Below are 116,996 nucleotides of genomic sequence, written 5' to 3'. Positions count from 1 at the left end.
ACTCGCCTTATCTCCTCCTCGCGTTCTTGGTGGTTGCTGTCGCACGAAAATGTGACTCAGGCCCGGAGCAAAGCATGTGTCTCCCTTGACATCTGTGCGCCTCGACTCCTTCTCCCTCGGCCCCGTTTGTCCTCCCACGGAAGGGATAGAGCTGTTTGGTTAGACAGGGCTCCCGGCTTGTGTGGGCTTCCTTCGAGCCCAAGATAGCATTCTTCCTAAAGCTGCTTTTTTGCGTATATGCGTTTGTGGGGGGTTGTTTTTTCCTGCCCCCTCCATGATCAGGCATTCCTGCTGCTGCCTCTGGCCACGTGGGATGGGTGCTGAGCTGTGGTCTAAACCACCGAGCCTCTTGGGCTTGCCGGTCAGAAGGTCGGTGGTTCAAATCCCCGCGACGGAGTGAGCTCCCGTTGCTCTGTCCCAGCTTCGGCCAACCTAGCAGTTCGAAAGCATGCCAGTGCAAGTAGATAAATAGATACCACTACGATGGGAAGGTAAATGGCGTTTCTGTGCACTCAGGTTTCCGACACAGTGTTCTGTTACGCCAGAAGCGGTTTAGTCATGTTGGCTACATGACCCGGAAAGCTGTCTGTGAACAAACGCCGGCTCCCTTGACCTGAAAAGCGAGATGATTTATGTCATATAGAGGAGGGAGAAAGGTTGTTTTCTGCTGCTCCAGAGAAGCGGACACGGGGCAATGGATTCAAACTGCAAGAAAGAAGATTCCACCTAAACATTAGGAAGAACTTCCTGACAGTAAGAGCTGTTTGACAGTGGAATTTGCTGCCAAGGAGTGTGGTGGAGTCTCCTTCTTTGGAGGTCTTTAAGCAGTGGCTTGACAGCCATCTGTCAGGAATGCTTTGGTGGTGTTTCCTGCTTGGCAGGGGGTTGGACTGGATGGCCCTTGTGATCTCTTCCAACTCTGTGATTCTATGACTCTATGAGCGCCGCAACCCCATAGTCGCCTTTGACTGGACTTAACTGTCCAGGGGTCCTTTACCTTTTTCCTTTACCCCACTCAGCAGGAGGGCCCCACCCATTCGGGTTGCCACCTGTCCCTAGAAAAACGGGATCGCCCCGTTTTTCTGACGGAAGTGTCCCCTGTTCCATTTGGACTTCAAGCGCGACACCATATTTCCCGTTTTTGAGATTGGCCGGCCCAAAACAGCGGTTGTGGCTGATGAAGAGCCTGGCCTGGCACAGGTGAGACAATACAGGGAAGGGGGAAGGAGTGACGGCCTCTCCCTCCCTCGCCCCCTGGAGGACATATGTGGGGAACCCCCCCTCCACAAAGTGGGGGGAGGATTTGGTGTCATGAGAGTGTGTGTGTCGCCCAACAGTGGCATAGGTGCCACCTTGGAGAGGGTGACACTCTGAGCACCCCTCCTTGTCTTGCCTCCACCTGCTTGGGGCTTGTCCACCAGCAGCGCGCCGCTACGGAGCGCTGCGCACCGCTGGCAAACCCCAAGCAAGCCCGTCCCGGGCTGGCCCGCCGGCGCAGCATGCATACAACGCATGCTCACCCACTGGCAGTGCCATGCAACCTCTGCTTAAAAACCTCCAAGGAAGGAAAGTCCACAACCTTCCCGAGGGAGTCTGTTCCACCGCTGAACAGCTCTTACTGTCAGAAAGTTCTTCCTGATGTTTAGTTGGAATTTCCTTTCTTGGATCCATTGGTTTGAGTCCTAGCCTCTGGAGCAGGAGAAAACCAACTTGCTCCATCTTCCATGGGACGGCCCCAACTTGCTTTCATGCACATGGGATCAAAATGTGTCACGGTCCTTCAGTTTTAGGGGTGCTCTGCGGAGTTTTAAGAGACGTGTTTTGGTAAAAGGGCATTCTTTGAGCACCGGCGCGAGGGCTGCTGCGCTGGCGTAAGGTCGAGAGTAACAGAGGCGTGGTATGAAATGTGTCGAGAAAGCTGGACCAGCGTAAGCTTGCTGGGGCAAGAGGTTGCACAGAGCGGGCAGGATCAGGCCTACAGCAGAAGACCGCCAAGAGCCATCGCGACTTCCCATGACTTCTCTTGCCCAACTGGCACACTGCTAAGTGACTTCAAATCAGCACAGCATTGAATTCCTCCCATAATTTTTGGGTTAACTGGCTGCCAAGTGCTTTTTCCTCGTGTGCCTGCTATGTAAGCAATGGCACTCATCCCCTGAACATCAGCAGGAGAGAGAGTGGTTGGCTTGTTGTTTTTAAGTTACAAAACGCAGCAGAATTAGGTGGGAAGGAGATAGCAGAGTCAACAGGTGCCCAGCGACCTGTAAAATTTGATGAGTTGATGTCTACCCTTGTGGGTAGAATGGATGGTTTGGTCTAGAACTTTTCTCTCCCTGACATGCTAGATTTTTGTTTGTTTGTTTTCAGGGAGTGTTTCCCCTTCATTTCCCCCCATAGAAGATTACAGTGGTACCTCCAGTTGCGAATGGGATCCGTTCCGGAGTTCCGGCTGCATCTCGAGCAATTCCCAACTGAAGGACTGCTTCTGCGCATGCATGCAGTGCGCAGAGGGCTTCTGCACATGCACACGGGGCAAAACCCAGAAAAATACTTCCGGGTTTGCCGCGTTCGTATCCCGAAGTTTATGTATCCAGAGGGATATGTAAGCGGAGGTACGACTGTATTTTAAAATGCCGATCTCCCACCTGTAGCACTCTTAATAGGATCACCATGGGTCCTACTTTGTAGAGTACAGTCCTCTGTTTGAAGGTGTCCTCTGTTTGAAGGGCTGTCTGGTTCAGCTGAAAGACATTTCAAGTTAAAGAAGAAAGAGCTGGATGTGTGTATGGCTTCAAGTTCCCCACCTACGCCGAGCCCCTTGTGTGGTAGATTGAAGCTCAAAGCCTTCCCCACTATGGCATCGCACTTGTATTTTAAGTTGTAGTCATCATTTCAAAATATGCATCTATCAGATAAATTAGCGTATGCAAAACGTATGCAGATCAGTGTCCTCTCTTTTTCTGGCAGGCCATTTCCTTGATTTTGTTGGGAAAGGAGTCGCTGCCATGTTGCAGTCCTCCGCCGTTTTGTTCGGCTACCTGCATAGGCAAGACCTGGGACGTCTTCCTGATAGGAATCTGTCCCTTGGGTGAGCCATGGGGACCAGCCCTGGTGACTGAACACATGGTAAAAGAGGAGGGCAGTCAGATGTCTGTTGCCGGGAGGCCGTTCCGCACTTGCGTAAGGATTCCACAAACGAGTGGAATTTCATTGTATTTTGCAATATCGGGCAACGATTGCTGGTACTGCTTGAGAAACCTCAAGGCGAGGCTGCTGCCATCTCTCATCGCATCCCAGCGGAAACCTTGGCTCACCTCCTCTGACAATTGCCCAAGTAGAAGAAGAAGAAACCCAACCTCAGAGCCGATCAGGCAGATCGGTGCCAGAATTTTCCCACAAGTCTATGCCGGCCTTCCCCAACCTGAAGATGTTTTAGAGTACAACTGCAGCCTGCTTTGCACGTCACAGTAAACCGTAGCTAAGACTAAACTGTGGTTTAATCATAGAATCATGGCAGGGGGTTGGACTAGATGACCCTTGGCTTCCCTTCCAACTCTGCAATTTTAGGATTCTATGACAAATCTCTCTCTCTCTCCCTAAACCCCCTAGATACCCACCCCAGGCTCTTCCGTAATGCACAGAGGTCAGCTCAATTAAGCAACCCAGGTGAGCAAACGGAAACGGTGTTTCGCCTAACACATAATTAACCTGTTTCCAACTCCAAACAGATAAAGGTCACACATGAACGCACAACACCTCTTGTTTTCTTTTCGGCTGAAACTGCTCCAGAAATGCAACGTGACCAAAGAAATTAAAATAATGCCAGCTAAGCTGGCCTCCTGTTTGCAACTGAGAAGAAAAAGTTGCCTTGGTTTTTTTTTTTTGTGCACACAGGAAACTGCTGAATTCCTAAAATAAAGGTGCCAATTTTGAAGGTATTTTTAAAAAGGCAAGGCGGGTGAGAGAGCCAGCCCCTGCACAGGAATACTGAGAATTTTCCTTATCTGTCTTTGCCTTATAGGGATGTTGAAAAGGCTCTTTAAAAACACCGGCACTGGACCTAGATAATAAGGGCTCCTGCCACACTTGTTTAGATAACTCTGGGCACCCACTTGATTTTACGAATCTTGTTCTTCAGCTGTTTGGGAGGAAGAGGGACAACAGCCAGAAATAACCTTCAAACTCTTGCAATGCACATGCCAACAGACTTAACTTGTTTTGCACAAACAGTCCTCTTCGCCTGGGGTCTTTCCCACATCCTTCACGGTAACCTCCAGCTCTAACCATTAGCACGCTCTTCTTCCACCACCCCCCTCTCTGGAAATTTCCACGCAGTGTCCTTCTAAGGGTGATGAATTTACACAGCAGCTGAGTCTCAGGATCAACCCAAACCCTTGAACGGATTTGTTACTAGAGCATGGCTGTTTGGTTTGTTCCAATAAGGTCTTGCTGTCAATTAGTTGTCACTCCCTCTAATAGCAAGCTCAGGTGGCTGAGCACTGGTCCATTCCGCTGCAGTTTGGTTCATGAAAAGAAACTGCGTTCTTCATTTTGCCGTATGCTGTGTTGGAATTGTTTGCGTGTAACCGTCATATTGTTCCACACAGTTTATTTAAACACAAAGGAAATGCAATGCAAATGACGCGAGGGGACATCATCAATTGCATATTGTTTGTGGATGGAAAAATTGCATTGGCCGGCTCGATTTACGATCTGGTGATGAGATGAATAAGCAAACATCGGGAATTTCTGCTAACGCTTCTGTCAGAATTCTACAGCATTCCTAGTGGTTGCTGCATATGCAGGGGAAACTCTGTAGATATTGTAGGAATTTTTAAGAGATCTTTTATCAGGTGGCCCCCAACAAGAAGGATCCTGCCGTTTTGTTTAAAGATGCATGCCTGGTGTCCATCGGAGTCTTCCTGCCCCATGAACCAAGCATTGATGGGCGAGACAAGTTCAGTTATCTTAGTTTGATTGTTGTTGTTTAGTTGTTTACCGTATATATAGTCGAGTATAAGTCGACCCAAATATAAGCCGAGGCACCTAATTTCCCTACAAAAATGTGGGAAAGCTTATTGACTCAAGTATAAGCCGGTTCACCTTTGCCACTGTGGTAGAGGAGGAACGTTTCCTCTTCCTCCTTTGCTGCTGTGGAGCTCACCCCGTCGCAGGGTTTCAAACCACCATTCTTCTGATCAGCAAGCCCTAGGGCTCTGTGGTTTAACCCACAGCGCAATGTTCCCTTGTGTTATACAGAGAAGGCTGGGATCCTGTCCTGTTTAAGCAGGAGCCAGGGAAAGTGAGCACCTGTGGGGTTTTAATACTTCCTTAACTGATAGGCTTTCTGCCTTCTGGGGTCTAAAGTTTGCATTTATGTGAGCAGTTCAGGAATGGAACAAGCTACCTGGGGAGAGTAAAGAACCGCCGTTCTTGCACACTTCTTAAGGAATGGTTGACTTGAGTATAAGCCGAGGGCAGCTTTTAAAGCACAAAAAGTGTGCTGAAAAACTAGGCTTATACTCAAGTATATAGGTAGTTGTTTAGTTGTGTCCTACTCTTTGTGACCCCATGGACCAGAACACGCCAGGCACTCCTGTCTTCAAAATGTTTGATTAGGTGACCATTATAACTAATGGACTCCTTCATGGATCACTGCCTTGTCGTGGCGAAGGGGCTTGAATGACTCAGGGAAGCTATGAGCTATGCCGTGCAGGGCCACCCAAGATGGACAGGTCATAGCGGAGAGTTTAGACTAAATGTGATCCACCTGGAGAAGGAACTGGCAAACCACTCCAGTATCCCTGGCAAGAAAACTCCGTGGACAAAGACAGAGGATGAGATGGTTGGACAGTGTTCTCGAAGCAACTAGCATGACTTTGGCCAAACTGCGGGAGGCAGTGAAAGACACGACTGAACGACAACATAACTAATGGAATAACAGGCTTCTGTTTTGGCTTAGTGGAACCTTGACCTGGAGAAATATCAGGGTGGGGATGTACTGCAACATTTTATTGCGGGCTATACAGATCCTGAAGCTGTGGCTCCAATACTTTGGCCACCTCATGAGAAGAAAAGACTCCCTGGAAAAGACCCTGATGTTGGGAAAGATGGAGGGCACAAGGAGAAGGGGACGACCGAGGACGAGATGGTTGGACAGTGTTCTCGAAGTTACTAACATGAGTCTGACCAAACTGCGGGAAGCAGTGGAAGACAGGAGTGCCTGGCGTGCTCTGGTCCATGGGGTCCCGAAGAGCTGGACACGACTGAACGACTAAACAACAACAATACATGTAAAATACCTACTGTTGTGCTGAGTGCTATTTTTATGGAAAAAGAAGTGCCAGAACTGAGTTCCTGCAGGGGGGGAAAAAAGCTCTGGTTTTGCTAGACACTGAGCAGAGTTCTAAATAGCTACTTCTAAAGCTTTCCAAAAATTGGTTCTCCTTTCTCGCATGTCAGAAATTTGGGGTATCTGTGGACGACGGGAGGAGGGTGTGCAAAACGAAGCGGGCTTGCAACTTTTATCGAACTTTTTTTAAAAAAAATTATTTGAAAGTGTCAAGGGTAATTACAGGTGAAACTCGAAAAATTAGAATATTGTGGAAAAGTCCATTTATGTAAGCAATTGTTTTCATTCGCTACTGGAGTTTAATATATGAGATAGACTCATGACATGCAAAGCGAGGTATGTCAAGCCTTTGCTTGTTATAATTGAGATGATTATGGCGCACAGCTGATGAAAACCCCAAAGTTGAAATTGTTAATTTGGGGTTCTCATCAGCTGTACGCCATAATCATCACAATTATAACAAATAAAGGCTTGACATACCTCGCTTTGCATGTCATGAGTCTTTCTCATATATTAGTTTCACCTTTTAAGTCGAATTACTGAAAGAAATGAACCTTTCCATGATACTCTAATTTTTTGTACAACTGCCACGTGAACAAAACAAGTGGGAACGGAGGTTATCTAGAAGAAGAGCCCCTGGTTATGAATCGAAGGTGAAACCCCCATAAAATCAGCATAAAATCAGCAGCTGAGATGAAGGCGACGTAACAGACTTGTTGGATTAGCAGGCACCTTCCAAAAATATTATAAATTTCTCGGGGGGGGGGGGTTGTGGAGCAAGAATCTTAACTGGTTTTGCACCTTCCGGAGCGACTCCGTCACAAGGGGGGTCATAAACCAAAGACCTTCACAGCGCTAAGCACCTAGCTCAACCATCGGCTATTGGAATTTGCGTACAAAGCACACCTATGTATAAACATGACTAAGCGGATTGAATTGCCAAACCGAAATAGGCAATTTAAAGTTCAAAGAGAGCATAGTTGTGTCCTTTCCTCCCCGCCCCCCCACAACGCCACTTCCTAGCAGTTCTGTGGTCTCTGCTGCCACTGGCTTATCCTGATCTGCAGGGAGGAAACTCAGTTTGCAAGCAGCTGAACACCCCAAACGAGGCAATAATTATGGGGGTGAGTGAGTAACTGTTTATGCAAATCTCTGTTTCGGCATCAACCCCCCTCCGTGTTTCAAGATCCTCGAGGACCGCTGAAGGCAGTGCTTTCAGTCAGGTGCTTGAGAAATTCCGTATTTTGGAACTGTAGGCTAAACATAGGCTGTGTATACACCATACATTCAAAGGACACACAGCCCCCGCCCCCCCCCCAAAATCATTCTGGGAACTGTAGTTTGTTAAGGGTGCTGGGAATTTAGTTCTGTGACGGGGAAACTACAGATTCCCAGTATTCTTGGGTGGCGGGGGGGAAATGTACTCTAAATGTATGGCATGCATAGAATTTGTTTTTTATTTTATTTTATAAAGAATTTATTGGTATTTAGAAAAAATACATACATACTACAAAATACAAAACAAAAACAAAAAAGGAAAAACATACTTATACAAACATAAGACTTATATAAAAACAAAAATACCCCTGTTTCATAATTTTACTCTAATCTATAATCTTACATGGGGGGGGGGGAGGACTTCCTCACGTCCTCTCTTCTGCGTTCATTTCAAATATACTGTAGTAACTTTGTAACTATTTTAACTCTACTTTTATAAAATCTTAATCCTTTGGCATGGGGGTCGCTCTATAGCGCTGCTCGGAGACCTGTTTCTTTTGGGATAGCTCATTTGGTAGAGCAGGAGACTCTTAATCTCAAGGTTGTGGGTTCAAGTCTCACATTGAGCAAGAGATTCCTGCATTGCAGCGGGTTGGACTGGGTGACTTGCATGGTCCCTTCCAACTCTACGTGATTCTAAGAGCGAAGACCCTTGGGAACTTTGCTCTTAGAAGTTCTCTCTCTCTCCCTGCCCCCCTCCTATTTTTTTATCCCTTTTTCTGCTCTGACACCTACCCTTCAATCTCTTCCAACCCATCAGAGACTACTAGCAGGGAGAGAGAGTGTACACTTGCCAGAGGTCCAGGCCAATGACTTCCAAAGCACTTTTCCAATGAGGCTGAGGACCTCAGATAACTCTAGTTTGTCAGAGTTATTCCCCTTCTCCTTGACACTTAGTGGTGGCACCAAAATGTTTTTTTTTTCCCTGCCATACCTCCAACCCCTTCCCTTCTGCCATAGAAGACACACCACCCACTCCTTGCTTCAGACGGCCCCGCAAATATTTATCCTGCTGCCCAGGCTTCCTCCGACCCTTTAATTCCCAAAATTATCACCGAATTCCTTTTTTTTATTTTTTATAAAGCAGTTTTACTGGGGGGTTTACAAAACACTTTTTAACATCGTGTTTTTGCACACGGCTTAGAGGTGGGTTTTTTTTCCTTTAAAAAAAGTTGTGCTTTGCAACTGCTTTCGAATAAATACGTTGTTTCAAAAAAATTATACCCTGCTCGATCGGGGAGGGGGGTTATTTAAAACAAAAAACACAAACCCGCAAAAAAACACCCCAAAATCTCAAAATGGTTTACCGGTATATGCCTACTGTGTGTCTCTTGGGGGAGCTTCCTTCTATGGTATAACATATTATTATTATTATTATTATTATTATTATTATTATTATTATTATTGTCGTTGTTGTTGTTGTTATTATTATTATTAATTAAATCTGTATAACGCCCTATACAGTGGTACCTCTGGTTGCGAACGGGATCCCATTCCAGTACTTCCGGGTTCGGCGTGTTCGTAACCCGTAGCGAACGCAACCAGAGGCATGACTGTATACCCATAGATCTCAGGGCAGTTCACAACCACAAAAGGCATAATGAAAACCAGAACAGAAACAAACCAATAGAAATGTTTCCGCCTGGAGCCTAAAGACATGTAATGAAGATGCCAGGCGAGGAGGCTCTCTTGGGGAGAGCTCCCACAAGCAGGGAGCCACCACAGAAAAGGCCCGGTCTCGTGTTGACACCCCCCGGACCTTTCATGGGGGTGGCACATGAAGAAAGGCCTCAGATGAGGATTGCAAGGTCCGGGACAGTTTATATGGGGAGAGGCTGTCCTTGAGGCATTGCGGTCCTGAGCCGTTTAAGGTTCTATAGGTCAAAACCAGCACTTAGAATTGGGCCTGGAAACTGGCAGCCAGGGGCATAGGAAGTGGGGGTGGGGTGGGGGGCGGTCCGACCCATGTTCCATAATGGAGGGGGGTGACAAATGATCAAGGAACAATTACTGCCCTACTAGGGTGGTTCATTAAAAAAAAATTTTTTTCATGCCTGCTCCGAAGGTCTGGCCTTACAACACTAGAGATTATATAGCTATATATGAAATTTCATGCATATCAGTCAATATCTTGACCCTCCTCCACGAAAATAGCTGTTTACTTGGCTGTTTTCCTATGTCGTGAAGGCTGAAATTTCAATTCAGTGGAGCACTTACTGTTCCCAACCCTAACCCTGCGGAAAGCCATCTAATTAGACTTTAATTTGATTTTGACATGTTTTTAAGAGGTAATTCAATTTTTGTCTGATTTTATACCAATGTTATGTATCTGAAGAAGTGTGCATGCACATGAAAGCTCATACCAAGAACAAACTTAGTTGGTCTCTAAGGTGCTACTGGAAGGATTTTTTTTTTTTTTTGGATTATGTATCTGATGTTAGCTGTCCTGAGTCCGACTTTGGTCGGGGAGGGCGGGATATAAATAAAAGTTTATTATTACTTATTATTATTCCTTTGTAAGAAAATGTGAAATAACGTAAAACCATTTTTGCAGGCAAAAAAAAAAATCAATGTGGGGTGTGTGTGACAAGAAATTTTCCGCACCGGGTACCACCTGACCTTCCAGTGCCTCTGCTGGACAGCCAGAGCAGTCGGGCCAAGATCGGTGTAATATGCCCAATACCGTCTTTTGCCTCGGTGAGCAACCTGGCTGCCAAATTCTGCGCCAGCTGGCGTTTCCGAACCGTCTTCAGAGGCATTCCTACTGAACTTGATCTCCTTGACCCTGAGGGTCCACCCCTCTGGAAAGCCCCTATTAAAAAGCCCCTCTGGCACTCATAAATCTCCCCACACTTCTTCTGCACCTCCAAGCCCGAAATGCTGAGAATTGCTACTTCGGGGAGGCGATGTGGTGCTTCACCAGTTGAACTCTCAGCCAGTTTTGCAACCGTTTCAAGGCGTGCTAGGTGGCCGAGGGAGGAGGGAACACCTGCCCTGTGTGTTTTCCGAAACTGGTTGTGGATGCCCCAGGCTACATCCCGAGGTGTGTTTTCTGGAAGTCCCTTAGTTGCCCAAGGTGCCTGTTCTTATCTCCTGACTTCATTCCTCGGGCGGGTCCACCCAGTGCTTTCCCCCCTAAAAAAAAATGTTTAGGGGTATTCTCATTTTCCCTACTCATATTGAAATACTGCCCCTCAATGAGACCAAACTTAATATTCACAGAATGTTTAGGGGTAAGCTTACCCCTGTGTCCCTGTCCCCCCGGGAAAAAAGCACTGAGTGCACCTGCCTCGACCTTTCCCTCCATACAGGTGAAGCTCGAAAAATTAGAATATCGTGGAAAGGTTCATTTCTTTCAGTAATTCAACTTAAAAGGTGAAACTAACATATAATATAATTAACAATTTCAACTTTGGAGTTCTCATCAGCTGTACGCCATAATCATCACAAGTATAACAAAGAAAGGCTTGGCATATCTCGCTTTGCATGTCACGAGTCTATCTCATATATTAAACTCCAGTAGCGAATGAAAACAACTGCTTACATAAATGGACTTTTCCACGATATTCTAATTTTTCGAGATTCACCTGTATTTGCTTTTGAGTCCTTAAGCAAGTGATTCCTTCGCGCAGCCCTGCCGGCAGCATGAATATTTGATAGGAGATGAAATATTAAGACACTTTTAAAAAAAAACAACAACCAGAAAATGAAATGCCCCACCCTTCTGCCTTCCTTCCAGAGCTTTTCTGCTCTGGGAAGAAGCATCTGCCAGCCTTGCTTTTTTTTGCTCTAGCTGCTTAACCTTTCTTTCTTTCCCCTCCTTTCGTCTCCCAAAGAGAGGCGGCTTGTATCTGAATGGTTTTTGGTTTTGCAGAAATGAAAAGAGAAAAAAAAGTGGGAGGAGGTTTCGCTTCTGCTTCAGTTGTCAGGATGTGTGTCTCAAGTGGATGTTTGCGAGAGAGACACCCATAACGCCTGGAGCAATAGCAGAGGAGGGAGAGCGCAGAGGAGGAGACAGATGAACACAGTCTAACTTCAAACAGAGAAGAGGATTGAAGGACAATAGGTGCCTTCCCATGTCCCCTTTCTCACAAGGGCTTCAGGTGAGACCTGGGTCTGTTCTGGGCAATGATGCCTGCATGTGCGCTTACCTGGGAGTAAGCTGGACTGGCTCCCAAGCAAACATGCCTAGGATTTTTGCAGAGCAGTCATGTGTCTACTTGCTAGGAAGCAAGTGCCATCCAGCAGAGAAATGCTAATTTTTCTCCTGGGCAAACGTGCTTGGCATCACACGGTGTGGGCCTGGCAGGACTATAGCATGGCTGAAACAACTTTTATATGAGAGGACACAGGTGAAGGAAAGGCAGAGCTTTTGAGAGTTGGTTTTTTTTTTGGGGGGGGGGTTGTTGTGGTTACCAATGTGCTTAGTTTTGGGGAGGGTGGGCTGGAGGGGGGGGACTGTTGGAAATAAACGTTGGGGCGATGGGAGACCTCTAAGATAAAATGCATTAGCTTAAAAAGTCTGCAAGTGCTGTAAGTCAGCCTGGCGTTTGTCTTCCTGATGCGATTTGCGATATTGAATTCTTGAGTTTGAAAAGCAGGATTAGAGGTGGGAAGTGGGTTGGGTTTAAAAAAAAATGTGTGAAATTAAATTGCAGTCGTGACGGATGGGAGAAGCAACAACAACAAAAAAGGGACAAAAATAGAGAAAGTGACGTTTTACACATGTACATCCTTGCCGGGGGTTGGACTAGATGACTGTGTGGGTGCCTTCCGACGCTGCTATTTCTGTGAATCTGCGCATGCCTAAAGATTTAGGTGACGTGACTTGTCCTGTGAACCTCTGAAGGTTTTTATTTTGTGGGTGCGCATAAGTTAAACCAGGGGTCAGCAACCTTTTTCAGCTATGGTCCGGTCCACCGTCCCTCAGACCATGTGGTGGGCCGGACTACCGGTATATGTGTGTGTGTGTGTGTGTGTATGTATGTATGTGTATATATATATATATATATATATATATATATATATATATGGGGATGAACGAATTCCTATGCCCCACAAATAACCCAGAGATGCATTTTAAATAAAAGCACACATTCTACTCATGTAAAAACATGCTGATTCCCGGACCGTCCGTGGGCCGGATTGAGAAGGCGATTGGACCGCATCCGGCCCCTGGGCCTTAGGTTGCCTACCCCTGAGTTAAACCATGGAGGAGTTTTCCTTAGCGGGAGGGAAATGGTGGGAAGTTGTGAAGTTTTCCTCCGCAGCTTGAGTGCGTTGCCCACAACTTTTGCGCCCTGAGAGAGGTGGCTTGTGGGAGAAGATTGGGACGGTTATGGGTTGCCTTTTGTTGGTTCAGCATCTTCTCTCAGAGATGCGATGCTGCACTGGGGATGTTAGGTACCCCTGAAGCTCTCTGTCACGCATTTGCAGATCTGAGCTGCATGAACCCCAAACCCCTCACATCACCCCCCAACATTACCAAGGGTGGAGGGCTATGAACCCCATGGCCTAAGGTGGTGTTGTGGGGGGTCCATCACCTGCCCTGCTTCAAAATAAACGGCAGGCAAATGACGTGTTTGTTTTGAGGCCTGTAATTCCTCTCAGAAGCCTTGCGTGCCTCTTGCTTTTCTTATGATCTGTAATTCTTGCTTATTTTATCCATATTTATGCTTTGGTTTTCGAAGTTCCCTATCTCCCTTCTGTGTGTGGAAAAAGGATTAAGATATAATTACGATAAGAGGACTTTGGGTTTGTTTTCCCTTCTTTTTCTACCTTTCTTCTTGTGCTTATTTCTTGCTTCTTTCCAAATGATCTTCTTTAGATTGGCTTGGTTTTATTGTATTTTTGGTTGAAAAGTCTCAGTAAACATTATGAGAGAGAGAGAGAGAGAGAGAGAGAGAGAGAGAGAGAGAGAGAAGCCTTGCGTGCCTCTCGCTGGCATCATGCGGAGGTTTGGCATTCCCACACACGGCTGGGCATGTGTCTTATCATGCCCTGTGCCAGATAAACCTGCCATGTGCGGAAAAGCATTGCTGGGAATTTTATGGAAAACTTCCTGGAACAGTGGCATGGAGGGTAGTTGCAAAAGGTGCGTAGCAATCGATAGGAGGGGCAATGGAAATGCATTCCGTACCCTGCCCTACCCTTGCTGGGCCACACAGGTGGGGGCATTGCGTTTAGCATTATGCGCACCATGCTTGAACCTGGCCGCTGAAGTATCCCGCTCCCTAAGCAGAAGAGCCGCTTTCAGAAACTGTGTCCTTCCATTTCATTCCAGCCTGCCAGGACAGAAGCGATGCCTCCTTATAAGTATGTTGTTGGCCAGAGGCCCAGAGCTTCTGGCATCTTCTGATTTGCCCCTGCAACTCGCATTAGCCTAACTTCTGTTTCCTATGCTCTGACAACCTCTGGGTTAGATTACTGTAGAGCATTATACATGGGGCAGCCTTTGAAGATCGTTCAGAATCAGCAGCTGGTGCAGAATTCAGCGGCTGGATTGCTGACTGGGGAAAAACAGTCTCATAACAAGAAGAGGAAGAAGAGGAGGAGGAGGAGGAGGAGGAGGAAGAAGAAGAAGAAGAAGAAGAAGAAGAAGAAGAAGAAGAAGAAGAAGAAGAAGAAGAAGAGGAAGAAGAAGCTATAACATGAATCCTGGCACAACAGTATTGGCTCGCTTTTACTCGGTCCAGTATACTGTATCTGAAGGGGTGTCTCCACCCCCATCGATCTACCCGGACACTGAGGTCCAGCGCCAAGGGCCTTCTGACAGTTACCTCATGGCGAGAAGCAGAGGCCTTCTCGGTAGTGGCACCCGCCCTGTGTGGAACACCCTCCCACCAGATGTCAAAGAGAACAACAATTATCAGACTTTTAGAAGACATCTGAAGGCAGCCCTGTTTAGGGAAGCTTTTAATGTTTGACTGATTATTGTATTTTAATATTTTGTTGGAGGCCGCCCAGAGTGGCTGGGGATGTCCAGGCAGATGGGCGGGGTATGAATGAAAGAATAAATAAATAAATAAGAAAGAGTGGCCAGCCCGTTGGGGCTTCTGGCTTGTAGGGACGCCAGGTACACAAAATGTTTGGATCTTTTCTTTCGCGGTTGGTGTCCTCTTGAGGCAGGGTCGGCCCAAGGCCATTTTGCTGGCTGAGGTAGAGGGCAGACTGCCTTTCCTCATATGAAGCAACCCAGGACCTTGAGACAATCTTATGAGGCCTTTCTCTGTGTGACCCCCTCCATGAGAGGTCTGGAGGGTGGCAGCACGAGAACAGGGCCTTTTCTGTGGTGGCTCCCCACTTGTGGAATGCTCTCGCTAGGGAGGCTCGCCTGGTGCCTTCATTACACATCTTTAGGCGCCAGGCGAAAACATTTCTCTTCAACCAGGCCTTTGGCTGATTAGTGTTCTATGGCCTTTTAAATGTATCCGTGGGTTGGGGGGGGGCTGCTGGTTTGTTCTGGTTTTGTTTCATTATGTATTTTGTGCTTTCATTTTGTGTTTTTAGGTAGTGAGCTGCCTTGCGATCTTCAGATGGAGGGCAGTATACAGCCCAGTTTGAAGTGATGTGCTGCCAGGTGCCTTGGAGATTATAACGTCAAAAGGCAAGAGTGAAATATAATCCATTTATTGATTTGATTTATTTTATTTCTGTGCTGCTTTTCATTCACAATAAATTGCAATAATGTTTATGGAACGCCATGAGCCCAACACAAATCACAGAGAATAATTAACAAATTGCCAGTAAACAATTGCAGTCTATAATGCACTGTTAACAGGACAACTCGGAAAATAAGCAGAACATCCCAATTACAAAAGGCATATTATGGGATTCACACAGTGGTACAGTCTTCAAAATCTCTAAAACAACATCAGCACCCAAAAAATAAACTTAGCACTGTTGGATTCACCTACCCACCTCATGACTCATAATCTTCCACTCAATTCAGCTCATTAAAAGACTCATATACATAATTCCTGTGGCAGAAATTGCTTCCTGAAGGCTCCTAGGGCAGTACAAGGCAGGTGGGAAAAGCCATTGCCTGATGGCCAACACAGAGTCTCTATCCCCTCACAGTCCTTCCTCTGGAAACATCTCCCTTGTTGATCTAACGCTTGTCCTGCTGCTGTTTCACCTGATTTGACATATCATTGCGGCATCTGAATTGCATTGCTTATGAGTTGCATAGAGGGCTGGGATGGTGAAAGGTGGGCTGCATCTTATCCATGTCTACTCAGAGATAAGTTCCGCTCAGGTCAGTGGGCTGCAGCATTGCAGCCTCGTAAATGTAAACAATAAAGAAGATTCACATATTAATGAGTGCAAGGATGCAACGTTAGGACAGGAACGGGTGCTTTTTCCAGTAGGAGTTTCTCTGTGACTGACAGCACGAAACCCTCCCTTGCCCACTATTTTGTCTTGGTGCTCTTCTTGCCAAGAACTGCCTTCTTCTGATTATCCCAGACCTTGTTGTCAGTTGTGCTTTCCCCAGGTATTGCAAAGCTAGTTCGTGCATTTTCATGAGGCACGGGGGGGGGGGGCAGCGGGGGGGTTTCCACAGCTGTTGCAAGATGGAGAGTGGCAAACTCAGCCTTTCGTATTTTTAACAGTTTGACAGGTGCTAAGCACCACAGGTGTGCAAAACCAGATGCCCGCTGTACTGCCGCTGTACTGGTAGAAAGACATTGGCCTCCTCTAGGAGATCTAGGCCTCCTCTAGGAGTACGACAAGGCTGTATATTGTCTCCCTGCTTATTTAACTTATATGCAGAATTCATCATGTGAAAGGCTGAGCTGGATGAATCCCAAACCGGAATTAAGATTGCCGGAAAAAATATCAACAACCTCAGATATGCTGATGATACAACCTTGATGGCAGAAAGTGAGGAGGAATTGAAGAACCTTTTAATGAGGGTGAAAGAGGAGAGCGCAAAATATGGTCTGAAGCTCAACATCAAAAAAACGAAGATCATGGCCACTGGTCCCATCACCTCCTGGCAAATAGAAGGGGAAGAAATGGAGGCAGTGAGAGATTTCACTTTCTTGGGTTCCATGATCACTGCAGATGGTGACAGCAGTCACGAAATTAGAAGACGCCTGCTTCTTCTGCTTAGCGGATTTCTGGATGAAACATTGGCTCTGGATCCGTTTCAGTCCGGCTTCCGCCCTGGTTATGGGACCGAGACAGCTTTGGTGGCGCTAACAGATGATCTTCGTAGACAGCTGGATCGAGGCGGTTCGGGCTTGCTGATTCTTTTAGATTTGTCAGCAGCCTTCGATATGGTCGACCACGATCTTTTAGACCACCGCCTTGCCGACGTGGGGATTCAGGGCACAGTCCGACAATGGCTGCGCTCCTTTATCTCAGGTCGGGGACAGAGAGTGGTGCTAGGGAGGGAATTGTCGCCGCGACACTCCTTGGTGTGTGGAGTTCCGCAGGGCACAATCCTTTCCCCGATGCTTTTTAATATCTTTATGCGCCCTCTTGCCCAGATTGTCCGGAGTTTCGGGCTGGGCTGTCATCAATATGCTGATGACACCCAGCTTTTTCTATTGATGGACGGCCGCCCTGACTCGGTCCCAGACACACTGGCCAGGTGCTTGGAGGCTGTGGCTGCATGGATGCGTGGGAGCCGGTTGAAGTTAAACCCTTCGAAGACAGAGGTCCTCTGGCTGGGTCGGGACGACATGGGGTTGGGAGGCCAACTCCCATCTCTTGCGGGGGCCCAACTAGTGCCAGCGCCTTCCGTCAAGAGTTTGGGTGTAACCTTTGATGCCTCTCTTTCTATGGAGGCACAGGTTGCAATCACAGCAAAGGTGGCATTTTTCCATCTCCGCCGTATTAAGCAGTTGGCCCCCTACCTCTCTCGCCCTGATCTGGCCACAGTGATCCATGCGACGGTCACCTCCAGACTTGACTATTGTAACTCGCTCTACGCGGGGCTGCCCCTAAAGCTGACCCAGAAACTCCAGCGGGTGCAGAATGCCGCGGCGAGGCTCCTTACCGGGTCTTTGCCGCGGGACCACATTCATCCAGTGCTTTACCAGCTGCACTGGCTCCCGGTGGAGTACAGGATCAGGTTTAAGGTGCTGGTTTTGACCTTTAAAGCCCTATGCGGTTTGGGACCCTCGTATTTAAGGGACCGCCTCTCCTGGTATGTCCCATGTAGGACCTTAAGGTCCTCAAGTGATAATCTTTTGGAGGTCCCGAGCAACAAAGACGTTAGGTTGGCCTCAACTAGGGCCAGGGCCTTCTCAATATTGGCCCCGACTTGGTGGAACAGCCTATCACGGGAGACCAGGGCCCTGCGGGATTTGGCATCTTTCCGCAGGGCCTGCAAGACGGAGCTGTTCCACCTGGCCTTTGGGTTGGTTTCTGTTTAATATTTATGCTTCATCTTTTATTGGTGGGTTATTTTGAAATTGAGACCTGCAGTTTTAATTGAATTTTAAATTTGTATTTTAATCTGTTATTTTAAATTGATCGTTTTTATGTTTTTTGTTGTGATTTTAATTGATGTTAGCCGCCCTGAGCCCGGTTCTCTGGCTGGGAAGGGCGGGGTATAAATAAAATTATTATTATTATTATTATTATTATTATTATTATTATTATTATTGGGAGAAAAGCAATGACAAACCTAGACAGCGTCTTAAAAAGCAAAGACATCACCTTGCCGACAAAGGTCCGTATAGTTAAAGCTATGGTTTTCCCAGTAGTAATGTACGGAAGTGAGAGCTGGACCATAAAGAAGGCTGATCGCCAAAGTATTGATGCTTTTGAATTATGGTGCTGGAGGAGACTCTTGAGAGTCCCATGGACTGCAAGAAGGTCAAACCTCTCCATTCTTAAGGAAATCAGCCCTGAGTGCTCACTGGAAGGACAGATCCTGAAGTGAGGCTCCAATACTTTGGCCACCGCATGGGAAGAGAAGACTCCCTGGAAAAGACCCTGATGTTGGGAAAGATGGAGGGCACAAGGAGAAGGGGACGACAGAGCACGAGATGGTTGGACAGTGTTCTCGAAGCTACCAACATGAGTCTGACCAAACTGCGAGAGGCAGTGAAGGATAGGCGTGACTGGCGTGCTCTGGTCCATGGGGTCACAAAGAGTCGGACACGACTGAACGACTGAACAACAACAACAACAAAGCACCACAGGCGTGCAAAACCAGATGTCCGCTGTACTGCCACTTACGGCACGGTCTGAGCTGGTAGAAAGACATTGGCCTCCTCTAGGAGATCCTTCCAGGTATCGATCAGCCTGGATGGCTCAGTTGTTAGCGCAGCGCAACGCCGGAAATCATGTCTGCACATGTCCGCGGTGCTGGAAATTGCTTCTGTGCATGCCCAGACGCTGAAAATCACGCCTGCGCAGAAGCGATTCCCGACATCTGGGCATGCACAGAAGCGATTTTTGGAGCTGCAGAAGAGAGTCGCCGCACCACGCTGCACCAGTTTAGCGCAGTGTGTGGGGACTTGCCGAGCGGGTGGCTCAGTTTGGGAGCAGCTCATGGGCCAGTTAAGCGACCCTCATGGGCCGCTTTTGGCCCATGGGCCTTAGGTTGCCGGCCTCTGGCTTAGAGTGTGGTGCAGATATAACACCAAGGTTGCAGGTTCGGGACAGCTGCGTGTTCCTATATTGCAGAGACAAGATGATCCTCTGGGTCCCTTCCAATTCTATGACTGCGGGGGCCTTCTAGTTGATGTATGGCTGTAGCCAGCCAGGGCGGGGTGGGGTGGGGGGTGGGCAGGGGTTAATCCTCTTCTGGGATTCAGCTTCCTGTTGATTTGGTTGGAGATGGATTTTCTGCAAGCCCTGCCAGGAGAGGAAAGGAAAAAAGTCAGCTCCTTGTTCACATTAGGGCACTAAATGGGCACTTAGCAACGCAGGGTGAGGCCAAATCACATAGAGCTTGATTCAGTATTTCCTAAACACCCTGCGTCATTTTTCCTGAATTAACACTGGATGCACACATTTAATTCTTATGCTGAGAAGGGTTTCTTATATAGGCATTTTGTGTTCCTCTTTATTTAGAGCATACGGGAGGCTTAAGCCACATTGACAGGGGGATGTGTGTGTTTGTGTCTGCTCAGAATTAAGCCACACCGAGTCTGGTGGAGTTCACTTCCACATAGGACGTAGGTTTGCAGCCTAATTTATAATTGTGGTTTTCTTAAAATGAGCCTTGTTTTTGAACAGTTGTGAGCCGCCTGGAGGTCTGTGTTGTGGCAGGAAACACGATGCTGAACGCATCCGGCCCATGTTTTCCCAAAAGCAAATTCTACTTGATGTGAATAGGGGCAAGGCAAATAAGTTTGCCTTCTCCCCTAGTTGCTCAAACATAACCGATTTGTTTGAGCCAGACAGCAGGTCATTGTTGTTATCGATGTCACTAAGGTGGCAATAGACTCGTGGGTGGTTGGGTGGGGTATTCTTTAAGTATTTATCCCTCGGAATTTCATATAACTTACAGTACAACTCAGAATGTACAGTGTCCTCAACTGACTGACATCCACAGGTATGGATTCTCTGGGGATGTTTTTCTATCAAACTTCCAGGAAGTTGGCTTTCATTGTCTGGAACCTCAAGGCTACAAACACCATGCAAAGGGCAAGGGGAAATGATCCCAGCCAGACAATCAAATAAATTAAATATAGGCCTGGTTTTATTTCAACTCATCTTGTGGCACGGGACAAGTCGGCCTCTGTCCCTTCACTGTAAAACGGAGACTATATGACCGATCTGTCGTGAAGGCAAACAAAATAAAAGCTTGGAAAACGCTTATTGGTTTATACATTCAGGGGCTGGGGAGGGAGCCATGAAGCTAGTCCTCATTAACTTGAAGATGAGCTGGCAATAAACCCTGAAACAAACAAATAAAACATATTGCGTTCCAACTGGAATGGGGAATATGTCCATGTTTACCCAGCAGATTGCCCATATTGAAGATCTAGGTTGGGGTTTTATCCGGTCTAGATGGAATCATAGAACTGTAGAGTTGGAAGGGACCCAAGGGTCATCTAGTCCAACCCCCTGCCATGAAGGAATGTCATGCTGTCAAGAAGTACTATGTCTTTGCAGATGCTCCAAGGGTCCCTGTTTTTCAGGGACAGTCCCGGATTTACAGAAGCCATCTCGGTTTCTGATCTCTCACTTTTCCTTTGTTGTTGTTGTTTAGTCGTGTCCGACTCTTTGTGACCCCATGGACCAGAGCATGCCAGGCACTCCTGTCTTCCACTGCCTCCCGCAGTTTGGTCAGACTCACGTTGGTAGCTTCGAGAACATTGTCCAACCATCTTGTCCTCTGTCGTCCCCTTCTCCTTGTGCCCTCCATCTTTCCCAACATCAGGGTCTTTTCCAGGGAGTCTTCTCTTCACATGAGGTGGCCAAAGTACTGGAGCCTCAACTTCAGGATCTGTCCTTCCAGTGAGCACTCAGGGCTGATTTCTTTAAGAATGGATAGGTTTGATCTTCTTGCAGTCCATGGGACTCTCAAGAGTCTCCTCCAGCACCCTAATTCAAAAGCATCAATTCTTCGGTGATCAGCCTTCTTTATGGTCCAGCTCTCACTTCCATACATCACTGCTGGGGAAACCATAGCTTTAACTATACGGACCTTTGTCGGCAAGGTGATGTCTCTGGTTTTTAAGATGCTGTCTAGGTTTGTCATTGCTTTTCTCCCAAGAAGCAGGCGTCTTTTAATTTCGTGACCCCACCTATCTGGGCAGCTTCCAACAAAATATTAAAATACAATAATCCATCAAACATTAAAAGCTTCCCTAAACAGGGCTGCCTTCAGATGTCTTCTAAAAGTCTGGTAGTTGTTGTTCTCTTTGACATCTGGTGGGAGGGCATTCCACAGCGCGGGTGCCACTACCGAGAAGGCCCTGGCCTCTGGCCTGATCCAGCTGCTTGGGGCGACAAACACGGAGGCACCCCCTGGGGGCAGGGCGTCGCTCCGCATATGCACACGTCCTGACACATCACAACGCACGTCAGGACAGACTGCACATGTGCGAAAAGCCGCGCATGCGCACTCCGCCTGCGCCTGTGCTGCTGCTCCTGCATCGGCCTTGCGAGCCTCCAAGCGAGCGGCGGCTTGTGGGGCTGCCCTGTCCGTGTTCCTTTTTGTGTGTGGCGGCCTTGCGAGTTTCCGCTCGCTCAGCGGCTCGCAAGGTTGCCGCGGGAGCAGCAGCGCCGGCCCGGACGGAGTGCGCATGTGTGACAGAGTGCGCACTCCATCCGGGGCTGCAGCACACGTGCAACCCGCCCGGCTTGGGTGTCGCGGGGCGGGGGGCAAGCCGAGTGTCACCCCCTCCAGGCTGGAACACGGGGCACCCCGCCCCCATCGCCCCCACCTTCCTACGCCACTGCAGAGAAGGAAGAATTGCACTAGCTTCTAGCCTGTGGCTTCCCTCGCACTTTGAACCCATCCCAGCAACTGGGGTGGAACGGAGGGAGGAAAAGTTTTTTAACTATAGAGAGGAGATTTCCCCCCCTCTCCTCGCCCTCCAGCCATTGCCAAGGGGGAGTGGCAGATGCTCTTTTCGGAGATGCCAAGCGCACTGTTTTGTCTCATGGCCTGCACGACTGTTTAGTTTTGCCACCCAGGCAGAATTTAAATTTATCCCCTTGGCCAGTGGCCAGGATCGGAGGGTAGAAAGCCTCGGCGGGAGGGGGAAATCCAGCACCATTGTGTGTGTGTGTGTGTGCTTGTCACATGAGGCATATCTATACGCTGGAACTCCACCGGAGAGCAGCTCCGTGCATGCACCGCGGGAAAAATGGCCGTGTGCGACGTAAACCGGCGCCTTTCCTCCCAGGGGAAACAGGCCTTGGTACACCAGAGACAATTGCCTCTTGGCGCCAGGGTTTGTGAGCACAGCAAGCCTACTAAAGTCGCAGGCGGGAAACCTCTAAGTGCAGGAAAACTGTACCAAAGAGCATCAGCTCTGTAAAACCCGAAGTAATGAAAAGGTAAGTACATAAGGGATCTGTGATTCTGTGGTTCTAAGAAGCAGAGACCTTGCAAAGTTACGGCACTACTGTGATGAAGACAGCACTTCCTGGGCCATTGCACCAAACAGGGTTTCTAGAGCCAGGAAGGAAATGGGTAAACTCCTTTAGAAGGAACCCATCTCTCACGTCATGCAGCGCTAGGTTTACCCGTGCCCAGAAGAAAGAGGTGGAGGAAGGGATTGTACAGCTTCATGCTACTGCTTTCAAATGCTTCTTTATTTTTTATTTTTTAAAAAACTCATTGCAAGCTGAGAACTAGCAGATCAGGAAAAAGGGTTCTCAGTCCTTTTGACAGCTGTGTGCTGTGGTTTGTTTGTTTGTTGTTTTTTAAATTGACTCTAAGTTACTAACACAGAGCAGGGGTGGCTTAACTTTTGTGTCCCGAAAGCTGTTTGCATCGTTAGCCAACCCCTCCAGGGCCGCACTCTGGCAGCGGTCAGATCAGCGGAGAAGTTTTAATTTCATATACCGCCTCTCCCTGTTGTCTTTGTCCATGGAGTTTTCTTGGCAGGGATACTGGAGTGGGTTGCCAGTTCCTCCTCCAGGTGGATCACGTTTGGTCCAAACTCTCCACTATGACCTGTCCATCTTGACCTGGGAGATGGACCTGGGAGAAAAGCAATGACAAACCTAGACAGCATCTTAAAAAGCAAAGACATCACCTTGCCGACCATGGTCTGTATAGTTAAAGCTATGGTTTTCCCAGTAGTAATGTACGGAAGTGAGAGCTGGACCATCAAGAAGGCTGATCGCCGTAGAATTGATGCTTTTGAATTATGGTGCTGGAGGAGACTCTTGAGAGTCCCATGAACTGCAAGAAGATCAAACCTATCCATTCTCAAGGAAATCGGCCCTGAGTGCTCACTAGAAGGACAGATCCTGAAGTTGAGGCTCCAGTACTTTGGCCACCTCATGAGAAGAGAAGACTCCCTGGAAAAGACCCTGATGTTGGGAAAGATGGAGGGCACAAGCAGAAGGGAACGACAGAGGATGAGATGGTTGGACAGTGTTCTCGAAGCTACTAACATGAGTTTGGCCAAACTGAGAGGCAGTGAAGGATAGGCGTGCCTGGCGTGCTCTGGTCCATGGGGTCACGAAGAGTCAGACACGACTGAATGACTGAACAACAACAACAACCGCCTCTCCCCATATGAACCCTGCACTCATCACCCAAGGGCCTTCCTTGTGTGCCTCCTCCACAGGAGGTCCAGAGGGTGGCAACACAAGAACGGGGCCTTTTCTGCTGTGGCTCCCCGTTTGCGGGATGCTGTTCCCAGGGAGGCTGGCCTGGCGCCTTCATTCCATATCTTTAGGCATCAGGCAATATCTTTCCTCTTCAACCACACTTTGGGCTGATTAAACAATCTATGGTCTATTAAATGTGTCGTCCCCCGGTTATACATAATAATTTTAATTATAAATAATTCTCCGGGGCAGGATTTTCTGCCACCTGAAATTTTCAAGAGCACTGTGGGACTGCTGGAAGCTTGTTTATGTGTACAAATTATAAAGCCTGTATACCAAGTGGGAGGAAATATAGCATTATAGTCCTTATATAATATATAAGGAAGACAATTGGCTGGATCCTAACAATCAGTCCTTTTGTGGGGGGGGGAATCACCACGGAGCTTGTTTGTTTGTTTATTGTGAGACCAGTCACAGTGCCACCCCCCCCCCACCCGCCGGGCAGTCAATAAACTTGAATAAACTCAAGCTACCAATGATCTGGTTTGGAAATGGCCACAACTTTATTGATTGCAGATACAGGTGGATTTTTGGCTCAGGCATTGGGTTTATATCCGTTCCAGCCCCCGCCCCCAGACAAAAATATTAATTATTTAATTTTTAAAAGGTAAGGGAACTCAGTTCCCCGGAGTGTTTGACACCCCCCCCAAAAAAAAATCCTGCCAAGAACTATGGCTCATCAGCTTGGCCAAAATGTCTGCTATGTATCATTCCTGCAAAGATTGGAGGGTCATTATCATATACTGGTAGTAGTAGACGACCAGGCAGGTTTCAAGGAAAGGAATTTCCTTTGGTAATTGCTTCTCGCTCGACCATTTGATAATGGGAAGCCACAGCAGAACCTGCACAGCTTTTATTGACTTAATTCCTGCTTTCGCTTCCATAAATAGAAGCCATCTTTGGGATAAATTATTAAAAGCCGATATTGATTCGAGACTTTAATTTTTAAGTAGTGTGCTTCAACACACAAATGCGTCTGAAGGTTCGAACAGGCTCAAGTCATGCTCTTGCAGAAGAGATTCCTACATCTAAAGAAGCCCGAGAAGGCTGTGGTTTGTAGCCAGTGCGAGTCCTACTCAGAGTAGACCCGCTGGAATGAATGGGCATGAGTCACGTACCCTATTAATTCCAGTGGGTTTACTCTGAGGAGACCTTAAAGGTAAAGGCACCCCTGACCGTTAGGTCCAGTCGTGGACGACTCTGGGGTTGCGGCGCTCATCTCGCTCTATAGGCCGAGGGAGCCGGCGTGCAGCTTCCGGGTCATGTGGCCAGCAGGACTAGCGAACCAGAGCAGCGCACGGAAACACAGTTTACCTTCCCGCCAGAGCGGTACCTATTTATCTACTTGCACTTTGACGTGCTTTCAAACTGCTAGGTTGGCAGGAGCTGGGACCAAACAACTGGAGCTCACCCCGTCACGGGGATTTGAACCACTCACCTTCTGATCGGCAAGCCCCTAGGCTCTGTAGTTTAGAGCACGGCGCCACCCGCGTCCCGAGGAGACCTTAGTTGGCTACAAACCCGTGTTGTAGCTCCATTTTAACTTTTATATTAGCGATATAGTTTTGCATAATCAGAACTTTCATGTGCCCAAGATTCCAGGCCAGCCTCTAAACATTTAGGCCAGTGGTATGATTTTATTCTTGCCGTTGCAAGTTGGCACCAGAGGATTATGGAGACTGTTCTGTGCTGTTCGGGCAGAAAACGACCTAGCTATTAAGAGTGCTAAATCCTATGCCACTACTGCGGCCCATTGTTTTGTTAGCCCAAAAATGGAAAACGAGCCAAGTCCCAACTAAGGAAGAATGGCAGCTTAAGCTGAAGAATATGCGCAGCTTGCAGACTTAACATATAGAATAAGAGGATAAGAAGAACATACGTTTAGAGAAGATTGGGAAATGTTTATTGAATATATGGTGGGAAATTGTGTACACTTGAAAACGCTGGCAGCATTAAGATAAATTCAACAGTGTAAGTAAGTTTTGATGGATGCAATAATGGAATACGGAATGGTTTAGTTTTTGTAAAATATGCAGGGATTTATGACATGCAAAATGAACCATGGAAAGAGGAAGGGAAGTCATGGATATTTTAAGGAGGTTTCAATGAGTATTCCAAATTGTAAAACAGAATACACACACACACACAGAGTGGATGCTCGGGTTGCAAACGCAATCCGTGCGGGAGGCACATTCGCAACCTGCAGCGTTTGCAACCTGCGCCGCTGTGTCTGCGCATGCGCGTGATGCAATTCAGCGCTTCTGCGCATGTGCGAACACCGAAACCCGGAAGTAACCCTTTCCGTTACTTCCGGGTTCGGCGTGGTGCGCAACCTGAAGTGGCCGTAACCCGAGGTATGACTGTATATGAACGAGTGCTAAATCCAAAGGAGTGGATTTTGGGAAGAGAAAAACCTTTTACAGATGGCGTGACCCTGAAGTACTATGAACAGGATGGCTCTTGCCATCTTTAATTATTATTAATAATAATTTTTTTTATTTTCCATCCCGTTCCTCAGCTCTTCCGAGCCTCACTTTCCCCTCTGCTCTTGCTTTCCAGGAAGGAGATGAAACCTTCGCGGTGCATCACCGTGGCTACCGCTTTGCTGAGTCTGGTTGCCCTCAAAGCCTACATTGAGTGGAGTGTGGAGGAGGCCGAGAGGGTCCCGACCCCTCACGGGGGGCACGGCGTCACGACCGTGGCCCAGCCCTCCAAGGACGACTTGCCGGCCTTCACCCTGCAGCGCTTCAACGCCTCCTTGCACCAGCTGCGCCAGAGCATCCCGCGGACAAACGCCTACTGGAACGAAAAGCAGCACCAGATCTTCCAGGACTTGGAGGAAGGGCTGGTGAACACGTCATGGAACGAATGTTCCGCCGGGCCCGAGGCAGCAAGCCGGGTGGCCAAAATCAGCGACTTCAGCTCCTATCCGGACCTTTACAGGAACTTCCTCCTCTACGACGAATGCCGGAACTTCTCTCTCTTGATCAACGAAGCGGGGAAATGCTCCGGCACCAAGAACCGCACTTTCCTGCTCTTGGCTATCAAATCTCTGCCGGGGAATTTTGCCGCCCGCCAGGCCGTGCGGGACACGTGGGGGCGCGAGGGCGAACCCGGAGGGTTGCCCGTCCGCACCGTCTTCTTGCTGGGCACGGCCCAGAGCCGCTTCGGGCCTCGGCTCCAGCGCCTGGTGGAGTACGAGAGCCGGAGCTACGGCGACATCTTGATGTGGGACTTTGAGGACACCTTCTTCAACTTGACTCTGAAGGACTTCCTCTTCCTCAGCTGGACCGCGGAGTACTGCCGGGACGTGCGCTACGTCCTCAAGGGGGACGACGACGTCTTCATCAACACGCCCAAGGTCTTGGAGTACCTGGGGTCCCTAGACGCCAACAAGATGCTCTACACGGGCCAAGTGATGGCCAACGCTTCGCCGTTCCGCGTCCGCCGGAGCAAATACTACGTCCCCGAGTCGTATTACATGGGGCCTTACCCGTCCTACGCGGGTGGCGGGGGGTACATCTTCTCGGGGCCGCTAGCCCGGTGGCTCCACCTCATCTCCCGACACATTGCGTTCTACCCGATCGACGACGTTTACACGGGGCTTTGCTTCCAAGCTCTGGGCATCCGCCCCGAAGCACACCCGGGCTTCCTGACCTTTGACATTGCGGAGAAGGACCGCAGCGACCCGTGCGTCCACAGCAGGCTGCTGCTGGTCCACCGCCGCAGCCCCCAACAGACCCTCCAGCTGTGGAAGCAGATCACAGACCCCAACCTCAGCTGCTGAACGATGGGAGTCAGGAACAACGGGTTCGAGACGCTTCCTGTTGAGCGCTGAAGGCAGGCGGAGGCAGGTGTGGCGCAGCCTTTTGTGTCTCTGTCGAACACGAGGACCTCCTGTATGCAGTTAAGGGAGGGGAAAGACTTCCTTGAAAAGTTTGTGTGTGGAGAAAGGGCAGTTCCGAGTGGTGGCGCCATGCCACTGCCTTCCTATTCTGCTTGGGCACTTCCTAGAGGCAGGGGCCTGGCCACAGCCAGAAACCAAATACTGGATCAGAGGGGCACTGGACCCTCTTCACTAGGCCTCTCCGTAGGTTTCTGTTTTATGTCTGCTCTGGGGTGGCAGCATGGAGAGGGGAGAGGTTGGCAGCTGGCACAGTGGGCAGCCCTGCAGAAAGCAGAGGACCAGAGGGGCATTTTTCTGAGTTGTTCGGAAAGGGTGGTGTATCAGTGGCAGAGGACACGTCTGACTGCGTCAAGGCCCACCTTCAGTCTCTTTGCCGGGGGGGGAGGGCGGCCTTTACTGCCAGAGGGCCACATTCTCTTCCGTGCCATCTTCTGAGGGGCCGCATGGCCAGAGGTGCAAGTGGGTGGAGAAATGGGTGTAAATTTGGCCTTTGTATAGGAGGCTGGTTTCTACACAAACAGACACCACCTGTCCTCCTCCTGGACAAGCAAAAGGTGTGATCAGAGTTCAAGGAGACATTCGTGGAATCATGGAAGAGTTGGAAGGGACCCCAAGGGTCATCTAGTCCAACCCCCCTGCAATGCAGGAATATCAACTAAGGCATCCATGACAGATGGCCATCCAACTTCTGCTTAAAAGCCTCCAAGGAAGGAGGGTCTTCCACCTTCCAAGGGAGACGGTTGCACTGTTGGAACAGCCATTCTGGGTGTGAAAAAGGGCCAAAGTGAGGTATGGCTTGGAGACGGGGTATGACCAAGGGAGAGTTCTTCCTGGTGTTTAGTCGGAATCTCCTTTCTTGTAACTTGAAGCCATTGGCTTGAGTGTCCAGATCAGGAGAAAACAAGCATGCTCCATCTTCTGTGTGGCTGCCCTTGAGATATTTGACGGTGGCTCTCATATCTCCTCTCAGTCTCCTCCTATCCAGGCTAAACATACTCAGCTCCCTCAACCGTTCCTCATAAGGCTTGGTTTCATTTTGGTCGCTCTCCTCTGCACGTGTTCCAGCTTGTCCATATCCTTCTTAAATTGTGGCACCCAGAACTGGACACAGTATTCCAGGTGTGGTCTGACCAAGGCAGAATACAGTGGTACTATGAGTTCCCTTGATCAAAACACTAGACATCTGTTGATGCAGCCTAGAATAGCATTAGTATTTTTATTTATTTATTTGCTGCCGTGTTCCACTAACACCCCAGTATCCTTTTTCACACGTACTGTTAGTAAACCAGGTCCCCCCCCCCGCCATCTTATATTTGTGCATCTGGTTCTTCCTGCCTCAAGTGCAGAACTTTACATTTGTCCGTATTGAAATTAATTTCATTACTTTTGGCCTAGTTCTCCAATCTGTTAAGGCCATCTTAGTGCATGGGGAACAAATATCCAAGCTGCCATTGCCTTTAGAAAGAAACAAAACTAAACATGCATAGAGGAGGGATGTGAAAATGAGGGAGCAATTCTACCGCAACAGCTCAACGTTAGGGAATAATTTTCAGATTTGGAAGGGCAAACAACTTTGACTCTCTCAGATCACCCAGGTTAAAAAAATATTTGGAGGACCAACCCTTGCTAAACACGTTTTTCTGGTGGTGAAGGTTTGCAGCCCTACCAGGGATGTTGCACTGATAAGATTTCCTTCAGTGGCAAGCAGGTTTGACTAGATGGCCTTTGGGTACTTATCAGTACATTTCAGGTGCTTATCAAATTTGCTTTCAATCAAACTCTTTGATCACACAGTGGGATTCTATGCAGCTCATGTACCAGAGCTGGCTCAGCTAATCAGAAATATTAAAAAATCTAACACGCAACTTGAATGCTGTTTTCTTCCCGCTGAAGCAAGGAGGGCTGCGGACATGTACCACCACTCGGATCAGAAGGCTGACACCTTTTTGTCCTGGCCTTTAGCAGAAAAGTACTTGGACACGTTGAAAAGAAGCAGGTGCAGCTTTTACGACAGGTGTGAACCAGGCAGAGGTTTCTGCACCACTTAAGTCTTTCTGTAAGTAAGACTTAAGTGGTGCAGAAACCTCTGCCTGGTTCACACCTGTCAGGCTGCTTTTAATGGGCAAGTTAAGTGTGGTATCAAGTCTAAGTTGGGCTCTCCTTCCCCACCCTTCATCAGGTACAGGCTGGGTGGATCCTGCTGAAGAGTTCTGTATTACCTGACGTTTACCCACCACAAGCATCCCCCCCCCCGCCCAAGGTCTGTGGCTTGATCTCCCAGGTCCAAGGCACCCAGAGAAGCTGGGTGAACAAAGGAGCCCAGCAAACTTGTCTGTGCTATTGGCCTCCTAGTGTTTAAATACACCATAAGGAAAAGTGTCCACCTTCATCAATGGCAAAAAATAGGTGTTCTATAAATTATGGGCTATTAGTTGCTGCCTTCTTGGCTGCATCTTACACAGAAATCTGAGGAAGGTTCGGATGTTTCCATGCGATCTATTTAAAGAGTAGGGAAGACTATTTCTCCCACGCTGCAATGATGTACAGATATCATAATAGGTGCTGTGTATCGGTGATGTGGTTCGTGTCTGCTGTGGTTGGAAGTTAAACTTGTTGCTGCTCTTTGGAAAGTATTCGCAAGTGCTTTTAAAATACCAGGCTACTAATCTAGTGCCAAACTATTATTTTGCAGCAAGGCAGTGGTTCCTAAACGATGGTGCAGCAGAGAGGCAAGCTGTTTTCAGTGTTGTGTTTTATAAACCAAAAAGTCTGCCTTTTGGCTGGGGCAAGCAGCCGAAGCAAAGAATGGAAGGACGATGGGTGTTATCAAAGAGACAGAACAGGGTTGTAGACAGGGAAGCAGATGGCCAAGGAATCTTTAGTGTCACATGATGGCTGACAGGTGGTAAAATGAGGAAGTGAGCAAATAACAAGTAAACTAGGCAAGTACTCTGGATACAAAATTTTAAGGAACTTTCCCTAAGATGATGGATTCTGTACCTAGCACCTGTTTCCAACTAAGTTCTATTCAGACAAGAGCCTCTGAAATTAATAAATCTGCATTAGTCATGGCCATTAACTTCAGTAGGTCTACTCAGAGGAGGGCTGGCATTGGATGTGACCCTATGGCGCTGTAGTGCAACTGTAGAATATTCATCGCAGTCGGTGAGATGAGATGAAGCAGCTAACTTTGCTCTGCCGCAGTTTTAATCATTCTAACATGAATTCATCAGGGCTCAGCTCCACAGCCTGCTTTGATTTAGGGACAAGGCCTAACTCCGGTGAAGCGGAGGCAGAGTGTCTCTGAGCACATGCAAAGTGCCATTCTTTCCTTCCCAAGTGATTGCCAAACGGGTTCCACCCATTTTGATAACTATCCCAACCAAGGATGTGGCACCCCTGGCTGCAGATTCTCACTGGTCGAAAAGCAGATTGCAATAGAGGCAAATGCCCACGAAAGTTTTATTAATTCCCCAATGTGCCCCTTTGTTCATACATACATTCGCCTAGACACTTCTTACTCCCAGCAGCCCAAATAGAACCATTGCTTTTCAGTGGTAAGAACTCCCGATTCAAGCGTAACAGACCAAGAGAGCTCTGCCCCCACCCCAAGGTGCTTATTTAGATGGGGGAAAGGGCTCAGGAAAAGAAGGCAAGACAGCTGTAACTTTTTCTTTCAGCATTACTCTCCCTGGCTGCTAAAACCCCTCAAAAAATCAGATGACAAGCTTGAGGTTCGCATCCCTTAAAAATGCCATTTATCACTCAAAAGACACTATCCAAAGAGGGCCTGGATTTACTTCCCAGACAGGACACCAGCTGCGGCCTCCCACTCTAGACAGCGCATCTTTACTTCTAGCGGCAGATTCCACCAAAGTGGTATTTGGTTCCAGAGACATTTACGACGGCATTAGGGATCTGTTTGGCAAAAATGCTTGCCCCCACAGGAGAAATCAAGGTGCTGCCTGCTAGCCTATGCCCAATTTGTGGCTGAATGACAGAATCGTGGAGGGAAAAGGTACCAGGAGCAGGAGAAGTCAGGGAAGCAGCAGAGATAAGGCAATTGACATCCACAGTGGGAGAGCCGTGGATGTTTCGTGTGCTTTAAACAGGCTCTGTGCAACTAGCAGATTCTAAAAACTGGGGCAAAGTAACAGTCTGGGCTGCTACCACAAGCTAGTTTGAAGCCCCTGGGTGGGGCCCAATGACACAGCTTTCAGGTGCCAGCCCCTCAACCCCAAAGTATCCAGAAGGGATCCCCCAGTGGGAAGTCTTTTAGCAACTGATCCTTCCTTTTCACACGATCGTCACTGTGACAAGGAAGGGGCTGCCAGGAACACAAAACCTCTCTCTCTCTCTCTCTCTGCACGCTGGCTTGAGCCAGATCTCCTGCACATCCCAGTTGCTGGAGGGCAGAGAGGCGAGGGGAAGGCAGGTCACTTCTCGTACTGGCCCAGCGGGTAGTGCTCGCCGTATTGCTTGAGGTGGCGTTCCAGGGATTCCTGCTGCTTCTGGATGTGCCAGGGCATCTCGCAGTAGACGTCGGAGAAGAGGAACTGAGGGTTGGGCTTCAACTTGCGCTCCGCCGCCTCAAAGGCTTCCATCACCTGAGGAACACAAAAGGAAAGCAGAGATGGGAGTCCCTGTTTCCGGCTTCCTTGGTCTGGGCCTGCGATTCACTTTACATCCTGTGTGGAAGTAAAGGAGGGGGGGGGCAGGCGCCTGGCTTCTCTGAAAAGGAGCACCCACGGTTATGTCCCACCTCACCCAGGATGCTTCTATTCATCACAAAGAAGTGGTTCTATTTTAGAAAGCTGATCGGAGGAGCACTGGAATTTCCCTGTGGCAGGGCTGGTTTGGCTGCACTTCAGCACAGAAACTCAGAGATGAGCAGTAAAGTCGATTATAGTGGTACCTCGGGTTAAGAACTTAATTCGTTCTGGAGGTCCGTTCTTAACCTGAAGCACCACTTTAGCTAATGGGTCCTCCCGCTGCCGCTGCGCTGCCAGAGCACAATTTCTGTTCTTATCCTGAAGCAAAGTTCTTAATCTGAAGCGTTATTTCTGGGTTAGCGGAGTCTGTAACCTGAAGTGTCTGTAACCTGAGGTACCACTGTATTTATTCAGAGAGACAAAACACAAAGGAGAACTCCACGGGCAGGACTAGCCCAATGAAGTAGTAGTAGTAATAAAATAAATAAATAAATAAATAAATAAATAAATAAATAAATAAATAAAATAAATTATTTATTTATTTATTTATTTATTCATTCATACATACATACATACATACATACATTACCCATGTGGCTGGGTTTCGCCAGCCACTCTGGGCAGCTCCCGATATAATATTAAAAAACACAATAAAACATCGAATATTAAAAACTTCCCTAAACAGGGCTGCCTTCAGATGTTTTCTAAAAGTCAAGTATAGTGGTACCTCTGGTTGCAAACGGGACCCGTTCCAGAGGCCTGTTCGCAACATGAGCAGAGCACAACCTGAAGCGCCACGTCTGCGCATGTGCGCGGTGCAATTCGGTGCTTCTGCGCATGTGCGAAGCGCCGAACCCGGAAGTAACCCATTCCGTTACACAACCCGCAGCGAACGAAACCCGAGGCATGGCTGTAGTTGTTTATTTCCTTGACATCTGATGGGAGGGCATTCCACAGGGCGGGCACCACTACTGAGAAAGCCCTCTGCCTGGTTCCCTGCAACCTCATTTCTCCCAGTGAGTGAAGTGCCAGAGGCCCTCGGAGCTGAACAATGCGGGTGGAGACGCTCCCTCAGGTATACTGGGCCGGAACAGAGGATCTGATCCTCCCACTTCCTTCTAAGGCTCCTCTGCAGCTAGCTGCCTTCCCAACAGTCACAAACTCTTTCGAGGAGGGGTTCTCTGTGCCTTTTTCTCTGCCACAGGTAACACCCTTCTCTTTCTTGGGGACAGAAGAGGACTTGAGGAGACAGTGGAACTGGCAGGGGGCTGGCAATCTTTCGCAGCCTCAGCCTCCTCCTCCGCTGCCTCACTCTCACTTAAACCTATTGCTTGCTCAGCCTCCAACCCATCTGCCCCCCCCTTCTTCCTCTGACTTGTCTTCTGCACCCCACCACCAATCTCCTGGCTTGGAGCCTTCCCACTCTGATGCTTCCCTGGGGGGGGGGGGGTTTCCCCGGCTGTAGCCTCCCACCATTCCTCCTCGCCTAGCCAGTCCCTGACACCCTGTGGAAGTCAAGACTCAGCATGAAGGCTGCTTTCTCTGTTCTTCCTAGGAGACTTCAATATTGTTGGCCTTTGCTCATATTTTGCATCGCTCTGTACGGATCCTGAATGTTTGCCTCTTTATCGCAAGCAGGCACCCACGGAAACGCAGCCAAGACAGAGGGTAACGTGGACACCATACATCTAAGCCACTCACCCTTTTGCGGGATTTCTTCCGCCACGTCTTCTCCTGGTCCTGATCCCACCAGCCTCTGCCCGCCATGTAGTGACGGAGGCGAGAGATAGGGTGGTCTTGCTTGTCCCAATAGTTGACTTCGTCCACTGAGCGGTAGGCGGAGCTGTCGTCACTTGTGCTGTGGTGCCCAATCCTGAGTTGGAAACGGGGCAGTTCATTATTTAGGGGGGTTCTTTGGTCCCACCCCCCACATCAGGCCACTTCCTTCTCAGGCTATGAGACTTGTGCTCCATTGACTCCCCCCACCCCCACCCCCTGTTCGCTCCACACCTACCTGTAGGTCATGGCTTCAATCAGGAAGGGCTGGTTCTCGGCAACAGCCCGGCGACGGGCCTCCCTGGTGGCATTGTACACGGCAAAGACGTCGTTGCCATCTACCCGGATAGACTGGATGCCATAGCCGGGACCACGTGCAGCTGTGGGAAGAAAGCAAAGGATGGGTGCTCTGGGAATAGGGAGTGTTGGACTTTTCAACTAATTCCAAAAATGAGAGGTGCTAAGAAGTCGTAACATTGATATGGGAATTCGAAAGATATTTTGGTTGAATAAATATAATTTAGTTTTACTTAGTATAGGTAAAATGTGCGCAAAACTGCATAGAAATCATTAAAAATGACTGCCAAGGACTTGCAGTTATATTGTTATTCTTTAGCATTACTTGACGTTTTCAGAAGTTAATATTAAAATTCATTGGTTTCCCGAAAGAAGTTTACATGTTTCTTCATCAAATGCAGACTTACAAAGCTAAATGTTCTCTGATCACAAAAATAATGTGTTTGTTTGTTTTGTTCAGTCGTTCAGTCGTGTCCGACTCTTCGTGACCCCATGGACCAGAGTACGCCAGGCACGCCTATCCTTCACTGCCTCTCGCAGTTTGGCCAAACTCATGTTAGTAGCTTCAAGAACACTGTCCAGCCATCTCATCCTCTGTCGTCCCCTTCTCCTTGTGCCCTCCATCTTTCCCAACATCAGGGTCTTTTCCAGGGAGTCTTCTCTTCTCATGAGGTGGCCAAAGTACTGGAGCCTCAACTTCAGGATCTGTCCTTCTAGTGAGCACTCAGGGCTGATTTCTTTGAGAATGGATAGGTTTGATCTTCTTGCAGTCCACGGGACTCTCAAGAGTCTCCTCCAGCACCATAATTCAAAAGCATCAATTCAAAAATAATAGCAGATTTTAATTCCTCACACCCCGAAAACATGATTTTAAGACTGAAAAAATTTGCAAAAAATAACTTTCACCCACCAAATGCCATGCCCTACTCTGGTGAGCCACGCTTCACGGTGCAGCAGATGCTTCCAGGACATTTATGCCAAAATAAAGAAGAAAATAGGCATATTTCTGTGCTAGCTACGCAGCAGTGGCTGGTGACAGCAGAGCCTTCCAAAGTTGACTTTCTATGCTGTGCTTGCTTTAGCCAAAACCTGGGGCAGGAGGGTAAGGTTGTGTGGCCTCAAAGCATTCTCCACCCCACCCACACCCTGGCCTGACCCGCCTCACCTATTCCGTCGCCCCGGTACTGCTCAGATGTCGGGGTGGAGATGGCATAGCCGTTGTTGCGGCAGAAGAAAATGATGGGGCACTCAAGGGTGGCGGCGAAGTTGAAGCCTGCGTGGGCATCGCCCTCACTGGCCGCGCCCTCCCCAAAGTAGCAGATGACAATCCGGTCGGTGTTCTCCCTCTTGATGGCGTAGGCGGAGCCAACAGCTGCCAAATGGGGAGGGGAGAGAGAGGGAATGAGAATAGGGAAAGGAGAGAGATGGGTGCACAGGCCATTCACTGTGCCTGTGTCTTCAAACAAAGGATTGCTTTGTTGTATCGAACCCTTGTCATTAAAAAAGCGGAGGATATGTCATGACCCCACTCAGCTCCCAGACCCCTATGGCAAAGACCCCAAAGGGGGAATTTGCCAGCCTGGGGTGTCTCACACCTCCTGACTCTGCCAGAGGTAAAGAGGATCAGATGCTATGTGCACTTAAAGCTACCATAGATCGAGCTAAACCACCAATCAACTATTCAGCCTGAACATACCCAGTTCCCTCAAATGTTCCTCATAAGGCCTGGTTACCAGACCCTTTGTCATCCTGGAAATTTTTAAACCCGTTCTCGTCTCACCTTGTGGGATCTGCGTAGCTAGTGGGGATGATATGGTGACAAAGTGCAAATCTTTGCAGCCGTAGTGCACGGGCATTTGACGGCCTTTCCCAGTGTCGCTGGCATTGCCGTAGCACTGTGCCATGAACAGGTCCAGAGGGTACCCTCTGTGCATCAGTACACCTAAGAGGAGCAAGAGGGAACATGAGATTAACCAGAAGCACCTTTTATCAGAGTGAGAAGCCAGTAATGGTATTTGATGCACAGAGTTCAGGAGCAACGCTTCTTCCACAGAGGGGGATCATTTGATGGATGAGAGGAGAGCATGGGGTGGCGGGAAGCCATCTCAGTCAAGGTTCAAAAGCCTACTAATAAATTCAAGATTACACTGCAGAAAAGGAGGCCTATTAAGAACACCTATTGCAGTGGCTGCTATTATGGAATATAAAAACAGATCAATCAACCTTTAAAGCACATGGTACCATGTTCCTGTCTAATCTGCTCCTTTAATTGTTCATAAACAGTCACACGGTGTTCAGAACTAACAAACCAGCCCAAGAGACAGTGGATCCTACGGGAAAATAGGAACAAATGATTAAAAAATGGATAACAGGAATAAAGGGGTATTGTTGGGGTGAGACCTGAGGATGCAAACATGCCTAATGCTGTTAAGAGTGCTGCAGTGTTGAGCTGTCATGTGCTGCCACCCAGTGGCAGAGCAGCTAGTAGCACACCACACTTCAGCGGGAGGGAGAGTGAATTGTCCCTTACCTGCTTCACGGTACTGTCCAAACACCAGATCGGTGTCACTAAGAGCCGCTGCGCTGCCCACGTGGGTGCCTTCCTCCCCGTAGTTGGTCATGTAGAAGGAGATCCGACCCTAAGAAAAACAAACTGAGCTTAGTCATGGAAGGAGGAAGGGATAACTCAAGTCAGGAGAGCAAAAGGACTCGGGGTTGTGGGTTCGAGCCCCATGTTGGGCAAGATTCCTGCATTGCAGGGGGTTGGACTAGAGTTATTCAGCTTTTTTTAGGGGAGCCAAAGCTGTTGAGCTTTTTTTTGGGGGGGGGGAGGCATGATCAATCACGATTGACAAAGGGCAGCCCACGAATGACTAGTAGATTGCGATCGACCTGTCGGATAGCCCTGCATTAGATCATCTTTCACCAACCTGCTGTAAGCCAGGTGTTTTGGACTACAATTCCCATCAGCACCAGCTAGCAGGGCCAGTGCTCAGGGGTGATGGAAGTCCAACCAAACCATCAGGTTGGAGAAGGCCAGGCTACATCCACACCCCCAAGTCAGGAGATACTTTGTGTAGGAATATTGGCAAAAGATTACAAAGGTAATTTCTGGATTATTTCAAATAAATATAGAAGTGAATAGGGATTTTCTATTTTGGGGAATACTGGGAAATAACAAAGTAAAAAGTAATATGCAAGAGCTGTATAAGATTATGATCCTGGCCGGAATGGCAGTTATTGCACTGGGATGGAAAGAAAAAGCTAAATGGAAAATGGAAAAATGGAATGATTATGTTTTTGAATACGTACAATCTGAAATATTTGCACAGATAGCGGCAGAGGATAGTTGGGAAAATAAATGCCAAAGAATTACAAATAAATGGGCATTTTACAGGAATTGGATAGAAAGGGGTGAAGCCAACCCAAACATACAAGCTCGAATGAACAGACTGTGAACATGGATAAAGATCTGAAGAAAGAAGGTCTGGCCAGAGGGGAAGATGGGAGGGGAGGGGGAAGGACATGGGGGGGGGAGGTACTTTGAATGGATCTAGTGATGTAAGCCTCTTCAGGAACCACATGTAATAAAAAGTTAAATAAATATTTTTTTTAAAAAAGGAGATACTTTGTGTGACCCTCCCAATAGGACTATTTATTTTTTGAATGAGGGGTGGGGCAGAATCTTACGACACGTGTGTGTGTGTGCACTGTGGCCATACCTGCCTCTGTGACTCGTAGAGAATCCGATCCATGGTGTTGAGAAGTGTCATGCTCTTGTAGAATTTCAGCACCTGCTCTTGGGGAAGCTGCAATGGAAGGAGAAATGCTGCTGGAAGAAAAATATTTGAACAGGGCCGAAGGAAAGCATTTCAAAATTTCTTGGCTCCTGCAAGAATCTTTTGATTTTTTTCACTTCTAGTGGCAATGCAGAACTGCACGCCCCACACTGAACTGGACAATCTGACAAGGCTCCTGTGTCTTACCTGAGGGTCCTCGCTGGGGTTGGTGATCTGCCCCTGTCGGTCCATAACTCGGTAGATAGGAATCCCTGAAATAACATTAGGCTGGATGAATTCTAGCTTGTCTACAAACTCGGCCGAGGCACCGGGGAATTGTGGCTTCTCCTCCAAAGAGGTAAACTCTTCCTGCTGTTGAAGGCATACCTGGTACAGATAAAGAGAGAACACACCTGTGAAAAGGTGAACAGAGTTGCACCATGCCATACAGCAATGAGGCAACTGAAATGCTATGTACAGTGGTACCTCTGGTTAAGTACTTAATTCGTTCCGGAGGTCTGTTCTTAACCTGAAACTGTTCTTAACCTGAAGCACCACTTTAGCTAATGGGACCTTCCGCTACCGCTGCGCTGCCAGAGCACGATTTCTGTTCTTATCCTGAAGCAAAGTTCTTAACCTGAAGTGTTATTTCTGGGTTAGCGGCGTATGTAACCTGTAGGTACCACTGTATTTGATTTCAGTTACACATGTCACTCTGCAAAGCTATCACCACATAGGTATCCCCCCGCCCCCGCTTCCATAACACAACAGGGAGCGATTTGGCTTGGCTTTTCAAAAGGTGGTCCCACCAACCCTCTAACCCGCTTTGCTCTGCATCCCCAATGGCAATGTAGGAGGTGGTATGTACTGCCAAGACCCCAGGTGTGCTTGCGCATGCAGTGAGCCTCCCCTCCCAATGGACTGCCTGCCTCTCTGCAAGGACAGGGCTGTCAGGGGTGGTAGGTAAAGTCCAGCCCTGTGTGAAACACTGTCAGCAGCTGTGGGAGCCCTTCTGTAGGCTGCGCTTCGTAGGATAGAAACACAGCGATGAAACACGGGTCCCCAGATGCAATGTTTTAGCCTTAGGGTATCCAGTGGGAGTATGGGCTAAATCTGCTCCCTGCCCCAGGCTGAAGAACTGAGCACATCCCTAACATGGTAGGCCCATCCTCGGTTCAATTTATTATGTGCTTACTGCAATTACACCTTTTTCTCCAAGGAGCTCAGGGTGACATGCATGGCTCTCCCCTCTCCTCAGTCAATCCCCACAACACCCCTGTGAGGTAGGAAATGCTGAGAGATTTTAAGTGACCCAAGGTCACCCAGTGAGCTTCATAAGTGAGTGGGGATTTGCACCCTGGTCTGACACTCTACCCCAGAGGTCGGGAACCTTATCTGAGGATGGGCCAGTCAATGCTCCGTTCGTCAGAGGACGGGCTGGAACGTGTGCGCACGCATGCTCTTCCAGAAGTAAGCCGGAAATAGCTTGTGTGCATGCGCACAGGCACTTCTCCGTCCTGCACGTGTGTGCACATGCTATTTCTGGTGCACATCCAGATCAGGAGTGCCCATGTGCATGCCCACAGGTGCCATCAACCCGAAAGTTGGTCCCCGTGCGGCGCTGTACCAGTAAGAGCGGGCGGTGGGCACAGGGGTGGCCATGGGCTGGTTAGACAAGCCTCTTGGGCTGCTACCGGTCCATGGGCCTTAGGTTGCCGACCCCTGCTCTACCCCCTCCCCCCACCACACTGGCTCTCATTTCTTGGTGAAAAGAGTGTGACAGAATGGTGGGGGCAGGTCTGGCTTCTACAGGGTTTTTTTTGGGGGGGGGGACAAAATGCAAAACACGAAACGTTGTAAAACAAAATGTATTAAGTTGCAAATCTAGGCCTGTAACATATTACTGGGTGGAAGAACCAGAGAAAGTGTCCCTTGGATTACACACTTTAGAGGCTGTCCCTGTATGGTTCAACAACATCTGGAGATCAGGTTCTCTACTCAGGCTATATGAGCTGTTGAAAACAACAGCGGAATAAGCCTTTAAATCCAGGAAGGACATGTTTGTTAAACAAATACCACGTCCTTGACTGCTGCCAGGGAGAGAAGGAAAATTATCTCCACAGATCTTGGGCCTGTAAAGCTGTGACAAGAAAGCTAATTGACTTCAGTAAATCAACACTGGGGAAAGGGTGAGGGAAACTGGATGTGGTCCCAAAAGAAAGAGAGAGAAACACACGCCCCCTGAGACAGCCCAATCAGGCAGGAGAAAGTTGCAGGGGACATGGATTCTCTCCCTCCCTTTCGGAAAGAAAGTGTTTTCCAAGTCCTGAAAACACACAGGGTGACCTGCCACAAACACACACACCAACCACATTTGACGATGCCTTTTAAAAGACTGGTGCCCTGCCGCGTGCTTTGGAAAATAGATATTTGCAGCATTTCTAACACAAGCCTCCCACCTTCATCAGGGCGCAAGGCAATCGACTCCCTCTCACAGCCTCATCTGTTCTGCACATATTTACTTGGGAGTTAAATCCCACCGGGGAATTAAGTCCTACCAAATTCAATGGGGCGTACTCCTAATTTAAGTCATCTAGTCCAACCCCCTGCAATGGAGGAATCTCAAGTAAACCATCCATGCCAGGTGGCCATCCAACCTCTGCTTAAAAGCCTCTGGTGAAGGAGAGCCCACCACCTCTCCCTGCGAACAGCAGTGCAAAGCAGCCAGTTGTATCAACTTTTGGCTATCATTTGTAAGTGTGTGTTTGACCACAAGGCCACAGACCACTCGAGTTCGTAAGGTGCTGGGAAGCTGTGGCCTTCTAGATTTTGCTGAACAACACACATACACACACCTTCCGCCATCATCCCATTTCAGTGAGCCAAATCAACATCTGTAAGAATGTAAGAAGACCCTTCTGGATCAGGCCAACAGCCCATCTAATCCAGTGTTTTTCAACCACTGTTCCGTGGCACACTAGTGTGCCGCGAGATGTTGCCTGGTGTGCCGTGGGAAAAATTGAAAAATTCAAGATAATTACTTTATATATAGTCAATATAGGCACAGAGTTAATTTTTTAAACATTTTCTAATGGTGGTGTGCCTCGTGATTTTTTTCATGAAACAAGTGTGCCTTTGCCCAAAAAAGGTTGAAAAACACTGATCTAATCCAGCATCCTCTTCCCACAGTGGCCAACCAGATGCCTGTGGCAAAGCCGCAAGCAGGATTCGAGCATAAGAGCAACTCTCCAACGTCCCCTCCAAGCAGTTTCCAAAAAAATCAAATCAAATCCATTTAAAAAACCATCTGGGCTGGTGGCCGTCACTGCCTCCTGCAGCAGCGAGTTCCGCAGTTTATCAATGTGCACTATTATAACGACCCACACAATTATTTGGGCAGAGCTCACTCAGAAGCAGTTCACATAAAGAACACAACAAATCCATACATACATACAACCCCCAATAGACCAGCATTAATGACGATTTCAGTAAACATATGCCAGTTTAAAATCCCTGCAGGACACCCATTTCTGAGAAGATGGATACTGTATATAGCATTTCCAACAAAGACAGGTGGATCCCCAATACAAAATGCTCCACTCCTCCCCACCCCCGCAAAGTTTGCACCCATACACGTGCAAAGTGCCACGTGGGGAGGTGCAAGTTCTACATTCCCTCCCTCCCTCCCACCCCACACCCCCATCCAGCCTTTGCCTCCCAAACCCTTAAAAATGTGGGTTTCTGTGATTTGTTTCTTTTAGGGTTGGGAGGGGGGAAGAGATCTGGAGGGGGGGGAAGAGACACAACCCCACCACACATCTAGAAGGTCCCACTACTCCTTCCACATCTATTTGAGACCCCCCCAAAAAAGGCTAAGTGGGTGTCACAAGGACCTCCTTTCTCGCTGAGAGGAAAAAACAACAATCCCACGCCTATCCAACCCTCCCATTAAATGGGGCCCAAATATCCGGGTCGTGACTGCGAGAGGGGGGGGCAGGGGAGGCCGCCTCGGGAGACTCACTCCTGCGCGGAGCCCCCTCGCCGGCAGCCGCCCGGGGTGCGAGGGGCGTCCCAGCAGCAGGCGCCTCAGGTAGCGCAGCCCTGCGCAAGGGAGCCTCGCCGACGCCGCCATTTTGGGCGGCTGGAAAGCGCGAGGCGGGCGCCGGGCACTAGGCCTCGCCTCCTCCTCCTCCGTCGAGGGAGGCGGGAAAGCCGCCGCCGCCGCCGCCCTCGCTCCTCCCTCGAACCTGCTCCGAAAATATAACGGGAATAGAATGGTGGTGTCGTGTTTTTTGTGTGCGTGTGTTGACGTATTTGAAACAGTGAAATATCCTGACAGAAAAGTTGTAGAGCTTGGCAAGATGGAATAAAACAAAACAAAATTTAAAAAATGCCGGTTTTGAGGTGTCCGGGGGGGGGGAAATCCCACGCGTCCGGGTTTTCCCGGACGAGCGGCTGTCCCCGCCCCGGCTGCTGTTGTTACCGACTTAAGAAGGTTAGTTGTGGGTGTTGCTTTAAGAGGAGGCGTTGGCTCCTGTAGCTCCGCCCCGTCAAACCCCGGATCCGGAAGGATCAACAAGGGGGAAAACACGTGGGTGGATCGCAGCGATGGAGACCGAACAGAAGCGCTTCGATTCTGGTGATCTCCCTGCGCTGCGCCGGATCCTGTGTGAGCAGGGACTGCTGTCCCGTCCTGATGGCTCTGCCTCCTGGATGCAGGGTTAGCAGTGGCTTCCTTTCCCCATCCTGCTCCTCCATCTTCTTAACTAGCGCTATTGATACACCGTAGGTGTGGGGTCCAGACGAGCGTTTCTCAGGTCTCCCCTTCCAAGCTCGTGAGAGGCTTTTAAGGTTCTCTTTGGCTCGGGGTCTTTCTTCCCTCGATATCGCCCTGTTGCTCCTACTTCCAGTCTGGAACTCTGTTTGGGATGGGTGTCTGGTCTTTAGTCTCATACCTCCCAGGCTCCTTTCTTAGCCCGAGTACCAGATGCTTAATACTTAATACCCTTTGCTTTCCTAACCCCCCTCCAAAACAGAGCTTATAGATAACCGCAAAGTTGGAAGGGGTCCCGAGGGTAATCTGGGCCAACCCCCTGCAATGCAGGAATCTCAACTAAAATATCCATGATGACCACCCAACCCCTCTGCTCCAGTGAAATAGAATCCAGAACCTCCCAAGGGAGTCCATTCTACTGAGCAACCATCCCTACTGTCAGAAAGTTTTCCCTGATATTTAGTCAGAATCGCCTTTATTGTAACCGGGTCCTACTCTCCTCAGCAGAAGATAAGAAGCTTGCTCCATACTCCATGCTGATTTAAATTGAGTGAGGGAACCCCCGCTTTCCCTGCAAGTTAACCCTTTTAGGCAGGGGTCAGCGACCTTTTTCAGCCATGGGCCAGTCTACCGTCCCTCAGACCATGTGGCCCACAAATAACCCAGAGATGCATTTTAAATAAAAGCACAGATTCTACTCATGTAAAAACACCAGGCAGGCCCCACAAATAACCCAGAGATGCATTTTAAATAAAAGCACAGATTCTACTCATGTAAAAACACCAGGCAGGCCCCACAAATAACCCAGAGATGCATTTTAAATAAAAGGACACATTCTACTCATGTAAAAAACCCCTGATTCCCAGACCGTCCACGGACCAGATTGAGAAGGCAATTGGGCCTCATCTGGCCCACGGGCCTTAGGTTGCCTACCCTTGCTTTTAGGTTATGGTTAAATTACAGAATTTGCTACCCCATGGTTTGGTGGTAGACCACCAACTTGTATGGCTTAAAAGGGGAATTAGGCACATTCAGGATGGGTAGGGTATCACTGGCTGCTTGTCATGTTGGCCTTGTGTATCAAAGGCAGTGTGCCTCTGTATGCAACTTGCCAGGGATCACAAGCAGGAGAGGGCTGTTGCTCCCATGTCTTGCTTGTGGGATTCCCATGGGCATTTGTCCATGGTTGCTGGTGCCATTCAGACGGATAGGGTGGAAGGCAGAGAACCCAGCAGTACGCGCTGCCAGAGCCAACGACAAGCACAGCCAACTAAAGCTAGTTTGCCCCCCCCCCCACGTCCTTAACTGAGTTCTGTAATGGCAATGCCAAAACTAAGGGGGAGGATCAAGGGTCTTGCTTTCTCCTGCTCTGGGTGGTAGGACCCAAACCAAATGGATTCAAGTTACAAGAAATGAGATTCTGACTAAAAATCATGAAGAACTTTCTGACAGCAAGAACAGTTTGATAGTGGAACAGGCTCCCTTAGGAGGTGGTGGACTCTACTTTCTTGGAGGAATTTAAGCAGAGGTTGGATCTGTCATGGGTGCTTACTAGTTGAGATTCCTGCATTGCAGGGGGTTGGGCTAGATGACCCTCGGGGGCCCCTTCTATGAAACTGGGAAGCAATGCTATGCCCAGAACTGCTTGTAAATAAAAAGGGGGCTGGGTAAGGGCAGACTTCAGTTGCTGGGGCAGGGCCCCATTTGCCCTAATTGAACCACCTTGTGCTGGGAAAAAATAAACAATGGAAAAGACAACTTGTTTGGTTTAGAAAAAAGCTGTGTCTGCTTCTTTCTTCTCTCCTCCCAGAGGGTCTGTCTGCTGCTTCTATGGTAGCAGTTAGGGGAGGGGGGAGCTGGATGGTGACAGTTTCACCACCAAATTAGGCCAGATTGTTCATGCCCCCCTTCCCCTGTTTTTTCCCCAGGGGACACTTCAGTACTAGTTGGAGTGTACGGGCCTACTGAAGTCAAGGTGAGCAAAGAGATCTATGATAAAGCTACCCTGGAAGTGCTCCTGAGGCCCAAAGTGGGTCTACCAGGTGAGAAGTATTGCAAACCGATTCATATATTCCCTTTTGGGTGTTGCTTTGACCCTGGTGCTTGCCCCTAGAATTTGTATAGTCAGTGCAAAGTTGGGGCATGCAGGCCTACTTGCTAATGTTGGTGTTCGTTTTAAATGAATAGGTGTAGCGTTCTAAACCTGTATTTGCATGCTGCGATTTGGGAATATTTTTTCTTGGAGGGAGTTAAAAAGACAAAAGGAGGGGTCAAGTGGAAGCATTTGTGGGGGGCACAGGGCTATGTGGTCTCGCTATCATATTGACAGGCAGGCTAGTTGTTCCCTTGCACTAATAGGATGTTCAACGAGGGTGTGAAGAGACCCCCATGTTTATACCAACTCCATGCTAGGGGAGGTCCTCAGCCAATCTATGATGGTGCTGCACATTTGTATACAGTGGTGCCCCGCTAGACGAAAAACTCGCTAGACGAAAAACTCGCTAGACGAATGGCATTCGTCTAGCGCAGGGGTCTGCAACCTTTAAGACAAAAAGAGCCACTTGGACCCGTTTCCGAAGGGGGGAAAAAAAACTGGGAGCCACAAACCCATTGCGACATGGAAGGAATGTTTTTATTTTATTTTGACTATGGCAGACCAACACGGCTACCTACCTGTAACTGCAATAGCCTAAAAAAGATATTTAGTCAGATGCATGACCCCCCCCCCCAGCTGTCGTGTCTGACTACCCAAACTTGGCAAATTTGGCAAGCTAGCTTCTCCACTAGTCCCCAGTACAATTCTACCTCCTGGCAGGAATACAGCTAGCTACCTGCCACACTGGTGCCTTCTAAATGTTTTGTGCTACAAATCCCATCATCTCTGACCATTGGTCATGCTGCCAAGGGCCAATGGGAGTTGTAGTCCAAAACGTATGGAGGGCACCAAGTTTGAGAAAGGCTTCTTTCTAACCTGCTATACTACAAGTGAAAAAAGCCATTGCCATAAAGGTGGCTTCTGATACCCTCATTTCCTTCAAGTAACGAGAGAGAGAGAGAGAGAGAGAGAGAGAGAGAGGCAAAATAATGGGCGGAGTCGTCACCCCCCACAACCACCATGGCAACCCGAAGAAGAAGAAGAACAAGAACAAGAAAAGTCCAGGTTTGGAGTCTCCTCCGGGCCCTTCTCGGTCCTGATGCTGCTGCAGTGGTGGAGGCGGCGCAGCCGGGATCTCCTCCAACGCACATGGCCAGCAGGTCGAAGCCAGCGAGAGGAATGAGGCGATCCCGTCATGAGCAGCAGGCACCCCCACTCGGGCTGCCCATCTTCCCAGAGCCCTGGCACAGCAGCATAGAATCATAGAATCTTAGAGTTGGAAGAGACTGTCATCCAGTCCAACCCCCTGCCAAGCAGGAAACACCACCAAAGCATTCCTGGCAGATGGCTGTCATTTGGACCCACCCCCTTTTTCAGGGATCCATCTCTCCGTAGACATGGAGCACAGTCAGATTCCTAGGCAGGAGGGAGAAGCCGAGGTATACCCTTCCAGACAAGGGTGCCAACTTGAATAAAATATTTTGGGGGGAGATCTGCATAATTGAACACATGACACAGCGTGCATACACCATTTGAATGGCAATGCCGATCAACTCGGGGAGGGAGCAGCCTCCTCAAATATTCTATATGGAGGGGCGAAGGGACCTCGGCTCCCCGGCAGTGCAGAAGATGGAGACGTCCCTCCGAAAGGCCACATTTCCCGTTCTGTCTTCACCACGGCACCACCCCCGCCAATGCTCGACTGGGCTTATCTTGTTCTTGCCCCAAGGATGCTTCCAACCCCCCACCCCACCCCAAGCATCCTCTGCCCTCCTCTCTGAAGCTCTCCTTCGCCCAGAAACCTCCCTTGGCACAGCTCACCCCTTGCCCTGCGCGCTAAGTCTCTCCCGAGCGCGCCCACATCTCCATTCTCAGGAACCTCGCAGGGAGGGGGGAGAGCGGGGGGGGGAAATCTCTACCCAGGCGTCCTCCGCGTCCCTTAACCCTGACGTGGACTCCCCCTCTCCGTTTCTGCAGCCGAAAGGAACACCCCTCCCCCATGCGCACCACAGACGCGCCTCGCAGCACGCGCAGAGCCCGGAGCGCCCCGAGAGATTCCTGCCGGAGGGGACACCGGCCGACGCGTCACGAGGGGTCTGGAACCCGCAGAGGGGCGTCAGGGTTGGGGTCCTGGTTCGACTTCCCTTTAGGGTGGTCGCAAGTAACTGCTCTCTCCCAACCCCTCCAGCAAAACAGGAACAAGGGGAATGTAGAAGGATCACCTTCTTCCACCCCGTTTTTTCCGGGGTCTCTTTCATCGCCGCTTGCCGTCGGGATTCCTCCCCCCTCCAAAAGAAAAGAGGAGCTCTCGGTCCCTCGCATCCTTCCCCGGACCCACCACCACCCCTTCACCCCGATCTCTCTGAGCCTTCCCCTCCTGCCCTTGGAAGTTCGCCATCCCCTCGACCCCCGGGCGACCTGGCTGCACCCCTCCCTCCCCACCCGCCAGCCTGGCCGTGGCCTCGGAGATGCTCCCTCGCGCGCCCCGCCGCCGCCGGACTCGGCTCACCTTCCCCTTCCCCCTCGCCCTCGCCTGCCGCCCGCCACCCCTGGCCCAGCCCGCAGCTGCCTTCTTACCTCTTCGAGTCGTCGCCTCGTCGTCGACTCTTCGAATCCTCCTGCTCCACGCAGCAGCCAGCAGCAGCCGCGCCAAGGAGGGAAACTGCTGCGGTCTGCTGCTGCGCCTGCGCTAGCACGAAACGAGGCACGACGTCACGCATGAGCAGCAGCAGCCGCCCGGCCAGGTGGAGAAGTGGGCGGGCGCAGGCGGGCCAGCAGCGCAGCGCGGCGTAACGCGTTACGGCGCGGAGGGCGCAGGCGGGCTAGCAGTGCGGCACGCCGCTGCGCCCCCTTCATTTCGCCGCCCTAGTCTAAGTAGACACACCGGCCCTGCCGGGAGCCGCAGCAACGGTCTGAAAGGGCCGCATGCGGCTCTGGAGCCGCGGGTTGCCGATCCCCGGTCTAGCGGAAGCTGCCCCGCAAGACGAAAAAGTCAATGGGGCTGCTTCGCAAGACGAAAAATTTTCGTCTTTTTCTTTTCGTTTAGCGGAGCGCGGCTGTCATTGCCGCTTCGCTAGAAGAAAAAACCGCTAGACGAAAAAATTCGTAGAACGAATTATTTTCGTCTAGCGGTGTACCACTGTATTGGTATGCATTCTGAACTAATTCATTTGTGAAATGCATAGCTGGTGGGGTTTGTGGCCAGCAGGCGGAGCTAGTTTGCACAGCCCTATGATGCTCCCCCACCCCCGTTCGTTCACCTAAATCTCCAATAGTTTAACCCAGGTGTCAGCAAAAAAATTCAGCAGGGGGCCGGTCCACTGTCCCTCAGACCTTGTGGGGGGCCAGACTATATTTTGAAAAAAATAAAATAATGAATGAATTCCAATGCCCCACAAATAACCCAGAGATGCATTTTAAATAAAAGGACACATTCGACTCACGTAAAAACACACTGATTCCCGGACCATCCGTGGGCCGGATTTAGAAGGCGATTGGGCCAGATCCAGCCCCCGGGCCTTAGTTTGCCTATCCATGGTGTAACCCATCCTGGATCTGAGGACAAAAGTGGGATAGGAATTCAGTTAATCACTTGTTCATGGATTGGCACTGGGAACCAGTGTCCAAAGGGGTGGACACAACCGATTACTTGCAGTGTCTGGGTGCAAGGTACAGTTAGCTGTATTTCTAACCCAGTAAGACAGTCATAGGTGCTTGGTTTCCCAGCTCTGCTGCTGAGATCCTTTAACAGAACATGAAAGTGTTTACCTTCTGTATTCAACAAGCTACAGTGAGCCTTGAGGGTCATATACCTCCTCCCCCCCCTCTCCTCTGGTGTGACAGAAGAGATTAGAAGGAAGAGATTAGAAACTTCTGATTTCACTTGACCACAGTTCAGTGTATCACCTAAACCCTAAACTGTGGTTAAATGTCCACTATGACTTGTTTAAAGAAGGCTAGCTTCATAACACCTGCTTTGAAGATGGCATGGTTCAAACCCAACTCATCATTAGCATTAATGACAGCTTGTTGGTTCAGACCAGTGGTGGGTAATCAAAATGGAAGTGAAAGTTTTCTCCTTGTGGCTATGCCGGAAGGGTTGGGGAATGCTTGGGGGAATGACTTGTTCTTGTCACAATAAACTATGCCTTAGTGTGATGTCATTGAGTTAAAACTGCTCCCCACGTCCCCTGAGTGGGATGCTCGACGTGTGTCACCTTTGTCAAACCTTTCCTTATATCCATTTCCGAAATGTCTCTGCATGGCAGTGTTAGCAAGTGAAAACTCAAAACTCGTCCCCGTGTTGTTCTAATTTAAATTTAGCATGTGTGCTCACCATTCATCTCCCACCCCCACCCCCCAGGAACTAGCATAATCAAAAGGTGAGATGAGCTGTTATCTTCATAACCAACTGGGCCATCTGGTATCCTGCAGTGATACCATCTGGATATCTTGTTCCCTCCACAGGGAGCTCACAAAAGAAAATTGCTGGCATCAGAGAGAGAGAAAAAAAGGAATTTCTCCCTTCCTTTTTTTCCCACCTGCTGAGACTTTCAGTCCCTGTGAAACCTCCAGAGGGGCTGGCTTTGCTGTGAATAATTAAATTAAGAAACAAAAGAATTTGTTTCCTTTTCAGTGGAAACAGAAGAGCTTTAAAAAAAAATTAAATCCTGCTGATCCTATTTGCAGACTTGACGGTAAATGGTAATAGAGGAAGAGAAGTGTGCCTGGACATGTGTGTGCCTTTAGGTGCTGCGTACTTAAGGAGAGTAGCTTCTGATGAGCAAGATTTCGAGTTTCACAGAAATCTTTGTTGGGAATGAAAGGTTCTGCGGAACCTGAAAGCCTGTATAGGAACATAAGAAGCTACCTTATACAGAGACACACCACTAGGTCCATCTAGCTCTGTGTTATCTACACACTGCCTGGCATCTGCTCTCTCCAGGATTTCAGACAGACAGCCTCTCCCAGAAACTACATGGAGATGCTGGGGATTGAACTGGGAACATTCTGCATGCAGAGCAGATACTCTGCCAATGAGCTGGGTTCCTTCCCATGCTCCTGACTTTACCTGACTATACTATCCAATAAAAAAATAGAATTTTATCTGCGTATGTATCTGCCCTTTGGGATCAAGACAATAGGCACTTACAGAATTTGTGATGTGGGTGGCTGTTTCTTCAAGTGATCTGTGTCATACTGTAGGACTTGGGGTGTGTGTGGTGGAATTTCCTGGATTTAACCATTTCAGGTGACAGAATGCATGTCTGAAGGCACTTCTCAACGTTTGCAGGTCTGCTTCACACAGTGCCTAGTTAAAACTATGGAACTCACTCCCACAGGAGCCACCAATGTGGATATTTAAAAGTGGATTGGGGGAGAGGATTGGACACTGGAGATAACTCTTGTCGATGACTACCAGCCATAATGACTGTGCTCTGGTTCCACAGTTGGAGGCAGTAATGCTTCTGAGCGCTATTCTTTTGTTGTAGAGCATTTAGGCAAGTCACCAGCAGCTGCCAGCTGAAGGAAAAGCTTTCCCACTGCGTTCTTCTGAATGTATAAACCCCACTTAAGACCCCCTGTTGCTCAGGGCCAATATAAACCTAAGGCATAACGCTTTGGATTCCTAGCTCCGTGGACGCTGGAGAATTTTCCGGCCTCCCTCAAAAATGGTGCATCATGGATAAATAGAACCTCCATATGCAGTGGCAGTCTGCCGCTGAGGCCACACAGCAAGGTAAAAGGCTGTCATTTTCCATACCCTGCTTCTGCGTTGCCTAGAAACGCCCGGCGAGCTGCTGTTAGGAAATTGGATGACTATTGGACTGATCCGACAAGGCAGCCCCAACGCTTGAGCCTCGGCAGTGTGACCTTTCAGAAGATGATTGCTTTGAGCCTCGTGTTTCGCTGTGGCTCACCTGCAGTGCTCTTTGCTTTCCTCCCGCCCAGGTGTCTATGAGAGAAGCCGAGAGCAGATGATCAAGAAGACATGCGAGGCAGTGGTCCTGGGCACCCTTCACCCCCGTTCCTCTATTACGGTTGTGCTTCAGGTAGTCACAGATGCTGGCTCTGTATCCTTTCTGTGTATTATTATTATTATTATTATTATTATTATTATTATTATTATTATTATTAATATTAATCATTACCTGCCCTTCACCCCGAGGTCCCAAGGACAGTGACAACAGCTAGACTGCTGGCTGGGATTCCCTTGAGATCTCATGCAACCCCAGTTTTAAAACATCTGTACCAGTTGCCGGTTCATTTCTAGGCCCAAGTTCAAGGTGCTCATATTGGTGTTTAAAGCTGTAAATGACCCAGGCTCCAAATACCTGAAAAGCCACCTCCTTCCCTCTTAGGTGATGAGATCAACAGAGGGGGCCCTTTTGATTGTTGGAGGGTAGCGCCCCCTAAGTTGTCGAACTCCCACCCCACAGAGGTGCACCTGACACATTCATTACAATACGGCTTTCAGCAAATGCTGAAGACCCAGCTCTTAGCTCTGGCCTTTAACACAAGAGACGCATGTTTTCAGGACCCACCATATTTCTGTGATGGCAAGTCGCTTCCAACTGTTTTTTAATGTTGTGTAATACTGTGCTGGATATTAACAATTGTGTTGCAACTCCCTTTGGGGCCTTAGACGGGCGATATGAAAATAGTAAATGACCCTAACAATAGTAATTTAAAATACAACATTGAAAATGGTTTGAAGCAACCTAAAATTACCGAAATATGGTGGCTCCTAAAAATATGCAATTCACGTGTCAGAGGCACCTTCAGTGTTTGACCGAAACAGGATAGCGAAGGTGCTGGATCCACTTCTGTGGGAAAGAAGTTCCACAACTTAAAGAGGGTGTTCTCTGTGGCAGCCCCAGCCAAGAGGCAAGAGTCTGTCTGTCTCTCTCTCCCTCCCTCTCTCTCTCTCTCTCCCCCCCTCCGCTCAGGCTCCCACCCGACGGTGATTAAAGATAGACTTCGTACCGGGGCACCTTGTCAGATTGTTCTAGCAGTTACGGAGGTAATGAGCGCAAATTGCTGCGAGCGATCAGGAAGTCTTTATTGCTAAAGCGTCTGAGATACAGATGGGCTCAGATGCTGGATTGTTTTTCAGTCGTGGGGGGGGGGGAGAGAGAGAGAAGCGGTTCTTGGGGAAGGAAGCCCTGAAACCACGATTCCACGGCAGTTCTCCTTCAACAGAGACGTGCCAATATTGCACCCAAGTCAAACCAGGTCAAGGTTTCCTTGAACTTGCAATTACTCTTTCTGAGACTGTTCCCTTACATGAGGGCTGGGGGGACCTGTGGCCTTCCAAACATTGGACTCCCAACTTCCATCGGCCTTGCCTACAGTCAGAGATGATTGCCAATTGCACCACAATGTCATCTTTGATGGCCTCCCCACTTTCTCCTTTTCCTGTGTCTGTAAAATATGGGTTCCCCTGGGGCCTTTCCCTGCACAAGACCTCCTCATCGGTTTTGAGAAAATGTCGTCTTCTGGGGTATGTAGCATTCTGGCCAGCAAAAATGGGAATGAGGCTTAGGGCAGGATCCAACCTCTGGCCTGCCTGAGGGGAAGGATTTTAAGGCAGTGGCAGGGACAGTGCTGATTCTTTCAGCCACTCATACGTTGGACACACCATGCATTGAAGGGACTTGAAGCAGTTTGTTAAGTGTGCTGAGAGTTGCTAGGAGACCTCTGTTCTCCCCTTTAAATGTGCAGTGTGAATGTGGCCTTCCTTAGCCTCTTACTAGCGGCCTGTGAAAGCATGAAGTGGTTTAAGTCCTGTGCTCCTTCTTAGAAGCATTTTTCCTTTTGTGGAGGAACCTAGCTCTTCCCCGCTGTCCGAAAGCCCTTCACCAGATGTCCAACAACATCTGGAGGGCGCCAGGTTGGCGAAGGCAGCTTGCAAGGGTTTGCGCCGGTGAGGGAAATAAAAGTAAACGTGAAGATGTTAAGGCCAGCAGGTGGCAGAAGCACTTCAAAAAAAAAATGTATTATTGAAACACGGCTGTTTTAGGCTATGCAGCTCAGTTCTTAGGAAGCTCATTTCTCTGCGAAGGGCAGGGGTGGGCCAGTTAACAATTCTGGGGCCGAAGGTTCCTCAGCACCCACAGATTCCTCCCCCTTGACCTGCAGCCATATTCATGCAAAATTCTGTAATGCCAACATCCTCGTCAGCAATGTAATTTTGCAAGGATCCAACTTGAAAGCGGGTTGGTGGTGGTGGCAGATGGAGCTCCTTCTTTCTCCCAACCTGCTGTATCCGAGGAAGAAAGAGATGATTTAGGAATGGGGGAGGGAAGAAAATCCACCCTTCTCTTTCTTGGAAGCCCCTTTTGAAAATGGTTGGGGTGGGCAGGGGTGGCGTGGGGGTTGTGGAGAGCTGTTCAGCTTGCTTGCATGCTCCCCTGTTCCTCTTCCGCTCCACCCGCCGCATCCATCTACCCATTTTATGGAAGGATTGGAGGAAGACTGAGAGTGAATAACGAGGAGGGCGGTGGTCAGATCTAGCCCAGGACTGCTGGTCGCCGATCCCTGATCACATTTTATTTTATGTGAGCAAAAGTAAATAAATATTATGCTGTTGCACATTCTACCGTATAATTACAAGTAATCTTTTCCCCAGCTCAGTTTAAACAAAAAAATCTATAGGTCATACGTCTCAGATGCCATTAACTTAAGTGGAGTCTCTGGCCGAGGTGGTTCCTCTTGCTAATCTGCTTCTGGCATAATCAGGTTGGTGAATGTGGACAAAAACGGCAATTAAGCAGACGCTGGAAGTCATAGCGGCCAGGCAGAAGCGGGTTAAGGAAGAGAAGGGCTTCTCTGTGGCACATTAAATCGGTTGTCTTTGCTGTATGCATCTGCCAGCCGGGTTTGTGGCTGCCGCTGGTGTTCAGCCTAATAGCATTCCAGCCAACCCAGAGCCATTAATAAAAGCTTGAGGGATGGAGAGAAATATTAGCTTCTGCCAGGTGTTCTGCGAAAAGGAGAAATGGGGCTGTTTTCTGGCTGATCGCAGCAATTCTTCTTGGGATGCAGGCATTTTGAATTAGGGAGCGAGTGTGGACTTTGGCCAAATGCAGGAACATCTTTGTATTCCGCCCCCCCCCCCCCGGTCCAAAAATAAAAATAAAAATCCCTGTGGCATATATAACAGCATTTGCTTCAACACCTTTTCCTGACACTCCTGCTTCTCATCAGCAGGCCGCTTAATCTTCTTTTACAGCTCAAACCTAGCCCACATTAAAAATCTTGGTTTTTAATTTTCGCAAAATCTTTTGACATCAAGTTACATTACATTACATCACATAGTTACATTTAAAAAAAATCCAAAGGTCCAGAAAGTTCTGTTGGAAGTAGGTTAGAGAGGGAGTTGCTGTGATTTGGGGGCCTGTTCTCTCCCCCGCCCCCAAGTTTCATAATTTATATCCTGCCTTGAGAACCAGGAAGTCACCCCAGCTCTGCAGATAAGTAATCCTGATCAGCAAAACCATCCAGCTGCTTGCTGCTGTGTCAGATATTTGAGGGATATCTAGGATTCAGTCTAGGATTATCAGCTGCATCCCAGATATCAGTGTCCCAGGGCAGCTAGGCCACGGGGTCGTAATTGGCAGAGCGGAGATTTCCACCCGCTTCCAAAGTGGCACAGTTTATCTGTTTGTTTCTCCCGGTGACAAATGACAGCGCTGCCGTTTCTGACGGAGCCTCAAATGTGGCGCGGGAGAGATTAACTCTGGGTGTCGCGGTGTTTTATCAAATCTGAATATACAGTGGCTCGGAAGGAATTAATGCAATTTCGGTTTGAGAGCGGCACGCTCTTTCATTTCGCCCGCGCTGAGGTTGCCTGCCTGGTTTCATGGCCCCTCCAGCATGGGGTGGGGGCGGGGACAAAGAACCTTCTTTGCTGCAGAATTAATCAGGTTTCATTAATTAAGATTCCCGACTGGTTCCGTACCCTAACATTCAGGATGGAGGCTAATTTCCTCATCTCTTCGGCTGTGAGAAATCCTGTGAGGCAGGAGGGGAGCCCTGGGAAGCGCGACTTGTGAGGAAGGCTGACTTGCCCCAGGCCATCCTGTGGCGAAGATGGAAGTTGAGTAAAGCACAGAAGTGTCTGATGCTCAGCCCTTTGGGGTTTGCAGAAACTCTGTAAGGTATCTCTGAGGTCTCCAGAGTCTTGCCAGAAACTGCTTGCCAGTTAACCCTCTTGTAAACGTCCTGCCACAGTTACAGAGCTGTTTCACACCCGAGAGCTAAATGAGATCACTTGTGGGTGCAGCTTGGGAGGTGGGTCTCCTGGCACCCAGGAAGGCTGCAGCACATGGCAGTGCCCTTCCAGAGCCATGCATAGAGCATCCTTCCCCTGGAGTCCAAGCTCACCTCCTACCTGTTCTATTTACCTGCTGAGGAACAGGGATCTTTCTAGCAGGCTTGCTGACCCTCTCTCCCTCTTTCCCATTCGCTGCTGTTGTTCCTACGCCCCTCTGAAAGAACAGGATGCTAGACTAGATGAGCCTTTGGTATGATCCTGTAGGGCTGTTCTTGATTTCCTAGGCCTTCTCTTGTGGTGCGTGGCAGCTGCCAGTGCCCCAGCTTGGTCTCCGATTTCCATATGTGCGTGTATTAAAAGTCCTCCCTGCCCTGGTGGCTAGTTCTTAGCCATGGCAGCTAAGTGAATCCTCCATGTTCAGAGAAAGTTTACCTCCACGTAGCAGATGCTGAGGATAAACCACAGGGAAAAGCCTGTGGTGCCCTGCTTGTGGGCTTTCGTAGCGAGGCATTTGGTTGGGAGCACAGGTGGCTAACCTGTGGCCCTCTGGATGCCCTTGGACTCCAACTCCCATCATCCCTGGCAAATGGTCAGGGATAATGGGAGCCCAGCAACCTCAAGGACTGCCTCTCCCCATATAAACCGTTCTGGACTCTGCATTCATAATCTGAGGCCCTTCTCTGTGTGCCTCCTCCACACAAGGGTGGCAGCACAAGAATTTTCTGCGGTGGCTCCCCGCTTGTGGGATTCTCTCCCCAAGGAGGCTCGCCTGGTGCCTTCCTTATATATCTTTTGGTGCCAGGCAAAAACATTCCTCTTTAACCAGGCCTTTGGCTGATTAATATTCTGTTGTTGTTGTTCAGTCGTTCAGTCGTGTCCGACTCTTCGTGACCCCATGGACCAGAGCACGCCAGGCACGCCTATCCTTCACTGCCTCCCGCAGTTTGGCCAAACTCATGTTAGTAGCTTCAACAACACTGTCCAACCATCTCATCCTCTGTCGTCCCCTTCTCCTTGTGCCCTCCATCTTTCCCAACATCAGGGTCTTTTCTAGGGAGTCTTCTCTTCTCATGAGGTGGCCAAAGTACTGGAGCTTCCACTTCAGGATCTGTCCTTCTAGTGAGCACTCAGGGCCGATTTCCTTGAGAATGGATTAATATTCTACAGCCTTTTGAATGTTTGGGGTTTTTTTGTGGGAGGGGGGCATTATTGTTTCGTCATTTTAACTGTTTATTTGTGTTTTTATGTTGCATTGTGAACCTCCCTGAAATCTTGCGATGAAGGGAAGTATATAAATCAAATAAATAGATAAATAAGTCTGGAGGGCTGCAGGGGAGCCAACCTCGAGGTAGATCTTTGGTGTGGTGCAGCAAGACACTTCTGACACAGGTTAGGCGACATCCCCCAGGGAGGCAGGTCAGGGAGCAGGTTGGTTTGCTCCATGGCTTAATGGGACAATTCTGTGGGTGGGCCTTGGGGGCTGTGTGGCCTGTGCTTGTGCTCTCTTCCCCCCTCATTGCGGGTAGCTGTTTCAAGATCCCAGCCTCGCAGCCCCCTCCTTTCTCCCCCCCCCTCCACAAGCTCCCAGATCCGGCCTCTGATTAGTCTCTTTCCTCCCAAGGCTTTTGCCATCTCAGTTAGTCAGCGCCGGATAACGAGAGCTGCCAGCCCTCGTTTCCATCTGCCACTGAGCATCCCGCCGAAGCCGGCTGATTAACCTGGAAATGCAGGATGCCAGGAGTGAGAGATGCTTTGGACTTTCCCCATGGCTCAGCCATTTAAAAAAAAAAAAGCAAACACACACACACACACACACACACACACACTGTTCATTGGGCCCTTACAGGGAGGATAATATTGCAGAAAGGTGCCTCCACCCTTTTGCAGCCTGGATTAAGCCACCATTTGGTTTCTAAGGGGAGGAGAAAACCAAAGGAGCTACCTCTCCCAGGCCAGGTTAAAAATGGGGTTGGGGAAGGCAGATGGGAAAGACGAAGCAGGAAACCAATGGAACCAGTTACTGGTTTCTTGGGCGCCCAGGGCAGAATCCATTCTGGTGCTAAGGAGATCATTAGGTCAGCATGAGGGTTTTAGCCTGTGCAATGGAAAATTCTCCCCTTCAGAACCTGTCCTAGGGGTTCTCCCGACCCTTTGGAACAGGTTTGGAGGGGGGGGGAAGGAAAGGCCTCTTGCGCAGGTGGATATCTCTGTGTTGATGGGACACAGCAGTAAAATTCCTCCTGGTCTCTCTCTACCCTTTCCCGCAGCCGATAAGCCGAGTGTTGGAACCAGGTTGTGATCACAGGAGGAGAAGCAGCAGCAGGCATTTATGAAACCAAATAGGCCTTAGAGGTAATGAAATGTTTTCTACCACCCCCGCAAGCACACGTGTAATGCTGAAATGTGCATCTGTGACCCTGGTTACCCTGAAACAAGGACAGAGGCGGTGGTAAGATGTGTTTTTGTTGCTCCCACCATGCTTGACTGGGTTTGGAGAGTTGGCATATTTTCTGCATTCTTCCAAGCTGCTTCGCCTCCCTCCACCCCAAACTTGTTAGGTTCAGAAATAAGAAACTTGAATACAATCAATCTTTGTGTTCGACTGGTTTATCTGCGCTGCTTCTCCATGCTGGTGGAATACCCCGTCTCAGGTTTCATAGAATTGTAGAGTTGGAAGGGTCTCCATGGGTCATCTAGTCCAACCCCCTGCAGTTCAGGAATCTCAACTATAGCCATCCAGCCTCTGCTTAAAAACCTCCAAGGAAGGAGAGTCCACAACTCCCGAGGGAGTACACTCCACTGTTGAAGTGGATACACTCCTTGGTTCTTTAATAATTGGGGGTTGCTTTCCATGAGACCTGTGGCCTTCCTCGATTTCTTAGCAGTGCCTTTCCCAACCTTTTGCCCTCCAGATGTTTGCTGGCTGGGTTAGTGGGAGTGATAGTCCAGAACATCTAGAAGGCACCAAGCTACAGAAGAAGGCTTACCCTAGCAATTTGTGAAAAATATTCACTGCTGATATCGTAATGCCATTATGCAGATCTATGGGTGCAAGTGCATTTGGAATGCTGTGTGCAGTTCTGGTTGCCTCGCCTCAAAATGGACACGGCAGAGTTGGAAAAGGTTCAGGCAAAAATTCACCTAGGTGGAAAGGTTGTAGCAGATGGGTCTTTTCAGTTTAGAGAGAAGGCAAGTGAGAACTGACATGATAGAAGCTTATAGAAGTTATGCACAGGGTGGAGAAATCGGATAGAGGAAAGTTGTTTTTGCTCTCTCTCTCTCCTAACACAAGGATTCAGGGACATAGAATGAAGGTGAATGTTGGAAGATTCAAGGCAGACAAAAGGATATCATTAAGCTGTTGAACTCGCTTCCCCAGGCACTTCCGGCGGCGACGCCATCGCCGGGTGGTCGAAGGCTGCTTCGGGTCCGAAGCGCCTTGTCCATCCCGGGGGTTAGGAGCCGCGCTACCGCAGCGCGCGGCTCCGGTTGGGGTGCGGGAAGAGCGTCCCGCACCCTGGGCTCCCCGGCTGCGCCCGCGGAGGCTCTGAACCCTTCCCTTGCCCCCCCTGTAAAGGGGGAGTGGGGGTGAAGGGCAAACGGAGCCGGGCTTCGGGGACATGCCCCAACCGGGATGCAAATGCGGCGACAGAGCCCGCGGTGAGCGTCCAAGTTCTACCTGTGAAGAATGGAGCTAAAAGAACCCGGTGGTCGTGAGTAAAGAATTTGATTAGAAATTGTGCTTTTGGAACGATCCGGGGGGAAGGAGAATGGCAGCCTGCCCTCCCTCCCTTCGAGCTCAAGAATCTAACCAATTTGAGTGATTGCTGCTACAGAACTGGTTACAATGTATCTAAAATTGACACAGGAGACTGGCAAACTTTTCTTTTGGGAAGTTAACTAGAGGAAAATATCTCCTTTTAAAGTTGCGGTATTTGCGCTCCAGTTCAGGAAAATGGCGACGAACAAAGAGGGGAGTAGAAATATGACACCCGCTTCCTCCTCCTCTGCCAGTATGCTGGGTTTCGTCCTTGAACTGGCACTGAACTCTGGACTAACGGACGAACAGAGACTCACTGCCTTGAAGGTGGAACTGCTTTATAGAAAAGTCAAAGTCTTGTGTGGGGGTCTGAAATGGAACCAATTGCCCACAGAGGAGGCTTACAAAACTTTTGATACTTTGGAAGAAAGCCTTGCCAAAGAGCTGAGAGGATGGATGCAAAGATGGAGTGAAATGAATGAGCTACTTCGGAGAAGAAATTCGCCTTTTGGGGGTGGCAGCCCCAAGGCGACGTTAAGATTTCGTATATCCAGTCCCCGAGGTGTGAGCTCGGGGGCCAGGGACAGAGAATTAAGGCATCTACAAGAAGAAAAGGAATGTTACAAAGAACCGAAGAAGCTGAGAGATGATGAGAGGGACACCTCTGAACTCGCGGCAAGGAGAGGTTTGGACTGTGCCTGGATCTGTGGACGCTTGGAGAGGGAAGAGATATGGAAGTTCAGTGCCGATGCCATCAGGAGAAGAATAATGGACAGAGGGGGTGTGGGGTGAAGCATTAAGTAAAACTCTAAGCAGCCTGATATGGTAAATTGAAATCGGAGGGTGAATACTGTCAACAACACTTTGTTATATTTTTTATTTGAACATGAAAGGAGATATTTCAAGTTTTTACGTTACTAGCAGCAACCTTAAGGATAGAAGAGATAGATTAGATGCGAATGATTTGCGAAGATCTATGAGGTGGAGTATAAGCAAAGTGAATTTAAGTGGATTAAGTTTATGGATTTAGAAGATTAAATGGTGAGGTATTATTATGATGATGCATTTTTAGTAAATGTTGAAGATATAATTGAATGTAATTATACAATTGAAGTTAATGTTTTTTTTTTTTTTTGTAGGAGAAATGGTTATAAAATAGATCAAGGATACAAACTCGAAGGTGAAAAGGCAGGGGAAGTCAAAAGTCAAGATATGGAATTAGAAATTTTTTTTTCTAGAAAGATGCAATAAGAAAGCTTGACATTGTTTGTATTTGTTTTATCTGTTTTGCATTTGTTTAATTGTAGGTGTGGGTGTGGGTATATGTTTGTTATAGAAAAATGCCAATAAATTCTTATAGGAAAAAAAAAAGAACTCGCTTCCCCAGGAGGCAGTGATGGCCACTGACTTAAGTGGGTTTAAAAGAGGATTGGACCGATTCAGGGTGAAGGATGTTGATGGCTTCTAGCCATGATGGCTATGCTCTGCCTCCACAGCTGGAGACAGAAATGCTTCTGAGTGCCAGTTTCTGGAAAGCAAAGGAGAGGAGGGGAGGCTCTTGTGCTCAGTTCCTGCTTGCGAATTTTCCTTAGGGGCACCTGGTTGGCCACTGTGAGAACAAGATGCTGGACTAGATGAGCCACTGGCCTGATCCTGCAGGCCCTTCTTACGTTCTTCTGTGTTGTGCTGTGTGCCGTTGCTGATGCAGGGTTGTTCCTGGCTCCTAAGGGACTTGTTTTTTTTTCCTTAATAAAACCGCTGCAGCTGCTAGCAAGCTGCTTGAATGCCACCTGCGTGGGTCTGATGGACGCAGGGCTACCCATGAAGTCCTTGTTCTGCGGAGTGACGTGTGCTTTGGATGCAGACGGCAACATCACCCTGGACCCCACAGCGAAGCAGGAAAAGGTGGGTATCCTGATGTCTCAGCAAGGGGGTGGAATGCCTTTGCTCTTTCTGGTGGCAGGGAGTTCCAGAGATCAACGGTACACTGATTTGAGGAGAGGTGGGCGGAGGAAACATGCCTTTTTGTGCCCTTCAGCTTGAAATAAAGAAGGTGAAATTTGCTGGGCTTAGTCACCTTATCTTGGCAGGATTCAGTTCAGTCTAGTAAAAAAGATGGCCCAATGCTATCTGCATTTGGGCTCCTGCATTCATTGGGTAAAAGAGGAGGTTTTTGATAGATGCTTCTTTTCAAACGCCTGTATTGCTGCAATGCAACAAGTCGCCCCTCTGAAAGATCAAGGCAAGGACGTAGCTCAGTGGCAGAGCAACTGCCTTGCAGGCAGGAGGTCCCAGGATCAATCCCCAGCATCCCTAGATAGGGCTGGGAGAGATTCCTGCCTGGAACTGGAGAGGCGCTGCCAGCTGGTGTATACAATACTGAGCTGGATGGATCATTGGCCTGGTTCAGTATAAGGCAGTTTTCTCTGCTCCTGAAATTGGCCTGGATGGTAGGTGGGGACTGGATGCATGTGACTGACGCCTGGGCCAAAGCATCCCTCCAGGTGAGTGCTGCCTACTAAGGTGAAGGAGGACTGTGGACTCCCACAGGTGGGTCCAGTACTTGCGGGCAGCTGGCTCCAAGCATGTTCTGGAGATCTAGCCAAGCAGCTGGGGCCCTTGCACCTCCCCTTTGGGGAAGAGAGTTTTGAGACTTACCTGCGCGTGCGTGTCGTGGCATAAGATAGCCTACTGCTCTGGCAGGGGCTGGTGGGAGCTGTAGTCCAGAACATCAGGGGAGAGGGAACCCAGTTGGGGAGAGACAGAAAAGCAGAGCACCTGCATTTCTTTGTAATAATAATAATAATAATAATAATAGTAAAATTTTATTTGTATCCTGCCCTCCCCAGCTGAGGCCAGCCTCAGAGCAGCTAACATCATAAAAACAACACAATATGCATAAAAACAGACAAAAACAGGCGTTTCTTTGTAGTAGTAATAATAATAATAATAATAATAATAATAATAATAATAAAATTTTATTTGTATCCTGCCCTCCCCAGCTGAGGCCAGCCTCAGAGCAGCTAACATCATAAAAACAACACAATATGCATAAAAACAGACAAAAACAGGCGTTTCTTTGTAGTAGTAGTAATAATAATAATAATAATAATAATAATAATAAAATTTTATTTGTATCCTGCCCGCCCCAGCTGAGGCCGGGCTCAGAGCGGCTAACATCATAAAAACAACACAATATGCATAAAAACAGACATCAATTAATTAAAATATATCTTAAAATTAATTCAGACTGGGCAGGTGGCAATTACGGTATCAGGTTGGAACTGAGAGTGGTTGTAGAAAGGGGGGGGTGCAAAAGCTGTGAGGGCCAGACGTTTTGGGTTCTGGTTTCCCCACCATCGGCAGGGAGATGAGGTTAGCCATGAAGTCTCTAACCCTGGGGGCTTCTGGGATCCCACTCGCAGCTGCGGCAGGGGAGAAGGTCCTAGGTCGTTGGGGATCTCTGGCTTTTGGCTAGGCTCCCATTCACCCAGGTTGCCTTCACTCCCCACTTGCCATCCAGCAGGCGCACAGCTGGCCTGGTGCCACGTGCCACAGAAGGGATGCAGACCTATCGTTCGCTCCTTTATCTGCTTGGGTGGGTAATTGCTTATGGTGACCTGACAGGTCAATAGCTCTCTCTCTCTTTTTCCTCTCTCTCTCTGCCTGCCTGTCCCCTGCTGCCTGGCCCTCGCTGCCTTTCCTAATGGCTTTGCTCGTTTTTATCGGCCAGCGGATTCAATCCATCGCCAGCTGCCTTCTCTACCCAGGGCTCCCCTTAATCAACTGCAATTTGGCTCTGTCTGCTGCCTGCTCTCTCTTGAAAGCTTTCCCCAGAAAGATCGGGGTGGGCCCCCCAGTTCTTAACATAACACGTAAGGTAGTTCTGTGCATTGCCAGCCCAAAGATGGACAGTTTGGCTTGGAGACGGTTAACAGGAGGGAGGGGGCATGCAGATCCAAGTACCGTAGCATTCTCTGCCTCGATGAATCATGCAAGCCATTTTTTTTTTTAAATGCACCTTCCAGTTTTCTGCCACATAACCAAAGGACATTTTTTCCATTTCTCATTCCAATAATGCCTTGGGGGAAATGCAGAAGGTGAAGCCAATTAGGTGCAAGAATAATTTAATGAATAATTCCCAGTGTGCTTCAAATATCTTTATCAGGGGAAATTTATTCCACATTTAAATACATGCAAAGTTGCATCTCCTTCTAGAATTTTCGTTTGCAGGGGGAAGAGTGTCTCCAGGCATAACTGATGACCAATCCAGTACTGTCTTGAAACTGTGCTGTGTCTCACACAATATCTGCAGAAGATTATATTTTTTATATTCTGCAGTAATCCAGAGCAGCACCCTAACTTTATCCCTAGGCAAGCGCTGAATGTTTGTTCTTTTTAAGGGGGGGGGGAATCCCATCCTCTGTCACCCTAATTCTAAGGACAACCAGATGGTTAACCGACCCAGATTATGCTTTGTTATTTTCTTCACTTCACCACCATTATATATCTGTAAATTGACTAGCACTAAAAGTTGGTTAGAAATTGTAAGCACTCACAAAAACAATTCACATAAGTAAATCAATTCAGCAGTAGAAAATAAACTGAATTAAATTGCCAAACATTTAAACACCAGCAGGAAAACAGCAAACCTTAAATAGGCCAGGTCTGATTTAATCAGCCAGATTCAGACAGCAGAACATTGAACAGAAAGCTCAAGAGAATAAAATAGTCTTCCTAGTTGCCTTAACAGTAACAACTAAGTCACCAAGTGGACATTTTTGGGAAGAATGTTGTACAGTCTTAGTTGCTACGGCAGAAAATGCTGTATCCCGAAAATGGCTTGAGATTGAGAGGTAGGAAATGAAAAAATTTGAAGTCATATTCAGTTGCCCATCACACTTCTCAAGTCTAGAGAAGCACCTTTGCTACCGATCGAATCAGGTGGGGAATTTTCATGTGCTTGAAGGGCCAAGGGAGAGGTGAAAGCAAAGACCAGGTAACAGACCTTTTTTTGAAAGCCTTGTACACCTTTGTACAACTTTTATGACAGGTCTGTGCTTGTCCCAGGAGCCTATGTTGGTCTGTCCCCACCCTCAGGAATACTCTTAAGTAATGGAGTAATTGGGCCAGTTGCCAATGCAGATTGAGCTGTATTTCAGCTCGCAAATCTTGGAGACTAGACTTTTGCAATCAACACGCAGAGGTTGTTGTTGTTGTAGGTAAGAAAATAATTAAGTTTATGGTACGAATACATAACTTGGATAGAAAAGTTCCTAGTTCTAGTCTAACTAGTCTAGAGAAGATCAAGGCAGCCATGCTCGCTGCTATACCAGAACAAACTTAGTTGGTCTATAATATAAGGTGCTAGATAAATAGGTACCACTCCGGTGGGAAGGTAAACGGCGTTTCTGTGCGCTGCTCTGGTTTCGCCAGAAGCGGCTTAGTCCTGCTGGCCACATGACCCGGAAAAACTGTCTGCGGACAAATGTCGGCTCCCTCGGCCAGAAAAGCGAGATGAGCGCTGCAACCCCAGAGTTGTTCGCGACTGGACTTAACTGTCAGGGGTCCTTTACCTTTAGCTTTAAGGTGCTACTGGACAGTTTTGTTTTATTTTGTTTTGTTTTTATATTGACTGCGTCAGACCAACACAGCTACCTACCTGAACGGAGAGCCAATGTTTACCCATCCTGGCTTACAGGCTCTGGATCTTGATTGTATATCTGCAAACCTCAGGGCCTTTTTTTCCTTCTTCTTGCAGGAAGCCCAGTCGGTCCTGACATTTGCCATTGACAGCACTGAGAAGAAGGTGTTGATGTCAAGCACAAAGGGCACGTGTTCAGTGGAGCAGGTGAGTCTTATAATGGCCTGGCCTGGGCCAGGTGCATCGAACCTCAGCGAGTTCAGATTCCACGCCAAAGGTTCTCTGCGTATTTGCTTGTGGCATCGGTTTGTCAGAGTCCACTTTGAATAATCTTTCGGGAGCATTCACTTCAGTTGTAAACACACAAGGAGTGATTTAAGCAGGACACACGTGCATTTACTGCCCGCCTCTGAATGTCAGTTGCTGGGAATCGCAGGTGGGCAGAACACAATTTAAGAAGGATGTTGACAAGCTGGAAGGTGGGCAGAGGAGGGCAACCAAGATGGTCAAGGGTCTGGAAACTAAGCCTTACGAGGAGCGCTTGAAGGAGCTGAGTATGTATAGCCTGGAAAAGAGGAGACTGAGAGGATATATGGCAGCCATCTTCAAATATCTTAAGGGCTGTCAGATGGAAGAAGGAGCGTGCTTGTTTTCTCCTGCTCTGGAGGGTAGGACTCGAACCAGTGGCTTCAAGTTACAAGAAAGGAGATTCTGGCTAAACATCAGGACACTAAGAGCTGTCTGACAGTGGAACGGTCTCCCTCAGGAAGTGGTGGTCTCTCCTTCATTGGAGGTTTTTAAGCAGAGGTTGGATGGCTATCTGTCATGGATTATTTAGTTGAGTATCCTGCATTGCAGGGGGTTGGACTAGAAGACCCTTGGGGGTCCCTTCCAACTCTGTGATTCTATGACCTGCTTTCGGACATCCCGTAGACATCTGACTGGCTACTGTGAGACCAGGATGCTAGCCCAGGTGGGCATCCTTTAAGGGCCTGGCCTGGGCTCTTCTTAACATTTTTTTTAAAGCAGCAGCTCTGCTGATTTGCCTTCAGATAATAAAAGCAAAGCAAAACCCCGAAGTAAATAATAGGAATTGTAGCTCAAAGCTGGGGATTCAGGTTGGGGGGGGGGGGAGGCTGCATTTAAACTTTTAAGGCTGGTCCTCCAGGAGAACAAGTTGCTTCTTTGGGCTGCAGACAAGCAGGTTTTCTGTGCAGAACTGCTTTGCCGAGGCTTTCGGGGTGACCTCTCTGCTGTAAACGGCTTCTCGGTTCCATTCCCATTCGTTCTTGGTTCAGAGTTAATTTCTCATTCTTCTGCCTTCTTTGATCCAACCCTGATTATGCTGCTTTATTTATCCTGGGCTCTTAGGCACTTGCAGAAATATTTTTAGCATCTGCTTGCTTTGTGTGTGGGGGGGTGATATTGATTGATTGCATTTATATACTGCTTTTCAGATAAGACACCCAAGGCAACTTAAAAGAATAAAATGCTGGTGTGTGTGTGTGTGTGTGTGTGCGCGCGCATTTCAAGAGCTGAAGGCATGAGAACCCAGACTTGGACTGTTCCCCTTCTGCCTCCTCTCAGGGCACATTGAGCAAACCTGAGTCTATGGGATTCTGCTGCTATCCTGCAGTGGGAGCACTTAGCAGCCTGGGATTTCTACACTTGGCAGTACCTTTTCAGTGCCAGGTGAAGGCTTAAAAGAAAAAAAGAGATCACCCTGGCCTGTTCAATTGTGGCTGTAGTTAATCCTTGGCGAGAGAGCCAGCAGTGGTGTAGTGGTTAAGAGCTGTAGACTTGTAATCTGGGGAACCGGGTTCGCGTCTCCGCTCCTCCACATGCAGCTGCTGGGTGACCTCGGGCTAGTCACACTTCTCTGAAGTCTCTCAGCCCCACTCACCTCACAGAGTGTTTGTTGTGGGGGAGGAAGGGAAAGGAGAATGTTGGCCGCTTTGAGACTCCTCCGGGTAGTGATAAAGCGGGATATCAAATCCAAACTCCTCCTCCTCCTCTTCTTCTTCTTCTTCTTCTTCTTCTTCTTCTTCTTCTTTCTCTCTTTGTTAAGCTGTCTTCTCCATACAGCTGCTCTGGCTCAAAATAAGTGGGGAGAGAGATAGAGAGAGAGACTGTGCTGCGTAATGGTTAGAGTGTTGGACTAGGACCTGGGAGAGCAGGGTTCGAGTCTCCCCACAGCTATGAAGCTCACTTCGGGCTAGTCACCACCTCTTAGCCTAACCTACCTCACAGGGTTGTTATGAGAATGAAATGAGGAGGAGGAGAAGCTTGTACAGTACTGCCTCAAGATCCTTGTAATATAAAGGTGGTATTTAAATGTAATAAATAAAACAAGGAAAAAATTGTGGCATTAAGTTAAAACCACCAGACCCCAAAGAGCCCCATTCTGATTGTTTGTGGGACTCTGGCCATCGCTTGGCCTGGATTCTGTGAGTGCTTTCTCCTCGAAGCCCTTGGGTGCCATTCCTTTCTTTCCTCATCGACATTCGGGCGATGGCTTTGCCGTGCCTCACCTTGTGGTGGTGGGGGGTCCATGGCTCACTCAGGACGGAGGTGGTCAGTTACCATGGGAACTGTGGCTCAGGTGAGATATTGCACCGAGTCCCAGGCCCTGCTTCCCTCTCGCCCTTTTGCCGTGCCGTTTTTGGCAGTTGTGTGGGGCTTCATTTTGCGGTGCTTCGAAAGAGGAAACATGCAGCCGGTGGGACTCGTGGCGGCAAGTGGCCGCTTCCCTCGGAAATTAATGGCTGCCGGTGGTACTAGGAAAGAATATCAGTGCCACCACCGAGGCTAGAACTGGTTCTCTGACTGCATCTCTCTCTCTCTCTCATTTTGGGATGCATGCAGTTGCAGCTGCCCTCAGGTCTTGACCCCTGAAGGCTAGCAGACCCCAGGCACAGAGCCCGTTTGAGCAGCAGAAGAAGAGTAGTTTGGATTTGATATCCTGCTTTATCACTACCCGAAGGAGTCTCAAAGCAGCTAACATTCTCCTTTCCCTTCCTCCCCCACAACAAACACTCTGTGAGGTGAGTGGGGCTGGGAGACTTCAGAGAAGTGTGACCAGCCCAAGGTCACCCAGCAGCTGCATGTGGAGGAGTGGAGACGCGAACCCGGTTCCCCAGATTACGAGTCTACCGCTCTTAACCACTACACCACACTGGGTCTCACTCCGGCGGCCGGGCGCTGCCTCGGTTGCCAAAGCAGCAGGAGCTCCAGTCTCCTTAAATTGCTCTTGACAGCCTGTTTTGGCGGGAGCCTTGGAAAGCCCTCCGCCAGTCACGTTTATTGGACGTATCCGTCTGAATCGGCCGGGCCATCTGTCCCACCTCATCCATCACTTCTTGTTTGCTCTCCCAAGGCAGAAAAGTGAGGGGAGGGGGGATTTATTCATGAAGGGATGGGGGCGGCGATACAGGTATCTGCGTCAGGTAGGCAGGGCCTGCGAAGCGGGGCCTGTGTGAATTGCTTCCTCTCTTCCTCCCCTCAAAAGACATTTGGGGAAGCCGCTTAGTATTCCGGTCGTGGGCCGCGGAGTCGTTTCTCATTACTGTTGCCGCGGCCCTGCCAAACGGCTTGGAACGCCGAGCCCGTCCTGCTGTAAAGGAACAATTATGAACGCTAATGTGCTATTGAACGGAGGTGGCAGCCAGGCGCCATTAATTAGACAAGTGTTTCTGTCGAGAGAAGGGGGGGGGAGAGCAGAAATTGCTTTTGTTTTGGGGTGAATTCTAATCAGTTTAGTGCTTTAAAAAAAGAGAGAGAGAGAGGAAGATGCCGAAACAGAAAAATACAAACTGATATTTCCTTCTCTCTGAGATTCATCTTACGTATTGTGAGGCATCTTTTATGGCAAGAGTCGAGGAAGTGGGAAATTTATACACCCCCCCTTACAAATTATATCCATATAAGCCATCAGAATAATATTTATTCACCAGGAACCTTCACTAGGAGGTTCAAAGGCAGGTCAGACCGAAAAACAACACTAAAAACAAATGATGATTGCAACCCGAGAAGGTCTCATATATATATATATATATATATATATATATATATATATATATATATATATATATATGAGTTGCAGGAAGATTCAAGGATGATCAAAGAAACGTTTAAATATTTCAGGGTGGCATGGTATTACTATAAAAGCATTTTTTCTAAAATTTGCATAATATGGATAGATATCTTTTCAAAATGAGAACAAGAGCACCAGGTGATACCGAGGACAATCCTAGTTGTGTTTTCCAGTGTATTTCCTATCAAAAAAAAAAAAAAATCGGTGTGGCAAATATTTATTCTGAAAGTGTGGCCCAGAGCAAAAAAGTTTGAGAACCACTGATTTAGGGGCTGCCACAAATAATGGACTTTCCTGGGCTGCCACTCTCTGCCTGCCCCCCCGCCCCCAGCTTCTGAGGGTGGCAGAACTACCAAGAGAGTCACCTCTGCTTATTTTAACACCCGAGAAGAAGGTCTCATAGAATTTGTAGAGTTGGAAGGGACCCCAGGGGTCATCTAGTCCAACCCCCTGCAATGCAGGAATTACAGCTAAAGCATCTGTGACAGGTGGCCATCCGACCTCTGCTTAAAAGCCTGCAAGGAACCTTCCGAGGTGGTCCGTTCCACTGTCAAGCAGCTCTTACTGCCAGGAAGTTCTTCCTGTAAAAGAAGAAGTAAAATTGGTTATGGTGCAGTGGGTGAAGGACTTTGGATATAACATACAGTAGGCAGAATGAATGGGAAATTTTATGGAGAAGGCAACTGAAATTTATGGCTTGTTTTACTATAAAAGAAAACTTTATGAAGATGCTATATCAGATGGTACATCACCCCCCAGCAAATTGGCCAAAATGTACAAAACCAACTCAAATTTATGCTGGAGGTGTAGAGAGCTAGAGGGAACAACGTACCGCATGTGGTGGGGTTGCAAAAAAGAATAAAGAGCTTTTTTGGAACTTAGATATAATGAATTTTAAAAAATGTTTAAATGACGTTTATTAAAAAAAATGGCAGCCTTCCTCTTAGGTATTACGGAATCAGACATTCCGAGAGAGAAAAGGAGGGATTTTTTTGTACGCAACAACGGCAGCGAGAAAAGGAGATAAAATCCCATCAAAAGAGGAGAGGCAAATTAAACTGCTTGAATATATGGAACTAGCGAATATGGTGGAAAAGATCTGGGATAGATCAACCCAAAAGTTTAAAAAGGAATGGGAGATTTATAGGCAATATTTAAAAGAACATTGTTCCCATATTAAAACTTTAGAAGGCATCCAATTGGAAGCCGCGTCGGGCGTTCGGTTTCCAAAGAACGTACGCAAACCGGAACACTCCCTTCTGGGTTTGCGGCATTCAGGAGCCAAAACGTTCGACTCGCAAGGCGTTCAGGATCCAAGGTACGACTGTATAGTGCCTTGAGGGACAGGGAGGGCCCTCTGGCCCCATGCCTTGAATGTGGCCCTCCAAGCCTCTCCAGCTGAGCTATGGGACTCTCCCCAAGCCGTACCCCCTTCTCCCTGAGCACCCCTCCTGCGAGCCCTTCTCCAACCCTTTACAAGCTTTTGCCTGGCAGGAAGGTGGAATTGAAATGCGCTCGTTCATGGCCTTTTCCTTCCCCAGAAGGGAGAGAAGAGGGGGTTTGTAGGAATCTCTTGCCTTCTGCCACAAAGAGCCCTATGATACGAAGAGAGCCGTGCTCTCTATGTTACTCCTTCTCCTTCCTGGGGGCCACTCCAGCGCCCCAGGAGCTGGGGTGTCTGCGGCGAACGGCGCACAGAGCCGGCATCCATCAGCAGCTGCCAAATCCTCTGCTGGGGGAAAGTTTTGCCTCTCGCAAGAGCAACAGGCGGCAAGAGCACACGCAATAAATAATTATGATTTACCTTCCATCGCCGGCATGAGCTCGGAGACACCAGCCGCATGCTAATGCTGCTGGCTTGGAGACCGTGCAGTGTAGAGGAGAAGGAAGGGAAGACACCATTTCCCATCATTTTCAGCTGCAGCCGAGAGCTGCCTGGTCCCCGCAGTGTTCTTGTTCTGCCTCCTCCTTCCCTGCGGCTCCTGAGCCGGGCAGGTTTTGCTTGGCTGGCTTCTGCAGCAGCGCTTTAAATCTACTTCATAGGTGGCTGTCTGGAAAAAACTGGTCCTCTGCCCACAAAAGGAGGAGAAGGTGATAAGCCCTTAAGCTGTGGCAGTGTTTGGGCACGGGGTGAGACACACACACACACACACACACACAGAGAGAGCAGAACAGTCCACCATCTAGCTTCAAAAAGTCATCCCCACCCCCTTTATACTTCATCTTAGTTGTTCTGTTGTATAGCTTTAATTGATGGCTGTTTTCATATTTCTATGTAAATAGCAGTGTGAGGTTGCAGTTAATGTGGGGTGTGTGCCTATCTTTTTCTTTTGCAGCGTCTCACATCCATCTTTGGCCATACGCCCCGTCAAGTTCTCTCCATTGTTCTTTGACATTCTTGGTAGAGTTGGAAGGGACCCCGAGGATCATCCAGTCCAACCCCCTGCAATGCAGGAATCTTAACCTAGATCATCCATGACAGATGGCCACACAACATCTGCTTTAAAAAACTCCAGAGAAGGAGAGCCCACCAGTGGGAGCCTGTTCCACTGTCAAACAGCTGTTGTCTCCACACAAGCCCTGCTGTTAGTTTTAGATGGCCCACCCATCTCATAGGGTGGTCATCCCCTTGGTCTTTTGAACTTGTAGGGTCTCCATGCGAACCCAGCCTTATTCCATCGGCCTAGATCACCTCTTGCCACATGTCCTGCATGTGTCCATTTTAACTTTGTGGCCTTTCCCACTACATCTGTAGCTTTCCATCTTGGTCCTATCCGATTATTAGTTTTTCCGTCGTCTAATGATATTCCTAGAATTGCACACTTCGTGGCATGCTGTGATATTCGTAAGCTGTCCTTACTTCTCTCTCTCATGGTCTAGTTCAGGCATCCCAAAACTTGGTCCTCCAGATGTTTTGGGACTACAATTCCCATCATCCCTGACCACTGGTCCTGTTAGCTAGGGATGATGGGAGTTGTAGTCCCAAAACATCTAGAGGGCCAAGTTTGGGGATGCCTGGTCTAGTTCCACTACATATCACAGTGACACATCCCTTAGTTACATTCTGTTTGGATTGATGTAATGTGCTTTACACGCGACTGCTCAGAAGCTTCAGCTGGCTCAGAGAGCTGCAGCCAGAATGTTGACCGGGGCTGGTTACAACAACTCAATTGGCTACCAGTTTGTTTCCTTGCACAATATGCGGCCCATATTCCCTCATATGAGCCTGCCTTGGTTCTGAGACACAGACACACAAGACAGGGCCTTCTTGGTGGTTGCCCCCAGACTTTAGAACTCCCTCCTTGGAAAAGCTAGACTGGCTCCCTCTTTGCTGTCCTTCGACCTTGTTCCAACACAGGCTTTTGGGAATTTTTTTTTTTTGTTAAAGGACTGGTGCTGTGCTGTTTTTATTATAATTAATGGCATGCCTTTGATTCATTTTTAACCAATTCTGTTAATGTTTAAGTGTTGATCCCATGTTTTTAGCTGGCTAAATAATGGGTGGCTAATCCAGTTTGAAACAACTAGCTCTTTGGGGGTTGGCTGTACTGTCTGTGACCCAGCACAGAGCCATGCCTGCATTTCTTCCACCCGTCGAGACTTGGGTGCTTCAGAGAGCTCAGCTCAGAGATGCCTGTCAGTCCAGCGGAACGAGGCCAGGGAGGAAATTAAAACAACCCCTTTGAACTTTCCCAATAACGGCTGCCGAATGACACCGTGGCAGATTTCCATCAAATTTCCTTGCGTTTTAACAAACGGCACAATAGCTAGATTTGGGGTGGCAGAGCCGAGGTCCAAATATGTTGGTTGGGTGGCCTGGAAGATGCATCTTTACATCTCCTGTTGCTCTGATCACATCACCCTTTGCCTTAAGCCTGTGCTCTAGGTCTCTGCACTCCCCTCCATCATGCTTTAATAAAACTCTTGTGTCACTTGGTGTCTTCTCTGTCTCCTATCTCGCTTTTTCACCTTCGCTCTCTGCCCATCAGCTTACCCCTGTGATGTGCCGCCCCTCTCTTCCACTATGTTCTCCCCCCTGCTAAGGAAAATCACTCCTCGTCCCCCCACCCCATAATTTGAGGGGGACAAACCCTCGGGGACCCCCGTTTTCAGCACAGCTTTCTCTCAGCCCTCCAATTTCAGCTGGCTAGCAGGCCGTGAGCTTGACCTACCTGGAGGCCTGTCCGGCTACACCTGTCTGGATTTAGACCAGCTCCTGGAAGGAGCACAGTAGCTGAGTGGGAAGAGAGAGGTAGTGTAGTCTTGGGGGGTGAGGGCAGAGGTCGGAAGGGCACATCTTGTATTGCCTAGTGTGAAAGGTTCCCCGTTCCCTGCTTCTTAATAATAATAATAATAATAATAATAATTTATTATTTGTACCCCGCCCATATGGCTGGGTTTCCCCAGCCACTCTGGGTGGCTTCCAACAAATATTAAAATACATTAAAATGTCACAGCTTAAAAACTTCCCTGAACAGGGCTGCCATCAGGTATTTTCTAAATGTCAGGTAGTTGTTTATCTCTTTGACCTCTGATGGGAGGGCATTCCACAGGGCGGGCGCCACTACCAAGAAGGCCCTCTGCCTGGTTCCCTGTAGCTTTGCTTCTCGCAGTGAGGGAACCGCCAGAAGGCCCCCGGCGCTGGATCTCAGTGTCCGGGCTGGACGATGGTGGTGGAGACGCTCCTTCAGGTATACAGGACCGAGGCCGTTTAGGGCTTTAAAGGTCAGCACCAACACTTTGAATTGTGCCCGGAAATGTACTGGGAGCCAATGTAGATCTCTCAGGACCAGAGTTATGTGGTCCCGGCCGCCACTCCCAGTCACCAGTCTAGCTGCCGCATTCTGGATTAATTGCTGTTTCTGGGTCACCTTCAAAGGTAGCCCCACGTAGAGCGCATGGCAGTAGTCCAAGCGGGAGATAACTAGAGCATGCACCACTCTGGCGAGACAGTCCGCGGGCAGGTAGGGTCTCAGCCTGTGTATCAGATGGAGCTGGTAGACAGCCGCCCTGGACACGGAATTAACCTGCACCTCCATGGACAGCTGTGAGTCCAAAATGACTCCCTGGCTGCGCACCTGGTCCTTCAGGGGCACAGTTACCCCATTCAGGACCAGGGAGTCCCCCACACCCACCCGCACCCTATCCCCCAAAAACAGTACTTCTGTCTTGTCAGGATTCAAAATCAATCTGTTAGCCACCATCCATCCTCCAACTGCCCCCAGACATTCACCGCCTTCACTGGTTCTGATTTAAAAGAGAGGTAGAGCTGGGTATCATCCGCATACTGATATTATAAAGGACCCTCCCCCCATTTCCCCCCACTCTTCCACCTTCGCAGAATTGAGCCCTCGCTTCGCATTGCAGGGGAAGAAATAAGGAAGTTTCTATTCCTTGCCGTTGTGAAGACAGGCTTGAAAGTATGTGGGCCAATGTCTTGAGATTCCCAGCCATGGATGCCAGTGGGAAACAGGGCTTCAGCCATCCAGGCACTGAGCAGAAGCAGGAATAAATCGCACAGAATTGTGGAAACTGGCAGAAAATGAAGATGAGTCGTGTTATTCGGGTTTCCTTGACATGGGATTCGGGTGGCTTTCACACAGCCTTTTAAGAACAGACGAGCCTGCTGGAACAGGCCAAAGGCCCACCTAATCCTGTGTCCTCTTCTCCCAGCGGCCAACAAGATGCCCGTGGCAAACCCTCAAGCAGGACCCGACCGCAAGGGCAGATTCTTCCCCTCCTGCGGTTTCCGGCAGCTGGCATTCAGAAGCCCTGCTGCCTCTGACCGTGGGGGAAAGCATAGCCATCATGGCTGATGGTCTCCACTCCATTGCGTAAAGCACACCAGACATGGTTTTACAGCTGTGTGAGGGGGGAAACTGCAGCTCCGGGGATTCCTTGGAAGTTCTTGTGCTTTTAAAACCAGCGCTGGGCGTGCATTAAGGGTTCGGCGTGGATCACTCCGCAGCGTCTAAATGGGTGCCATGCATAGCGGAGATGTGGGTGAAAGAAGCAAAAGTAAATTTGTGGGGTGGGGGAGAGGCTTCTTTGCGAATCCTTCGCCTCTCCCTCCTCAGAGAGGCCTTCCTGCCACTTTGAGGGCCTGCCCCTGCGCTTTACCGTGGCAGCCGAGACGCTTCAGAGGAAAGAGCAGGAGGATGCGCTTACCTCCCTCTCCCGGCGCTGCGCTTCGTGTGGCGAGCGTGTCTGCTTGCGGAACGCGCCGGGAGATTGATGTGACGCCGTATTGAGCGGGAGGGCCGAGCCGGTTCCCTTATTTGCAGCCGTTTGTCTACGTTCCAGCTCGCCGTGCCCGTAAATCACTTGCCAGATGCAACTGCCTCCTTTGCCGACATGCGGGTTAAGACGTCGAAGCAGGAGCTGCCGCTTGCACCTCTGCCGCCACTGCCACTGCTGCCCTGGCCCTGCCACATGTGCGGCAGGGCTGGTAATTGAGTTGGGAAGTCCTCCGAGGGACCTGACAGTGCTGGGCGGGCAGCTTGTCTGCCATGTCAAGAAGGGGAAGCGAGGGAGTTGAGATCTCTATCCTTGTTTTTGTGTGTTTTGAGGTTTGGACACTTTCCCCCTCGCATATAAATGGACTAATTAAGACGCAAGGAACGTTGGTGGGGAGCGTGGTGGCGGTGGCTTTTGACCCCCCCATTCTTCACAGAGGTTGTTGGGGGGGCGAAGCAGCGCTGAGGTTTAATTGGCCCCAGGGAGCTGGCGGGAGACGGATAGCGAGGCAGGGTTTTTTTTCCTTTCTTGCATCTGATTTCTCCTCCTCTCTCCCCCGCCCCGGAAAGGCCTTTTGTTGCTCAGCCCTTTGATAGCTCCCTGCCTTTCTCCTGCCTGTCTCCCTACTGAGATATTTCCTCTCATTCTCTCTCTGCACCCTTTCTCCCCCCACATAAAAAAGAAAAAATCCCCTCGCTTTCTTCTCAGCGTAACTTTTGTTCTCTTCCTTTCCCGTCTATCCTTGGTTTGCTTTCCATCTGCCTGGGGCCGGAATTGGCAAGCCAGCTGTGGGAAGCCAGTGGCGGGCTTTGCAAGAGGAGGCTTTGATTCATTCTGTCGGGAGCTGGGCCCTGCATGCTGCCCAGGACCAGTTTCCATCGTTGCAGAGCAGGAGGTAGGCAGAGCAGCATGCGCAGGTATCAAGACTCTGCCCTGACTCTGCCATGACTGACGGAGCCCAGCCCAGCCCAGCCCGGAGCTATATGTCTCCTTAGTAACCTGTTTGGGAGCTACTCTTTTAATTCAATCTGTGCCTCCGGTGACATCTTTCTGGCCCCAGGTATAGACTTACCTTCCCTCCCTGCCAGGCCTTTGATGGGCAGGGATTGTTTTTGCTGCTATTTAGGTGTTTTGTAATTTACCGTCAGGCATTACTTCAGCATCTGTTAACTTGGGATATTTCTTTGCCCTACCAGTGTGGCGTTTTGTTTCATAGCTGTTCATGCATCGTCTTGAAATGTTGTCGTGCTTTGCGTTGTACGTTCTTGTGAGCCGTTTTGAGCACGGTTCTGCCATGGAAAAGAGGCCTACACAAAAACTCACGATGACGGTGATGGTCGATTCCAAGGGCAAACCAAAATGGCAGGAGCTGGGGAATCTGAAACTGACTACAGGGTTCCCTCGCAGAGGAGAACCGGCTGCCAAATCTCTGCCATATGCCACTTTCAACAATGCTGTCGCCCTCGAGTGTGCTACTATGGCTTTTTTGGGGGGGACCCTTTTCCCCTCCCCCAGATCTTTAGGGACCCCTTCCCCTTCCAGCATAACCACCTCTCTTCCTCTCCACAGCTCCAGAAATGCATTGCCACTTCCCAGCGAGCTTCTGACGCCATCTTCCAGTTCTACCGCGATTCGGCTCACAGGAAATACTCCAAGTGGTGACTCTTCACACGCACGCACACACACACACACCCCAAGCGGAACGGAGCAGAGACTTGACCGCTTAAAAATGACGCTACGTGGCGTTGGCTGGATCAGCGCCTCCAGCCTTCATTCTCGCGCATCCTTTGCTCCAAAAGGAGAGGTGACATTTGATCAGGCTGCCGCTAACAGAGATTGTGGAACGGGCTGTGGGTTAAGATGGCAGGATCCTGAAAAAGCTGGGCCTTCGTTGCCACGGGGTGCGTGCTGTGCTGTGCGGTGCTCCATATCTGCCCTCCCTGAGCACATGGGCTTCAAGCTCTCTCCCATTTTGATAAGCATGTGTCTCTCCCACCCACCCCCCAATGAAAGACATTGTTTTCGCACAGATTGCGAGGTGACTTTTCTCTCAGCTCGGCCTAGTTGTGAAGCCAAGTTCTTCCTTTTGGATCCTCTGCTCTCCGCTTTGCCTAAAATAGTTTTTTTTGCGTGTGTGTGGACATTAAAGAACATGTTTTCCTTTTCTTTTCTTCCCCCCGACTGTGCTATAAACTGTCTTCGCCTACCCTAACGAAGCAGTGGAGAAAAACCTCCCCTGTTTGAAATCTGCAGGCACCCATGTTGCCTGCTGTTTGACGTTTCCCTCAAGCAGTTCATAGAAAAGTTGGAAGGGACCACAGGGGGTCATCTAGTCCAACCCCCTACAACGCAGATGCAGGAATCTTTGGCCCAACATGGGGCTCGAACCCATGACCCTGAGATCAAGAGCCTCGTGCTGTACTGACCGAGCTCGAGCATTCCCTTTTGAGCCAGTGACAAGCAGTGGTTAGAGCATCGGACTCTGGTTCGAATCCCCACTCGGCCACGAAGTTCCCGGTCGCACACTTTCTCAGCCTCGCCTACCCGGAGTTTTCCCAGAGCGAGGCTCACCCTTTGCACTCCAGGTGTGCTGAGCCCTGCAGTTTCCCCGAATGTGGGAAACTAGACTATATCATTTGTGGTCCTTGCCGTGAGCGTAATTCATAATTCATAATAATAGGAATGGCTCTGCAAATGAGAAAAACTTAGCCCAGCTGCTTTCAAAGCGCAACGGAGTAATTGGGGCCTTGGGCGGAGAAAGGAGTTGCCACTGATGGCTTCTAGCCATGATTACTATTCTCTGCCTCCGTAGCTGGAGGCAGCAATGCTTCTGAAAACCATCTTCTGCTTCCCTGCATAACGCCCTTGAAGTTTGGGTGTAGGACTCCCTCTTCACTGCAACCGTCTTTCAGATGCTCTGTGCACCTCCGTCATTGCCCAGACCTTGCTGTCTCCGGACTTCATCGCTCCCATCCAGACTGGGATGGTGTCTGTGTGAGAGACGGTGCCTGGATTTGCCCATACCATTCTCCATTGGATCCTGGTGCACCCTTGCTGTTGCTGCGTAATCCATGGGGACAGCCTGCCTCGGATGCTCCCCCCCCCCAATACACCGAGATGCATCCACCCCTTGCCATTCTCATACGCGCCTTGGAGTGGCATATGATGGAGACGTAGAGCTCCGCGCTGCCCCCCGCGCTCATTAATATTCTGCGGAACTTGTTTTTAATTTTGCAGTTTGGCAGACGCCGGTGGGGAGAGCACAGCCCCTGCCAAATCGGAGCTCGGCAGATACTTCTTCATTGCCTTCCTCTGCCTCGGAATTCAGCAACGTGTTGGTTAAGGTCGGGGAGCAGGGTCTGGTTTGCGAAAGGCTTCCTGCCCCCTTCCAAGGGGGGATCCTGGGCTAGGATCGGTGCTGCAGAAGTAGAGACTTGCATTGCAGTTCGATAGCCTTCCTGCCCTCAAAGGGTTGTTCCCAAATCTTGGGGCACAGAAGCATTCTTTATTGGAGGGAACCCAGCCGACCTTTCCTCCCAGAGCTGGCAGATACTACTTAATAGCCATTTTAATATGGCACTTAGCCTTTTAATCACCGCCACCCCCCCCCCACTTTGTCCTTGCAAAGAGATTGGAGGTTACGGCACATTCTTAGGAGAACAGAGTCCCGTGTTGCTGGCTCCTGAACTTTGAAACTCTGTGTGTGTGCGTGCGTGCGTTTTGCAGATTTACTGGACAGCTTCTCGGCCAAATCTTGTTTCCTGGGGAAGGGTCAGATTCCACTGTTTGCCACCTCAAGTTCCTCTCCCTCATCCTTCCCTTCAGACAACTGGCGAGAGAAGCAGGGGGAGCTGCAGAACAATGAAGGGCGAGAAGAAAAAGCAGTTAATGGGGAAAAAGTAGGGTGGCTTTGGGAAATTGCGGGCTGGGGTTTGACCTCTCCCTCCCAACGCATCCCTTCAAAATGTCTAGAGAGCCTTTCTATTGCTCTTTTCCCAGTGCTGCTTGCAGACTTTTCGTCTACCGCATTTTTCGCTCCATTGGACGCACCGGACCATAGGGCGCACCTCATTTTTAGAGGAGGAAACAAGGGAAAAAAATATTTTTCTGGTTTTCCTCCTCTAAAAGCCCTGGGTGTTTTTTTTTTTTTTAAGGATCAGCTAAAAGTTTTGCAGCTGTTTTTGCAAAGGCAAAAGGCCTTTTTTTAGGATCAGCTAAAGGTTTTGCAGCTTTTTTGCAAAGGGAAAAGCCCTGGGTTTTTGTTTTTTTTTAGGATCAGCTAAAGGTTTTGCAGCTTTTTTTGCAAAGGGGGAAAAGCAAAGCTCCTTTTGCAAAGGGGGAAAAGCAAAGAGGAAAAGCTCCATTTTTATGGGGTTTAACTCACATTTCTGAAAAAATCTTAAGGAAAGGGAGCCATTTCTACTGTTTGCAGACAGATAATCTAATCAGCCAATCACATGTCCTGGGGAAACAAACAACCTCCCTCTGCAGCACATTCAACAAAGGAGGGCGTGGCTGAAAGGGAGCCGGGACTCTTATCTCTCTCCCGATCTCTTGCTGATCAGCTGCTGAGCGGGGTCCTTTCAATACTCCCCTTTCTCTTTGTAAAATAAAAAGCACAACCTGCTTTTGGCCCCTGGGCAATTCAGCTCCAGGGACCACCATTCGCCCCATAAGACGCACAGGCATTTCCCCTTACTTTTCAGGAGGAAAAAAGTGCGTCTTATGGAGCAAAAAATACGGTATATTATACACTGCATGTGTAATCAATGAGGACTAGAAACCTGCCCCTCTTTTTTTTTAAGAGGAGGATTTGGACTGTTCAGCAATATAGATTGGTTTCCCAGTTATGTGCCTGTGGAACAGAGCCAACCAACTTGTACTCGCATCGTGTGAGGTGTTGGCTCCTGCGCTTCAGGAGGCAGCTCCCGCAGTGTGGTTGCTAAGCCGCAACATCCGTCTCCCATCAGGTCACTGTAAATTACAAACGATGGGGCTGTCCTTGGGTTAAGTTCCTGGCAAAGCCTGCTACCCCCCTCCCTGCTCTCTTTCCCCAAACTCTTCCCTCCTCCCAGAGATCCAGCCGCTCTCTTAACCTTCACCAGCTGCCCTGGGAAGAGGCAAACGGCCTGCTTTGATTAATGAGCCTAATTGAGTTGATGAAATGATCTTTTTTTCTTTTTTTAAATTTCCCCCACTGGTGCTTTCTGAGGTCTTCATCGTTTCCTTATTTAAACTAGCTTTCCCTCTGGAAAAAATCCCTGCTGGCTTCGAAAGGGCAGGATAACATCACAACGCATGCATGCACAAGCAACCTCCTCGTGTTTCTCCCCCCCCCCCCGGCCTAAACACCCTCAACCACCAACTCCTCTTCTTCCTCCTCCTCCTCCTCCTCCTTCTCCTTAAAGGACGGTGTGACCTCGTCTTCCCCTTTCCCCTAGTACAAAGCAAGACTGTTCCCAACCGCTGCACTCTGCCTTCTCCTATCCGTAATGAATATTCAATCTGTGTTATTTCCCACTCTCTGCCCCATCCCCACCGCGGCCTCCTTGGGGAGGAAAAATACTGAGATTTTAATTTGCAGGCTCCATGGGGCAGGTGTGCAAGGGGGGGTGTGTGACAGATGGAGGGGATCAAAGTGAGAGCGCTGTCACTCAGGCTTCCTCCGTTTGGAGAGAGGAGACGGAGACCAGACGCTCGTCCTTCTTTGCTCTCTTTTCAATTAGGCAGGCTTCGTCTGAATCGGTTTCCTCTCTCCCCCCTCCCCCCCAAAGGCTCCCTCACGCTCTTGGGTTTCGATGCCGGATCGGCTTCTGATCTACCTCTTATTCATTAGGCAGCAAATGCAAGAGCAGCCGAAACCACCTCCGGTCTTGCCCGGGCGCAGCCACGGCTGCTGCCTCCCCCCCCCCCCAAAGATGGACCTTGGCTTGCCACCCTGCGATCCCGCCTAGAGGCTTGTTACTGCTCGCTTGGCTCCTCCTGACTTTTGGAGCGGGGAAGAGGCTGCGAGCGATAAGTTCCACCCCCTCTCTTTAAAATCTGCCGCATGCTTTGAGTCAGACCGTCGACTGTGCCAGCCCACGGTGGTTCTGTCTCCGAGAGATGCCAGCGTTGCAAGGGGGCAGAAATACTGAGTGCCCAAGTGATTTGTGGGTGCAGTGGAGGATCCAAGCAGTAAATGTATATTTTTACCTCCTGCAATCTTGGTTACACCCTTGGGTTACATCGAGCACCCGGCCGTTTTCAGAGAATCCTAGTTTTCCCTTTTACCAAAGCAATCATGTTTCTAGCCCTGGAGTGATCAGTTGGGGATCAGGGGCCAAGGGGCAGTTAGCTGGGGAAAATTCACTGGCAAAAAGATGATGGGGTGCTGACTTAAGTGGCATTTAGAGACAAATTCAATAGCGGGTGCTCATAACTAGTGGGGTTTGCATCAAAATGTTGTAGCATTTGGAGTGTTCTTGTTCCCTGTCCCGGCCAGCTAGCTAGCTGACCTTCCTTCAGGACCTTCCTTCAGCAAGTTTCTGCCCCTTCCGCAATAAGAATTCTTCCGCCGCTGAGCATGCTCTGTCTCCGTTGAGCTGTTTTGCCTCTCCCTCCACCCCACTTCAATTTTTCCCCCTAAATATTTTTGTGTGTTTCTGCAAAGCTTGTGTTTCCCCTTCCTTCTGCCCTATCTGTCCCAATGGGCCCCAGCCACAACTCGGCTACCCCACTGCTGCGGATACAGATCTGCGGATACAGATCTGTACATCTGGCTGTCAATAATGGTCTGTAGCCGATCCAAAAATCAAGACGCGCCCCCCTCCCTCCCTCGTTCGCCTCCTTCCGTTAACTCCTGCAGCCCATCTGGTGCCAAATGTCTTGCTCAGATTTCCTCTGGACCACATCGGCGAGGGTTTTTTTTGTCGTCTGGGCAGCCCAGGACTTGCACCCCATGGAGGTTATTTCAGTGCTGCTAATGCAGCAGGTCGACTTCACCCTTGGAGGGGCACTCCATTGTCTCTTGAGACAGATGGATGCCATCAACAGGGATTTGGAGAGCCAGTGTGGTGTAGTGGTTAAGAGCGGTAGACTCGTAATCTGGTGAACCGGGTTCGCGTCTCCGCTCCTCCACATGCAGCTGCTGGGTGACCTTGGGCTAGTCACACTTCTCTGAAGTCTCTCAGCCCCACTCACCTCACAGAGTGTTTGTTGTGGGGGAGGAAAGGAAAGGAGAATGTTAGCCGCTTTGAGACTCCTTTGGGTAGTGAAAAGCGGGATATCATATCCAAACTCCTTCTTGTGGCCTTCTAAATGTTGCAAGATCACAATTCCCATCACCCCATACAGTTGGCTATGCTGGCTGAGTCTGCTAGGCCGTGTGCCCTCCCTCCTTCCCTCCGAAATCTCTGCTCCTGACATTTAACTGCATGCACCAGAGTAGGGCCCCAGACCGTCTGAGCTCTTTTCAATTCTTTTTTTTTCCACCTGAGCTGAGCTTGAGATGATGGTTAATGCTTTAGAAAGAAGCAGGCCAGGGACCACACATAAATATGTGATGGAGCACCAAGCACACTCAATAATTCATGGGCGCTTTGGGGGACAGCGAGAGAGAACAAGAGAAGAAGAAGGGAACGTAATGGATGGAGGGGCGGGAGAGAAAGGACAGGAAAGGGGAGACACACAAAAACACCACCATCCCCACCCCGTTCTGCAGGCCAGCTTATGATCACAGGAGGAGCAGACTGTATCTCTGCCTCCATCAACCTGCCTGGTCTAAAACATCTGGAAGCCACCAGGTTAAAGAAGGCTGCTGTAGCATTTGAGGATATGCCATGGGGTGCGTATATTTCATCTCCTATCTCCCCCAGACCTTGGGCACTTTACCACCTGAACCCAAAGTCTAGCCTTGCTGGGTGGCATGTAGCCCAGTGTCTTGTTTCCAACAGTGGACAGCCAGGGGCACGCTCCAGGAAGCCCTGCAGGCAAAGCGTGAAGGCCCTCCCGTACGCCTGATATGCAGAGGTAGACTGCCTCTGCAGCTGGAGGTTTCCTTTTGCCACCACGGCTAATTGCCACGATTTTTGGTTTTCATTTATTTTTTGCGCGATTTTTGGTTTTCATTTATTTTTTGCGCGATTTTTGGTTTTCATTTATTTTTTGCACGTATGAACAGGGCCTGAGTGAGGCCAGAACAGGACCTTGTAGTGCAGGGAAGGGGGACGTCTGTATGCCTTGGACTGCAGCGCCCATCATCCCCAACCAGCAAGAACAACAGGGATGATGGGAGTTGGGAGTCCAAGAGCTCCTGGAGGGCTGCAGGTTCCCTATCCCTCCTGTGGCGTAAATGAGGGATGAACGGCTCACTGGCCTATAGTCTAGGGCTCCTTGCCCCTGTGGCAAAAGTAGTTTCTGACGCTCCACTTCTGACACCGTGTTTCGTAGCAAAACAGCTGGAGCCCATCTGCAAGAGCAGGCGGTCCTCAGGGCTGGGAACCAAGAGTCACTGCTGGTTGTGGGGTATCTCCACAACCCTGGGGTGACAATGAGGCCCTCCGGCCCTCTCTTGTCTGGCCCCCAACAATTCTTCCCCAAGGTACGCCCCTCCTAGGTGCTGCTCTGTTCCTTGAGATCGTTTGCCTGGCTGGAATGTGTCCTTGCACTTTAATAATGATGCTTACACACACACACACACACGCAAGTATGTAGAAAGTCTATTGTACAAACAGTAAAAGTTATGTGTTGCCCCACCCACTTTTGCCTTTGGCCCCTCCCCTGCTGGAATGCGGCCTTTGGAAGGCTACCCAGGAGGGAATACGGCCCTCGGGCTGGCAAGGCTTTTCCACGCCTGCAGTAGAGAACGGCGCAGGACTTGGAGGGTGGGGGAGGACCTTGGTAGGCCAGTTAAACTCTCCCCTCCCTCCCACTTCCTGGTCGATCTGACTTGACCCACAGAGGCCACTGCCTTATGGGTAACGCCACCCAAGGTGGGTAGTCGCCTTGGCACCTCGCGGCTCCTTTCGCGGGCAAGACGTATCACAGACGGCACACGAGTCGTACAGGTGGCTCACGAGGCAGAGGTGCCTTGGCAGTTTATTGAGGGTGGGGTAAGGGGGGGGAGAGCATGACCTTTGGGTGTGGAGGCCAGGGCCTCTGTAGAAAAGGAGAAGTGACCAAGAGACACAGCCAGCTAAGGGAAGCCTGGGTGGGCGTGGGTATGAGAGAGAGGTGCCCCATTGTCCGTAGGTAACCTAATCCCCCCCATCCCCTGTTTCCTGCCATTGGAAGCAGAAGCTCAAATCCCTTCCCCAAATTCTGTCCCAGTCTGGGTGAACGGGCCTGTCTCCTCTCCTCTTCTCCCGCGATGGGGCTGGTTTCTCCCCAAACTGGCAGGGATGTAGCTTTGATAGCTGCCGCCCATCCATCACTCTTGATGTCAGGAGGGCCCCATTGCAGAGACCCCCCCGTTTCCCAGCCTGGGTTCCCTGATTCTTGCAACCCTATAGCCTCTTTGCTCCAAGGGCTTGCTGAGTTGAGAGTTGAAAGGGTGGAGTTCTTCCACGCACACCTTTGCTGGGGTGGGTTGGTTGGTTGGTTGGTTGGTTCACGAAATCGACGTCAGGAAACCTGTGCTCGCCCCATCATGTCGGCACACGCCTTTCCAACTCCCAACCGGGGGCGGAGGGGGGGCGAGGGCGTGGCTTTGGTGGGGCAGGAAGATCTAGGTCGGCGCCTTGTTGGACAGGTAAGCGATGAGAGCCACCACCGCTCCGATGTAGGTGCAGATGCCGAGGATGATGGACAAGACAGCCAAGGCGAAGGTTTGGCGAGAGGCCGTCCATGCTCCTGGGTAGTCGCCCTTGGCAGACGCCTTGTTGGTCTGGGGAGAAAAGGCAGTGGAAAGGTAGCTACAGGGGCTCAAGCAATGACTGCATCTATTGTTTTAAGCTAATGTGGCCTGGGATACATACATGCAAGGTGTGCCTTTTTGTCACCCCCCTCAGGGATGACACCCGGGGCGAACTGTCCCCTCGCCCCCCTTCCTACGCTCCCGGATACATGATGCACCAAATGGTATCTGCAGGCTCTTGACGGCTGCGTCTGGGCTCCTCGCAGCAAGGATCCCACCTCACATTCCCAACACACCTCTTCCTCGCTCTTGTACAATTCAGCGAACTTAGACAAATGACGTCTCTCTAACCAAGCGCTTGGTGGCAAGTCGATTTCTGCAGCTTGCAACCAGCCCTGTTCTCCATCTAATAAATTTTATTAGGGTTTATAAAGAAAAATACAAGGAGTGTTGTCGGGTGGCTTCTTTTGTCCGAACTAAAACTTTAATCCAGAGAGAGAGAGAGAGAGAGAGGAGGGAAAAGAAAGAGGAGGAAAAAGGAGTAGAAAAAGAATTGGAGAGAAAAGAGGAGAGAGGTTAAGATGCTAAAGAACTTCTGATTCTTTTGTCTATCAGCTATATATAAACTTTGTTCACTTCATCCACTCCAGTATAGCATCTACCCTAAACCTGCCCTCTCTGTGAGCTTTTCCCTGCTCAGCGACACCCACCTTTTGGGACAGGTAGAAAGCAGCGATGCCCAGTGGCCAGAAGCAGCACAGCATGGAGAAGACCGCCAGGCCCAGGTAATCTTGCGGCAGCAGCATGGAGAAGCTGCTCTCGCTCTCAGTATCGCTGTCGCTCGAGGAATCATTCTAGGGAGGGAAGTGGAGAGCAAGCGTTGGCTTCGTTCATTCTGGTGTCTGGTGAAAGAGCGCCAATAATAGGAGAAGAGCCCTGCTGGATCCGGTCAATGGCCCATCCAGTCCACCATCCTGTTCTCAAAGTGGCCAACCAGGTGCCTCTTCTGGGAAGCCTGCGAGCAACTGCACTCTCCCCTCCTGCCATTTCCAGCAACGGGTAGTCGGAAGCGTTGCTGCTTCCAACTGTTGAGGCCAGTGTGGTTCGTAGATGCAGATTATCCTCCACGAGGATTTGCCTACTCCTCTTTCGGAGCCGTCCCAAGTTGGTGCCTCTAGTGGGAGGGAGTTCCATAGTTTTAACTATGTGCTCTGTAAGGGTGCGCTTTGTTTTGTCCATCTGAGCACAATTCAAAGTGTTGGTGCTGGCCTTTAAAGCCCTAAACAGCCTCAAAGGCCCAGTATACCCGAAGGAGCGTCTCCACCCCCATCATTCAGCCCGGACACTGAGGTCCAGCGCCAAGGGCCTTCTGGCAGTTGCATCATTGCGAGAAGTGAGGTTACAGGGGACCAGGCAGAGGGCCTTCTCGGTAGTGGCGCCCGCCATGTGGAACACCCTCCCACCAGATGTCAAGGAGATAAACAACTATCTGACTTTTGGAAGACATCTGAAGGCAGCCCTGTTTAGGGAAGTTTTTAATGTTTGATGTTCTATTGTGTTTTTAATATTCTGTTGGGAGCCGCCCAGAGTGGTTGTGGAAACCCAGCCCGATGGTCGGGGAATAAATAATATATTACTACTACTACTACTACTACAAGCTACTAACATGAGTTTGGCCAAACTGCGGGAGGCAGTGAAGGATAGGCGTGCCTGGCGTGCTCTGGTCCATGGGGTCACGAAGAGTCGGACACGACTGAACGAGTGAACAACAACAACAAAACTACTACTACTTCAGTTTCACTGGATGTCCACGAATTCTGGTGTTATGAGAGAGGGAGAAAAGGCTTTTCTCCATCCCCTTCCTCCATCGTCTTATAAACTGCCATCCTGTCCCCTCTAGCTCCCTTTTTCTCTACGCTAAAAAGTCCCGAATGCTGCAAACATTCCTCCTAGAGGACTCGCTGCCTCCCCTTGATCATTTCGATTGCCCTTTTCTGAACCTTTCCCAACTCTGCAATGCCCTTTCTGAGGTCAGGCAACACAGTATTCCAAATGCGGCCGCACCATAGATCTATTCAATGGCACCTCGGTTTCAGCAGTTTTGTTTTCAGTTCCTTTCCTAATGATCCCTAGTGTGGTATTAACCTATCTCACTGCTGCTGTGCACTGGGCCGACATCTTCAACAAGCCATCCACCACAACCCCAAGGTCAGGCACTGCCAGTTCAGACCCCATGAGCGTATATGTGAAATTAAGATTAGATAGATAGATTATTTAATTTACATGCTTATTTAACTTATATGCAGAATTCATCATGCGAAAGGCTGGACTGGATGAATCCCAAACCGGAATTAAGATTGCCGGAAGAAATATCAACAACCTCAGATATGCTGATGACACAACTTTGATGGCAGAAAGTGAGGAGGAATTAAAGAACCTTTTAACGAGGGTGAAAGAGGAGAGCGCGAAATATGGTCTGAAGCTCAACATCAAAAAAACGAAGATCATGGCCACTGGTCCCATCACCTCCTGGCAAATAGAAGGGGAAGAAATGGAGGCAGTGAGAGATTTCACTTTCTTGGGTTCCATGATCACTGCAGATGGTGACAGCAGTCACGAAATTAAAAGACGCCTGCTTCTTGGGAGAAAAGCAATGACTAACCTAGACAGCATCTTAAAAAGCAGAGAATCACCTTGCCGACAAAGGTCCGTATGGTTACAGCTAGAAGAGACTCTTGAGAGTCCCATGGACTACAAGAAGATCCACTGGTGGAGGAAGCTGCTTGGCTGCCCGGGGTGGCAAACCCGGGGGCATTGGGGGCATGGTTTCGGTCCATGGCGTGCATGTGCAGTGTTGCTGCGTACGACGCATGCGTGCTGCAAAGCAGCGTGCACCAGCGGTGGATGGGCTGCGGGGTGGCCTCTCTCCGTGGCTTGGTCGGGGCCCACCAGCGGCACATGCCGTTCCAGTGCTGTGGAACGGCACGCGCCACCGGCGGGTGGGCCCCGAACGGGCCGCAGGCAGGGCGGCCTCGCTCCACAGCCTGCTTGCAGGCCACCAAGCAGGTTTGCAAGCGGGCTGCAGGCCGAGGCTGCCTCGTTCCGCAACTTGCTTGGGGTTTGCTGGTGGCGCACGCTGCTCCATGGCGGGCATGTGCAGCGTCGCAATGCATGCGTCATACACAGCGATGCTGCGAATGCGTGCTGTGAAGTGCCGGTGCCGGAAAACCCCGGGCAACCCGTCAGCGTGCGCATTTTACCGGGCGGCGGAGCTCGGCTTGGATGTCGTGGAGCGGGGGGGGCACCGAGTGTCACCCCCCCTCCAGGGTGGAACCCGGGGCGCACCGCCCTCAGCGTCCCACCTTGCTACGCCACTGAGAAGATAAAACCTCTCCATTCTGAAGGAAATCAGGCCTGAGTGCTCACTGGAAGGACAGATCCTGAAGCTGAGGCTCCAATACTTTGGCCACCTCATGAGAAGAGAAGACTCCCTGGGAAAGACCCTGATGTTTGGAAAGATGAAGGGCTCAAGGAGAAGGAGACGACAGAGGATGAGATGGTTGGAGAGTGTTCTCGAAGCTAAAATCATGAGTCTGACCAAACTGCGGGAGGCAGTGGAAGATAGGAGTGCCTGGCGTGCTCTGGTCCATGGGGTCACGAAGAGTCGGACACGACTAAACAACAACAACAACAACAACAACAACAACAACAACAACAGATAGATGATAGATAGATAGATAGATAGATAGATAGATAGATAGATAGATAGATAGATAGCCCCAATGTATATATGTGCAAGACTTTATACTGACTTGCGTTTGCAGCCGCAGGATTAGCCCCTGCAAGTCTGGTGCCTTTTTTTGTGTTCTTTTGGTCTTTATAGGTTTTTAATTCCTTTCTAATGACTTTTTAACCTTTTAAACTTCTCGATGCTTTACTGCTGCTCGACGTAACTGCTTATCATTGCCTGCCAGCAAAGAAAGAACCCCGTTTGTTTGACTCGCCGAGTCGCATTTGCCATTTTACTGCCCGTTCGCTCAGTTTGGAGAGATCCTTTCTACAGCCGTCTGCAATCCCTTTCATTTTAATGACTCCGAACTATTTTCTCGCCACCAGCAAAAACGGCTACCTCGCTGCTCACTCCTAGCTCCAGATGGTTTATGAAAAAGTCCCAGTACCAATCTGGAGGTATTCTACACCCCTTCATTGGAGTAAATGTCCATTTATTCCAACTCTATAATTCCTGTTAACCAGTTGCTGATCCAAATGGATGCATATGGTCCACTCCTGCTCATAACATCCTGCTCTGGCTCTCTGCTTGTAGAGTGGCTACTAAAATCATGCTTGGTGTGCAGGGAATGGACAGAGGGTTTTTTCTCCCTCTCATTATATGAAATGTAAAAAGGTAAAGGGACCCCTGATCATTAGGTCCAGTCGTGGACGACTCTGGGGTTGTGGCGCTCATCTCGCTTTAGTGGCCGAAGAACCCGGCGTACAGCTTCCGGCTCATGTGGCCAGGATGACTAAGCCGCTTCTGGCGAACAAGCAGCGCACACAAAACACAATTTACTTTCCCGCTGGAGTGGTACCTATTTATCTACTTGCACTTTGACGTGCTTTCGAACTGCTAGGTTGGTAAGAGCAGGGACCGAGCAACGGGAGCTCACCCTGTCGCGGGGATTCGAACCGCCGACCTTCTGATCAGCAAGCCCCAGGCTCTGTGGTTTAACCCACAGCGCCACCCGCATCCCAGGACCCATATTTAGGAGAGAGTAAAAGGGTGCACTGAAGGAATGGGATTGATTTTAATGGCAAGTCAAATATTCCCCTTCGGAGATAGCAGTTTTGCATTTCAGCTCTTCACAAACTCTTGGGCGGATACCATTCACACCTGTTGATTTGTTTATTTTTTTAAACTTGTCAGTTAAAGCCTAGAATGGCATTTCTTGTCACCGCTATTTTCCTCAGTTCTTCAGACTCAGGGGGGGAAAAAATCAGTCCAGGCACAGGTATCTGACCTAAATCTTCCATAGCGAGATGCAGAGAATTCATTCTGCTCTCCTTTTAATCTCCTTATCCTGCTTTCGCACCTTTACCTCTCTTGTCGTCTAATGGTCCAACTTCCCTTCCTAGCTGGTTTGCTGTTTCTGATGCACTTAAATATTTTTTTAAAATTAGTTTTGCTGGTTATAATTCTAGCATTTCTGCCCCAATTCCTAATATTCCGTTTGCAATACAGTACCTGTTGGGCCTTTTAACCTATATACTACCATGCCATGCTAAAAAAAATTCACACCAGTAGGCTTAGCATAACGTGACAGCAAAGGTCATAAGACATGTAATGCAAAAATCTACTGTACAGGTAAGGAAGTATCAGGAAGACAGAATAAAATGTCGCCTGAATGTAGCCTTCATGTTTTAGCTATATGCTCCTGAAATTATTATTTTTGCTTCTCTTATTGCCCATCTGTCTGTCTGTTTTGTGAAAGTTTACGTTCTGTTTTGTTCTCATTTGGATAAAACTTCCATTTTTAGAAGGGAGATCCTTTGCCTCTAACAGATTCCTGGCTTACTCATTAACCACGTGTGGCGGGGCGTCTCGTCCAATTTGAAGGCGAAACAGGAAGTGCTGCCATGCCACCTCGTCCAATTTCGAGGCGAAACAGGAAGCGTTGCCATGCCACCTCGTCCAATTTCGAGGCGAAACAGGAAGTGCTGCCATGCCACCGCCATCCCGATTTCCGGCGAGATCTCACGCGCTCTGCAAGATCTCGTGTGATTTCGGCAAGATCTTGCGAGATCTCGTTGGAAATCGGTGCCAATGCCTCACCCTACCTAATGGGAGGGCCGGCCCAAGGTGTGGATTTGGTGCTTCCTATGCTAAGCAGCTGAGCTTCTGTTATCGTGGCTTTGAATAACTGCCGCCCCCTCCCAAGCTGGGTGCCCCATACCTTCTCTCAACTTCCCCCTATCTAAAAAACACCTTGCAAACTTTTTAATAGTAAGCACCACCAACAGTCCGGTTCCGTTCTGGTCCAAGGGAAGCCCAGTCTTCCTTATAACCCGTCCAGGTGGTGATGCTACTTGCCAGCTTCCTCCTCCTTAAATTGGTTTTTATTAAGCTGTGTGTGTGTGTGTGTGTGTGTGTGTGTTACAAAACAAACAAACGGAAAAGTACATACAGCACCTCCACTTTCAATTCCTATAGTCTTTTTCATCCATCCAGTATGAGACACTACTGTCATTGTGGGGAAAGAGAGATGGGGGGGAATGATCTTTAGTTCTATTGCAAAGTGTTTGTGCAGGGTGTTTGAGTCAGCGTCACGTGGATAGGTCCTTTATTTATATAGTTAGTTAGTTATTTTATTGGCACCGTGAGAGATTGGAGGGTCCAGAATTTGGTCATCTCAGCGACGCCCTTGCAGAACTCGGCAAGGAATGAGTTGGCTCTGTCTACCTTTGGTTGTGGTTTGTGGCTGACGTTGGTCCTTCTGCCCTGCCTTCTGTTATCAGGAGCGTCCTACTCTCGTGTAGGACCCTGGCAGAGACACATGGCCGGCTGGCATGTTCTCTCCCTCCTGGTCGATCGTTCGGGAGCTTCAAAAGCTTTCTTCTGCCCGAACATCACAGCGACTAATGCCAAAAAGCACCAGCCTTACTCAGGGATCCGCAGAGTCTCCTCAGCTTGCGTAACAGACCTCAGCAGCTCAGCATTGTGGCTAATCTACTTTTATTTACGTATAAACACACAGGGAGCACTGCAACACGGCTCCCTCTCTCTCTGGCATCAGACAGCAAAGAGAAAGAACAAAGGACAATAGTCCCACTTCACGGAACACAGTAACACAAACATCCTGTCTCCGTCACTTCCCACTCTGTGGAATGAAAACATACACCGTCATGTGATAGATAACAATCCCATGACTGCAGACACGGGGAATGAATCTCCAACACCTTCTGCCCCACCAGTCCCAATGGACGACAGCCAATGCTATCAATCAATACCCAAGCTCTCCTCCTGAAACCACCCGCTCAGATCCTGCTCTTGGGCTTCCCATTGGGGCATCCGATTGGCCACGGTACAATTTTTGGCTTTTGCTACTGACAGCAGTGGCGGTTCAGGAACGGGTCTGATGCCTCCTTCTGCAAGAGGTGAGCAGCAAGCTTCTGTTCCCTGCGTTTGTGGCCCCTCTGCCAAGCCCCCCTCGAGCCCCAGCCCTTACCTCGAGGTCCGGAGACTCTGTGTCGCCCACTTCGTAGCAGACGGTGTGGATGTCCTTTTCCAGAGGCACCTTCCTGGGCAGTTCCCCAGCCTCCTTGCTGTCTCCAAAGGCGGTTTCGATATAATCTTTCTTCTTCCAGCCTTGGGGGTTGCTTGACTTCCACAGCTCGGGGTACAGGGTCGGTTCCGGGGTGCGGAAGGGCTCGACTGCCCTCTGCAGGCTGCTAGGATCCAGGAGCTGACTGGGAAGGATGTGGGGTCCAGGCTGGAGCCAGGAGAGGCTAGGGGGCACGTGATGGGACAGCAGTCTGGAGTGGTCCTGGGGAACGACCCGACTCAGCATTCCGCCCCGGAGGGTCGTTCTCCCAGGGGACTTTGCCAGAAGTGGGTGCTGCAGTTCATGGATGTTCTCCATAGCACCCCTAGGAGGAAGGTGCCGGGTGCCTCTTCTCCCTGCTGTCAGTTAGGGCCGAGCGAGTCTCTCGCTTCCGTTAGCTTGGGGAGCGACTGCAAAACAAACAAGCAAAAAAACAGCAAAGCGTTTAGCCCCTTACATAGTAAAAATTGTACATGTCGCTCCACCGAAAAGCTCTGTTAAGAGGCACACTAATAACAGATAAAGCCAAGATCCACAACCCATTCCAAAACAACTACAGTGTACCTTGGTTCTCAAAAGGCCTTGGCACCCAAACACTGCAAACCCAGAAGTGTTCCAGTTTGCGAACTTTTTTCAGAAGCCAAACGTGCTCCGTTTTGAGTGGTACCCTTCCGTTTTGAGTGTTACGCTGCGGTCTGTTTTCGCTATTTATTTTGCGTTTTAGTTTTTGCGGCTTCTTGTTTTTGTGACTGTGTGGAACCCAGTTCAGCTACTGATTGATTGATTGTGTGACTGCAGTACATTGCTTATTGCTTTCATTTTAGGGATCAATGGTCTCGTTAGATAGTAAAATTCACATTATTAAATTGCTGTTTTAGGGGTTGTTTTTAAAAGTCTGGAACGGATTGATCCGTTTTGCATTACTTTCTATGGGAAAGCGCCTTGGTTTTGGAACGGACTTCCAGAACGGATTAAGTTTGAGAACCAAGGTCCCACTGTAGAGTTAAAAGATCCCAAACTTGTGGTTCACATCCTTCGTTCAGGAGGCCTGCAGCATGTCTGTGGCTGAAGGCTGGAGAGAACACACCTGTCGTGTTCAATATTTGTATTGATCTTTAAATTGTATTTTAATTGCTGCTTTTATTTCTTACAAATTGCGTTCTGCTGTATTGTGGTTTGGATTCGACCGAATCCAAATTGGAATACAATGAATACAACCTATGAGAAAGAAAATGAAAGAAGCAGAGAAAAGAAGATTAAGAATCACAGCGTCTAGTGGTGTGTGTTATGATTGCTGCAACAGCAGTGATGGATCTGTTAAGACCCTTAGTAGTTTTCAAGTGGTCAGGGATGGTGGGGGCATGGGCATAGCTAAGGCGGGCCGTTGTGGGGGGGGGGGCAGATCCACAATTTTTTTTTTAAAAAAAAAAGCATTGGAAGTACTCAATTAACTGAGGTTCTGCCCCCCCTGGAGAAGCCTCCCCCACCACCAAAGTCTGCCCCCGGTAATGTCCGCTTTTGGGGGGTATAGTCACCCATGATTTTGCCGAAAAAGCTCAACAACTTGGGGGGGGATCTCCTAAAGAAAGCTCAGCAACTTTGGCTGCCCCCCCCCCAACAAAAATCCTGGTTACGCTCATGGGTGTTGGGGAGAGAGGTTTGGAAACCACTGGCTTAAAACCGTAAAACAAAGATAAAAAACAGTAAAACCTTTTAAACAAATAGAAGCAGCTAAATAATGCATCGAGATAGGCTGGCTGAAAGAGGTAAGTTTTCATCATTCAGGAGGCATCTCAAATTTCATTTCTATCCCACTTCGTTCTCTAAGGAGTTCAAGGTGGCATGTGTAGTTCTCCCCTTCCTCGTTTAATCGTCCCAACAACCCTGTGAGGTAGGTGAGGCCGAAAGGCAGTGACTGGCCCAAGGTCACCCAGTGAGCTTCATGGCTGAGTAGGGATTCGAACCCTGGTCTCCCAGGTCCTAGCCTGACACACGAACCACGACGCTACACTGGCTTGCAGAAGATGGTTTACATTAAATGCTCTGGTATCTGAAGAAGTGTGCATGCACACGAAAGCTCATACCAAGAACAAACTTAGTTGGTCTCTAAGTTGCTACTGGAAGGATTTTTTTTATTTTTTATTTTTTATTTTGTTTTGACTAACTATGGCAGACCAACACGGCTACCTACCTGTAATTAAATGCTCTGAAAACTCCAAAATACTGTACAAAGATAATATCTGTTGTTATTGTTGAGGAGCAATTTCTCCTTCTCCTTCTCCTTCTGCTGCTTTCCGAACCCAAACCGAGCCCTGTGAATTTGTGTGAAACTGAGTCCCTGTAAGTTAGAGAACTTTCTCCTCCACCACCCGGAGGCTTAGGAAATCTATTTATTTAGAGCAGGGGTCAGCAACCTTTTTCAGACATGGGCCGGTCCACTGTCCCTCAGACCATGTGGTGGGCTGGACTATATTTTTTGGGGGGGAATGAACGAATTCCTATGCCCCACAAATAACCCAGAGATGCATTTTAAATAAAAGCACACATTCTACTCATGTAAAAACACCAGGCAGGCCCCACAAATAACTCAGAGGTGCATTTTAAATAAAAGGACACATTCTACTCATGTAAAAACATGCTGATTCCTAGACCGTCCGCGGGCTGGATTGAGAAGGCAATTGGGTCACATCTGGCCCACGGGCCTTAGGTTGCCTACCCCTGGTTTAGAGAGTCAGCTACTCCTCTCAGCAGCCTGGAAGATTCCTTTCCTGACACAAAACCCACCCCACCCCCATAGCCGTCAAGTTTCGGATTTGAAAATAAGGGATCAGCAGCCTCACCTATCCTGGGGACAGTCACATGGCAGTGGTGGGCGGAGCCAGAAGCAAAAGTGGGCGGCACTGGTGTGAACGTGCGCAGTAGGCTTACTGTATTTTGGAAACGCTGCCCATGGGCTACGATGCCTCGGTTGCTCAGCGAGCTCCGGTCTGACAAGGAGCATGTGTGGGGTGTGTGGAGAAGGAGGTGGCTAACGATGCAGGAGAGGAATTTAAGGGGAAGGAGGAAAGGAAGGCAAAAGTTCTCTCTCTCTCCCCCGTTTCAAAGCATCAGCCGCCCGTTTTCAAAGGCAGCCAGGCTCCCCCCCCCCCAAGCTAACCCTATTGTCTAGCTGAGGGGCTCGGCAGCAGCTGATAGGGGAAATGCCCCCCCCCCTGTAAGCGTGGGAAATGGCTCCCGCTTGCTTTGAGGCTGCAAGGAGGCGAGGTCTTCCCAGTCCCTGGCCACCACGGGGAGGGGGAAGAGCTGCTTCCTTTGAAAAACGGGAAATTAAAGGGATATAAAAAAATAAGGGATGGCAGCGGGAAACAGCTTCAAATAAGGGAGTTTCCCGGGGAAAACGGGATACTTGACAGCACTGCCCACCCCACTCTTTGTGAACCAGTTAGTTGGGACAGGAGACATTTGTATCTCTATATTTCTAAACCTTTTTGTCTGTATATATATATCAGAGGTAGCCAACGCAGTGCTTTGCAGAAGTTGCTGGTTCTGAAAATCTGTTTAAAGTTCCACTTCACTGGTATCTGATATCCCTCAGGCTGAAACATACATGCGAGATGGTGACTTTTACAGATGCCAGGCTATTCCTGCTAATTTTATCTGCATCTTTTTGAACGGATTCACGATAAGCCTTGTTGAAGGAATTGCTGGACACACCAAAAATACTACAAAGGGACATTTTGTCAAAGGATGTAGAGATAACACTAAGTTTGGCGACGGCAGGAAAAAATGCTTTATCGGTGTTGAAGTGGAATTTAAGATGAATGCTCCAGACTTTCTAGATTGCTTTCATATAGTCCCTTTTATTTATGCCTGGGGTTCGGCTTTCATAAATGGAAGCTGAGGAAGCACATAAATTTCTGGGATGTGCCATTTGGGTTGTAGGTAGGGTTCACCTGAGTGCTCCATAATGTTATTTTTCAATCCCTGCACATAAAAAAAAACTAGCCTGTCGCAGTGAAGGTTAGCCTAGTCTTGCTTCCCTGACACCATCAGTATTCTTAAATTATATTTTATTTTTCTACAACGTTCTCACATGTCAGCCCGCACCGGCAGTCTTGGGATGGCAGCAATTCAGAAACAGCAATATTGTCTCATCTACTCTTTGGTTGAAATAGGCAGCGATGGACTTAGGCGACAGAGAGCTGTTGGCCAAAGCGGTGCTAAATTAACGTCACCAAGCGGTATATGAATTGTGCTGGCAGAAAGTACTTGCTGAAGGAAAAACACAGGTACATTGCCCAAGATGGTTGTGCAACTGATGGCACAGCAAAAACCAGCTGCTGCGCACCAAGAATTGGCTGTTGTGCAACAAACCTCTGCTGGCACACCTTTTGTGTTGAATTCCTTTGTCGCCCACCCTTTAAACTGTCATCCGCTAGCACGCAGATCATTGGATACAGCCCAGTGTCTGGACTTAATGGTCTGAAATGGAGAGCCCCTCTTTTTCAATAGCAATGGGTCTTCCTTTGTTTACTTTGAAATGTGGGGAGCCAGCCCTGCAGTGTTTGGGGGAACCCCTGTTCATTCTGCTGAGTGGGGGCCTGGGCCTCTGCCCCCCCCCCAAGCCCTGCCCTGATGGTGCCATTGGAAATAGGCCTAAACCATCACCTTTGGAAGACAGAGAGCGGGGGGGGGGGAGTCTTTTGAAAACTTGTTTATGAGCTGCGACGATAAATACCTTGAAGATGTCAATCCATATGCTGTGTTTTTTTACCACATTGCACTGGGAGTCTGCTTTATCGACGAAACAATCCACTTTATTGATAAGTTGCCGGGCGAGCATTTTATGTATTGTGTATTGTTCGCAGCTTTACATTTTCCTGTTGTATATAAAAAAAAAATGCTTTTATTCTCCACAGTTCGTCTTGCCAAGTTGTTTGAGGCTCTTTCTTTTGTATATAAGGCAACTGATGAATGCAATAAATAAGAATGCAGTTTTTAAACGGTTTAAGTTAAGCCCCGAGACTTCAGACACAGTGGCAGGCAAATTTGGACGGCGAAAAGTGGGAATATTAAAATGGTGGTGAGGGGTTATTCGTTAAGTAACATCGGCTTAAATTGGAGGAGGCTTGGGAAGTAGGCAGGCTATATTCCGCTGCTTATTATGGCTCATTAGAATTGGCTGGTGTTTCATCTCTCCAACCCCCCCACCCCCCGCCCCATCTGCAACCTTTACACAAACCCTACAGCAGTCGACTGTTCCAGAAAAAGAACAGCGTTTGGCACTTCCTGGTGGCACATTGCCATCACGCAATTGTAGTCGCTGGATGGGAAGAGACATTCAGAGTTTGTCTCTTTTTTTAAATTCCTGTCAGGGCTCCCACCAACTCAGAAATCCACACACCGTGAAATCCGGTGCAGGCACATGGGATTTCCGTAGCAGGAACAGATTGCTCAGCCAAACATGCGCGGCGGCAGTTCATGCGCTGCACAGATGCGTAATGCAGAACTCCAAATCACTCTTTTTAAATGATTGGGAACGAGGCAAGCTGCCCTCTCAAAAAAACAAAACAAAAAAAACCCCTTTGCGTGAAAGCGGGATCGTGTGTAGAACAGGCCCTGATGCCATCAACAGCACAAATAACCATGAATGTGTGTCTGGAGGGAGCCTTGGTCTTAATAATGTTAAACATTTCCATAGCCGTTTCAGTTGTAAAACCTTACAAGAACCCTGTATGGTACACCGGTAGTATTATGCCCTATGTGGCAGACTGAGGCTGACAGAGTGAGTGGCTGGCTTGAAACCACCTACTGCGCACACAACAGAGGCGAGTTTCAAACCGAGGGCTTCTTGATTGGTACCTCTGCCTCTTAGCCACTGTACCGCAATTCTGGAAATTTACAGGTAAGCAGAAACGTCGTCCACATGGAAAGGGCATTATCTACACGAGTTTCCGCATGTTTTGTTTTTGTATGTTTTGGATCCCATCTGAGCTCGGCTCCTCCCATGCGCTTTTGCCTGACAAAGAGATGTGTGTGACTCAGAAGCTGGCACACACACACACACACACACACACACTCAACCAGTTCTCGCACAGCTGGAGATCAGCAGCACCAAAGTCTTGTGGGGTATCAAACTGAGCTGTTCTCCACAGCCCTGGCTCCATTAAATGGCATCTTTGGTTTACTGGACTTGCACAAACGATGGGCCAAATTTCCCTTTCGCTAATTTGTGTCAGGTCTGAAGGAAAATGGGCTGATGGGACTGCAGCCTGATCTAGCCAGGACCCTGAGCCCAAACTGTGTGTGTGTGTGTGTGAGTGTGTGTGTGTGTGTGTGAGTGTGTGTGTGTGTGTGTGTGTGAGAGAGAGAGAGAGAGAGAGAGAGAGAGAGAGAGAGAGGGAGAAATTGGGGGATAGGGATGGAGTCAGAATCCATCCTGGATTTAAGGAGACCAGGCCGGGTCCTTTGTATATCTTCATCCCAATTTACTGACAGAAATACGGACAGTGTACAGAGAGTGACTTACAGAGCAGCGAGAAAACTGAAGCAGAATACATAATTGTATGGGGTTTTTATGAAGCACCGTACCAAAATTTATTGAATAGTAAATCAGCTTCAGTTGTATGGTTTATAGCCGTTACGACGGCTACTGTGAAGCTTGACAAATTACTTTACCTTCTGTTCCTCCAAACTCTACTGTTGCCTTATTTATCTCCCCCTCAGCATCCGGAGTCCCTTGTCTTGTGTTCCGTTAAGGGTTTCCTCCCTCACCTGAGGTTTCTGAGGAAATCTTTCTCATTCCACAGGAATCATAGGATGGCACAGTTGCAGGGCATCCAGCCCAACCCCTCTGCAACGCAGGAATCTTTTGCCCAACATGGTGACTCTGAGATGGAGAGTCTTATGCCTTCGCAGACTGAGCTGTCCCAGCTGTCAAATAAGGAGCCTGGGAGTCCAGTTCCCTTGTGCTCTCTCAACATCAGGGTTCAAATTACAGGTGGGTAGCCGTGTTGGTCTGCCATAGTCGAAACAAAATAGAAAATTCTTTCCAGTAGCACCTTAGAGACCAACTGAGTTTGTTCTTGGTATGAGCTTTCGTGGTATCTGAAGAAGTGTGCATGCACACGAAAGCTCATACCAAGAACAAACTCAGTTGGTCTCTAAGGTGCTACTGGAAAGAATTTTCTATTTTGTTTCGATCTGGGTTCAAAGCCAGACTTTCTATGAAACTGACCAGCCTGGCTGACTCTTTGTGTGTAAACCTGAACAACCAAGAGTAGCGACTAGGCTAGGATTTGTTCAGTTTTAGAGCCACAGCGCTTGGGTTTATTTTGCATTCTGCTTTGACCTGCCTGCTTTTTCATACAATAAATAACAATAAAGTGGTACCTCATGTGGGATGTAAACACAGAGCAGTCAAAACACAACATTGCTAGAGTGGACATGAAGGTAACTCAGTCCTCCAGGCATAACTTCCTGCTACCTGGACTGAGTTAACTTCCTCTGTGACCAGAAGTAGGTGTGGTCTCACCTGGGAACAAGATCCCAAGACCAGTCACCATTTTCTCCTCGTCTATCCAAAGAGCAACAAGCATGTTCTCCTGGCTCTCAGCCAAGAGTACAAAGGGAGCTACTTTTCCCTATGGAAGTAGCAACCACATGGAAATACTTTTTACTGAGCAAGCCTGCCTTCTGAGAAACGCTGTGTAAACTCAGGAAGTATGTGAGTAAACTCTTTTTATTCATTTAAGATACATTGTGTCGTGTGCAGTCTTTTAAGAGGGATATAGGGGAATTATACCAGGAATATATATATTATTTTAGGCTTTAGCAAGCCTGTGCAAGCGCGTCTGCTGTGTGTGTGTTTTAAAAGGGAATGAAACTCTGCTAAGTTTGGAGCTTGCTAACACAAGCTGGGATAGGATATATCTGACAATATAGCCTCACCCACGTTCCTAATCATTCCCACACCTCAGTTTCCGAATGTCTCCGTTGACGAATGTTTCGGTTTTCAAACACTGCAAACCCGGACGTAAATGCTTCCGTTTTCAAACGCGCCTCGGAAGCCGAACCGCTTCCCCTGAGTGTATATGTTATTTTTCTCAATTTTCTCTATTAAATTTGCAGACCACCCTTTTTGCCTCGGTTTTCGAACGTTTTGGAACTTGAACGGCCTTCCGGAACGGATTACGTTCGAAAACCGAGGTACCACTGTAATTTAATAATGATTTTATTATTTATTACGCTTCCCATCTGACTGGGTTGCCCCACCAGCCACTCTGGGCAACTTCCAACAAAATATTAAAATAACGGGGGCAGGGGGGGAACACTCTACAAGAGAAGATTGCTACAAAGGATGGTACCGGCTCACTTGTGCAGGGACTGCAGGACTCGGACACAGTTCCCACATGACATGCAACCCAGGGAATGCCTTTGGAGGAGAGAGAGTGTGTTTCTGAAGAGAGGGAACGAAACCATTCCCTCTGTGCTCGAACAAGCGCACGTTGGCATTGAAAGATCTCGGCCCTGTTTGGCAACATTGGCTCTGACGTGGGGGGGACCTGCAGTGCACCACAGCCTTGCCAAGATCTGTCGAGCTTGTTTGTTTGGTTTCTTTAAAACTGAAAAAGGGAAACCAGGCTGTTAAAAGCCCGGAACTCGCAAGAGTCACTTCCGCTGGTGGTGGCAATAGGGTGTCCTGGCAGGAGGACCGCAGCTCAGTAGTAGAGCACCCCGAAGGTCTGGGTTCAATCCCTGCGGTCTCCCAAATAGGGCTAGTCAAAGCTCCTGCCTAAAACGCTGAATAACTGCTGCCATCCATTGCAGGCAGTATGGGTGCTCTCTGTGCCCCTGTGTTCTGGTTCTCGGCATCGTCCTAACCCATTGAGCAGGAAGCACAGGGACCATGGTTTTTTGTTTTTTTTGTTTTTTGCAGGGGGTGAGGGGTGGGGAGAAGTGACACTGAAAATTAATCTTCTTAAGCAAAATAGTTTGCCTGCTCTGCCACCTCGCCAGCCTCTTAAACTGATCTTCCCTTCCCACTCCCTGGGCTTTGAACCCATCACATAAAGGCCCCTCTTGCGCTAACCACTGACCATCCCTTCTCCTCCTAGGAGTTGGAATCGAACTCCCAACCCTGGACACATTCCTGGTCTGAATCTCCTGCCAACGTCCCAAGTTCCCGGTTAAATTAAATCCAAGTGTCTTCACGCATCTGCACTGCCTCGCTCTCTTGGGAACCGTACAGCAACAGAAATTATTTTGGGGTAGGGAGGAGGAGGGGGAGGAGGAGGAAGAAGAAAGTGAGTCCCTGGAGATCTTGGTGCTGACTGTACTTGGATGGCAGTGCCAGCGAATGTCCATGAATCACCGCCGCTTCCCCAAAGCAGGGGTGGCACAGAGCAAGCGGGGAGAAGAGATTCAGCTTTTTATCTTCTTTCCCGGCTCAACTTGGATGACGGGGGAGGAAATTGGCAGAATGCTCCCCCTCCTCCTAACTGCACTCTCCTGAGCCACACAGTGGGGTCAGGATCAGGGTAACCGAAACAACAGTTCTGAGGCCTTGAGCATTTGCAGAACATGTTTCCAAGCGCTCATAGGAAGGGCCCAAGAGCCCGGCTGGGTTCCAGCGAGCCCCAGTGTCCTGTTTCCAACAGAGGGCAGCCACAGGCTTTCTGGGGAGCCCAGAAGCAAGGGTGTGAAAGCCTCGCTCAGCAGCAGAGCACATGCTTTTGGGGACAGAAGAGTCCCGGCAAGTTCAGCCCCTGGTAAAGGTAAAGGGACCTCTGACAGTTAGGTCCAGTCGTGGACGACTCGGGGGTTGCGATGCTCATCTCGCTCTATAGGCCAAGGGAGCTGGAGTACAGCGTCCGGGTCATGTGGCCAGCATAACTAAGCCGCTTCTGGCGAACCAGAACAGCACACGGAAATGCTGTTTACCTTCCCACCAGAGTGGTACCTATTTATCTACTTGTACTTTGACGTGCTTTTGAAATGCTAGGTTGGCAGGAGCAGGGACCGAGCAACGGGAGCTCACCCCATCACGGGGATTCGAACCGCCAACCTTCTGATCGGCAAGCCCTAGGCTCTGTGGTTTAACCCACAGCGCCACCTGCACTCCTTCTTCAGCCCCTGGTACCTCCACTTAAATAACAGGGGACAGGGTCCACGTGAAAGGGGAGGTCTCTGCTGGAGAGCAGCTGCCAGCCCAAGTTGGCAATGTTGGGCTAGATGGAGCAAGACTTTGACTTGGTGTAATGGAGGTTAATAGCTTATACCAAGGCTGGATATACCCTCCAGATATTGATGGACTACAAGTCCAATCATCCCTGATCTTTGGCCGTGCTGGACGGGCTAGGAATCCAAAAACGTCTGGAGGTTATGGCGGGGGCCAGTGAGAGAAGGCATCCAAAAAGAGCCCTGGTTTATTATTTATTATTTATATCCCTCATTTCCCCCCCCCCAGGAGTGGTGTGTGTCGTTCTCCCCTCATTTAATCCCCACAACAAACCCTGTGAGGTAGGTGAGGCTGAGAGGCAGCGATTGGGCCTACATCACCCTGTGAGCTACATGGCCGAGTGGCGGGATTTGAACCCCGGCCTCCCAGGTCCTAGTCCAACACTCTAACCATTGCATTGCACTGCCTCGAGCACTTCCTGACCATTGGGCATGCTGGCCGGGTCTTCTGGGAGCTGGGAGGGCCACAGGTCTGCCACCGCTGCCTTAGGCCACCAGGATTTTCCACCAGGATTTTGCCCCGGAACCTGTTTTCTACCCAAACGAGCATGTGCAGAGCGCCGTCCCTTTGCTGCCGAATCATTGGACGTAGCTCCTATGTCCCTTAGAATTTTGGCAACAGGCTTCGGGTCACAGGGCAACTATTATAACAGTGTTGGCATTTAACACCAGCCACTGGCATCTCGGAAATGAAACACTTCGGCCAATTATTCCATTTATTGCAGACCATCGGTATCGGCCAGCATGGCCTATGGTCAAGGGTGAGCCACCAGGCCTAGGAAGTTGTGGATTTCTGGATTCCTCGTGTACAGAGCAAAAAATGGCGGATCTGCCCCAGGCCAGAGGTGGCCAAGTGACTGGAGCACTCATTCCAAACGCGAGGAGCCATGGGTTCAAATCCTGACTGAATTTGCAAAGCCTGGCTTTCACCATATGTTTCAGCCGAATGAGAAATATATTCATCGGTCGATTAAAAAAAAACCACATGCATTCCCGGTTTCATGGAAACGGCCCCCTCCTCCTCTCCCCGATGACATGCACATATGGCTGAAATCGACAGCAATATGCGCAGGGGCTGGTGAGGGGCCTAATTGGACAGATTAACTCCGTTCCAAAGCTGAAGCCATAACGATGCTTCGTTATATGTGCAAGCAAAATAGACGCACCTGCTCAGCATTCCCCGTTTGATTTCATGCATACTTCTTGTGCAGCTGCTGTGCGCAGGTTTTTGCGCATGGAGCAAAGGTGAACCTGAAGGGGGGAAAGTGTCCTACTAGATATGGATTTTGGGGTGCTGTTGGGAGGAGGGTAAGACTAGCCTTCCTGGGTACCCAAATTGTGGTTTAGCACCTGTTGTGCCATGATACCCAGGTGATGGGCTGGATTGAGTTAGTTTGGGTTGGGGTGCATAGACACCCCATAATCCACCTTCAGCCGTGTGTGCCAAGGAGTGAAGGATTTGGGGTAGGGGGTTCATGAGTCATAAAGACCCATTTCCGCTCCCCTGGGAGATTAAATGTGATCGCCGAATTTCTGGGCTCCAGCGCTTGCCTGAAGGCATCACTGACCACTTAACGTGTTTTTCGGATTTCCATACCACCCTTCGAGACGCAATTATCAGGGCTGCGGCTTGCAAATGTTAAAACAGAGCAAAATTTACAATGGGGGGAAAACCAGCGACGTCATAAAAAACCAGCAGGGTTCTCTTATTCCTTCCCAACCAAAGAATCTCTTTCTCTTTCGCCGCCTGTTGCTGGTGAGGGGGGAGGAAGCAAATGAAACAAGTGTTTTAATTAACCGGGCAGAGCTCCAGAATTAGCATATAAACTGGGCGTTCCATTTTGGCACTCGCCAGAGATCAGGCCCCCCACCCCCCAAAAAAATTATTGATGGAACCGTAGGGCCGTTTCACACATTGTGCTGAAACCAACCCAGGTTTGCTGCATTCCGAACACACTCCTAGCCGGCAGGGAGTCATAATCGACTCTGGATCTGAAAAGAGTGTGCTTAGATAATGGACCTTTTTTTTGTCACAACCGCACATTACATAATGGGGACCCCACGATAACGTCCGTTTCCACACGCATGGGGGCGAGAATTTCGCTTGTTTGTTATTCCCGGGTTCTAACGGGAACGTTGATACCACAGAGTACCTAGTTCCCCTAACTACACATTAAGCTGTAAGTCACAGGAGATTGGAGCAAGCTTACTTTGCATCAGATCAATTTAGGGGGTAATCAAAGACATCCGTTTGTGACTCAGCCCGATGACACTTTTGATGCTCGCCACGTGGGGATGGCGTTACGTGCGAAAGGGAAACCTCAACCCTCGCATGAGAAAAACAAGCTCGTTTTTTATGTGCTGTTCCCCCGAAACGGACAAAAAGGAAGTAAATCATGCAATGCACTGTTATCTTTTAAGAAAGTCGTCGCCCGGCCCAGTGTCTGAATATGGCAGCTATTTCAGATGCCTTTAAATGAGAATGGAAGAAATCATAATTCAGATTCAGAACACAGCAATTGATCTGCAGCTGTAATTATATAAGGCATGGATAGCTCAGAGAAACCTCAATGTACAAGGGCAGTATACCCCTAAATGCCAGGTGGTGGGGGACAAGCAAGGAAGGGCTGGGTCTTTGGGCCTGTGAGGTTCAGAGAGGCACCTCTCCACTTCTGTCTCCATATTGATCCCTTTCAATATCCTTGCGCCTTGTTTTGTTCCCTGGGCGCTTTCTCTCAAGAATCCAAAAAGAGGATCTGGAGAGGTAGCCTGGGGGGACGACCCCTCTTTCCAGAGAGCCACAGACACAGGAGGAGCAGCAGCGATGGGTTCCCCCCACCCCCAAAGGAGCTAAATCTCTAGCAGTCCTTCCTAGCACATTGACGGTCTCTATCGATCTCCTTCCTGCTGCCTGCTCTGAGCTCCCACACGAAAGAAACTGTGCGTGTGTGTGTGTGTGTTTGAGAGAGAGAGAGCGCGCTCTGGTTCCTTTGCCCTCGGTTCTCCAGCCCACACACCTGCTGTATAAAGATGGGACTCAGGGATGATGGATCCCTTCTCCATCCCTGGGCTATTTGGAGGCTGCTGGAGAGTAGGAGGGAATGTCCCCAACAAGCTGGGAGCCGGGAAAGGGGGTACCCTCTTGCCACCAGAAGCTGGCAACCTTTTAAAACACACGCAAAAGAAACCCACCCCCCTGGCCAACTCTGTTTGACAAATCCTTTGCACGCTTCCCTGAGACTCCAAAGATGCGCTCGGCTCCCCGCGCTCCTGGCCCGACACCACTCTCTCTCGCCCCCTCCCACAACAATAAGACAGAGGCTAAGGTTAGGGGGCTCAGTGACCTCTCTGGGGGTTGCGGGGTTTTGCCGTTTAAGGGGCGTTAAGTGGAGCGGGAGCCGCCTGCCTGCCTCCTTGCCCATCGCCCTAGAAGGATGCTCGTCCTCTTGGGTACCCAAGGCTCACCATAAGAAGCCCTTCCTTGGTCCGGAGTGACTCCGGCTTCACCCAGACCCCCCTCACTTCGCCGCCAAGCGTCATCTCGCTAATTCCACCATCTCCCCGGCTGGGCTGTCCGAGAGTCAAGAGAGAATCTCTTTTCAACTTCCATGTGGCAGATTTAGAATTGAGAGCAGTGAGGTGGGCAGGGAGACGCAAGTTTTTTGGGGGGTGGAGGGTGGGAGAGCAAAATCCAGGGCCAATGGGGCACCCAAAGTCTGGGATAGATAAGAGGATTGGCTTTGGGCTTCTCCTTAGGGGGGTTGGACTAGATGGCCCTTGGGGGTCCCTTCCTCTTCTACGATCCGATGAAGACTTGCAGTCAGGGAGGTCAGCCCATGCGGTCGTCGGCACCACCCGGGCAGCCCAGGCTGAGAGGGTCTTGGGGCTGGCAAAGTCCAGATGAGAAAGAGAGAGAGAGAGAGAGAAATAGACCCTTACCTTGCTCACTGCCAGCGTCCCCGTGGCAAGCACCTGTTTGCCACCCTCCAGACCTCCGCGGGCTGCAATCTCTGGAAAAGGGTGCCCATCTCTGCCCGGCCCAGCCACGATGATGCCCAGTCAGGGAGAAAGTTGGGTGCCGGCCAGAACACGCAGACCCTCCTCCCCCCCCAAAAAAAAATGCCAGGGTCCTCTCAAGAACTCCTGCGGTGAGCTTTGCACGATGCCCTTGCCACCCTCGGCGCTAAGGGTTAGGTTTGGGCGCGGGGCACCCTCCAATCTGTGGCAATCCACAGTTTCCCCAAGGCTTGCCACGAAGAAGAAGGACCCGTGGCATGAAGAGGAGGAGGAGGGAGAGGCAGAAAGTCCCTCCAACGTGGTGGCTGGCCGGCTTCTCTGCCTTCTGAGCTGTGCCAAGGCAGCTGCCCAGTCGCCTACAGCAAGGCTGCCATCCAGCGCTCCGGGAGCAGCTGTGCGCCTGCTGCCAAGATGCGGTGGCATGAGCGGAGCGCCCCTTCTCTCCCTCCCTCCTTCCCACCCCCAGATCTGGATGGAGGAAGGGGGGGAGGGAGGGAGGAGGGGAGGGGTTGTCTGCGAGCTGACAGGCACACACAGGCAGATGCCTCGCCTCCTCGCAGAAATGGATTGCGTGGCAAAAGACAACCCCCCCCTTTAAAAACACACCCCTCCCTGTAGGCATGGCTTTGCAATTCAAGACCCCCCACCCCACCCCACCCCCGCCAAGCTGACTGAGTTAAGGAAGAGAGACCAGACGCAAGAGGTACACTCATAGGGGTGAATTGATTTTAGGACTTTGGCACCCCCCCCCCACAAGCACCCTTTCCCTCCCTCCATAGGTGCCCGCAGGGTTGGAAGGGGGTGAGATGTCATAAATGTGGGGGGGGGGGCAGGATGCTCCTGGCTCCCTTTGGTCTCCTGTAAGAGGGGGCCGGGGGGGGGGAATCTAGCTTTCAGACTCTGGTCTTGGGTTTATTTATTTTTTTGGGTGGGGGGGTCACTTGTAGCCTTTCACTTCAGCAGTTCCTCTGCCCCTCTCACAAAAGAGTCTGCTTGTCCACCTAGGAATGATTAAGCTGTATATTTCTTTGCTTTTCAATGCTTGCAGATCTTCTTAAATGGCATTAATCGATTAAAAACAACAACCACCTATTTTCAAAATTATTTAATGGGTGTTGTCGTCTGCTACCCTGGACTTCCTTGGAGAGGAAGGGCGGTGCAGAAATTGAATCGCCCCACAAAATAATACCGAAAGACCCCAGTCAAATCAAACTGCCGCCCCCTGCTTTGCACCCAGAGCATAAATTTGCTGTCATCCGCCACCCAAATAAATGCACGTTTCTTTCAAATCTCCAGTAGGCCTCTGATCGTGTGCGAGCGGCGATTATAATAATTATAACGTTTTGTGTTTCCGTAGCGGCCTCTTGAGCTTTCCAACAGCTTCGAGTGCATTATTTTGCTGTAATCTCTGCAGCAATCCTGTAAAGAAAGCTGATATCCCTGTCTCTATAGTCCTGAGGAGCGTATGCACCATACATTAAAAGCACATTCCACCACCACCCACTGCCAAAGAATTCTGGGAACTGTAGTTTGTGAAGAGTGCTGGGAAATGTAGCTCTGTGAGAGGTAGACTACAGTTCCCAGGATTCTTAGAGGGGGTCGGGGGGAGGACGTGTGCTTTCAGGGAGATTTCAATGCATGGCGTGCACACAGCTGGTACGCAAAGCAAAAATATTTTACAGCTCAACTCTGCAATTCTATGATTCCAGAGATATGTTAGACTCCAGCTCCCATCAGCCCCAGCTAGCAAAGCCAGTGGGTCAGGGATGATGGGAGCTAGAGTCAAACATACTTGGGGGGGCATACCCTCCCCCCTCCGCCAGTGTTTCCCAAACTTGGGGGTCTCCAGCTGTTTTTGGACTACAATTCTCATCATCCCTGAGCACTGGTCTTGCTAGCTAGGGATGATGGGAGTTGTAGTCCAAAAAACAGCTGGATACCCAAGTTTGGGAAACACTGGGAAATAATTGTTTGGAGCAGGTACAGGGGAAAAAAGGGGAACTTCCCAACACCAATATTTGCCATGGCATAGATAATCAGGACGACACCCCTGTTTCTTCGAGGGACACAGCTAATGGCCGCACATCCTCTGTTAAGTGTCGCTGGCAAAACAAGGGATTTTGGGGTGAGTAAAGTGGGCCGCAAGTGAGGGCTATCGCCAGGAAAACTGTTTCGCTTTCTTGCCCAAATCCCACTCTCTCCCATCCTTCCTTCTTCCCGGGCTCCGTTGACTTCCTAATCCTCGCATCGTGACCTACTTTCCCGCCTGTGCTGATGCCCACAGTGTTTCAGATCTGTCTTGCGTTCTGTGTAGATACAGAGGGGGGGGGGGTCAATTTAGCTGCAGAGCCAAACTCACGGAGGGGCCAACGGCTTGCTATGTTTCGTAAGCCGCCACACTCCAATTCGGGCTAAGGTTTGGGAGCTGTTGTTTCATTGGAATGTAGTTCCTGTACAGTGGTACCTCGGGTTGCGTACTTAATTTGTTCCGGGTTGCCGTTCGTAACCGAAAAGTACACAACCCGAAAATACGTAGACAGAAGTGGACGTAACCCAAGGTACAACCGTATATGTGTTTGTGTGTGTGTGTGTCAGGGTCAGGTTGTGTACATAGGAACCAACTTCTAGGGGCTCTTCGCCCCCACCCCCAATAAAATATTTGAGGGGGCCAGGGGACCCCAAAGTTGATGGGCAATGTATTTTAATATTTGTTGGAAGCCGCCCAGAGTGGCTGGGGAGACCCAGCCAGATGGGCGGGGTACAAATAAATAATAATAATAATAATAATAATAATAATAATATTCAGATAGTGTGCATGCGATGCATCTTGTGATCGATTATGCAGGGTGGGTCAACAATCTAGGCTCTCTCCCTCGCTCACTCTCTCCATAGTATCCAGATATTTGCCTGTCTGTGCATCTCTTGTAGCTACTGGCTGGATTGCTGTGATGTCACAGAATGTTCGCAGCTAACTCTCCACTGGTGGTCTGTGTAGACAATACTAAGCTAGATGGATCAAGAATCTGACTGGGACAACCTATCGCTATTACTAGAATAGAATAGAGTTGGAAGGGACCCATAGGATCATCTAATCCAACCCCCTGCAATGCAGGAATATGCAGCTGTCCCGTACAGGGATCGAACCCACAATCTTGGCATTATCATCACCACCCTCTAGCCAGCTGAGCCATCCATCTGATACTATTATTATTTTTTTTTTTTATTTAACAAAATGTACACACTGATCAATTACAAACAGGACCTCTAAACAATTTACAAAACAAAAAAACATAAGAAACAGAGGCAAGCATTAACATTTTTAATGAAATTGGCAATTATTGCCAATTAGATTCCTCCCCCCCACACACACCTCCTCCCAAATTTGCTCAGGGCATCTCAGTTTATAGCAATACAGAGTTTAAATCAATTTATTCATTCCAAGGCAACCTCAGAAATAATACTTTCAGAACTGCCCAAATCACCCAAATGGTTGGCTGCCTCTGCCCTTCTTGGTTTAGCTAGGAGGGCCCCTTCCTTACCCTGCCCCACACACCCCCACCCTCCGGCTTCAGAAGATGACTCTTATTATAGCCGGTTTTGGCTCAGACCTTGGGCAGAAGCATGTGGAGGAGACAGAAGGAAATCAGGTGGACGGAAGGAGCCTTGAAGAATGAAGGCGAGCAAGATATGTGTTATGAAACAAAATGTCCCTCACGTGGACATTATAACCAAGATTTGGGGCAACGTTGCCAGCTAATTCCTGGCCGTGCTTGGCCAGGAGCCACACTGCAGAACTGTTGTGTGGCTTTTACCTGAGCGAGGAGATTTATAAGGTGTGATGCAAGCTTTTCGGGAGGATTCGTGAAAACCGGACCCATGTGTCCGCTGCTTCCTTCGGCTGAGACCCAGAAAACCCAGGCCGACGAAGACTCCATGCCTGTCACCGAAGGACCCTCTCCTGCTTGGGTTTCAGAGTCCCTGGTTCTGTGCGCCGGAATCCCAAGGGTTCCCTCGGCTGCCCGAGAGCCACTGCAGCTCTCCGAGACCCATGAAAGATTCAGGAACACGCGAGATGAAAGAGCTGCCTTTGGGAGTCGGGAGCCAGCACTTACTGGCTGCGGACGGTGGTGTGTTTGTGTCATTTGAGGGGATTAATCATTCAAAACCATCGCTGGAGAGGGAAGAGCGGAGGAGGCCTAGGGTTGCATGGGCATCTAGGTGGGCAGAAGGGGCAGCGCAAGATCTGAAGGGGGATGAGAAAGAGGGCAGGAGTCTAGCGAATGGGAATCGAGGGCTGGAGAGGCCCAGAAGGTAGAGCGCCTTCTTGGCATGCGGAAGGTATAGGATTCATTCCCCAACAGCATCTCCAGGCTGGGCTGGGGAAAGAAATCCCCCGTCTGAAACCCTGGCGAGCTTCTGCCCGACCTGTGTGGGCAACACAGTGTTAGGTGCACCAATATCCCGACAGAGGCAGCACCCGAGGTTCCCAGAGTAACGACACCGTTAATTAGATTACAAATCATTTGGCCTCGCTCAGGGAACTCGGGTTCCGCAAGGCCTCCGGGGACGAAAGCAGTGAATGAAAATTATGCAGCAAGTGAGAATATTCTGCGGAAATAATAAACGGCCAGCTTGTTCAGGTCTCCCAGGGCGTTGTTAAGGCGAGGACATTGTCAGTGGTGGTGGGGAGGGAATGTGTATCGCATTAAAGCAGGAGAGCAAAGGAGCCTGGTTGGATTAAAAGTGCTTTAAATGGGTGGTGTGGTTGCAATGTCAGAACTAAAAGTAATTTTTTGGGGGGGCGGCTGGAATCTGGCGCCATTACAAATGTTGTCGCTCAGAATGTGAAATTGCAGGTGTGAAATTCCAAACGGGTGTTTTCTGAAAATGTGGCCCCCTAAAAGTGAATCGGTAGGCCAGAGATCCTTAAGCTCATATTTGAGGGCTACAGGTGAGCCGTAAAACACATCCGCATAGTCTGTGGAAAGGTTGCAGAAAGCTTGGGAATATGTAGCGGCAACACCAGAAAGAAGATTTCAGGGAAAGGGCGAAATATATTTCTAGGTGGGAGAGCTGTGTCCCAAATATTAAGATCTTGGTTTCTTTCTTTTTTTAAAAAAAGAAACAAATGGTCTTTGCTCCTGCACGACAATATTTCCTTCTGCTTTCACCTTCAGCATTCAGAAACGTGCATGCCGTCGAATTTATTTGAAGGCTATGGGATGAAGAAAAAACTAAGAGATTGGCGAGCGTGAGGACAACAGAAGAACCTTCCGGATCTGGCAAATGGCGCATCTATGCCAACATTATTTTCTCACAGCAGCCGCCCAGATACTTGTGGGAAAACCGCAAGCGGAGGCAGAGCAGAGTCATAATGCCTAGGAGCCACTGATATTCCACAAATACGGCAGAAATCAGGAAGTCCCTGAATGAAATGTTGTCTCTTCCATGAACACGCTGGTGACCCTAGAAGGGAAGAGTGTCCAGCGTGGTGCCCGTGAGCCGCAGCTTGCCTTCCGATGCCCGTTATGGCGCTCCTGAAAGTAAATATACCCTCAAAAATCCACAATTTGTCACGAGGCTGTTTGCTCTTCCTACTTGATTCCTGTTTATTCATTTGTGGCATATTATATCCCACTTTTTTCCCCTCCAAGGAGCTCAAGATGGCATACATGGCTCTCCCCTGATCTTCCTCATTTCATCCCCACAACAGACCTGTGAGGTAGTTGGGGCTGGGAGATGCAGTGACTGACGCAAGCTTCATGGCCGAGTGGGGTGTGGGATTCGAACCCTGGTCACTTTAAAGAGACTGGCCTTCCCCACCAAAGAATTATGGGAGCTGGAGTTTGTTAACGGTGCTGAGCATCGATAGGAGACCCCCCTATACCTCTCCCCAGAACTATAATTCCCAGAGTTCTCTGTGAAGGGGAATTGAAACTTAACCTGCTCTGGGAACTGTAGTTCTGGGAGGGAATGACTCTCAACAAACCACAACTCCCAGAATTCTTTGGGGGAATGAAGTCGTATCACAGTGATTTAAATGTGTGATGTGAACGTGGCCTTTGTCTGAGGCGGAACTTGAACACAAGACTGCCAAACGAAAGAGTCTGCCGTCCTAACTACGTGATTCTTCCTGAGCCGGTGGATAAAGGTGGTTATGTTTAGGCTTTCGGTTCCTTTGATGCCCTCCTGTCCCAAAAGCGGGCAAACTCTCTCCACTCCTGCCAACCTTTGTCCCCTCAGTCTGCTCCCACCCCCTGCCCCCTCTCCTGTGTTCTGCCAATCAGTCCTGACCCAGGCCTTCGTTCTTTGTTTCTGCAGAGAGACTGTCAGAAAAGCAGCCCAATTACTGCTAATTGCGACGGCAGCTTTTCCAAGGGCCCCGTTGGGAAATTTCAGCCCGCCAAGCAGCACCAAACGAGCTGACTTGCAGCCGGAGGAGAACTGAGCAGCGGGTTTTGATTTGTGGGAAAGGTGAGGCACGCCACGCCACTGGTATTTGTTCGCTTGAGGCATTTTATAGCGCACCCATCTTCCAAGGAGCTCAGAGCGCTACATCATTCTTGAATTAATTTTACGCCCCCCCTTGTCCCCCCCACATAGCAGCCCAAGGCCCCACTTCCCACGAAAAACAAACAAACGGCCGTCACATTTCCAACCAGCTCAGCTGGTAGAGCATGAGGCTCTTAATCTCAGGGTTGTGGGTTCGAGTCTTACATTGGGTGAAAGATCCCTGCATTGCAGGGGGTGGGGCTAGATGACCCTTTGGGGTCCCTTTCCAGCGCTACGAAGCGGTGATTCTAAGAGCCTGCTCTTATTGCCGGCACACTGCCCCCTGAAGGCGTCCGGGGGCTAGTGCAGGCCATTCCCCCCAAGCCGTCTCGTTAAAAGGGGATTTAAATTTAAAACAGTGATGTTTTCGGTGCGAATCCGCTGACGAGGCTGTCTTGTGTTTTGCCACTGCGGCAGCTGGGCTGGCAAAGCAGCCGTTGGGGAGGTTGTCATCCAGAAATCCGTGGAGTCATCACAACTCTGGGGCTGTTAATGATTTTTTACTAACTATAAAGAGAAATTGGAATCGCCGGGGTGACGGCTCCGAAAGAATAAGACGCATAAAGCAAAGCCGGATGAGATCACTTAAGGTTGGGAACAAGCTTTTAAGCAACACAGAGCTCCTCCTCAGGAACTGGTGAAGGGGGTGGCAATAGCTGCTTTTCTGCTCTGTTACTGGTTTTAACCTTGGAACTTTGTGAAACGGCTAAAAAAAAAAAAAAAGGCACCTTTTACATGTTCAGAGTGTATTTTCCACAACACCCTGATAATCAACAGGAGGCTTGTGTGTCAGAATCTCTCGCCGAAAGGCAGGTTTCCCACATTTTAGCAGGAGATGCCACACAAACCTGTCCAGTTTGCCCCATTAAGGAGCCCAAAATATTGCATTGCAGCCAAACTCATAAAGAGCATGGTCGGGTCATTGCAAAGGCGGCAGAAAGCAGCTGCGTTTAGTGCAGGCGTAGGCAAACTCGGCCCTCCAGATGTTCTGGGACTACAACTCCCATCATCCCTAGCTAACAGGCCCAGTGGTCAGGGATGGTGGGAATTGTAGTCCCAAAACATCTGGAGGGCCAGTTTAGTGCCTATTGGGACTGGTAGGGCGGAAGGGAAGCAGCATAACAGCAGGTGGGCGCCAGAGCCAAATAAAATCTGCTTTTGCCCCCGTCCTCCCGCCTGCTGAGTTCTACAAGGAGCAAAACTGAGACTAAGGAGGGGAAGGAAGCTGACAGCCAGCAGAGGCAACCCACTGGGCTGGATGCAAGTCAGAAAGCTGGCAGGTGGCTCCTAGCTTAAGGGCAGACCTTAAGCAGGCGTGGTATCCCTGGGCGCCTGCAAGAATTTCCCGGGGCTCCCCAAAGCAAAAACACTGAAAGCACGTTAAGTTCTCACACGAATAATAGTGCCTGTGCATTTTCAAATCTCAGGCGCTGCAAATGCTAGGAACTTTCCGTTTAAAATGAAAAACGGGGGTTATGGTTCATCTGGGGAAAGGGGCAGCCGCCGCTGCCCCCCACCTTGCCCAAACTCTCCCTGCCTCCTGCGTGGCACAGGCCCATTCGTTCCAGATTCTGCTGGCTAAAGGTGTCTGCATCAGGTGGCGCACGAACTGGCGGCTGGAGCGAAGCCAGCTAGAAATTAAGCGCGCATTGTTAAGAACCCAAGGTGATTAAGTCCTATCACTGCCCACCTAGAAAAGAGATTAAGTGTGCATGTCTCCATCTGTTACCTTCCATGTTCCGGATAAAACTTGATTGCCCTCCGGGTTTGTGTGCATAACCTACACAGGCCGTAAGGTTTAATAGTCTCTTGGAGCTGATGAACTGTCGGGTGGCAGTGGCGATGGGGGGAGGGAGGCTTTTGGTGGGACAACCCCCTCCCGTACGCATCCAGAGGACCCAGGCACCTCGAATACTTCCCTCACTTTTCTGGGCACTTAAGAAAGCCCACTCCCCACATCTGACCCCCCACCAACATCCCATTTCCCCACCCAACTGTCCCTGGACTCCTTGCCCACTTATGCTGATCGACTGTAAGCTTCTTGGGGCAGAGACCAGTATTTTCTGCTTCTTCTTGTGTTGCCTTGTTAAAAAAACATTGTACTTTAAAAAAAAATGAAGGGGGGACCCTGTCCATTCGCCGCCATTTTAACGACGTGCTTTCCCCCTAATTAAACACTTGCTTCCCATCCAAAACAAACATTAAGCACTTTGCCTTTTTTGACATTGAATGAGTGGTAATGGAGCAGTCATGCTTAAAGAGATACGGTAAGTGCTTGGTGCTAAATAATTTTTCTGCTAAGTGTCGCTCTGAGTAGATATATTTTTTACCACCCATAGCACCCACGTCATGCTCACTGGTGTGGACAGAACACAGCTGCAGGAATACAAAATCATAGGATTATAGAGTTGGAAGGGACCCCAAGAGTCATCTAGTCCAGCCCCCTACAATGCCGGAATTCTCCCCACAGCCATCCTCGAATGGGCTCAAACCATCAACCTTCTGGTTAACAGCCAGACACACTAACCCATTGCACCACAGGAGCAACAAAAGTTTTAAATAAAGCACATTCATGCAACAGGGCTGCCACACCTGGTTATCGGCACCTGGGAATTGGACAAACTGGCTCCAGGGCATTGGACTTCCTTGGGGGTCTTCGGATAACTGTTTCCCAGAACCCTTTGCAACTATGCACACAGTGCCAGGAATACACTTCTTTTTTTCAATTATATTTTGTTAATTTTCCAAAAAAATAAATAAATCACCCATACATTCCAACACATAATAGATTTTTCTTTTGATTTGTCAACATCCCATCCCATTTTCCATAGTGGTTTTTTTTTATATCTCCCCCTTACTGCGCCCTATCTTCTCTCTCTTATACTGTATATCATGGCAAGAATACAATCCCTAATTCCTTCTGTTGCTCACAGTTCGAATCCTGCTCACAAATTCACAATACTATAATATTTCTATAAATAGTCCCCAAAAAGGGCTTCCATTATTCCACAAAAACAATCGTCGTTAGGTCCTCTTATTTTAGCTCTTAGCTCTGCTGATTCTGCATAGTCCAGACATAAGCACACCAAACTTCATATAGGTTCACATTTAATGTCCTCCAGTGTCTAGCAACAGCAAGACGTGCTGCAGTAATAGAATGCACAATTAAGTCTTTAAGATTTTTGCTTCATCTGCAAATATAGAAAGCAATGCTATTTTGGGATCTAAATTGATCAATTGAGATGTAATTTGTTCCATTGAGATGTAATCTGTTCCATTTCCTGAAATATTTTTAACCAGAAGTTTTTAATCAATGGGCATTTCCACCACATGTGTATAAATGTTCCTTCGTTCCCACAATTTCTCCAACGTTGCGGTGAAATATTTTTGTCTCTTTTGCTTAGCAATGTGGGATGCAAGTACCACCTGTGGGTTAGCTTTAAGTAAGTGTTTTCTCTTATTTGGGCAGAAATAGGTCGATAGGGGGCTTTTTGCCACATTCCTTCCCACTAACCATCATCCCAGGGAGAAAACTCTTGGCGTGTGCGAGACCCAGGGATACGGAGAGACGACAAGCACAAAAGCCCTCGTTCTCTCTCTCTCTCTCTCTCTCTCTCTCTCTCTCTCTCTCTCTCACACACACACACACACACACACACACACACACACACCCCTCCCCACTCCCTCACTATATTTAAGGATCTGGTGACTTCTGTTTCAGTGTATCTGAAGAAGTGTGCATGCACACGAAAGCTCATACCAAGAACAAACTTAGTTGGTCTCTA

General features: G+C 49.2%; 4 protein-coding genes across 6 annotated transcripts; 2 read left to right on the top strand and 2 right to left on the bottom strand.

Annotated features, from left to right (window-relative positions):
• The first annotated feature begins 15,150 nt into the window (after nucleotides 1-15,150).
• On the top strand, nucleotides 15,151-28,248 carry B3GNT8 (UDP-GlcNAc:betaGal beta-1,3-N-acetylglucosaminyltransferase 8). The gene is made up of 2 exons (XM_033158407.1): nucleotides 15,151-15,236; nucleotides 26,456-28,248. The coding sequence occupies exon 2, from the start codon at nucleotides 26,463-26,465 to the stop codon at nucleotides 27,681-27,683; it is 1,221 nt and encodes a 406-aa protein (XP_033014298.1). The 5' UTR covers nucleotides 15,151-15,236; nucleotides 26,456-26,462; the 3' UTR covers nucleotides 27,684-28,248.
• A 2,998-nt stretch (nucleotides 28,249-31,246) lies between these two features.
• On the bottom strand, nucleotides 31,247-42,590 carry BCKDHA (branched chain keto acid dehydrogenase E1 subunit alpha). The gene is made up of 9 exons (XM_033158405.1): nucleotides 42,389-42,590; nucleotides 38,575-38,754; nucleotides 38,311-38,397; nucleotides 37,119-37,227; nucleotides 36,369-36,530; nucleotides 35,754-35,960; nucleotides 34,530-34,671; nucleotides 34,217-34,388; nucleotides 31,247-32,410 (listed from the first exon to the last, which is right to left on the bottom strand). The coding sequence occupies exons 1-9, from the start codon at nucleotides 42,497-42,499 to the stop codon at nucleotides 32,240-32,242; spliced, it is 1,341 nt and encodes a 446-aa protein (XP_033014296.1). The 5' UTR covers nucleotides 42,500-42,590; the 3' UTR covers nucleotides 31,247-32,239.
• Nucleotides 42,591-42,931: 341 nt separating this feature from the next.
• Nucleotides 42,932-77,226, top strand: EXOSC5 (exosome component 5). Of its 2 annotated transcripts, none has more exons than XM_033158403.1 (6): nucleotides 42,932-43,087; nucleotides 45,070-45,183; nucleotides 51,189-51,310; nucleotides 61,040-61,180; nucleotides 65,037-65,126; nucleotides 76,819-77,223. In XM_033158403.1, the coding sequence occupies exons 1-6, from the start codon at nucleotides 42,976-42,978 to the stop codon at nucleotides 76,909-76,911; spliced, it is 672 nt and encodes a 223-aa protein (XP_033014294.1). In that variant the 5' UTR covers nucleotides 42,932-42,975; the 3' UTR covers nucleotides 76,912-77,223. The 2 variants fall into 2 exon arrangements, with proteins under 2 accessions (XP_033014294.1, XP_033014295.1); XM_033158404.1 differs by having other exon boundaries at nucleotides 42,937-43,036; nucleotides 76,819-77,226.
• A 7,064-nt stretch (nucleotides 77,227-84,290) lies between these two features.
• On the bottom strand, nucleotides 84,291-107,123 carry TMEM91 (transmembrane protein 91). Of its 2 annotated transcripts, none has more exons than XM_033158401.1 (4): nucleotides 106,582-107,123; nucleotides 92,308-92,813; nucleotides 85,795-85,938; nucleotides 84,291-85,114 (listed from the first exon to the last, which is right to left on the bottom strand). In XM_033158401.1, exons 2-4 carry the CDS (start codon nucleotides 92,719-92,721, stop codon nucleotides 84,956-84,958), a joined length of 717 nt encoding a protein of 238 aa, XP_033014292.1. In that variant the 5' UTR covers nucleotides 92,722-92,813; nucleotides 106,582-107,123; the 3' UTR covers nucleotides 84,291-84,955. The 2 variants fall into 2 exon arrangements, with proteins under 2 accessions (XP_033014292.1, XP_033014293.1); XM_033158402.1 differs by having other exon boundaries at nucleotides 92,308-92,801.
• Between the last annotated feature and the right edge of the window lie 9,873 nt (nucleotides 107,124-116,996).

The sequence above is a fragment of the Lacerta agilis genome, chromosome 8 (assembly GCF_009819535.1).
Source record: "Lacerta agilis isolate rLacAgi1 chromosome 8, rLacAgi1.pri, whole genome shotgun sequence".
Taxonomy (NCBI): domain Eukaryota; kingdom Metazoa; phylum Chordata; class Lepidosauria; order Squamata; family Lacertidae; genus Lacerta; species Lacerta agilis.
This window is presented reverse-complemented; position numbering and strand designations above follow the sequence as displayed.

Excerpts from the sequence above, each read along its gene's own strand:
- B3GNT8 (XM_033158407.1), top strand. The coding sequence starts at position 26,463 with ATGAAACCTTCGCGGTGCATCACCGTGGCTACCGCTTTGCTGAGTCTG.
- BCKDHA (XM_033158405.1), bottom strand. The coding sequence starts at position 42,499 with ATGGCGGCGTCGGCGAGGCTCCCTTGCGCAGGGCTGCGCTACCTGAGG. Across the intron at positions 38,398-38,574 it reads ACCCCAGCGAGGACCCTCAG|CTTCCCCAAGAGCAGGTGCT; the intron begins GTAAGACACAGG and ends CTTCCATTGCAG. Across the intron at positions 32,411-34,216 it reads GGAAGAAATCCCGCAAAAGG|GTGATGGAAGCCTTTGAGGC; the intron begins GTGAGTGGCTTA and ends TGTGTTCCTCAG.
- EXOSC5 (XM_033158403.1), top strand. The coding sequence starts at position 42,976 with ATGGAGACCGAACAGAAGCGCTTCGATTCTGGTGATCTCCCTGCGCTG. Across the intron at positions 51,311-61,039 it reads TAGTCACAGATGCTGGCTCT|CTGCTAGCAAGCTGCTTGAA; the intron begins GTATCCTTTCTG and ends AAACCGCTGCAG. Across the intron at positions 65,127-76,818 it reads GCACGTGTTCAGTGGAGCAG|CTCCAGAAATGCATTGCCAC; the intron begins GTGAGTCTTATA and ends TCCTCTCCACAG.
- TMEM91 (XM_033158401.1), bottom strand. The coding sequence starts at position 92,721 with ATGGAGAACATCCATGAACTGCAGCACCCACTTCTGGCAAAGTCCCCT. Across the intron at positions 85,939-92,307 it reads CAGAGTCTCCGGACCTCGAG|AATGATTCCTCGAGCGACAG; the intron begins GTAAGGGCTGGG and ends TTCCCTCCCTAG. Across the intron at positions 85,115-85,794 it reads CTTTCTACCTGTCCCAAAAG|ACCAACAAGGCGTCTGCCAA; the intron begins GTGGGTGTCGCT and ends TTTTCTCCCCAG.